The sequence below is a fragment of the Oryctolagus cuniculus genome, chromosome 2 (genome assembly GCF_051225735.1).
Source record: "Oryctolagus cuniculus isolate XC-2025 breed Fujian yellow rabbit chromosome 2, ASM5122573v1, whole genome shotgun sequence".
Classification (NCBI taxonomy): domain Eukaryota; kingdom Metazoa; phylum Chordata; class Mammalia; order Lagomorpha; family Leporidae; genus Oryctolagus; species Oryctolagus cuniculus.
The window spans coordinates 2622362-2743215 of NC_142868.1; the positions used below are offsets into that span (position 1 = coordinate 2622362).

At 66.8% G+C, this 120854-nt stretch overlaps 1 protein-coding gene across 8 annotated transcripts; it reads left to right on the top strand.

Annotated features, from left to right (window-relative positions):
• The first annotated feature begins 7622 nt into the window (after nucleotides 1-7622).
• ABLIM2 (actin binding LIM protein family member 2) lies at nucleotides 7623-120309 on the top strand. Of its 8 annotated transcripts, none has more exons than XR_016228653.1 (22): nucleotides 7651-7823; nucleotides 39499-39642; nucleotides 44287-44470; nucleotides 50559-50674; nucleotides 56721-56847; nucleotides 58709-58802; nucleotides 65484-65571; nucleotides 69107-69165; nucleotides 71190-71267; nucleotides 74231-74377; nucleotides 77168-77200; nucleotides 79131-79251; nucleotides 80574-80672; nucleotides 85140-85241; nucleotides 85696-85749; nucleotides 91623-91742; nucleotides 92620-92672; nucleotides 93381-93519; nucleotides 102282-102343; nucleotides 107189-107243; nucleotides 108251-108446; nucleotides 119162-119299. XR_016228653.1 is itself a non-coding variant. In XM_070068010.2 (22 exons), the coding sequence occupies exons 1-22, from the start codon at nucleotides 26902-26904 to the stop codon at nucleotides 119273-119275; spliced, it is 1983 nt and encodes a 660-aa protein (XP_069924111.1). In that variant the 5' UTR covers nucleotides 26779-26901; the 3' UTR covers nucleotides 119276-120309. The 8 variants fall into 8 exon arrangements, 1 of the variants encoding a protein (XP_069924111.1); XR_016228642.1 differs by lacking the exon at nucleotides 7651-7823 and adding an exon at nucleotides 26779-26926; XM_070068010.2 differs by lacking the exons at nucleotides 7651-7823; nucleotides 91623-91742 and adding an exon at nucleotides 26779-26926 and having other exon boundaries at nucleotides 108251-108258; nucleotides 108366-108446; nucleotides 119162-120309.
• The last annotated feature ends 545 nt before the right edge of the window (nucleotides 120310-120854 follow it).

Below are 120854 nucleotides of genomic sequence, written 5' to 3' on the forward strand. Positions count from 1 at the left end.
TCAAGGTGCCCGTCCGTCACGCAGACGCCTGGGAGGCTACATGTCCCCAAGTCCCCACTCCCCCAGGATCTCCCAGGTATGTGTGCATGCGTGTGCGTGTATAGGGCAACCTTCCCAGGCATTCGTGCTGTCCTGGGAAGAGCCGGCCAGCAGGGAGGGAGGAGATGCTGGCACAGAGGCCTGGACTGCCCACTCTGTTCCCACGTCGCCCGTGACCATGAATGAATGAATGAATGAATGTCTCTGCTTTGTCTCTGCTTCAGTTCCGACTGCACCGACGTCGCCCCTCTGGGTCCCTGTTCCCGCGGCTCCCGACTCCGTGACCCCAGCACACCTGGGCCCTCGCAGCACCAGGGTTCTGGCCCCGCCCACACAGCAGGAGCTGAGGGCGAGAGCTCCCACAGCCTTGGGGGGGGGGCTGCACGGGGCTCTGCTCCCAGTGGGGCTCAGCTGTCACCCAGCTGTCACCCGTCGCAGCCTCAGGAAGCTGAGCCCTGGAATTCCCGGGGTGCCCAGCTGACCTGCAGGACCCCATGGGGCCACGGGCAGGGCCCTGCACACCAGCCCAGGGGAGGCCAGCCAGGGCTTGCAGGCGCTGGCCCCCGGCTGCCCCTAGGGGGAGGAGCTGCCAGGGGCCGGGCACATGCTCGGTGCCTCCCCTCCTGCCCTTGATTGGCGCGTCACCACCTGGGGGCTCTGTGGGGCGGGAGCTGCTCCAGATGTGGCGGCCAGGGTCAGCAGCCCAGCACCTGCACCTGGGCTCGTGCCCAGCCTGGCTCCCACTGACCGCGGACGGCAAAGACCAGAACCTGGGCTGGGTCCAGGCCAGCACTCCATCCCCACAACAGAACCTGGGGGTCCCTGTCCCCACAATGCCGCGGCTGACACCGCAAAGACGGTCGGCACTGCTGTGTTGGGTGTTCTGTTCCCTGTCCCCACTCGCACCCCCGACCCAGAAGCCCCTCGGAGGGGCCTTGTGAGGGGCGGGGCTTCTCCCTCCCAGCCCACCCCTCTCCGCAGGTGCAGGTGCAGCCTGGGCCCTGGGAGCAGCCCTCTCCCGGCCCTGCACGCCGGTGCCATGAGGTCTGCATCCTCGAGGGCGCCGCTCCTTCCTTCAGCAATGTTCTGGTCGCGCCAGCCTCCCACTGCCGCCTTCCCGCCGGACTCTGACGGATTCGGAGCTCGCGCACAGGAGGGGGCGCGACCTTGCCGGGCACGAACGCGCCTGCTCCAATGTGCCCCAGGGACCAGCCCTGCGAAACAGAGGTCACGTCTTTGCAAAGATTTATTTATTTATTTGAAAGGCAGAGTGACAGACAGTGAGGGGAAGAGACAGAGAGGTCTTCCATCCACTGGTTCACTCCCCAGGTGGCCACAACGGGCGGGGCGGGGCCAGGCCGAAGCCAGGAGCCAGGAATTTCATCCGGGTCTCCCACATGGGTGCAGGGGCCCAAGCACTTGGGCCATCTTCCACTGCTTTCCCAGGCCACAGCAGAGAGCTGGATCAGAAGTGGAGCAGCTGGGACTCGAACCAGGGCCCATATGGGATGCTGGCATCACAAACCATGTGTGGCGCCAGCCCCCTGAATTCACTTAAAAACAAGCATGTCCCCCAGGTCCCAAATGTGCGTTCTCGTCCATCAAGACCACCTTAGAAACCCCAGAAACAAAGCCACGTGCACCTGCCCCAGGCCAACTGTGATCCTTGGATGCCTCCCAGGGGGCCCACAGGTGCAGGGTTGGAGAGGGGAAGGCGGCCGGGGGCAAGGAAGGGGTTTGGTGGGGGTCCTCAAAGCTGCACAGTGAGCGCAGGCGGCGAGTCCTTTCTGTACCAGACTCGCTCCCAGGCCCCAGGGGGAGGCACAGAGGCCAAGGTGGGCCATGCAGGAGGCCCCTGACAGGTGGCCGGCAGCTCCCCGCTGTCCGCCAGCCACAGCTGCAGCCCCGGGGAGCCGAGGCCTCGGCCTGAACTCGGTCCTCTGACTTGGCCACTGGAGCTGGATAGCCCCCATCCCCGAGGCCAGCACGGGCCTGCCTGGGGTCTGGAGAGCTGCGGCTGCCGTGACAGAACACTGAGTTGAAGATTAGAGGTGGGGGCCGGCACTGTGGCGTAGCGAGTAAAGCCCCAGCCTGCACTGCCAGCATCCCATATGGGCGCCGGTTCCAGTCCCGGCTGCTCCACTTCCAATCCAGCTCTCTGCCGTGGCCTGGGAAAGCAGAAGAAGATGGCCCAAGTACTTGGGTCCTTGCACCCTCGTGGGAGACCCAGAAGAAGCTCCTGGCTCCTGGCTTCCGCCCGGCCTCACCCTGGCTGTTGCAGCCATTTGGAGAGTGAACCAGTGGATGGAAGACCTCTCTCCCTCTCTCCCTCTCTCCCTCTCTCCCTCTCTCCCTCTCTCCATCTCTCCCTCTCTCCCTCTCTCCCTCTCTCCCTCTGCCTTTCACATAGATGGGTCTTCAGAGAGGACGACGTGGAGGGGAGACCGGGACGCTGTGTCTGCAGCGTCGGCGTGGGGATTCCTGCCCCCGAAACCCCACGTGTGTTCCTCTACAATAAGGCATCGCCGTCACCATCGTCGCCCAGGCTATCAGCAGGGGACGGAGATGCCTACGTGACGGACAAGGAGTTTCTGAGTGAGTTCACACGGAGGTGCCCCTCCCTGCGGGGCCCCAGCCTGCTCCTGTCAGCCCCCCCAAGCTCCCACTATGAGCAGGGGGAAGGGGCGGACCCGGCCCCGGCCCACCACTGCCCTCTAGTGGAAACTGGGAGACTCTGCTCGCATGGGCACAGGCCAGGACCCCTCCCCGGGACCAAGCTGAGGCTCAGGGGGGCTGTCCCTGCCCCTGCAGCCGCCCCCTTCCACCGATGAGCCAGCGACGTGGCTCGCCTGGGCAGTGCGCTGGAGTCCACGTGGTCTCCCCGGTCCCCAGGCAGCAGGATTAGCCGTGGGGGAGGGACAGTTCAGATGGCTCCTGAGCAGGTGCTGGCCTCTGCTGGCCGCCCACGCAGCCCTGCGCGGGGAGGAAGACGCTAGGGGGCGACAGAGAGGCAGCCCAGCGTCGCACAGGCTGGCCCACAGCTGGGCCGGCAGCCAGACTGGTGACCTGTCTCTAGATGCTGGGTTCGGGGTGACCCGTGTGCCCAGGTGAGGGCCCTGCAAGGCTGCTGGAGGCCGGGAGAGCAGGCCCATCTGGTGAGTGACCCCGGGCAGATGCCCCGCCCCAGCCTGGGTCACAGCCATGAAGCCAGGGCAGGTTCCTGAGAGCCAGAGGAATCTGGTTTCTGACCCACAGAAACTGCATCAAAATGAACGCTTTTGGCGTCGGCCACGAGACATCCAGGGTTCAGCTCTGACCACCAGGCACTGCCTGTGATTAGGGCGGAAGCCCAGGGGTGGTGGCGCCAGCACGCCCGGGGGGCCAGGTCCGAGGCACGTGAGCTCCTGAACTGAAGCCTGAGGTCCCATCCACGGCCCTGGCTGATGGATGCCCCGGCACATTCCCATGGCTCCTCTGCGGCACTCGTCTCTGGCACAGGTGTACACAGTAGGTGCTCAATGAATGCAGCCCCTCATCTTGGCCTCGGAGCCGGCCACGTGCTCCTGACACTCCCCCTGTCTCTGTGGCCTGGCACGAAGTCCAGTCAGAGGATGGGCTCCCCCGAGACCTGCGGGTGTGGGGCCCACCTGGGGCCAGGCTTCAGTCCTTGGGAGCAAACCCAGCTCCAGGGCTGCCCAAGTCAAGCCATCGTCAGGGCCAATTGGCACACCCGTGCCCCTCCCCGGGCTGCCTGCAGGACCGGGAGAGCCGCAGGTGTGCGGGCGGGGGCGTGGCCCGAGCTGGGCTCGGAGCCGGACATCACACGCCGCTTTTACCCCAGGTTCCACGGGGCAGCGTTTTTAATTACTGAGCGGCTGGAGCGAGCCCACAATGAAATCGTCTTTCATTCGCTTCTCCGTTTGGCCCCGCAGTCAATCGATCCTCGGCTGCGTCGGGAGGGGAGGACTGGAGGAAGCCAGCCGCAGCGCGGCTCGGGCCGCCCGAGGGCCCGGTCCCAAGGGGGCTCCGGCAGCCGTGTGCGCCGCCCGCCGCGTCCTGCATGGAGCCCGGAGCAGGGGATGCCTTCTCTCTGCACCAGCCCAGGTGAGCCCGGGCACCGTGCTGCTCTCCAGAGAAGCAACTCGTGGGCGTCCTGAGAGGACGCAGGGGAGGCAGGGAGGCAGAGGGTGCCCGGGAGCTGAGCCCCGTGGGAACCGTGGTGTGGGGACGACGCGCCTCGGAGGTGATGGCAAATCCAGGGAAGCGCTGCCGCCACGGCCCCTGGACCGCGCCTCCCGGCCGCGCCACCCGCCAGCACTCTGCATTTAGGCAAGCGAATGCCTCGGTTTCCCCATCTGTAAAATGGATGGGGATGAAAATAATAACAGGATTCTCCAAGATGTCATTTATGAGACACGGGCGGGCGGCCCCAGGACATGGCGCCCTGGCCGGGACCGTTTGCCTCGCCTGGCGCGGGCCCTGGCTTCCCTCTCAGGGGCGTTTCCCACCCGTCTTTGCTTCCTTGGCCCCTGAGGCAGCCCCGGCATGGAGCTCGTCCCCCTGGGGTTCAGACAGCCCGCGGGCCCCTCCCGACCCAGCCTCAGGAAACCCAACAAAACCCACCTGCCCCAGTCCCTGGGAGGTGGGCACCTGGGGTCCAGCCCAGCGCTTCCCTGGCCCCACCCAGCACTCCCCAGCCCCGCCCCGCCCTCCTCCCCTCCTCCTGGGCCCCGCCCAGCCCTCATCCCCCACCCAGGCCCAGTCCAGCGCAGGTCCTCCGGCACTGCTGGGCTGGCCTGGCCCTCCACACCCCGCAGAAGGGCAAGGGGCGTTTTCAGGACAGAGGAGCCCAACACAGGGGATGAGAGGGCCCCGGGCGGTGACAGGGCCTGGGCTCACGGATCGCAAGTGTTTTCACCTGGCGGTCGCTGGGACGAGCCCTGGGGCACCCGCGGGCTCCCAGCCTCAGCACAGGGCCTGGGTTCCCGTGGACAGAACCCCAGGTTCAACCGTGGGGTCCACAGGAAAGCAGGGCCTGGCTTGGGACGCCTTCACCCTGGGCCCCAGCAGGACCTCTAGGCACCAACCCACACCTGCACCAAGTTCTCAGGAACCCGAAGAGGTGCGATCCCAGGGTCCCTGGGACTCCGACGCCCCTCCTTCTCCCGTGCTCCCTGTCACCGGCCTGCTGGCCGGGGCTGTGCCGAGCACCAGGTCCTGATGCTGCTGGATGCAGCCCCTCTGAGGGTCCCCCAGGCCCCAGCGGGGGCCAACCCCAGCGGAGGCAGGAGGCAGAGTGCTCCAAAGCCGGGCTCTGGGACGGCTCCCGGTGGGTGGGGCCCCGAGGGGTGAAGGGAGCTTCCCTGAGGCACCCAGCCACCTTGGGTGCCTCACCCTCTCCACCTCAGCCCTGCTGCAAGGCCACGGGACAGACCCGGCAGGAGCAGTGGGGTGGAGGTCCGCACAGGTGCAGCGAGGGCGGGCCTGGGGGGCCCCCGCCTGGGTGGGGCTTGAACACACCTCCCATCCCCACGAAGCCTGCAGAAGCCCCCAAGACAGGCTGGGTCCAAACACTGGGAGGGGCAGCTGCCTGCAGGGCAGCCCTTGGTTGATGTGGCAGGTGGCTCCGCCCCTCCCCCGCCCCCCGCGCGTACACCCTCCGAGAGTCGGCTCCCTTTCAGATGCCAGCAGACACACAGAGGGGCCACGAGCCCCCGAAGACCCTCCCATCGGTCCCCTGGAAGAGAGGTGGCGGCCAGGTCGGGAACGAGCACACGCCCCGTCCTGCACTGGGGCAGCCATCAGTGCCCCAGGGACTCAGGGCTGGGCCGGCGGAGGAGGTGCGGGGACAGGCCAGCGCCGGAGGCAGGAAGACCCTTCTCCCTGCTCTCTCCGTGCCAGTGGCGGTCGAAGTCGCTGTCAGTCACCAGCGCAGCTCTGAAACGTGTCCTTGGGTCGTGCACGTTCTCCGATCCAGCAGCCTGGAGAGTAGGTACGGCCACCGGCGGGACGGGGGGCTGGAGGCCACGCCTGCTTCAGGCGGGGGGCTGGGAGCCCGGGTCTGCTTCTGTCTGCTCAGATCCACCCATCCTCGCCAGGGGATGCCACACGGGCAGCAGGACCTGGGCCAGCCCCTGGCTGGTGACCTGAGGCAGGACCACTTTGGGGCTTTGTTCCTGCTCTTACGAAAGGCGCTGGAACCACAGGACGCCTTCTGCGTGAACGGCTGACGCCCCAGCCCCCTGCCCCGGCTGCTGGGGGGGGCTGGCTCCCCTGGGAGGCCTGGGCGGCCCCCACAGCCCGCTCACCAGCCCATGGCAGGGCTGAGTGCGCCCAGTCCCTGACCCAGGAGCTGGGGGTGGGGGTGGGCGATGCTTCTCCCTGTAGGAAGGGGGGGCCTCAGAAGCAGCACCAGGGACAGCTGCTCAGAGAACTCGGCCGCCGCCCCCAGGCCTGGTGAGCTGTGCAGGGAGCCAGGAGCCAGCGCCCTCCCTCTTTGTTCAACAGGCACTGCTGGGCCCCAGGCAGCGAGGACAAAGCAGGCATCGGAGACTCTCACCGGGCTCCATCGCGGCGTGTTCACGTCACACCTGCACTTAGCTGTTAGGAGGCAGGCAAGGCTGCGTAACCCCCGCGGGTGTGAGAGGGAAGCCAGCCCCCCCAACCCCCACTCCCCACAGGGGGGGCCCGAGGCCCACATGGAAAAGGGACTTGCTCAAGGCTGCAGGGAGACTGGGGTGGGGGGTTGGGGACCCCAACCCTTCCTGGCACCTTGTCGGTGACATGGCCCCTGTGTTCTGGGCAGACGCCAGTGGGCAGGCACCGGAGCCTACAGCTGCAGGCACAGCCACTGGCCAGGCCTCCTGGGCGTCCAGGGTGTGTGGGCTGGGGACTCAACTCCCCTGGGAACCACAGTGCCCCCTGCCTCCGCTAGCAGCCCCTGTGGGGGAGGGGATGCCGCTGAGAGCGCCCAAGGTCCGCCCTCAGCCCCCGCGTGCTGGCTGCCCAAGTCCTTGATGACGGCACCTCCATAGGCCAGGGCCCAAGCCAAGCGCCCTAGGGCCTGCGTCGCCGTGCAGGGCCAGGTCCCAGGGCGCCCTCCAGGCCATGCGACACGCCTGCCCCAGGCCTGGCTCTCTGCAGCCGGCCTGCGCCTCCCTGTTCCTGGACCGTTGGTGTGGGGCGCTGGGTGTCACGGGGCCGGGACCCCGACGGGGCAGGACACCGCCTCCAGGCGCCTCCTGCTTGGGTTCCCTGTGCACCAGTTCGAGCCCCTCCGTGGGACGTCTCAAAATCCTGCCCGCGCCCTGCCCTCCCCGCCTGTTTCATTCTCTATAAGCCCGGAAAGAGGCGGGGATCGGTGCGGCGCCGGAGCGCGCGCCCCACTGCGCCCAGCGTTCCCGGGCCCCGGGTTCGCTCAGGCCGCGGGGAAGGCTCCGCAGGGCCGCGTCCTCTTGCGCCTGCGCGCTCCGCAGGGCCCGCCGCGCCCTGTCGTCCGCGCGCACGGCGGCCTCGGCGCCCGCACTTCCCAGGGCGCGCCCCGCCCGCGCGCGGCTGGGGCGGGGCGGGCCGGGGGCGGGCCGGGGGCGGGCGGGGGCGGGCCGGGGGCGGGGCTGGCGCGCGGCGGGGCTGCGGCGGCGCTGCGGGCGGCGCGGGCCGTGCGCGGAGCCGGCCGGCGAGCCCGGAGGACCGCGCGGGCGCGGCACCTGCGGCTGGGACGTCTGGCGGCGGCGGCAGCGGCGCGGGGGCCGCCCCACTGCGGGCCGCCGCTGAAATGAGCGCAGGTGGGTGTCGGGGCCGGAGGGGGCGGCGCGGGAGCGCTGGGTCTTTCTGGGACTGCACCTGCAGCGCGGGGTCAGTCGCCCACCGGCTGCTCTCAACTTCGCTCTGGGTCTTGCGGCTCCTCGCCCCTGCGCCCAGGGTGCGCAGCTCGGCGGCTCGGGCGGGGGACCCCTTCCCTCCGCACGGGGGGCGGCGGCGGCGCAGCGCTGTCTGGAAGGCGCCTGTTCTTTGCTTCTCCTGGGGGTCCCGGCTTGCTTCAGGCTGCAGAAGGGGGGGCCGGGGCCGAGTGAGGGCACGGGGCCCCCCCGCAGACCTCGCCACCGAGAGAGGTGAGATGGTAGGCGCGGTTTTGCCGCGGGGGGCGCCGCCCTTGCCCGGCTCTCGCAGCGCCTGGCTGGGTAGCGGCAGGCCGACCCTCAGCGCCCGGGCGTGCCGTGGCGGGTCTGGGGACTCGGAGCCCTCGCCTGGCAGGCCCGGCCGCGTCCCCGTCTGTCCTCTCCGGTCGCACGCACCCGCCGCCGCCGCCGCCGCCGCCGCCATCCAGCCGCGTCTCGTGCTGTTGGGGAAACTGAGCCGACATCGGGGATCCTTGGTGCGCTGTTGGGGCGCCTCCAGGGGCGGGCTCTGGGCTGGGGGTTTGGCCTCGCATTGCCCGGCAGGGAGGGGCTGTCGCCCCGTTTTGAGTCACCTGCTGGGCCCCCGCGGTGGAGCGAGGACTCGAACCCGGGCCTCCCCGACTCCTGTGCTGGCTCCTGGGAGCCTGTCTGGCCGCAGACTGCAGCATGGCCTCTGGCCACAGTGCAGAAACCAGCGGGGAGGCCGGCGCCCTGGGAGTCAGCGCCGCGAAGGAATGTGTCCGGCCTCGGCGGGCTGCAGAGGCTGGCCTGTGGGGGCGGGGCTGTGTTTTGGGGGACCCCTCCCTCCCCCACAGGGAGGAGGGGCTGCCCTGCAGTGGGCGTCAGGAGAGCAGGCGGCGGCGGGCAGGGTCCTTTCTGAAGTGCAGCCGCGGTCCGGGGTGGCTGGGGAGCAGGGACCCCGAGACCTGGGACCCCGAGACCTGGCCGGGCGTCCAGACGGCGTTCTGGGCAGTGGGGTAATGGCCGGGTGCACACAGGGTAATCGCAGGCTTCCTGCTGCCGTAATTGGTACCTCCGGCCCCTCCTGTAATCACCATCGCGCTGTCATTCCCGGAGGAGGGGTGTGTGGGCCCCGGGGCTGGCTGCTGGAGGCCGGGGCCTGCCTGGCTTCTGCTGAGTGCGGCACCGTGGTCGTCCCAGGGGCGCCGGGCACGACGGGAGACACGCCATGCGCAAGGGCCTCTTCTTGGCTTAGCTGGCCGCCGCTGGGTGGCCATGACTGCCTCAGTCCCTTGGAACGGGGACACCTCGCGTGCTCCCCGTGCGCCTGTCGCTCGCGCCCCTGCGCTGGCCCACAGCACTGCTGTCACCCTCACCCACGGTGCAGGGTGGGCAGTGTGGCCCCTCTTGTGTCGGGTCACTGGCTACAGCAGGCAGGCAGGTCAGGAGCACCCTCCGTCCACACAGGCAGCCAGGGCAGGGCTCCCGAGGCCCTCCCCCGGAAGACTGGCACCGTTCCATCTCAGGGCCGCCAGGTGTGGCTGGCCATCCCCCGGCCTGTGTCCAGCCTCCCAGGGCGGGGGAGGGGCAGATGGTCAGAGCCGCAGGACACCCGCCCCGGCCTCCTGACCAGCGGCTCCCCTTTGTGCCACCAGGGCTGCGGCCGTGCCCTCTGCCTGCCCGTGCAGGGCCTGGGTGTGGAACCCCGGCCTGCGGTTGCCTTGGTGGCCTCTGCTGCCTGCTGATTGCAGGCGTCCAGGGAGAGTGTGCACGGCCCAGGGGGAGGTGGGGGGGGTGGTGCGTTCTGGGTCAGATCCGCCTGACTCTGGAGCCGGTGCACCTGCGGGAGGGGCTCTCTGCCTGTTTCCCCAGGAGTGCGGAGAGGAGGCAGTGCAGGTGGTGACCCCAGCGGCGAGAGCGCGGCCAGCGTGGGGGAGGGGCTTCCAGTGCCAGCTCTGGCCCCCCCGGGCACCGGTGCCCCGAGCAAGGCCCACCCGCCCTCTGACCGGGACGCTCCCTGGATTCTGCCAGCGGGCTGGAGGGCAGGGCGGCGGCGGTGTTTGCTTGCTTCTGTGACAGAGGGGCGCGGAGGGCGGGTGGACGCTGGGAGGCAGGGGTGCGGGCTCGGCTGCATCCAGGCGGCCACCTGGATTGAGCTCCGGGCTCCGGCTTTGGCCTCAGCCTGCTCGAGCCCTGCTGGAGCGTCTGGGGGTGGCTGGCAGAGGGGACGCTCGTCTCTGTCTGAAACAAGTAAGCCAGTAAGAGCGGGCGAGTGGCGCGGGAGAGGCTGCGCTCTGCAGTCGGGACTCAGGGCAGGCCTGGCCCCGTCCTCGTGCGGCCGGCCCTCTGTGCCTCTGCCCTCCTCCCCTGCTCCTGGGAGGACGCGGGCTGCTGGAGCAGGGCCCACCTGCTGCCCTCACTTTACCTGAATCGCCTCGTTGAAGGCCCTGCCTCTAGACAGCTCCTGGGACAGCAGCCGTGGAGGGGCACAGGCCAGCCAGGAGCAGGTGGCGAGACAGCGTCCTCTGTCCCCTGGCTGCAAGGGGCACCTCTGGGTTGCTCCGGTGCAAACCTGCCCACGTGCAGAGAGGGGAAGCCGGGTCCTGGAGGAGGAGAGGCTGTGGCGGTGCTGGAGCCCGAGCCCTGGGCCTCTGACGGGTGGGCGCAGGCATGCTTGGGACAGCGCGTTCTTCCCTGGACCCGACAGGAGACAAGGCTGCAGCACACACAGCTGAGCAGGAAGGAGAGTGATGGGTTCTAGTCCTCCCGCCAGTCGCTCACGCCACAGGCACAACTCAGTGCCCACTGTGTCCACACCGCGCCGGGGCCAGTGTGCTGGCCTGTGTCCACACCGCGCTGGGGCCAGTGTGCCTGCCTGTGTCCACACCGCGCCGGGGCCAGTGTGCCGGCCTGTGTCCACACCGCGCCGGGGCCAGTGTGCCTGCCCCAGGGACGTTCAGGTTCAGGTTATCCTGGAACGAGGTAGAATTTTTCTGAATATTTATTTCTTACTGGAAAGGCAGATCCAGAAGGCGTGGGAGTTGTCTGTTGCTGGTCGCTCCCTCAAAGGCCCCGACAGCCGGGGCCGGGCCAAGCTGAACTCAGGAGCCTGGAGCTCCATCGGGGTCTCCCACGTGGTGCAGGGGCCAAGCACTTGCCCTCTTCCGCTGCTTTCCCAGGCACATAGCAGGGAGCTGGATCAGAAGTGGAGCAGCCGGGACTCGAACCAGCACCCATACGGGATGCCGGTGCGTGTTGCAGGCAGCGGCTTAACCCACTGGCCACGGCGCCAGCCCCAGGCCAGACTTGTGATGCGCGGAAAAAACGCTTAAGAAAGCCAGTGCCGTGGGAAGCCCGGCTGAGGGGAACCTTGTGTGGGTTCATGCTCACAGCGGTGTAGACGGAAAACAGATGGACGGGGCCCGAGCATGGCGGGAGCGAGCAGGGCTTCCCCTGGGCTCCGTGGGTTTGCAGGGGGAGGGCAGGCAGAAGGTGGGCACTGCTTCCCGCTCCAAGGCTGTGACTCGGGGACGGGGCAGACTCAGGAGCCAGCACGGGTGCCCCTTGTCCCTGCGCGGCCGTGTTCCGGGTGTGGGCCTGCGGACAGGGCCTCCTGGCCCAGGAGAGGGAGGGACGGCCGTGACCCCGGGCCCTCCGCTCAGCCTGGCCCTGCTCTGTTTCCGGCTGCTCCCAGCCGCTTCCCAGCCCAGCCCCCGGGGCCCTCCGATGCTCTGTGGCTCCTGTCAGCGCGGTGCCTGCCTGGCGGCCCTGGCAAGCCTTTAGACCCGAGTCCGGGGTGGAGGCGCACTGGGAGAGCAGTCTGAGCGCCCCAGGCCGGGGCGGGTGTGTGTCCGGCGTGGCCACTGTCCCCCAGCCCCGGCTCTCAGAGCTGGCAGGAGGAAGCCGGCAAGGCCAGGCGATGGGGGCAGGGGCCGGGGTCTGCCCGGTGGAAGCGGCCTGGCCTGCCATTGACCCTTCCAGTCGGCTCCGCATGTCCTCCAGGCCGGGCCGGGCCCGGTTGCTGACAGCAGCAGCTGCAGGGACTCTGGCTTGCTGGCCCGGTGCCCACCTGGGCCTGGAGTGTGCGGCCCCTTCCCTGCTGCACGGCAGTGCCTGGCGCAGGGGGCCGCCATCCGGCCCCTGCCACCTGCGGACGCTCCGCCACGGGCGTGCTCCGTGCTGCCTCTGGGGCCGCCTCGCCCAGGGTTCTGGGCAGCGTTCTGGGCTCCTGGCTCGGGGCTGCGTTGAGGTGGGGAGATGTGGGCGGTGCCCCGGGGCAGCCTGCTGTCTTTCCCGATGATCCCGGGGCTCTGAGGGCCCAGCAGTCTGTCAAGCAGGGTGATGCGGCTTTTCCAGGTCCCGGGGTGCCAGCGCCCAGGGCGGTGGCCGGAGTCACTTGGTCTTTGTTTACTGGAGACATTTTTCCATCGCACGGGGGCTCGGGGTGTCTAGGGTGTCGGGCGGTGCCCGGGCGGGACAGGCTTGAATGTCACGGCAGCTGTGGCTCCGTGTGCCCCCTATGGGGCCCTGGCCAGATGCCCCAGGGTCCTAACGACACTTCAGGGCTGCTGGGGGGTCCCCATTTACATATGGGGAAACTGAGGCCTTGGGGGTCCTGCCAGCTGCCTGGTATCCCACTACCCTATGTGTCAGAGCTGGGGTCTGAGCCCCCGTGGGGCTGGCAATGCCCCAGACACGCATCTGCCTGGCTGGGTGGGCTGTGTCCGCCTGTCTGTCCCTCTCCTGGACGGGTCAGCCAGCCCGATGGGATTTGCCACTTCCTAGCTGGGTGGGCGGGAGCTTAAGCCCATCGTCTCACTGGGCCACGAAGCCACAGTCCCCTCTCCCAGGTGTGGCACGGAGCTGGGAGGGCAGGTCCATGCTGTCCTCTGCCCGCCCCGGGGTCCTGCCTGTGGTCACTGCAGAGCCCCAGGCACCCATCGGGGCCCCGAGAGAGACTTTGCCATCTGCAGCCCTCCTGCGTCTCTCAAACCTGAGCCTCTGCTCCATGCTGTCCCCTCCTCACCCCAGGTCTGAGCCGACATGGCTGGGGCTGTCCTGGGGCCCGTCTCCCCGCCCCCATCTCTCAGCCCCTCACCTGCACCGGTGTGTGACTGTGTGAGCGTCTTCTCTCTGTGTGCCTCAGTGTAGCTGTCTGTATAATGGGCCACTGCACCCTCGGGGGTGTGGCCGGCTTTCCTCGGACAGCGCCTGTCCCCACGTGGCTGGGTCGGGGACAGAGCGGTCACTTTGGGCACCACTGCCATGACAGCCGAGCTCCTGCCCGGTGAGGCTCCCCAGTGTGGGTGTGCGCCTGACTCCTGGGGGGGAGGGGCGGGTGGAAGGAGGGCTTTGACCTCTGATGCTGGATTTTCTTTACTTTTGATTCCGTGAACAGGGTGACTTCTGGACGCTTCTGGCCCTCGGCAGGCTCCAGGCAGGTAGAGCAGCAGGTGGGCGATAAGCAGAGGGTGGGTGGCAGCTTCGTGCATTGCCCTTGGCCGAAGACTCCTGGGGGGTGGGTGGGGGAGTCGGGCTGCCATGCAGTGGCTTGGTCTTGGGCACACCAAGCCAGGTCCCAGCTGTAGGCAGGTTACAGCTGCCTGCCTCAGTTTCCCCACCTATAAGAAGGTGGTGCTGACACCTGCCTTGGGGTTTGGAGGGGATGAGTGGACGCCCAGGGCCTGAGGCCACACAGCCACCAGGAGGCAGGTGGGCCAGCGCCAAAGCTGCCCCTGCGTGTCCTGCCTGGGCGTGTATCTGCCACCTTCCTCTCGGCCCCACCCCACCTCAGGTCTGTGCACACGTGTGCCACCGTGGCCGGCAGCAGTGTGGTCCCTGGGAGCCGCCAGCCCTGGTGGTAGGCGTGGCACGAAGCCTCATCCCGTGGACTCTGAGCTCCATCTCCGTGGCACCGGCTCACAGCCCGCGTGCCGTCCGCCTGGGGCTTGAGTTTCTTCCTGCAGGGGAGGGCCCGGAGAGGTGACCCTGGAACCCGACTCCAGCACGCTGGGCTCCCGTTCCCGCTGCTGCCCCTCCTCCGGCCAGGGTGAGGCCTCGTCTCGCCCCGTCTTGGGAGCCTCGCGGCTGCCAGAATAGGTGCTTCCCGGACACCTGCCGGGGCCGGGAGGACGCCGGGTGGCGCTGGGTCCCGCGTCCCGCGCTGCCTCCTCATCTGTTGGCTGCTGTCCTGAGTCCTGGGCACACAGCTCGGTCTCCCTGACCCTCCGCTTCCCACAGACCTCCCGTGGAAGGTCGGAGCTCCCTGCCAGCGGGCGGGAGGGCCAGGGGCGGGGGAGGAATTCTGACGCCGTCCCACCACCTCCACTGGAGGGCAGAGCGTCACACGCCTTCCTGGGGGTCCAGCCCCTCCGCCCCACGTGGTCTCAGCTTGGTTTCCTGGGGCAGCTCTGGAGCACCTGGGCCTGCTGGGGGGGCTCCCACGGCCCCCAGTCTGTGGGCCCCGCCCCATGGGTGTGTCAGCCCCATAACCCTTCCAGCATTGTCCCTGCGTCACAGGTGAGCAAAGGGGGTGCCAGGAACTGGGCTGTTCTGTGGGCAGGGACCGTTTCACTCCTGGCTGTGGAGCACTGTGGCTCCCAGTGTCCCTTGGCGGCCTCCCAGCTCTCGCCCAACCCGGTAAGGTTAGGCCTCTTTGCCAGGGTTAGGGTTAGGGTTAGCAGCACCGGGGTTTATGGAGCAGCCCTGTCCTGGTCACACACGGGGTGCCCAGGAGGCCGAGGCAGCACGGATGCCAGGTGCTGGGCCCGCCGGTCACCTGTCCCGGAGCAGGCAGAAGACGGAAAGGGACCAGGCGGGGAATCCCTTCCACCTGGCGTCCTGCAGGAGGCGGCACTGGGGCCGAGTCCTGCCTCTGGGCTGCTCAGGAGCCAGCCGTGGGGAGATGACCGGCAGGGGCGTGGGCTGGCCACGCGCCTGAGCGGCAGGCCCAGGGCGGCAGCCCCCTCGGCACCTGCAGCCCCTCCCAGGACCCTCAGGGCTCCTGAGGCCACGCCCAAGTTGACTCCTGGGCCTCCAGTGTCCCTGTGGCCCCACTGTCACTCATGGCCACAACCAACCAGATGCCCTCCAGCTGTAAAATCAAACCCTCGTGCTGGCCCGCGAGCACAGCCAGCCCTGGATGTCCAACACGGGCTGGAAAGATCAGAGTAAAAAATCCCAGAAAGCTCCACAAAGCAAAACTTGAATGTTTGCCGTGTGCCGGGCACTGTGCTGAGGCCACTGGAATGAGGGCTCCTGGTGCTGAGCGTGACCTGGAGCGGGTGAGAGCTCACGGGAGGGCGTGTGCAGGGTCTGTGCTTCTCATGGGAGGCGTGTGCAGGGTCTGAGGGCTGCGCGGGGTCTGTGCACACTCATGGGAGGGCGTGTGTGGGGTCTGTGCACACTCATGGGAGGGCGTGTGTGGGGTCTGTGCACACTCACGGGAGGGCTGTGCGGGGTCTGTGCACACTCACAGGAGGGCTGTGCGGGGTCTGTGCACACTCACAGGAGGGCTGTGCGGGGTCTGCACACTCATGGGAGGGCGTGTGTGGGGTCTGTGCTCCTCACAGGAGGGCATGTGCGGGGCCTTGCACACTCACGGGAGGGCGTGTGTGGGGTCTGTGCACACTCACGGGAGGGCTGTGCGGGGTCTGTGCACACTCACAGGAGGGCTGTGCGGGGTCTGCACACTCATGGGAGGGCGTGTGTGGGGTCTGTGCTCCTCACAGGAGGGCATGTGCGGGGCCTTGCACACTCACGGGAGGGCGTGTGCGGGGTCTGTGCACACTCACGGGAGGGCTGTGCGGGGTCTGTGCTCCTCACGGGAGGGGGTGTGCGGGGTCCAGCCCGGTGGGTTCACGTGCACGGTGCCGCCGGTGCCAGGGCAGCACTCTGCAGCCAGGCAGTCACTGGGCAGCCACCGCTGTGCCTGTCCCCTCCAGGGCCGCAGCGCTAAGTTCCCAGGCGCCCCACGTGGTCGCACTGACACTCACTCTAGTAGAAGCTAAAGCAGAGTTATTTTTTAAAAAGATTTAATTTATTTGAGAGGCAGACTTACAGAGAGAGGGAGGGAGAGGGAGAGGGAGAGGGAGAGGGAGGGAGAGGGGAGGGGGAGAGAGAGAGAGAGGTCGTCCACCTGCTGGTTCACTCCCCAGAAGGCCACAGTGTTCAGGGCTGGGCCAATCCAAAGCCAGGAGCCAGGAGCTTCCTCCAGGTCTCCCACGTGGGTGCAGGGGCCCAAGCACTTGGGCCATCTTCCACTGCTTTCCCAGACCGTAGCAGAGAGCTGGATCGGAAGTGGAGCAGCCAGGACTTGAACTGGTGCCCATGTGGGATGCCGGCGCTGCAGGCAGCAGCTTAATCCTTGTGGCACAGCACCAGCCCCTAAAGCAGAATTTTAGAAGATAGTCTATAGGGGCAGGTGTTCAGCCGAGCAGCCGGGGCTCCTGTGTCCCACGCCGGAGCGCCTGGCTGCCGTCCCCAGCGGCCACTCCTGGCTAAGGCTGTCCCTGGCAGGCAGTGGCAGTGGCTCCGGGCCCTGGGTTCCTGCCGCCCACGTAGGAGACCTGGTTGAGTTATCAACTTCTGACTGGCCCGGCACAGCCCTGGTCACTGTGGGCCTCTGGGGGGTGAACCAGTGGACGGAGCACTCCGTGTTTCTCTCTCCCCTCCCTCTCGAAGAACTAAACGGAATTCTTACAAACCGGCTGTCGCGCTGAGCGGGAGCGAGGGCCCCTGCGTGCCGGCGTGCGGGCGGCGTTGGTGAGCAGCGTTTGCTGTGGTTTTGCAGCTCTCACTGCCATCCAGCTGAGCCGACAACAGCTGGGTTCTGGCATCTGGTTCTGCGGCCACCACGTGTGACGTCACATGCCACGTAGCCAGGGCAGAACCCCCTGCGGCTCGGAAGGGAGAGGGAAAAGGCTCTGACCCGGGAAGACTTCGTGAGGGTGGGCTGTGTGCAGGGAGGCAGGCGGAGCCCGGCGCCCAGGCTGGGGAAGGCGCGTGGAATTCTGGGCTCGTTTGTCCCCGGCGCTCGGCTGTTTTGTGTTTCTAGCGCTTGTTCATGTCAGGGGTAAGCGAGTGACCGGGTTTGGTCGACACTGGGGCTCTAGGACGCACCATCGGGGAGCAGCTGTCGCCTTCCTGGCACCTGCTGTGTCGGCTGGGGGTGGTGCCGTCTCGTGTGACCCCGTGAACTTTCCCTGTGCAGCTGGGCTGGGGGAGGCTGGGTGTGTTCCAAGGGCAGGGATGTGAAGTGTGAGTGTGTGCATGAGTGTGTGTGAGTGCACATGTGTGACTCTATGAGTGTGTGCACACACGAGTGTGTTAGTGAGCATGTGTGAATCTATGAGTGTGTGCATGAGTGTGTGTTAATGTGCATGTGTGTGAATCTATGAGTGTGTGTGTACACATGTGAGTGTGTTAATGTGCGCGTGTGTGCACACATGCATGAATCTATGAGTGTGTGTACACGTGTGTGTTAATGTGCACGTGTGTGCACACATGCATGGGTGTGCATGTGTGTGAATCTATGAGTGTGTGAGTGTGCACATGTGGGAGTGTGTTAATGTGCATGTGTGTGAATCTATGAGTGTGTGTGTACACGTGTGAGTGTGTTAATGTGCATGTGTGCACACATGCATGGGTGTGCGCGTGTGTGAACCTATGAGTGTGAGTGCACACCTGTGAGTCTGCGTGTGTGTGCGTGAGTGTACCCGTGATCATTTCGTTCTCTGGAGAAAACTGCACGGTTTCTGATGAGGATTAAGAGCGGCTCTGAAATCCGTGTCCTCAGTGGAATGTGGCAGAGGCAGGCCCCGGCGGAGCTAAATATATCCCGGATGTGCTGCGGCCCGGGAGCCGGGCGCTGACCAGCAGGACCCCGGGGAGTGATTGATGTGCCCAACACAAGCCAGCGCCTGCCACTCAGGGGGCACCTGGTGACCCGGCCGTGGCCCAGAGCTGCAGAGGCTCCAGCCTTGTGTGCCCGGGGCCGTGGGGGATGGGAGTGCTCCCCAGGGCTGGGGGGTGCACGGGGATCAGAGGAGGTCGTGACTTGCCCAAGGTCAGTGGGGTGCGGAGGTGGGCGGTGCCGCCTCGCCGCTCCCCAAGCCCGAGCCGGAGCTGGATGAGAAACACCCCCATCAACCGCGGAGCAGTTTCACGGGCTTCTTTATTTAAAAAAAAAGTTGATTTTTATTTATTTGAGAGAGAGCGAGCGAGCATCCGCCCTCTGTTCCCGCCCCAAATGCCCACCTCGGCCCCTGCTGGGCCAGGCAGAACCCGGGGCCAGGAGCTCCACCTGGGCCTCCCATGTGGGTGGCACTTGGGCCATCACTGCTGCCTGCAGGTTCAGTAGCAGGGAGCTGGATTGGCGGCAGGGCCAGGACTTGAACCCTGGCTCCCCGAGCGGTGACTGAACCTCTGCGCCACGTGCCCACGCCTTTTCACTCCGTGGTCCAGGGGTACCTGAAGCTGCCGGAGACGACGCGGCCGTGACAGAGCCACTGCTCTGAGCGCAGCACGGTGCCGGCGACCCCCACTGTACGGGTGGGGACACTGAGGCAGTGCCATCACACTGCCGGACAGGAGGGCGGCCGTGAACCCCGCAGCCGCTGCCGGTCACCCGAGGTGGATGTGGGTCAGCTTGCTCGGTGACAGCTGCGGTGAGAGCCACGTTACGCGCCAGCGACTTTCGTGCACCTGTGCTCCCCTCCACACCTCCCCTCAGGGCACTGCACTGGGGCATGATGGGACGAGGTCATCACCAGGAGCCATGGGGGGGGGTGGATTCTGGGGGAGACTTAGACACCAGCCCTCTGCATACTTAAAACATGACTCTTGGTCCCCAAGGCTGGCAACCTGGAGGGACAGCTCACTGGACCAGGGTCTCGGGGTAATTTCTGCCTGCTCTGGGCACGGGGCCAGGGCTGCTCCTCTGGGGCTCCGCCCTCCCCCTGGCCCCAGACACACTGGTCTCCCTGTGCAGGGGAGAGTGTGGCCAGTCAAGGGTGAGGCCCGGGGCCCCTTCCCTGCCCGCCAGGTGCCACGGCCACGCCCCAGGGGCACCCGCACCCGTGATGCCCACGGCCAGCCCTCTCCACAGGTGCGCTGGAGGCCAGCAGTGGGCTTGGGCTTTGAGACGCCTCGTCCAGTGCTGTGCTTCTGTAGGTTCAAGGACATCACGGGGGACAGGGACCGAGAGGAGGGACCGAGAAGAGAGCCATCAAAACCCTGCTTCCAGGGCCCTGCGGGGCCCCTGCTGAGTGCGGCCAGCGGGAGAGGCCGCCGTGGAGACTCGGGGTGGGGCTCACACCGGCGTGGGCCTGTGTGACCCAGTTCTGGGAGAGAGGTGCGCCAGCAACAGGCCTTCTGTTTCCCCAGGCGCGGCTGGACCCCAGGGTCACAGGAAGTCAGGCAGGAAGGGGCCTGGTGGCTGTGACCCGGGGCTGGCAGGAGGCCGGTTGGTCCTCGGCCGCCTGGCCAGCTTCAGGACGTGGTGACCCGTGGAGGTTGCCCCTCCTCCCATGCCAGCTGGGAGTCTCCTCCCCCACCCCACCCCCACCCCAGCACCAGGGGCGCCTGCCTGGTGCTGAGTGATGGTGTCGCCCAGGCAGCTTCCCCTGCTCTGTCTGCACGGAGCCCTGCGGGAGCCCTGGGGGCTGGAACCCTGGTGCCTAGGCGGGGTGGCCGCGAGCCCTAGATACGGCGTGGCGAGGTGGCGCATTGCCGTGTGCCCTGTTATCGCGCTCAGCATCAGCCCCACAGAGAGGTCTCCCGGGGGCCAGCCTGCATTTCACGCGGAGCGTGCCCCGCCCTGCCAGCCGTGGAAGCTGAATTATTCAGACCCGGGGTCCTTGACCCAGATCACATTCCTGCCTTTGGCAGAGACGCCTCCCGAGGTGCCCGCGGGCCTCTGAGCCAAGATGGGCCCGGGCAGGAGCGCCGTGAGGGAGGCTGCACCGCTGTGGCCTGCGAGGGGGGAGGAGAGGGAGGAAGAGGAGGAGGAGGGGCCCGGGACGGGCGGCAGGTCACGTCGAGGCCTGGAGCTGGGGGCTCCGCGTCCGGCAGATCACAGCCCGTGCCTGCTCCGAGTGCTGGGCGGCTGTGACCTCGCGGGCGCTGTTCCAGGGTCCTGGTGGGCGCCAGGGGGGTGGCTGGAAAGGGGCGGAGCCTCAGTTGGAGGTGAGCGCTGCCTCCCGGGCGCCAGGCGACGTCTCCTGGGAGAGTGAGATGCAGACAGAGATGGACCAGGCTGGGGAGGGCTGAGGCAGCTGGGGGCAGGAGGCCGCCTTGCGCTGAGTGAATGCCCTTGGAGGACGTCCTTGGGGCAGCGGGCGTTGCTGTGATAATATATATATATACGTGTTTTTGTAAAACTCATTTGAGAGGCAGACGGAGAGAGGCCTCTTCCATCCCGTGTCCCCAGACGCCCACAGCAGGGCTGGAAGGGCTAAGCCAGGAGCCAGGGTCTCTATCCGGGTCTTCTACATGGATGGCAGGGGCCCAGGTGCTTCCTGGGCCTGGGTGTGCGTTAGCAGGGAGTTGGAGTCGGGGGCTGGAGCCCGGCGCTCTGATGGGGGGCGCGGGTGATCAGCCCAGCCCCTGGCAGCTCTGCTGAAGCCCTGCCTGACTTGATTTAAGGAGAGTTTTAAAGACGCCCTCCGTGCCGTCCAGACTGCACAGAGTGCTTCCTCCCTGCTCCCCCCACCCTCAGCACCCCCACGCACGCCCGCGCCTCCTGGGGACGGCAGCTGAGCCGAGAGCAGCCCTTGGCGCAGGATCTCGCCGGCCCCGGCTGCCGTTGTGTGAGGCTGCGCCGACTCCCTGCTGTCTGCGCGATGCTGGGCACCTGGGCGCTGGGTGCGTTTCTGGCAGGGGGACGCGGGCTCTGGGAGGGCATGTGCTGGGCCCGGGGCAGCCGGGCAGCTTCACGCCTGGGTGGGTGTTTTGTGTCCCTTGTCACCGGCGGGCTCCCTGCTCATTGCACTGTGGGGGCGTCAGAGGCCTGTAGGTGGGGTGGGAGTGCACGTCCCAGTGGCCAGGGACTTCCTGCGTGGCCTCTCCCCAGCCTCCACTGAGTTTGCGTCCCCCGGCCTCAGGGCCTCTGCACCTGCTGTCCCCTCCACCTGGGCTTCTCCACCGCTGCTCCCCTCAGCGTCTTCTCGTCCCTGAAAACTCGGTGTCCATATCAGGGTGTGATATCCCCAGAGAGGCCCACGGACCGCCCGTGCACCTGCACCCCGGTAGCTGTGGAGCTGGCCCCGCCTCCCCCGTGTTGATGTATCCCTGGCTCCGTGCACACAAGGCCCCATACACCCGGCCCCACGCCAGGCACCAGGCGCTCCCTGCTGTGGACCCAGTGCCCATGATCACTGGCACTCACAACCCCAGCACGTGGATGGGGACCTCTGCCCATCAAGCCCCGCTCCGGGCACCCGTGCCTTTTGTACTATGTCCAGTTCCATGCCGACCCCTCGGGGCCTCGGCATTGCCGTCTCTGGGGGCACAGGTGCTGCAGGTGAGCCTGGGAGGGCAGTGGAGCTGGAGCAAGTGCAGAAGTCCTGGAGGCAGTTGGAGGCGCAGGGCCCGGGAGGGTGTGGGACGGGGGCTGGAGTCGGAGGTGGGGCCAGGCCGGGAGCAGGTAGAGGCGCAGGGCCCGGGAGGGTGTGGGAGTCGGAGGTGGAGAGGTGGAGCAGGCCGGGGTGTCTGGGGACCCGGATCTGCAGTGCGGCCTCAGGCTGGGGTGGCTGTTGTGCCTCTGGAGATGTGCTGGGTGCGGGGGCCCCAGAAGTCAGCCTGGCAGCAAGTGGGGGGCCAGTGTGGGGGGCAGGGAGAGTGGTGCCCTCGAGGCGGGGGAGGAAGCCCACCAGGGGACGCTGGTGACCTGTGCAGGGGCCCCCGGGCCGTGGCTTGTGCTGATGAGAAGGGGGAGTTGGCGTCGCGCTCCCCAGAAAGTGAGGGTCGCCTGCCCGCGCCGCCCTCGCTCGCTCAGCAGGGGTGGGTGCGGGTGTCCTGGTGGAGATGAGGTCGCTGTGGGCATGACTGGCGTCCTCGGGGAGGGAGCCCAGGGAGGGCCAGGCTGGCCTGGGCAGCACAGAGCTGGAGGCGGGGACCCCGGGCTGGCCACACGTGGCGAGAGGCTGGGGGCCTGGCTCGAGCCCCATCTGTGGTCCTTTGATGGCTCCTTGGCATGGCTGGCGGCAGCTTAGCAGATCCCAGAGCCTCCGTCTGGAGACCCTGCAGGGCTGGGATCGCGCCGTGCGTGCGGGCGCCGTCTCGCCTCTGTGCGTCCAGGGGCGTTCACAACAGGTGTCCCGAGCCGGGAGAAGCTCCGGAAGCATCGGTTCACATCCTTCTTTTGTTTTTAACGGCGTGGGAAAGTTGTGCAAACCTCTGGGCTCCCACGGGACGTCTCTCACCGTGTGTGGGCTGTGCGGGGTCACCTGCGGCTGGCGTCTGTCTCCGTGGAGCCGTGTGTTGGAGCAGTCACAGGGCACCAGCGCAGTCAGGAACTGGGAGAGGAAGAGGCTGGCTCCCAGGTGCCTGCCCGTGTCCAGGTGCCACCTGCTTCCCTGTCACACCCGCTCCGGAGGCGCTGCCATCGCAGACGGCTGAGGCTCGGAGGGGCAGGTGGCTGGGCTGAGGCGCGGGCGCCACGCCGTGCAGCCTGTGGGGCAGGGGCGGCAGCCAGGCAGGGCGAGGCTTTGTCCGCGATGGACGATGTGACCAGCGAGGGACTGTTGTTTTTTTAAAATTTTTATTTGAAAATGATTTAAGATTCATTAATTTATTTGGAAAGCAGACTTTGAAAGAGAGCGGGAGACAGAGAGGGATCCTCCATCCACTTCACTCCCCAGATGGCCACAATGGCCAGGCTGCACCAGGCTGCACCAGGAGCCAGGAGCTTCCTCCAGGTCTCCCACATGGGTAGCAGAGGCCCAAGCACTTGGGTCGTCTCTTGATGCTTTCCTGGGCCATTCGTAGGGAACTGGATTGGAAGTGGAGCAGGCGGGTCTTGAACCAGCACTCACAGGGGTGCTGGCATCACAGGCAGTGGCTTTACATGCTGGGCCACAGTGCAGGCCCCAAGGAACTGTGTCCCACCCTGAGATGCCGGGGGGCGTCTGGGTGGAGGCGTCCGGCACGTGGCTGCAGCTGGGTCTCAGGGGTCAGGACAGGCAGGGCTTCGCGTTGAGTGTCCTCCGCGGGGCCGGGTTGATGTCTCGGGTCCCTGCAGAGCTCAGCGTGTCGGACCCGTGGAAGTGCAGGGTCCCACTGAGGTGGGCCACGCAGCCCGTCGATGCCGCCCAGCGCCCAGCTCGCAAGCCCGTGAGCTTGGCTGTTTCACGACCGCCTTCGGCAGGGCAGCTGGAGGTGCCGGCTCAGCACCCCTAATGACAAAATGCAGAGTCCCTGACGCTCCCCAGTCGGACCCGTCCTGAGTGCCGACACCAAGCCACAAGGGGAGGTTCCGCACCGCGAAGCTGGGTTCACACACACGATTATTTAAAGTCCTGGTGAAGCTATCTTCAGGCTGCTGCATACGGTGTCTGAAACCCAGTGCTTTCCTGTTTAGACTTGGATACCACCCTCCAAGAGAGCTCGTGTGAATGCACAAATGGGGCAACTCCAGAGTCGGAAGTATCTCTGGCCCTGCTCTGTGGGTGAGGGGCACTGCACTGTGATCATGACCCCCCCCGCCTTGCAATGGCTGAAGCCGCAGTGCCCCAGGGAGCGGAGAGCTGTTAACGCGCAGAACAGGAGGTGTATGGGGTGGGGCGGGTGAGGGGTCCGCCTGGGCCCCCAGGTCTGAGCCCCTGGTGTCTCCTGTGCCTGGAGAGCCCCTTCCCAGCCACTCTGGCTGTAGCGCGGGGCCCAGCGCTTGCTTTCTCCAGCAAATGCCCCAGCCCCACTGAAACGCGCAGGGGGCACAGCTGGCTCCAGCAGAGGTGGCGGTGGAGGACGACACCGGGCAGGTGGCCAAGAGAGCACCGCGGGAGGCTGAGTGGGCTGGGGTCCCTGCAGGCACTTGGTTCTGTCCACCCCGAGGGGCCCAAGGATCCCCCTCCTTGCCCTTCCTGAACTCACTGTAGCTCCCCACCCCCACCTGCTCCGTGGGTCCCTGCTGCACCTGCCAGGTGAGATGCTGAGCGGGGTAGCAGGGAGGAGCACACAGCCCACCACCCGACCACCCGGTGGAGGTTTTGTTTCGGGAGAAGAAAAAAGAAAAACAATGTTACATGTTTACAGATTGTATCGGTGAGTGAAACAATGTTACATCCTACAGATAGTGTCATTGAGCTGTTTAATTTCTTGCAGAGTAGCTCACTGAGTGTGAAACAATGGTATATGCCCCACAGATTACTATGCAAATTGAAGAGTTTAGGCCAATCAGAGCTTAGCCCTGGGCTGGTGGTGAGGGGGGGCTGAGAATGGCAGGCAGAGGACCCTCCCCAGGCGCTGTCCCCCCTCAGCTCGCGACCAGGGCTGAGGAAAGCTCTTGGCTGGGTGCAGACCACACTGGGGACCTCAGGACGCTCCTGGGCCAACACCTCATGACTCCGCCCAGGAGGCTGGGAGCCACAGCAGGTCCTCCCGGAGACACTGGTCCCTCTGCCCCTCCAGGACCCAGGGGCAGGGGGCAGGTGAGGGCACACACCCCTCCCCCAAGGCCAGGTGCCACCTCTAAGCCTCAGCGAGGGGGAGGCGGCGCCAGCTCACAGGCTGCCGGAAAGCTGAAGTCACTGCACCCACGTGAGGGCTCAGGCTGTGCCCAGCACTGGCGCCCGCCCCGCCCTGCCCTGCCCTGGTGCTGACTCGGACCCCGGGGCCAGCCCCTGTCCACGCTGCCTTCCCCAGAATTTCACAGGAAATGCCCTCAGGTGCAGCCTGCTGCTTGCTGGCCTGGGCCAGCCTGGACCTCCCGAGAGGTTGTGCAGGGCCTTGGGTGCCCGCAGTGCCCGGGACCCAGGAGGCACGAACAGAGCCCTGGGGCCCTCCCTTGGAGCTGCTCTCTGCCTTGATTGCCTGCTGGGGGTGGGCCAGCGGCGGGCAGGGCCCCACTGTCTCGTCCAGTGTGCAGAGCCCAGCGAGTGCCTGGGGCTGCCTGTGCTCGCCCTGACAGCCGCCTGGCTCAGCCCCTCACCCATGCGTGCCAGGCCCCCTGGGGATGCGCATGGCTCTCCAGGGGTCTTGGAGCCTTGGGTGATGGCTCAGGCTGGCAGCCGTGTGCCGTCTGTCTAGTGGAGGGACACAAGGCTACTGCAGCTTCTGCCAGTCTCGATGCCACAGTCTCCAGCCCCCCACGGCTGCTGCTTTGCCAGGTGTCCACAGGGGATTCGTGCCTCTTGTGTGCATGCCGTGCACGCGTTGTTAGGGCCACGTCTCTCTCTGACTTGCACCGAATCCTTTGTGGCCACCCCACACCCCAGGGCACAGCCCACACTTTCCCACGGGCGTCCGTTTTCCTGGCCCCACTGGCCCAGAGGCTGTGCGTCCACTGTGGGTGTCAGCTGTGGCCACCCCTCCCCACATGCTCTGCCCTGTCCCCGCCAGCACCTCCCGGCTGCGAGCTGCCCCCCTCTGCCCAGTTCTCTCCCTGTGGGCCCTGTGGTGTCTCCCTGGGCTGGACACTGGTTGCCCACGGCACGTCCTGTGCTGCCCTGCCCCTCGTCGCCCGCTGGACTCCAGCCCCCAAGCCTGGGCCCTCTCTGGTTCTCCGGAGCTGGCTGCATCCCGGCTGCCTGCCGGTGCCTCCGTTTCCTTGCCAGGAAAGTGGAGATGCTGGCTGTGGCACAGTGTGCTGGGTTCTCCGAGTGCGCGGTGGGTGGCTGCTGTCACTGTCGGTCACTGTCACTGTCACTCTTTACCCAAGCAGGGCCTGGGGCAGTGGGGCATAGGCAGCCGCAGAATGAATGACCAGGGACCGGGGAGGCAGGGGCCTGATTTCTCACCTTGGCTGCATATCCTGTGCCCATTGTAGGTTCCATGGGCCCTGGGGAGCAAGGCCCCTTCTGCCCCTTGGGTTTCCTGTGGTGGGGGCCATTTCTCTGGCCCCTGCCCGGGGTGGGGGAGGGGTACAGGTTTTGGGCCAGCGTCCCCGAGGACAGTCAGACACGGCGGACAAGAGAAGGGTGCCTCCTGGCCACCTGCCCCGCCCCTTCCCTCTTGCATGGCATCTTGCCAGGTTTGGCCTGAGCTTCTGGACATGACCGGATCTGTGCAGGCCACATCTGGGATCAGCCAGGACAGCGCCTGTGGGTGCTCCCACTGCCGCCTGCTGGATCCAAGGCAGCGTTAACCCTGGCATGGCTGCCAGCCTGGGGGGCCGGGGGTGGGGAGCAGGGGACTCCCTGGGTGCCCCCATCAGCACATGGGGGCCGTGCTGTGTTAATTCACGTGTACCTGAGACCCCAGGGTGCAGCTTTGGCATCCTGCGTGCCACCCCGTAGGGGTGGGGGTGGGGTCACCGTGGAGTAGGGTGGGCCCTAGTGGCTGGCGTCCTTAAGAGTGACGGAACAGGACACCGAGACCCAGAGGTGGGCAGCCACAAGCTACAGGTGGCCAGCAGCCACGGGAGCAGGAAGCGCCTGCTTGCCGGAAGCTCGGGCCGACAGAATGACCGCGTGTCGTGCGAGGCCTCGGTGTGTGGGACTTTGTCGGGACAGCCCCGGACGCTGGTGCAGGCTGTGACTCCCGCCACGCGGGGAGGGTGGCGGCCGGGAAACGGTCCCTGTCCCCCCAACCCCCAACAGATGCCTTTCAGAGCCACTTTCCCGGATGCCCGGGAAGCAGGTGCATCTCCTGGGTGTGCCATGTGCTGGAGTCTATTTCGGTATGCCGGGAAGGCCGGGCCCTGCCCCGCCCCAGCCTGGGACTGGCACCAGCCACGTGACCTCGGCCATGTCCTGAAGCTCCCCCACTTGTGCAGCTGCAGCCCCGTGGAGCTGGGCTCGGCCCCAGAGGGGGAGCAGACGACCTTCGGGGGAGGCTTTGACCCATGGGGACGCCTGCGGGAGGGACAGGTAAAGCCCACAGCCCCTTGTGGCCCAGGCGGAAGCTGACTTCTCCAGCTGAGGGTCTGGCATGGAGGGGGCAGCCTAACTTGGCGCTGTGGTGAGAACCAGCACTTGGCGCCAGCTGTTTGCAGCTTCAGGAACTGGACTGCTCTGTGGGGTGAGGGGTGTGGCCCCACCAGACCCATGGGGAAGGGGGGATCTGCGTCAGCACCACTGGGGCAGGGGCGGTGACCTCTGAGCTGGGCTGGGCCGGGAGCAAGGCTGAGGCCGCCTCTGTCGCCGCTGCCTTCCCCTGTCCGTGGCTCGCCCTGGGGGTCGTGGGGACACGGCTGGTGGCGGTTGCAGTGGGGTGTGGGAAGTGGCAGGGGCGTGGCAGCCAGGCTCCCGTGGAGAGCCACCCAGCCCCAGTGTCAGTCGTGCCCCAAGAACCCCATCACAGAGCCGGGCAGGAGCCTCTTGTGGACTGGAGCCCAACCTGGTGACTGCTAGGGGGCCGGTGGGATGAAGTGGGGGAGCCAGGAGCAGGGGGCAGGGGAGAGAAGGGGGCTCAGAGGAAGGAAGGGGAGGGGGACCCCGGGCTGAGTGGCACAGTGTGGCCTCATGGCAGGGTCCTCGCCTGCAATGCCCCCCACCCCGTGCAGGGGAGCAGGTTCAGTGCTCCGCAGGACACTGGACAATGGGACTGCAGCCTCCCCCGTCCTCAGGGAGAGGGGCCCCATCCTCTGCTCCCCATTCTGTGCCCTGGGGAGCTCTGGGGGAAGTTGTGGGAGGGGGCAGTGCTGGGCTGGGCCGTGGCCTTGGCAGTGGCCCTGAAGCCAGTCCAGGGGGGCTTCAGACGCTGGCTGCGGCCTCAGCTGCCCCGTGCTGCCTTGCTGGGGGCTGGGAGGACCCCGTGCATAGGTGGGGGTGGCCGCGTGTGGGGAGCGAACAGCAGGTGCCGCCATTTGCTCTCAAGACGTGAGTAGCTATGGCAGCCCGAGGCTGGCCGGATGAGCGTGGAGCCCTCTCTCCTGGCCTCCGAGCGTGAGTTGGCTTGGGGTCAGGTAGCGTCCTGGGCGCCGTTGGGACGCTGGAATGTTCTAAGGATGCCCGGGGCCTTGCCCCGCCCATAGCCCCTGGATCCTCTGACTCAGCGTCTCGTGTGTGCGGGGGGCAGGGGATTGGCTCCTTTGGAAACTGCCTCTGCGAATCGCAGGAAAGCGGAAACAGAGGGAACAGCAAGCCCGGGTTCCGTCTTGGTGAGCGTGGATCGGGCGGCGGCTTCTGAGGGAGACCCCGAGAGCACGGGCTGTGCCAGCCACAGGAGTCCACGCGTCGGATTTCGCGGAAGCTAAGATCTCGTGCTGCCCAGGGCGCGATGGGTTAGCTCGGGGCGTTGAAGGCAGCCAAGTGGACGAAGACCCAGGCAGACGTCGCCTCCAGGAGGGAGCACGCGCCTGCGCAGGGGGCAGAGGCAGACCCCAGCGCTGAGCCCCTCCGAGCGCCGCCACCCCCGCCTCGGCTGAGCGGGGTTCCTGCGGGATGCGCGCTGTAAAAGTGCTGTGCGTGGGTCTTTTACACCCAAATAAACTCAGGTTTTTCAGTCTGTTTCCCCGTCGACCTCGGGAGGTGCCCTCGTAGCTAAAGCCTGTGTGTTGGGGGCAGGGTGGAGCCGTGGGGCAGCTCCTCCAATATAAGCCCCGAGCGGCCACGTGACCCGGCCACCCCCTGCGAGGTGTAGACCCTGAGGGCGTGAGCCCCTGCACAGGGGCGTTCCCAGCTGCTGTACCTATGACAGCCACAGCTGGGGGTGCATAACAGGAAGGGGGGTACCCTGGCAACGCTGGCTCAGCCGTGGAGAGCGGTGCGTGGACGCCGGGACCGTGGGGCTCGGAGCTCCCGATGCCCACGTGTGGCTGCACCCACGGAAGGGTCCAGTACAGGCAGCCTGCCCGGGGGGGGGCGGGGGGGCGCGGAGCCGCTGCGCTGGGTGTGGGTTTATTTGCGGGCTGATGAGTTTTCTAAAACCGGGTGCTGGGACCAGCACGCGGCTCCGGATGTCCTGAAGGCCCCTGAGCTGGCCGTGGAGGCAGGGGAGCGTGGGGTGGGTGAGTCACGGCTCAGGTCACTCACGTGTGTGACAACGTGCGTGTCCGCCCGTGTGCAGAGCTGTGTGGGCAGGGTGGGGCTGGGGCTGCGTGGGTGTGGTGAGCAGGGGTGATTCGGGGGACTCGCCCGGTGCGATGGTGCCGAGGTGCTGGGGGGGGCGCTGGCAGACCTGTGCTGTTCGGGTTTCCACACGGGTGGGCTTCCGGGTGTAATCCAGGCAACAGGGACCCCGGTGTGGGACTCAGGCTGTGTGGCCGGGTGTGGGTGAAGCCCTGCCCGTGATCAGCGGCCCCAGGCCGGGAGCTGGGCCCTGTTCGCACCAGGGCTTCCCGGGAGGGTGGTTGTGCCCTGTGTATGTCAACCTGCAGGGCAGGGCAGGGCAGGGCAGGGCCCCACGGCCCCCAGCTCGGCGTCCCTGGGCTCCAGGCCAGCCATCCGCACGCCCAGTTTTAATTAGCGGCTCAGGAACTGCCTCCCCTGCCCCCGTGGGTTAGCAGCAGAGCCCGGGAGTGGCGGGGGAGGGGACGCCGTCCCTTGCAGGGCCTCTCGTGCTGGGTGCTGGCCAACACAGCGGCTGTGCCCACACCGTGCCCGCCCAGGGCGAGGCGTGTGAGAGCTGTGGGTGTCGCCGCGTCCCCCAGAAGAAGCCCAGGCTGCCTCTGACCAGGCCCGCGTGCACGTGCTCAAGGCACAGACTCCCAGCATCGCCTGCGTCCCAGCCGTGGCCAGCACCCGGTCAGTGACTGCCCAGGGACCCCTCCCTGCTGGGTGCCCCTGGGAGGGGCGGGCTTGGTTCAGAGAGCGTGCGTGACTTCCTCCGGGGCACAGGTGTGGGGGAGCACAGTGCCCAATGCTGCAGCCCCCAGCCCTGGCACACAGCGACGCTGGGTGCGTTCTCGAACCCAGATGGCGTGGGACCGGGAAGTAGAGGGGCCGGCCCTGGGGCGCGTGGACGGGAGGAGCCAGGGTGTCTGCACTGGTCAGGTCAGGGGGCACTGGTCATCTCTGCCTGTGTCCAGGCGGTGCCCCTCCCCCCGAGGACCTGGCCACACACTCTCCCCTGCCCTGGCAGGGGTGGGGGAGGGCCGCCCCATCTGGCCGCTGGCAGCTGCCTCCGTGCGCGGGTGGGGTCAGCACAGACGCCACTGTGCCCAGAGCTTCCGGATGGCACCACGAGAGCCTCAGATGCCCTGAGCCCGGAAGGGCCATCTGGCTGTGAAATGATACCCGTGGGGTGGGGGTGGGGTGGGGGTGGGGTGGGGGAGGGGGAGGGGGTGGCACCGGAGCTGCTCCTGCCCCTCCCTGCCAGCCCCTGCCTCTGGGAGGAGACCCCGCCACGCTGCCAGTGCACAAGCTGGGAGCTGGGTGGAGCCTCTGGCCGCTCGGAGACAGGATCGAGGCCCGAAGAGTGCGCCAGGAGGCCCTGCCGGCTGCTGGCCAAGGCCAGGCTCCTGCTGCAACCGGGGAGGGCGTGGGAGCACGGCCGCCCGAGGCCCCAGTCCCAGGTCGAGCTGGGGCAAGGCTGGTCCCTCCCGGGCCACCAGAAGGCCCTGTGCTGCGGGTGCGACCGCCGCCACCTCCTCCCCGCACTGACCTGGCCGCAGGCTTGGGCGCATTTTGGGCGCTGGAGTTTGGGGCTCAGGCCACGATCTGGGGTATTTTGTTCGTTTGGAATTTATAATGTTTATTTAAAGGGCAGGGAGATGGAGATCTTCCGCCCAAGTGCCCACGGCCGGGCCAGGCCGAAGCCAGCTGCACCTGGGGCTCCTGCGTGGGCAGCAGGGACCCACGGATGTGCGCATCAGGGGGATGCTGGGACCGTGCCCTGGGCGTCGGCACTCAGGGGCCCAGCTGGGCCTATGCGCTCACCCAGGGGAACCCCGTTCCCTGACTCCCGGCCTCGCTCAGGGTTTCAGCTCGGAGAGCCTCCAGGACCTCTGGGAGCCGGCCCCAAAGGGAGCTGCGTGCGTCTGGCCGTGTCGCGCTCGGCGACTGAAGCTGTGCAGGCCTCCGGGAGCTTGCGTGGCGTCCCTGGTCCCACGCGGCCGGGAGTCCTGGGTCCGTCTTTCGGTCTCAGCTTCCTCTCCTGCCCCTGCACACCCGGCACCCCGAGGGACCTCAACTCAGCAGTGTGACAGGAGCTGCCGGCACCCCTCCCCCACACAGAGTGTGCCTGCCCCATGCGAGCTTTTTTTTTTTTTTTTCTAAAGATTTACTTATTTATTTGAAAGAGTTAGAGAGAGAGAGAGAGCAAGATCTTCCATCCGCTGGTTCACTCCCCAGATGGCCACAACAGCCGGGGCTGGGCCAAGCAGGAGCCAGGAGCCAGGAGCTTCTTCCAGGTCTCCCATGCAGGTGCAGGGGCCCGAGCACTTGGGCCATCTTCTACTGCTTTCCCAGGCCATAGCAGGGAGCTGGATGGGAAGTGGAGCAGCCGGGACTCGAACCTGAGCACATAGAGGATGCTGGCATCGCAGGCAGCGGCTTAACCCGCTGTGCCGCAGCGCTGGCCCCCCGATGCTGGTCTTTAAGGAGCTGGCAGTGGGGTCTCCAGCGTGGAGGCCTCAGAGTACCGGCCTGAGAGGGCCGGGGACTCATTCAAGGCCACAGAGAGTGGTCACGGGTGACCACGGCCGTTCCCGCCCCCACCCAGCTCTCGCACCTGCTCACGGGCTGTTTCCTCACAGGGCTGCTGCGGCCCCGCGGGGGCTCAGTGCACACAGGGGACGAGGCCCCACCCCTGAGCGCAGTGCCGGCGGAGGAGGCACGGACGCGGGCCGAGGAGCGCAGTCAGGCTTCCGCAGGTGCAGCTGGGCCGGCCGAGCTCTCCTGAGAGAGGGCGCCTGGAGCCAGGGCTGCTGGGAGCGCGCTGGGGCAGAGATGGGGGTCTTGGAGCAGGGGGAGAGCAGTCGGGGGCCCCGGCCCGGAGCCCTCGGGGGGGGGCCGAGCGTTGTCTATTGGCCACGGGGAGCCACGGAAGGCTGTGGAGGCGGGGAGGGAGTGGCAGGAGCAGGGTCTTGAGGCCACTCCCTGCCCCCGTGCCGGCCCGGAGAGCTCGTCCTGAGGACGCCAGCGTCTGAGCGGCCGACCCTTCCGTGTGCACCTCGGGCTCTGGGGGACGCTCGCTCCCCACAGGTCACGGTGGGAGCCGACACCAGAGGCCCATTCAGGCAAGAGACGCTGGGAGGGCCCGGGCTGGCTCTGGGCTGCCCAGCGAGGCAGGGGCGCCATGGGCGGCTCCTGTCCCAGGGCGGGCACTGACGTCTCCCAGCCCATCCGCCTCTCCAGGGGGACCAGGACTCCGAGGACCGGGGGCTGTTTCTCGGGCTCTGGCCCTGTGCCTGGCTCAGTGTTGGCACCCGGCCTGCCCTGTCCCCTCTGCGCGTCACCACCCTGGGCTTGGGGACCCGCGACCTCCCTGTGCAGATGGCGAGGTGTGGGGCCTCTTGCTGGGAGCTGGCAGGGCTGGGCTGCCCGTCCCTGTGCCGACGGGCTCCCCCAGGCTCCCCCACCCCCACTACTTGCTGCGAGGGCCACAGCTCCCTGCAGGGTGTGAGTGCTTCTCCCCTCCGCCTCGTGCGAGCTTTGCCGTGTGCCCCCGCGGCTGGAGGGCTCGCGTGCAGCTCAGCTCCGGGTCTCTGGGCCAGCAACTCACTGCGTGGGCAGGAACCGCAGAGATGCCCACGTGGGACGCGGCTGGGGCATCCTGGCTGCGTTCAGAGCCGGCTGGGCCAGTTCCTGGAATGGTGCCCGGCGGGCCATGAGCTCATCCGGGGCTGTTGGGCCAGGCCTGCAGGGCAAGGCGGGCTCGGCACGGGCGGTGGGGGGTCCCCTCGAGCGGAGCTGGGGTCCCGTTCTCCGTCTGCTAATCCCGGTGGCTCCCATAGGCCTTACCAATCCAGATGCTGCTGACGGGACTTTGGGGACCAAGTTCCCGACACATGAAATCTGGGGGCACACAGGATCCTTGGTGGTCCCCCCCCTGAGCACCCGGATGTTGGAGGGTGCTGGGGGTTGCAGAGAGCTGCAGAGGGGGTCCCTGGGCGGGGGCTGAGGGCCAGGGCAGGAGGCCTGGGCGGGGGCTGAGGGCCAGGGCAGGAGGCCTGGGCGGGGGCTGAGGGCGCAGGGGAACCATCTTGGGGCGCTCCCCCACCTGCACACAGGTGCTCAGGCCCTGGTCCAGCTGAGAGCGGGGGAGGGGGGCCAGGGGCAGCGGTGTTTCAGGGGTGCCCCCGAGACGCTCACACGACGCTGACAGAGGGCGGCGCCTGCCTGCGATCTCGCCTGGGGGAGCCTGGGAACGGCCATCGCAGTCCGCGCCCTTGACCCTGAGCCGCCTGGGGACAGGGACAAGTCTGCATCACCGTTGGGGCCCCAGCCAGCCCAGAGCTTGGCAGGGGACAGGTACCCAGCGCGTCCTCACCGTGGGGGGCAGTCACAGCCCCGCGGGGCCCCGTGCTGGGCCCAGGCTGTGCCAGCCCCGGAGGGAGTGAGCGGCCGCCTCGGCCCGCAGTTATAATTAGCAGTCGGTGCTAAAGTGGGTTAGGGAAGAAGCGCTCCTGAGTGGCCTGGCTGACTTTCCGACAGGTGACCCTCAGGGCAGTAGGCGGGGCCAGGGTCCTGATCTATCAATGTCCTGGGCTGGGGGTGACCGTGGGAGAGGAGTGTGTGGCCTGGAGGGCAGCCGGGATGTGGGTGCGAGTCCTGAGCTCTTGGACCTCCTGCCGGGTAGTCCTGTGTGTGCACTCGGGGGTGGGGCCTGGGACGGAGCCAGGGTCGGCTCCCGTGTCCCCCAGTGCCGGCCCCGGTGAGGCGCACTGCTCAGACCTGGTCCCTGGTGCTAGCGGGCCTGTGGGCAGACAGCAGCCGCCCAGCTGAGCACTGTGGGGGGTGTTTGCTCCTGTCCTGAGTGTGCCTGTCCACCCTCGGAGCCTCCGCCTTGTGTCTCCTGGAAGCCCTCCCTGACTGCACAGCGGTTTCTCTCCTCACTGCTCCCGCCCCAGCCCTGCGCCTCCCTCTGCAGTCCCGTGCTCCTTGTCATGGTTAGAAGGATCTGAGCGAGAGAGAGAGAGAGAGAGAGAGCGAGTGCCTGCCTCCTGTCACAAGGGGGAGGCTGGCTGGCACCTTGTCTCCCCCGCCCCCGAGAGCACCTCTGCTTGTTGACTGAGTTGCAGAACGGCAGGGGGACTGGGACCCCACCGAGCCCCTCCCCCAGCCCTGCGACCGCCTCCCGGCCTCAGTGCCCTCATCTGTGAAATGGGCATGGCGGCTGTCACAGCCGGGGGTGGCGCAGGTGCAGTGGGAGAGCGTCAGGGCTGTGTCCACTGCGGCCTCGCCAGGGCCTGGGCCGGTTCAGGACATGGTGCAGGGCCTGCCTCCACCACTGCGGGTGAGTGGTGTCCAGCGGCTCCAAGCACCACGCAGGGTCAGGGCAGAGGCCCCGCCCGGAGCCGGGGCTGTGGGTGGGGGCAGGGGTGGGCCTGCTGCCATCCCTGTGCGGCTCAGGCTCGCGTGTGGGTAGCCCTGCCAGCTCCGGTCCTGGCTCCTCCAGCCTGGCGGGCGTGGCAGGGCTGGCCCCGCCCCGCGGTGGGCTGCAGGTTCTCTTGGCTTCTCCAGAGGCTCCGGCGCTGGGGTCTCGTGGCCCGGATTTGACCGTCACGGCTGCCACACCCCGAGCCCGCCAGCGGGGGGAGGGGTGCCTGTCCTGCGGGCCTCACCTTCGGGGACTCGGGAGTCTTGGGGCTGTGGTGGCACCAGGCAGGCCCCACGGCAGTGCCTGGGTGAGCTTCGGCCTTCATTCTTGGGGCCTTTGGCTCACGGGACCCCCACGTACGCCTGCCCGCCGTGGACGCTGCTACCAGTGGGCACGGCTGTGGTCCCTGGCACGGCTGACGTGAGGTTTGCCCTGGGTGCCGTGGGTGCCGAGGGCAGGTCCCACGTCACGGCTCCGGAGCCCCTCCGTGCCCACTCGGTGCTGTGGGTGCCGAGGGCAGGTCCCACATCACAGCCCTGGAACCCTTCCGTGCCCACTCGGTGCCGTGGGTGCCGAGGGCAGGTCCCACGTCACAGCCCCGGAGCCCCTCCGTGCCCACTCGGTGCTGTGGGTGCCGAGGGCAGGTCCCACGTCACAGCCCTGGAGCCCCTCCGTGTGCTGCCTGTCCGTCCCTCCTGTGGGCGCTGGCATCTCTCCCTCCCGCGTCCCTGGGGGTGCTATTCCCGGGGCATCCCGGAGCTGGAGCGCACGGCCCGTGCCCGTGAAGGCTGCCTCACCACCCTCAGCCACGCGTGTGCGTCCGTGGCTCCTCCTGTCTTCCTGCGCTTGGTGCGTGTTTCTTTTTCACGTGGGCCGTTCCCGTGTCTGAGCGTCCTCCTGTCTGTCCACCGCCCATCCGCCCAAGGCCTCCCTGGTTAGAAGGCAGCGGGGCTGCCCTGCCTGTGGAGACCACGTGTGCAGGGGCTGCCACAGAGCCTGTCGCCTGGGGAAATCCCAGAGGACTTCCCAGAGGCAGTGTCACAGGAGACGACTCTGAAGGGAAGGCTTGGAGAAGACAGGAGGGGCTGTCCATGGAGATGAATGGGCTGGGGGGTCCTGGCCGGCGTGGTCAGGGGATGGACACTGGCTCAGACGCACGGCCGCCGAGTCCCTGCGGACTGATGGGCGGTACGCGGTCACTTCCGCTGGCCCACTGCTCCTGGGCTCTTCCAGCTGCGACGCCGGCCCTTCTGGAATCTGACCGTGACCGGGGGCTGTGCCCCCCGCCCTGCAAGTGCAGGTCCAGCTGCATGGGCGAAGGCACCAGCACAGACTCCACGGGCCGGGCAGTCCCCGGGGGTTCCTGGCCAGCAGGGCCTTGCACTGGGAGCAGCAGCTCCCACCTCTGACGTCAGGAATTACTCGGAATCACCACGGACAGGATAGGAGGACCCGGACCCTGCCCCAGAGGCTCAGGCGGGAGGCTCAGGTGCGTCCCCCAGGCCCCGCGCCCCACAGGTGCAGCCAGTGTAGGGGGCAGGGCTGTGCATCGCTGGCCGCCTTTCTCTTCCCCGGCCTCGGTTTCTCTGCCCTCGGCTACCTGCCCTGGGAGGGCTGGCCACGCCTCCCTCCCTCATGGGCCGTGGGGCACGGGTGTGAGTGAGGAGACCTGGGTGTCCCTCGGAGCCGCCCGGTGCCCGTGAGGTGGAGGGACGCTGGCTGGAGGGGTCGTGCTTCGTCCCACGCGCTCCTGGCTGCCTGCTGTGCACAGGGAGCCCCCTGCCCAGAAGACCCCCACCCAGGGAGGCGCCTGGGCCTTGGTGGCCTTGTTCGGGATGAGTTGCTATAAGGAACGGCGGCTTTCAGCCGCAGTGGGGCCCTCCCATACCGCCTTGACCTTGGAGACCAGCTTGATCCCAGCGCTTCTGTCTTTGGGGCTGGGCTGAGCTCCGTCCTTGCCGTGGGGAGCCCCCTGCCCTCCCACAGGCTCCTGGGGAACACCTCGGCTTCCTGCCAGAGAGGTGCGGCTGGACCGGTCAGCCTGGCCAGAACAACCCCTCCCTGCAGGGGGGGCCGCGTGCAGGAAATGGTGGGTGGTCCTCCCCTCCCCCACCCCGCCATGGGGGACTCGGAGCGCCCGCTGTGTGTGGACGCCCACGGGCCCGGGGGGTCACGGGCAGGGCGATGCCTTCGCTGCCGGCCGCTCCTGCTGCTCTGGTCCTCACTGCTGCAGGCATGGGCAAGGGATGCCTCTCGGGGGCCAGGGGCCCACAGCTCAAACCCACACCCCATCCTCCCCCAAGAGGGCCTGGGCCCTCGCGGTGCAGCTCTGCTTCTCGCCATAAGGGGGCAGCACCACTGCTGGCGGCCAGGGTTGCTGCCAGGCCCTGGGGGTGGGGGTAGGATGGCTTCCTGTCCTCCAAGCAAATCCAGGTCCTACATACCGACCTGGGGGCCGGTGGTGCCAGGCTGTCCACCTGGAGTGACAGCGGCCACTGTTGAGCTCACGATGCTGGCCGGCTGGCTGCGAGGCCAATGGTCTTGCCAGGGCCAGGGGACGTGAGAGGAGAGTGGGTGGGTGGCTAGCTGGACAGTGGACAGAGGGAGGGACGGAGGGCGGGCGGGGGTCACGGTTGTGGCAGGTGGAGCCGCGGCCGTGTCCTGGGCCTGCGATGTTTCTGTCGGCCTGGTCGGAGCTGTGGCCTGGGAGCGCGAGGCGTGCCTGTGTGACCCTCAGGGCCGAGTGCGCGGTTCCTTGTCTCCAGCCCGAGGGGCGCACAGTGCCTGGAAGAGCCCCATCCACGGCCGTGCCCTGCGGTGACACCTCCCGCGTCCCCCTGCAGAGCCCCAGCTGCCCGGGCCACGCACAGCCACGAGCAGGCACTGTCCCGGGTCTCCAGCCACGGTGGCGGCCCTGGCTCTGCCCCGGGGGTCTTGGGTTCAGGCCCCGAGAGCCTCGCCTCTGCCCCTCCCTCCAGCTGTGTCAAGTGATAGATGGGGTGGCCCTGCCATGGGACGGCCTGCAGCCTCCCGGGGCCTCGGCCTTCACAGGGGCTTGGGCGGCTCCATCAGCACTCGCGTGTCACAGCCACGCGAATCCCGGGCTCGAGTCTGCAGGTGTCGGGCCCTCCGAGGAGGTGTGGCAGGTGCGTCCCCAGTGCCACCTGTGGTTGAGCTGTGGCGAGTGACAGTGCACTTGTGCCCCGCCCCCTTCTGTGCTCGGGCCCTTGTGCTGGGCATCTGCCTCTGGGGTGACCCTCGCATGGGGACCGGGGGTGGAGCCCTCACACTCTAAGGACCGAGCCCGGGTGCCGCGGGTTCTGTGTGGTGCCCTGGAGGCCCCCCGCGGGGCCCTGTTGCCCAAGGTGGTGAGCAGCCCACTGGCTGTCACCTCCCCGCCCCTTCCTGCCACCTGGAATCCTGCAGATGAGCCACGTGCACCCACAGCCTTGCCTCAGGCTCCGGCCCAGGACGGGGAGCCGGCACCGGAAGACACGGGACCTCGGCAAAGCCCACGCCGTCACTTGAGTGCGGCAGCGGCTCCTGGTGGAGGGGCTTGCGGAGGGGAGCGCCGGGCCCCGCGGAAGCAGGAAGGCGGTGCTGTCGGCAGGGGGAGCCGGGTTGCGGGGGCCGCCTTTGCCGTCTCCGGGTGATTCTGAGTTGGAAGTGGGAGCCACGGTCAGGGCCTTGGTTCCCGGCCAGGGGCTGCGGGCTGCGGGCTGTGGTCCGGCCCCGTCTATGCGCGCCATGTCCCGCTGCGGCCATTCCTGAGCAGCTGGGGTGTGGGGCCCACGAGAGGGAAGCTGGGAGGAGGCGGCTGCAGCCCTCGGTCTGGGGGTGGCCTGCAGAGTGGGGGCACGGGATGCCTGGGCCTGCCGGTGCCCCCGCCAGCTTGGGGGGCGGGGCCTGCAGAGGCACCCCCAGGAAAGGCCGGGCCAGTGCCCTGCGGCTGCTGCTCCGGTGACATCCACAAGTGGACCGGGCTGCTTCTTCGTCTGCACCTGGAGCCGCCCGCGCTCCCCCGTGGCCACGCCCTGCCCCCGCCACCCCGCCCCGGGCGAGTCTCCCTCTGGCCTCAGCGGAGGCGCTGGAGGTCAGAACGTGCGGCCTGGGGGCCACCAGCTGCCGGAGCCTCCCGCGAGCGCCTGTGCCGGCCCCGAGCTCCAGTGCCCGTGGCTCCTCTGTGGCCCCACTCTCGCCAGCTGGGACTCTGGGGGTCACCAAGCACGCGGACTTTCCTGGGGAGGCCTCTGCAGGCCCCGCTGCAGCCCCCAGAGCCCCTGTGGCTCCTGCTTCCTGCCCAGACCCCTCTGTGGCCAGGACGGCCCCTGCCGCTCCGGTCCCTGTTGTCCCTGCTGGGGTGGGGGGTCTCAGCCCTGGGCTGCCCAGCTCACCGGGGGCCTGGCCCTCGAGACCCTGGGAGGAGCTGGGTGGGGTCAAGGGCTTGGTCGGCCTCCCCACGCCAGGTGTGCCACACGGGGGCCGACTGCGCCTGGGACGTGGCTGTGAAAATGGGAGCCCCACCTTGGGCTCACAGGTGGTGGCCGCCTGCCACGTGTCCTGAGTCCTGTTGGTCCCCAGGCAAAGGGAGAGCCGAGTCTGACCCCTGGTGTCTGGGATTTGCAGGGGTGGTGGGGGCGGGTCTCAAGCTGCCCTGTGCCGGGTGCCTCTGCCCTCTGACATGGCCCTAGGTTGCCCTGTTCCTCCATCCTCTGACATGGCCCTGAGTTGCCATTTCTGGCACCTCTGCCTCTGCCCTCTGACACGGCCCTGGATTGCCTTGTGCTTCTGCCATCTGACAGGACCCTGGGTTGCCCTGTGCCTCCGCCCTCTGACATGGCCCCGGGTTGCCCTGTACCTCCATCCTCTGACAGGGCCCTGAGTTGCCCTGTGCCTCCGCCCTCTGACACAGCCCCGGGTTGCCCTGTGCCTCCGCCCTCTGACACGGCCCCGGGTTGCCCTGTGCCCAGTCGCGTGTCTGCCTCTGCCCTCTGACCTGGCCCCTTCTCTCTCGCAGTGTCCCAGCCCCCGGCTGCGCACAGCGCCCCGGAGAAGCCGGCCAGCACGGCGATCCTGTGCAACACGTGTGGGAATGTGTGCAGGGGTGAGGTGCTGCGGGTACAGAACAGGTACTTCCACATCAAGTGCTTCGTCTGCAAGGGTGAGTGCCCGCCGGAGGAGGGAAGGGGGGAGGGAGGGAGACCCAGCCGCCCCTCCAGCAGCGTCCCCTGGCCAGGCTGGGGCGGAGGGGAGGGAGGGGCAGGGGCCAGGCCTCTCGCGGGGCCCTCCAGGCTGGGCCCTGTGTGGAGAATCCTGCCCTGTGGCGGAGCAAAGCGAGCACCCGGCCCGCAGCCAGAGGCCCCCGCGCGAGCCCAGCGGTGGGCACCCGGGGCCTCCCGGGCCCCCGACACGGGCCCCTGCCCGCCCTCCAGAGCGGCACAGGGACGCTGCCGTGGGTTCTGGTGAACATGTCCACCTTGGCCCTGGCAGCCACAGCAGAGAGAGGACAGGAGGGAAGCCGGAGCAGGCCTGAGCCCGCCCCCGTGCGAGGACACGGGCAGGGGCAGGGGCATGGGCGCCCAGGTCCCACCCCGGGCGCTGTGCACAAGCATTGGCGGCCCTCGGGGACCTCCCTGAGGGTCCCTGGATCCCCGGCGTCACCAGGGTCCCCCCCGCTCCGGCCTGGCTCAGCCCTGTGATGTCCTCTGCAGGCCCCGTCTTCCCGGGCGTCCCTGGCCGGTGGCACAGGCGGCCAGAGGTTCAAGTCCCAGTGAGGACACGGGCAGGCCCAGGTCTCAGGGTGGCCCACAGCGGCCTCACCCTGCTGCCCATGCCCCCTGCAGAGTTTGTCCTCTGTGCTGGGGGAGTGGCCGGCCCAGGCCAGCCTTGTCCTGTCCCCGTGGGGGCCAGGGAGACCCTTGCTGGGCGGGGAAGGGCCCTGCCCCCACAGTGGCCCCGCCCTGCGTCTGGGCCGTTCCCCGACCCACAGGAGCCGGGGGGGGGAGCATGGCTTCCTTAGCAGGATGTTCCCTAAGCGTAGTGCACAGCCGAGTGGGACGGGCACGGGGCCTGGGCCACGTGGGCTCAGGGGGTGGGGCCGCTCCCCCGCTTCCCCGGCCCCTCCAGCAGGCGTGGGAGCTAGCGTGGCCCTGGCCACTAGCGGCGGGGTGTGTGGTGACAGCCCAGACAGTGGCTGCCCAGCTCGGGACACTCAGGCCGTCAGCGGCGGCTGCCCCAGGTGCACTGGTGACGGAAGCAGCAGTGGCAGGTGTCTGGGTCAGCAGTGACGTCATCACACACACACGGTCAGCAGTGATGTCATCACACACAGTCAGCAGTGACGTCATCACACACACAGTCAGCAGTGACGTCATCACACACACACGGTCAGCAGTGATGTCATCACACACAGTCAGCAGTGACGTCATCACACACACAGGGTCAGCAGTGATGTCATCACACACAGCAGTGATGTCATCACACACAGTCAGCAGTGATGTCATCACACACACGGTCAGCAGTGATGTCATCACACACACACACAGCAGTGATGTCATCACACACAGTCAGCAGTGATGTCATCACACACAGCAGTGATGTCATCACACACACAGTCAGCAGTGATGTCATCACACACAGTCAGCAGTGACGTCATCACACACAAGGTCAGCAGTGATGTCATCACACACACACAGTCAGCAGTGATGTCATCACACACACGGTCAGCAGTGATGTCATCACACACACACACAGCAGTGATGTCATCACACACAGTCAGCAGTGATGTACGAGGACCCAGCGTGGTGAATTCTCCGAGGTGATGTCGTCCGAGGACCCGGGAATCGCGGAGTCAGGCTGAGCAGGCTGAGCCCGTGGTGCCTCCGGCTGAGCCGGGCTGGCTGCGGAGGAGGGCGTGGCCCCAGGGCCCTGCTGAGAGCCTTGGCGGTGATGCTCGGGCAGCTCCGGGGGGCCCGGCTGCCCTGCGTTCCTGTGGCTCCTGGGCGTCCCTGTGGCAGGCGAGGGGAAGTCACGGGCAGGGGCAGGAGGAGGGTGGCCAGGTCGAGCAGAGGGGCCGTCTGGTCTGGGGCTGGGGCTGTTGGAAGCCCAGCTGGCTCGGAGTGCCGGCACGCAGTGTGTCCACGCGTGGCGCGCAGTGGGTCCTTTCCCACGCTCAGCGCTGTTGCCGCTTCTGGAAGCAGCTCAAGGTCTGTGCTGATGTCAGCCGTGGTCAGTAGTGGCCTCACTCGTGACACCCTGGACACACGGCGCTGGTGTCCTGTGCTGCGGTCAGCGGCAGAGCCGAGCAGGTGCAGGATGTGGGGCAGTGCCAAGGGGACAGGCGGGGGTGGCGCGCGTGTCCGGGAGGGGCTGTGTGTGTGTGCGTAGCCTGGTGACGGCCGCAGCTGCCTGGGGGCCGGGGTTGGCGCAGGACAGGACGTTCCTGGCCATCCACGGGGCCTGGCCAGGCCTCCCAGAACCAAGGCCCATGTCCCAAGGGTGGCCTCACCCCTGCCCAGGGCACACACACTCTGCACAGCCCCGCCCCCAGGCACTGGAGTGGCACGTCCCACGGGGAGCGCTGTGGACAGCCATAGTTAGGGAGCCGTCTCGGGACGGGGGGACAGAGGCAGCGGCCGGCTGTCCTCAGAGCCGCCCCAGGGAGAGCTCACAGGTGCCTCTGGAGTTCTCTGGCTTTATGGTTCTTAAAATTTATTTATTTCTATTTGAAAGGCAGAGAGACAGATGGACGGAGCTTCCAGTGCTCATTCACTGCCCAGAGGCCTGTAGCAGCTGGGGCGAGGCCAGGAGCTCCATCCGGGTCTCCCAGGCAGGTGGCGGGGGCCCGAGCACTCGGGTCAGCGTCCAATGCCTCCTGGCCTTTATCAGTGGGAAGCCGGACGGGAGGTGGAGCCGGGACCTAAGCCCAGGCCTGATACGGGGTGCGGGTGTCCCAGGCAGGGTCTGCACAGCTGTGCCAGATGCTGGCCCCGTGGCCTTGTGGCTTCTGTTGGTTGGCAGCCCTGCCCCAGCTCCCCAGGGAGCAGCAGAGGGTGGGAGAGGGCCCTGGGTGTCACCTGCTGGGTTCTCCCGGCCCCGTGCCCACCGGGAGCGCCAGGACCTGCACGGGCCGCCCCGCCCCAGCAAGCCCTCCCTCCCCGAGCCCGGTCGGTGCTGCTCTTCGGTTCACTGGTTCGCTCCCCACGTGGGCAGGGCCACCTTGGAGCTCCATCGGGACTCAAGCCCTTGGGCCGTGCCCTGCTGCCTCCAGGGCGCACGTTAGCAGGGAGCCGGACTTGGGAGCGGGGTTGGGGTGGGACCCAGGCTCTCCAGGATGGGGTGCGAGAGCCCCAAGGTGTGCCGTAACCGCTGCGCACGCACCTGGCCGTCTGGCTGTGCTCTGGTACCCCCACCCGCTCGCTCCGTGCCCCTGCCCCGCTCCTCCCCTCACGAGGTCGCATTAATGCTGCAGCCGGAACACGCAGGTTCGGGAGGGTTAGGTGGCTCGCCCCAAGTCGCACAGCCGGCTAAGCGCCGAGGCCACGACCTCGTGTGACCTGGAGAGAGCAGGTGTCGTCTGGGCCGAGGAACCCGGGCTTCCTGGCTCAACCCTGCTCACTGGGCCACCCCTCCGGTCTCCCGGAGAGCGCTTCCCGGGTGGCCGGCCCTTCCCCTTCTCCCTGAGTGGACGCGTGCACGTAGCGGACTTCTAGAGCTCCTGGCGACTGGGACCGTCCACTTTAGCGGGCGGAGGCCGGTGACCCCAGCATTCTCAGGACAGCTCTGGGAGAGCGGGAGGGAATTTGGCTGGGGGTGAGGCACAGCGCCACCTGCAGGTGGATCGGGGACTGCAGTCAGGGTGACTCCAGCGCTGGGCTCTGGGCTGCTCTGGTCTGGGTCTCAGCTGTGTGGGGGCTCCCTGTGAGCCGACATGGCCTTGGAGCGCCGCAGGCCATGGAGCTGCCCTGGGGCCACAGCCGGGCTGTGACCAGGAGCCTGGGCCTGGGCTTCGCAGAGGGCTGAGGGAGGCATTGCCCTGGCATTGGCATTCGGCTATGTGTGCCCAGCCCGGAGATGCCCCGGGCGCTTTGCCCGCGTTTACAATGAACCGGAGATGGCTTCCTTAGCAGACAGTGAGCCCTGCCATGGGAGCTTCCGGCGTCAACTTGAAACCTCTGGCGTGGGGACCACGGAGCCTGGCCAGCCCACCAGGCCCTGGGACTGACCGGGTGGGCAGCTGGGGCTTCCTCGGGCTCCAGCAGAGAGGGGCTGCTCCCTCTGAATCCGGGGGTGGCTCCCGAGTGCCCTGGGCTGGAGGTGAACACGTGGGAGGGGAGAGTGTGTGTCCCAGGGCTGACCCAGTCCTCGGAGTGGGGACCTGGCTGCTCCCCACCTGGGAGAGTCCCCTCGGCCCTGCCACAGGGCTCTACTGTGTCCAGAACCGGTGGTGTGGGGCAGGGCGGGGGCGGGGGATGAAATGACGCCCAAGTGTCCCCGTGGTTTGTCCTCCTGCAGGGGCCTGGCAGGGTTGCACTGTGGGGGTCGTGGAGTCCCCCAGGATAGGGAGGGTGTCCCCCTGTGCAGACCCGGGGCGCCGACCCCCGGAGCACCTGATGTCCATGGAGTCGCCAGCCCCCTGGAGCAGGGCCTGGCGCCAGGTGCTCATACGCTGACCTGTGCTACCTCTGCCGGACGCGGCCCACCTCCCACGCCCAGCTCCACTGCAGGTCCCCCAGGTACAGCGACCACCTGGGACAGGCCCCAGGGCCGCTCCTTGGCTGACGCCAGCCCCACCTCCCGTCCTCAGCGTGCGGCTGTGACCTGGCCGAGGGTGGCTTCTTTGTGCGCCAGGGCGAGTACATCTGCACGCTGGACTACCAGCGCCTGTACGGCACCCGCTGCTTCTGCTGCGACCAGTTCATCGAGGGCGAGGTGGTGTCTGCGCTGGGCAGGACCTACCACCCCGACTGCTTCGTCTGCGCCGTCTGCCGGTGAGTGGCAGCCCCGGCCGGCCCAGCGTGCCGCCCTCCCCTCCCCTGACCCCCACGCCTGAGCCCAGGCCGCACCTTCACACACCAGCCCGGAGACACCAGGTCGGGGGCAGAGCTGGCTCTGGGCACGGGCGGGCGCCGAGCTCGGCCTGCTCCATCTGTGTCGCCCGCTCCTGAGTCCTTCACCCCACCTGCCTCCTCTGCTCCCCTCTGCACACCCAGGAATCCTCTCGTCCGGGCCCCCTGCCCTGAGCCGCCCTGATCCAGCCCCACCCTACACTCCAGTGCTTTCTCTGTGGTCTTTGCTACTCAGGGACCTCCAGGGCCAGGGAGGAGCCCCCGCCGTCCCCCGGCTGGTCTCGTCCTCACGGGTCCTGCTCTCACGTGGCTGCGCCCTCTGTCCACGGGACCCTCCCTGCCCACCCACGTCCTGCCGAGTCCCCTCTGCGTGGGCGTCTGCTGGGATGCCTCAGGCTCCCTCAGGCCTCAGACCTCGCTGCCAAGGGGCCACTCCGGGGCGAGCCTCCCCGGTCCTCCCCGCGGTCCCCGCTGCATCCTGGGTGCTCTGTGTTGTACCGTGTGGAGCCCTGTGAGCCTGTCACTGAGTGGCAGGCAGTCCCCTGTGGGCGGGGCAGGGTCTGACACTGGTCTGGTCCCCGCGTGTGGCCACAGCACGTGTGACCGCTGCGGAGACCAGTGCCGACCTCGACAGCAAGGCCACACACGCCCGAGCTCGCCTGCCCCAGCTGGCGTTCCCAGGGGCCCTCCCTCCCCCACCCGCCAGCACTTTTGCCCCGTGGGAATGTTCTAGAACACACAGAGCTGTAAACAAGGCTCATTTCCCTCCTGATCGCCCCGCCTCACCACACCCAGGTCACTGGGCCTCCCTGCGTGTTGTTTCCAAAGCTCTCCTCTGGGGTGACAGCCGTGCCCAAGATAGATGGAAGCTTCCGGCACAGGCCGCGGCGTCTGAGGGCCTGTGCATGTCCGGCCGTGTGACCTGGCCGCGGCTCCCCAGGGCCCTGGGGTGCGTGATGTCGTGGGCGGACGCAATCGCGGTTGCCTGGAGGATCACCCTGGATGACTGTTTTTAAAAACAACAGCAGGTGGCCCTCGTCACTCAGCGCCCGGGACTGGAGCTGCCCACCCGGCCCGGCCTGCAGGGGTTCCTTGGGCCACAGGCAGGGGGGGGGACCCCAACAGAGTGCTTGTATCCCTGGGGTGGGAGTCCGTGGATGGAAAGACGGGGGATGGGCCACGTGGGGCAGAGCATAGAGGGGACCGAGCTGGACAGAGCTCAGGCCTCGGAGACTTGTGGGGGTGCCACTGAGTCCTGGGCCACGGACAAAGCCACACAGGCCGGGGGACTCCCACCGGCTGCAGCCACGGTTGATGGGAACCACTGGAGCCCCAAGCAGAGAGAAGATTCCTCAGTGCACAGCTAGAGCCTGCTGGGGAGTCCGGGGGGCCTCAGAGGGCCCTGCTGCCTTCGTAGGATGGACGCAGCCCTGGAGCGAGGCCCTGGCACGGACCCCGGCTCCTCCCGGAGCCACATCCGGCACCCTGCACGGGAAGAGAAGCTGTCTGGCTCTCACCTGCACAAAATGTCAGCGACAAACAAGAGCCAACAGTGCCGGTCAGAGGAGACTGGAAAACTCAGTCCTGAGAGGCAGGCCCAGAAACCACGGCCGTGGGGAGGAGCAGACGGCTTCGCCGTGGCTGCGGTGGCTGGCTCACGGGTTTAGAGGAGAACACGCCTCTGAGCAGGGAGTCGGAACTGGCGGGAGCGTCTAGCAATGAGGAATGGGATTCCTTCACGCAGAACTTCCCCGCGAGGCGTTAGCAGTGAAGGACCGGTGGACTGGGAGACACAGCGCAGAAACCATTCAGTCCCAGGTGGGGGGGGGGCGGGGGGAGGGCAGAGGACAGAACTCGGAAACATCTGTCTCTTGGTGTAGTGAGGGGAGGGGCTGAAACAGTGGCCGACGATTCCGCGGTGGCAAGGACGCTGGGACCCCGCGGGTCGCGCAGAAGCGCGGCAGGATGAGCGCACAGAGCCTGTCTCATCGCACTGCTGAAAACCGGGGCCGGGCTGGTGGTGCAGCCCCGAGGCCGCCACCCGCGACGCCGGCCGCCCGTGTCGCACGCTGGTTTGCGTGCCGGCTGCTCTGCTTCTGCTCCAGCTCCCGGCCCACACCGGGGAGGGCAGGGGAAGGTGTCCCTCGCGGGACGAGGACGGAGCTCCTGGCTCCTGGCTCCGACCTGGCCCGGTCCTGGTGTTGTTGCCATCCGGGGAGTGAACCGGCAGGTGGAATTCAGTGTTTCCTGCTAAACCTCGAAGCACAGGTTCGAGGGCGGGTTCTGAGCAGGATCGTTGAATCCTGCTGAGTGTTCAGCCTGGGAGGTGGGTGACACGGGCAGCACCACGCTGGGAGGTAGGGAGCAGCAGTGATCAGCGCCTAAGATTTGATTAAGAGAACAAAACCCCGTGCCGGTACCAATTAAAGTAGCTACAGATAGTAAGACAAAAACATAACCCAAGCGTCCATTTATTAAAATACGGCTGAAGTTACTGCAAATATAGTCTTCGTGGAGTTGGGTGATTTTGTTTGCATTTTATGTTGATTCCTTAAGGCCTGACTCCAGCGAGACTCACAGCAGGTGGCCCTCGTCACTCAGCGCCCCGGGACTGGAGCTGCCCACCCAGCCCCGGCCTGCAGGGGTTCCTTGGGCCACAGGCAGGGGGGGAAGGAGTGAGGAGCTGTGAGGAGTGGAAACTGAGACGTCTGTTGTCGCTCTCCAAGCTTGGACTTGTGAAGGAGCGGGGATTCCCGGAGGCAGGGAGAGGCCCCGCTTCTCCCTGAGCTCCAGTCTGAGGCCTCACGAGCACAGGACGCTGGATGGTCACCCACAGATTCCACGTCCCGGTACACTCTCAGCTGCTCCACAGCCGTAGCCACGGCGGCAAGGCAGGTGCAGGGCGGCCCCGTCGCCCAGGGGACCGGCGGCGCGGTTACGATCGCCGGAGTTGAGAGACGCCTCCAGGAAGCCTCGCATCCTCCACCCTCAAGACGGTTTCTGGGTGCTCCTAGCTTCTCATCAGCGGGTGGGACCCTCCCAGATCCGGGGGTCCTGCCCCCACAGGGCTGCACACTCCGTTCCGGCTTAGACTGGACTCTCACCAGTTTCCGACGGAGCTGGGTGCAGGGCTCCGTCGCCTCCTCCAGCAGGGCTGGGGGACGGTAGATGCGTCTCTGACGTCGGGGACGTGAGTTGTTCTCATCTGGGTTCGGCAGGTGGTGGCTGGTCTGGTGACCAGGACGGCAAGCATAGTGTTCGTCAGACAGGGAATCGGCGGATTCGCTGTCCGATCTGGTCCCGGTTTGAATCAGTCCCATCGTCCATGAGCTGGAAAATTGGAAACAGCCGCCTCCTCTCTGCCGCGCACGCAGCTCCTCTCCCTCGGGGAAGCTGTGCAGTGCGCAGGTCGACTCCCAGGCCCGCGCCAAGACGCCGTGTGGCCCGAGCCCGAGCCCAGCGCTTCGGCCAAGGCGGAGCCTGAGCTTCGGTCAGGACCGTGGTCAGCAGCAGCAACGGGAGCCCTGCTGCGGCCTGGCCCAGAGGCCCCCTTTGCGGCCATTTTGTTCCCTCTCCAAGTGCTTTCAAAGACAGCTCGTTGGGGCCGGCGCGGTGCCGTAGCAGGGTAAGCGTCCACTTGTGGCACCGGCGTCCCATATGGGTGCCGGCTCACGTCCCGACTGCTCCACTTGTGATCCAGCTCCCTGCTAGTGCACCTGAGACAGCAGAGGAGGACGGCCCAAGTCCTCGGGCCCCTGCACCCACGTGGGAGAGTCCAGAAGAAGCTCCTGGCTCCTGCCTTCGGATCGGCCCGGCCTTGGCTGTTAGGCCATCTGGGGAGGGCACCAGCCGATGGAAGACCTCTCTCTCTCTCTCTGTCATTCTGTCTCTCAAATAAATAAATCTTTCAAAGCTAGCTTGCTAAAGGACCCAGTAAAGCTGTGAGAAAGGCAGTGAGGCCTTTGTGGACCACACAAGGCGGCCGCCCGTCGCCTGCAGTGAGGCCCCGGGAAGCTGGGCTCGAGGAGAGCTGTGGAAAACATCAGTGAGAACACGCGTGGACCGCACGCCCGCGGGGGACCGTGTGAGTGCCCGGCTCTGACCAAGGCCTGCTCACAAAACAGGTGACGCTGAGAAGACCAAGCACCTGTGCAAAGCGGACAGGCGTCGGCAGCACCCCAGAGGCTCCGCGAGCGCCCAGCAGGCACAGGCAGCAGGGCTGAGCTCACAGCGGCCCAGGGAATGGAAATAAAACCGCAGTGGAGGCCGGCGCCGCGGCTCACTAGGCTAATCCTCCGGCTTGCGGCGCCGGCACACCGGGTTCTAGTCCCGGTCGGGGCGCCGGATTCTGTCCCGGTTGCCCCTCTTCCAGGCCAGCTCTCTGCTGTGGCCCGGGAGTGCAGTGGAGGATGGCCCAGGTGCTTGGGCCCTGCACCCCATGGGAGACCAGGAGAAGCACCTGGCTCCTGCCATCGGATCAGCGCGGTGCGCCGGCCGCAGTGGCCATTGGAGGGTGAACCAACGGCAAAGGAAGACCTTTCTCTCTGTCTCTCTCTCTCTCACTGTCCACTCTGCCTGTCAAAAAAAAAAAAAAAAAAAAACCCGCAGTGGAACACCGGCCCCGGCTGCTGGGTCACGGACAAGTGTTGAGAGGACCCGACGCTAAAGCAGCCGCCTGCGCTGCCTCTGGGAACCGGACGTGGTGGTCTCTTGTATGGTGAGAGACATCCTTAGTGTGAGACCCCGGGGAGGGGAAGCATGTGTCCACGGTGGACACTGTCGGCCAACAGCGTCATCTGCACCAGCCCCACCAGGAAACCCCACGGTGCCCCGGGCGCTGGGTGAGCGTGTGCCCTGGGAGACGACCTGATGGTGAAGTGCAAAGAACCATCGATGCGTGCCACAGCATGGGCCGGTCCCGACATGGGACACTGAGCACAGCTCCACGCCTGTCCACTCAGATCTGCTCCTGCACAGTTCCAGAGAAGACGAGTCTGAGCTGTGGGGCCAGAGGCCGCCCCGGGGGGCGGGCCAGGGGTCGCAGGGGTCGCAGTGGACAAAGCGTCTCCACCGTGACCGTGCTGGCCCCGGGGCTGTGCGCTCAGCTTTGCAGAGTGACAGTAGCTGCCTTGACTCGGCCCGCCCCGGGAGCAGGAAATGTGCTGGTGGGTGCAGGAAGGGTGGGGGAGGGGACCCCGCGGAGCAAGAGCTGGTAGCCCTGCTGTGCAGAACAGGAGCTCAGAGGGGTTGAGGGATCTGTCCTGGGTCACACAGCCAGGGGCGTCCCTGTCACCCCAGAGGCCACAACACACACGGGGCGAGGCCGAGGGCATCCTTGGAGCGGCAGGGGGCGGGCGCTCTGCGGCTCCCAGCCAGCCTGGCTCCAGGCATCCGCTTTGGCTGCAGAATTTGAGGGGACACCAAACACCAGCCATCAGGAAACAGGATATTTTAATGCAGTATTTTTTTTAATTGAAATACCTGCCCCCCCCAAAAAAAAAACACACACACACACACACACACATCCATCTTGAGCAGAACACCAGGATTCTAAATGAAAATGTGGTGCGTCGAGCAGCACCGGGCGTCTACAGGCGTGCTCCTGGCAGCCCGGGCTTCCCGCGTGGGCCGGAGTGGACTCGGCTGTCCTCCGAGGCTAATCACTCGGGCAGCCGCCTAAAGCTCTTAAATGGGGCGAGCGCTGAGCGTCTCATCGGGCCCGGCGCCCCCACGGGTGTCCAGCCAGTGGCAGCATCTGCGCTGTCTTGGAGCGGTCAGGGGAGCCCGGGGCAAGGTGACCTGGGGACCACTGCATCCCCCGCCCCCGCTCACCACGCCCGGGAGCCCCACGCTTCTGCTTGCATGGTTGAGGACAACCGGGCTCAAGCGTGAGTGACCGAGAGTCCGCACAGCACCCGCCCCTGCCCCGCCCGCGCTGGTGGTGCCATCCAGGCGCAGGGGTCCCCAGAGCAGGGGGGAGTGGGCCTGGCGGTGACGCCCTCTCTTGCAGGCTGCCCTTCCCCCCGGGGGACCGCGTGACCTTCAACGGCAAGGAATGCGTGTGCCAGCAGTGCTCCCTGCCCTCGTCCGGGAGCGGCGGCCTGCACCCCGCCCAAGGCCTCCGCAGTAAGTGCACCGCGAGGTGGGACGGGCGCCGGGCCCCGGGGCCTCTGTGGCACCACAGCCCTGGGACCTGGCGGGGGAGTGGGTGAACACGGCCTGGGAGGCAGCCAGGGAACAGGCTCTCACACTGCCCGGCCTCACCCAATCTGCATCCACACCTGTCATCCATCCACTCTCCCAGCTCTAGCTCCGCCCACCTCCACCCCATCATCCGTCCACTCTCCTCCAGCCCTAGCCCCTCCCACCTCCACGTCCATCATCCATCTACTCTCCTCCAGCTCTAGCTCCGCCCACCTCCACGTCCATCATCCGTCCACTCTCCTCCAGCTCTAACCCCGCCCTCCTCCATGTCCATCATCTGTCCACTCTCCTCCAGCCCTAGCCCCTCCCACCTCCACGTCCATCATCCATCTACTCTCCTCCAGCTCTAGCTCCGCCCACCTCCACGTCCATCATCCGTCCACTCTCCTCCAGCTCTAACCCCGCCCTCCTCCATGTCCATCATCCGTCCACTCTCCTCCAGCCCTAGCCCCTCCCACCTCCACGTCCATCATCCATCTACTCTCCTCCAGCTCTAGCTCCGCCCACCTCCATGTCCATCATCCGTCCACTCTCCTCCAGCTCTAGCCCCACCCACCTCCACCCCATCATCCATCTACTCTCCCAGCTCTAATCCCGCCCACCTCCATGTCCATCATCAGTCCACTCTCCTCCAGCCCTAGCTCTGCCCACCTCCACTTCCATCATCTGTCCACTCTTCTCCAGCTCTAGCCCCGCCCTCCTCCATGTCCATCATCAGTCCACTCTCCTCCAGCCCTAGCCCCGCCCACCTCCACCCCATCATCCATCCACTCTCCCAGCTCTAACCCCGCCCACCTCCATGTCCATCATCCGTCCACTCTCCTCCAGCTCTAGCCCCGCCCACCTCTTCTTGGCTCCTTCTGGTCCCTTCCTGTCATCTTCATGCTTGGCATCCTCCCCCACCCCAGTTGACTCCAGGCCACGGAAGCCCTCAGGGAACCCTGAGCCCCGAGCTCTGTGCCAGGGCCTCTCCAGGTGTGCGGGCCGTAGGTGCTCGGCGCAGGGTTCCTGGGTGAGCAGCAGGGGTCGTTACTGTGCTGTGCTGGGCAGATGCAGCAGGGGCGTCGCAGGTTTGCAGCCGTGGGTGGGGTGACAGCCGGCCGGCCTCGCCCAGGCCTAGGGGGCTCTTCCAGGACAGGAATAGGACATGGGGACTTGGGCTCCTGCCAAGCCCCCACCACGGAGCCCACCCTGCGTGCTGTGGTCACCGTGATGTCCCCAGAGGCACGGCCGCATGTCCCGGGGCAGCGGGGCGTCTGCAGACCCCGGAGCAGCCCCTGCCGGCCATGGGTTTCCTCGTGCAGAGCTCTCCGCCACCACCCTGCCTGCTACGTGGTCCCGGGGCTGGGGGCTGGGGGCTGGGGCGGTGACGACTGTGTGACGGGAGAGGGAGCCGACGGCCCTCGGGGCAGTGAGGCTGGGAACGGGCCGGCATCCCACCTGGACGCGGGCTTGTATCCCAGCTGCTCCACTTCTGGCCCAGCTCCCTGCTAATGCATCTGGGAGAGCAGCAGATGATGGCCCAAGTGCTTGGGGGCCTGCACCCACACGGGAGACCTGGAAGAAGCTCCTGGCTCCACCGGGCCCAGCTCTGGGTGTTGCAGCCTTTTGGGGAGTGAACCAGCAGATGGAAGACTCTCTCGCACTCTGCTTTAAAAATAAATTTTTAAAAAATTATTCTTGAAGAGGGCCCAACACTCAGCCCTGCCTGCCTCTTTGCAGGCTTGGGGACCACAGGAGACAGGAGCTGGGAAGCCCCGCCCCCTGGTGCCCCCATGGGAGCCAGGGCTGCCGCCCCACACCAGTGCTGTCTAGGCATGGAAGTTCGGGTCTCTCACCACCCAAGAGAATGAGCTGGCCCTGCTGCGGCTGCTCTGGGCCTCCCACCCGCCCCCTCGCACGACAGGAGAGGCCCTGTGCTCCCCTGCAGCCCCTTGTGGGGGTGCAGATCCCAGGTGTGATTGGCATCCCCCACAGGCCACGCCTCCCGGTCCCCTTGCATTAGGGGTCAAGGTGCAGCATGGGTTCTGGGAGGGGCACCTTGCGAGTGGAGGGGAGAGCACGGCCGGTGAGAACTGGGTGCCAAGGTTGGGAACCTGGGAAGGTGTGGGGCACCCCCAGGCACATGGGAGTGGGTGACGGGAGCCGCATGGGGCACTGATGGCTGGAGGGGTGAGAACCCCACGGGAGCATTCCGACTGCATGCTGGGGCGGTGAGGAGCCGGGGATGGTTATGGAGGGAGGGAGTGCCGGGGCCGGTTCTATGCCTGCCTGAGTGGGGTGATGGGCGCCTGGGTGGCCAGGATGGGCCCCAGGGGAGGGGATGGCGTGGCTTGGGCGACCGCCTGCCCCGGGAAGTGGACGGGGCTGGCCATGTAGGCAGGGTCCAGCTAGAGGCCCGTGGCCCTGAGCCTGTCGCTAGGTCACAGGAACACTTGGGCCGGCCCAGGCGGAAGCCCGGGCAGAGCTCGCCGTGTGGCTGAGCCGGCCCTCGGCCCCGGAGCACCCCCGTCCCCAAGCTCTGCTCCTCCCTCGGGGCCCCCACAGACTCCTCTTCCCGAGCTGGGCGCTGTGGTTGCAGCTGGACACAGGGCTGCCCTCTGGGGGCCGGGACGGCAGCAGCTCTGGCCCCGCTGGGAAGCCCGTGGGGTCCGTTTCCCGGTCAGGAACGGGGGCAGGAAGAGGCAGGCGCAGAGCTGGGGTCTCGGGCTGGGCACAGGCACTGGGGCCACTGTGCTGCTCCCGAGAGGCTGTGTGACTGACGCTGGCAGGGCCAGTGCCGAGTGACGGGGCCACCAGCCTCAGTCCCCTCGCCGGCCTCGGTGCCTGCACCCGGCCCTGTGGCGAGGCCGCCAGGAGCCGCCGGCCCTCGTGCTGCACACGGTGAGCTCCTGGGCTCAGCAGAGCACCAGCCCCTAACTCCCCAGCCGTTGTCCCGTTGCAGGGCTCGGTCGGCTCCTCGTCTCCCAGGGCCGGTCTCAGGCTCTGTTAGAGACTGACCCTCCTGCCCCAGCACCCAGCTTGGCCTGGGGTGCCGTGGGGGTGGGGCTGGGGCTGGGGCTGGCCCCACACCCCTTCCGGTTCCCAGCCGAGGCTCCCGGAAGCTGCACGCTGCATCTTGGAAAAGGGAGAAGCAGGAGGTTGGAAGGTTCTAGAAGGGTCGTGGCGGGGAGGAGCCCAGGTCCGTTCCATGAGCTGACAGCAGAGCCGGGTCCCGGGAGCAGGGCAAGTGGGACCCTGCAGCCCCACTGAGCCGTCGGGGGCCCGGGGCCGTGCCGGTGTTGTATCCGGCAGAGCCGTGCTGGGCTCCAGATGTGAAGGCAGTGGCTGCTGTTCCCATGACGACGCTGCCGTCTGCACCTGGCTCTCCTGTGCACCGCCCCTGCTCACTCTCCGTGATGCTCCCGGCTGGTCGGCGGGGGTGGGGAGCCAGGCTGGGGGCGCGCTCACCGGAGCCTGGGTCCCCTCTGCCGGGCCTGTGTGGCGCAGTGGAGAGTGGGAGGTGGGGGTCAGAGAGCTCAGGAGTCCACGCACGACCTCAGAGAGCATGGGGCTTCCTCACTTAGCAGACGCACAGGGAGGGGAAGGGACCGGTCACTGAGCTAGGATTTGGGGCTGGCTCCAGCCACTGCTGCCCACTGCCTGTCCTCTCCACACCCCAGGGCGCTGGCCCGCTTGGCCTGTCCACAGAGCCACCAACCAAGGCCAGGAGCCAGGTTGCTCGGTGGCAGCTCTGGGGGCGTCTGGGACTGTGCTGTGCACTGCAGGGGGGTTATCAGCATCCCAGGCCCCACCCATCAGTGTCTGGAGCACCCCCCCCATCCTGGTCTCCAGGCATTGCCCAGTGCCCCCCGGGGACTGGCCCCCTGGCTGGGAGCCCCTGGCCTGGAGCTGACAGACGTGGTGGCTCCCGGGGGAGGGCGCTGCCCTGTGAGGCCAGCTGCGGGCACTGGGGGCCCGGAGCTGACTCGAGGCCCCCTCCCACAGCCCCTGGACCTCCCTGCTTGAGTTTGTTCCTGTTTTCCAAAGGCTCACGTGGGTTTGCCCGCGTGGGATTTGGGGAATCGGGGCTGGGCCGGTTCGTGGGTGCTCACGGGCTCTGCCCGCGAGGACAGTGAGGCTGTGCGTCCGGCAGAGCTCTGAGTCCCTGGGCGGCCGCAGGGCGTGGGCGGGCCGAACGCCACATGGGTCACCCCCCAACACACACACAGCACGGGGGCTCCCAGGGCACGCAGCTCCTCTGCGGGACCCCGGAGTGCCGGGCCAGGGTCTGTGCTGGGCCTGGGGATTTTGCTTTTCCACTGCGGGCAGATGTTTGCTGGGGCCCTGCGAGGTCCCTGCTCAGCTGTGAGCCGATCCTTCAGTGGGGGCCTTGGGTGCGGACAGGCGCTTCTCCTGCCTGCTCGTCACAGGGCTCTTGGGCCCGCCCCTACACGCAGCCACCCCCACCCCCAACATGTGCTCATGCACGCGCCTGCACTGGCCAACATGTGTGCACAGACACAGATGAGACCTTCCCATGGACACACGTGTGCACACAGCACCTTCCTATGGACACGTGTGCACAGACACAGATGGCACCTTCCCGTGACACGTGTGTGTGCACACTGCATCTTTCCATGGGCACACATGTGCACACATAGACACCTTCCCATGGACACGTGTGCACAGACACGCGGATCCAAGGTACTAAGAAAAGGGCGTCCATGCCAAGCCGTGTGGACTTTCCTGAAGGCGTGCACTGGGCCAGGCACCTGCGCAGACCTGGGTGTCGTGGGGAGGTGCAGAGGGTCCGGACCTGCACCTCTGAGGACTGGGGCACCGCAGGGGGTCCTGGAGCCCGTCAGTCCCCCAGGGATGTGGAGGGTCTCACGCACACCGACAGCACACGTGCACGCCCCCGGCAGGCTCTGCCCCGCTTGCTCCGCCCCCTCGCCGGGAGCTCCCACTCATCCCTCAGTGACTGATGGGAGACAGTGAGTGACGCGGGCTGTGGGAGCCGCATGGGGAGGCTTGTGAGGTACAGGGACCGTGGGATCCGAGGCCCTGGGACCCCGTGGGGATTTTTATTTTTGATGTTTATTTTGAAAGTTACAGAGAGAGAGATATAATGTTTTCACCCACTGGTTCACTCCCCAGAGGGCTGCTACAGCCAGCACGGGACGAGGCCGCCCGGGTCTCCCACGCAGGTGCAGGGCCCCAAGGACCTGGGCCGTCTTTAGCTGCTGCCCAGGCCATTAGCAGGGAGCTGGCTCGGAAGTGGAGCAGCTGGGACAGGAACGGGCAGCCATATGGGACGCTGGTGTGGCAGGTGGCGGCTTTACCCACTAGGCCACGACGCCGACTCCCGTGGGGATTTGAGCAGGGGCAGGTGCCGGTGGGAGGCGGCTCAGGGGCCCAGGCCGGGCTGCTGGTCATGGGATGGGGACTTGTGGTCAGGACAGAGACGGTAGTGCTGCCTTCGCTGGCGGAGAGAGGGTCGGCGGGGTCTACTGGCCGGGCCTGGACTGAGCCCCCGCAGAACACAGGCAAAGGTGGGAGCAGGCTGCATGCAGGCCGGGAGGGCTTCCTGGGGGAGGCCTCTGCGCGGGCAAGCGCTGGGGGCAGGGAGTGGGCCACCGGGTCACGGCTGGGCCAGAGCTCTGCCTCCAGCCGAGGAGGACGCTGCTCCTCACGCAGCCGCTCAACCACGGGCTCTGCTCCTCTCCGTGATGTCCTCGCCTCCAGCCCAGGCCGCACACAGTTGGCGCCGCGTGCATGCAGAAGCAAACACTGCTGGTGTTTGACACCTGCTCCCCGCGTGGTCACCTGCTCCCCACCCCTCTCCGCAGGTGTCCCGTGAGGTCTGAGTGCGGGGGCCCTGTGGGTCCCATCCCCTGGTGCGTGCTGAGCCCCCTCCGTGTGGGCGCCCCGCCCCTGCCGCCCCGCGGTGCGGACATCTGTGTTGCGTTCTGTTCTCTCCCCCCAGGTTGTGGGGGCTGCGGGGCCGAGATCAAAAACGGCCAGGCCCTGGTGGCTTTGGACAAGCACTGGCACCTGAGCTGCTTCAAGTGCAAGGCCTGCGGGAAGCTGCTGACCGCCGAGTACATCAGCAAGTAAGCGCGGGCTGGCGCCGCCCCGTGGTTGGCCCTCGGCTGTGTCGGGGCCGCAGGGCAGGGCAGGGCAGGGCAGGGCAGGGCAGGGCAGGGCAGGGCCGCGCTGCAGGTGCCCCCGGGCGCCCCCTCCCTGCGTGGCTCAGCTGTGACGTCGTCCCAGACTCTGTGAGTGCCAGAGGCCCTGAAGGGGCGGAGTCGTCCCGGCGACTCGTGAACACAAGTCCTACAGCGTGCACACACAGACCACGTGATCTTAGCACGCGCACACACACACACACACGGGTGCAGCGTGCACACACGGTGGGTGCTTTGCAGCGTGCACACACGGTGGGTGCTTGGAGCACACATTCTCACACGTGGTCTCGCGGGGTCTGACCGCGACCGGGTGAACCCCGGTGCTCTGGGCACCCTAACTGCGGGCTGCGTCCCCGGGGAGGACCGGAGCAGGGCGTCTGGGGCCTCTCTGCACTTTTTCTTCTGACCGCAGGGGACCCTGAGCCGTCTGACACGTGGGAGATAAAAGACCCCAAGCAGGTTGAGCCCCATCCCCGGGGGCGGGGCGATGGGGGGCCCGAGCCCCAAGCCTCAGTCATAGCAGAGCCGGCGGCAATCACTGGGGCTGACACAGCTCTGTGCACGGGCACGTGAAGTAAAATGCAAGCCCCCAGCCCCCGGCCGGCCGCGCCCACCCACGAGGCAGGCCTGTTACCTAGCAGCCGGGGCCGGGGAGGAGGGTGCGTCCGTGTTGCCGTGGAGACGGCGTCTCTGAGCCGCCTGGGTTTGCTGCAGAGGTGCTGGCTCGTGGGGTACGGTGGGGGCCAGAGTCCCCGGCTCATATCCGCTCCTCTGTCACTGGGCAAAGTCGCTGGGCTGCGTGGCCGCAGGGCTGTGACCAGAGCAGGGCCTCGGAGGACCCAGCAAAGGTGCAGAGCGCTGAGGAGAAGGGGGTGTCGCCTGGCTGGCCGGCCCCCTGCTGCCCCGCCCCCTGCGGCCCCGCTGTGTGCAGGCCAAAGGCGGGCACGGAGAGGGGGCGGCCGAGCAGAGTGGCCCCTGGTCCCCGGGAGCCTGGCTCCTGCCGGGGGCTGAAAGACCACGTGGCCCCTGATGGCCGCCAGCCTGGCCAGCGTCCGGCAAGCACTTGCCTCGGGCCGGGCGCTGCCTCGCCGTCTCCTGTTTCGCTCTTGCTGATGCTTCTCCCATTTCACAGATGGGGAAAGTGAGGCCAAGAGGCCCAGGGCCCCACGGCTGGGTCAGGCTCGGGAGCCCTCAGCCGCGGTCCAGCCCACACCGAGCGGCGCCTGTCCTGCTGTGTCTGTCTCAGCCTTGATGACAGCAGAGCCCCAGTTAGCTCTGGCGCGGTGCCCCCTGCCGGCGACGCCCAGACCGGCTGCGTCCCCTGCAGGCGCGGAGTCCCAGCCGGTGGCCGGGGAGCGGAGCGCCGTCTCCAGTCCCCGGTGCTGTGAGCAGTGTGGGGCGCACAGAGAAACATCCGTGCGGGGGACAGAACAGGGACATCCCTGGGAACCCTCCACGCGTGTCACCCCCGTGTCCCAGGGCAGCCTCGTGAGGTCTTGCCCTGACCCCTGCACCTGGGCTTCTTGCCACCCACGCACCCAAAGAGGGTGCCCTGCTCACACCCCGGAGGTGGAGGCGGGGCGTTGGGCCGGCCGGGGGTGGCTGGGCCCCTGCGTGCAGGCTCTGCAGCGGCTGCCGCCCCGTGCTCGTCCGATGGGGAGCGGCCGGCAGGGAGTGGGCAGGCGGGGTGCCTGGAGGGGCCGTCCCCCGCGGGGAGGCTGCTGGTGTTGGGGCCCTCCCCGGGTGTTGGGGAGCCCGCCGGTCCTGACCGCCCGCCTCCTTGCAGGGACGGGCTGCCCTACTGTGAGGCTGACTACCACAGCGAGTTCGGCATCCGCTGTGACGGCTGTGACAAGTACATCACGGGCCGCGTGCTGGAGGTAAGGGGGCCGCCGGACGCTTCCTCAGCCTCGGGGCCGCCGCCTCCAGGACGCCTTCCTGGGGTGCTGGTTCTGTGCCGCTTTACAGAAAGAGTTGAGACAGGAAGAACTTGGGATCCCCTGTCCCGGCCTTTCCCTGGCCAGCGTGGGACTCCGAGCTGTGCACCGGGGGACAGGGATGGCACTGGTCTGAGTCCGAGTGGGAGGCCAGCGTGGTCACCTGACAAGCGGCGTGGGTGGCGGTTACGGGGTGGGGGCAGCAGTGACCTGGGTGTGTCCCCTGCATGGAAGTCACACGCGGTACACGTTTTCTGCGTTTTGTTCCCCAAGAGAAAGCCGTGGTGGGGCCTGGGGCCTGTGCTCTGTGCTGGGGCAGGCAGCTGTGACGTCCAGCGTGTGGCCTGTGGGCGAGGCAGCAGGTGACCAGCAGGACCCATGGGCAGGGAGAGGGCTGTGCCCAGGCCCTGGGCTGTGGGCCCTCTCCTCCCGTGGAGGTCACAGCAGTGGTGGACCCTGGGCCTTGCCAGTGCGGGGGCTGGGGCTTGGCTGGGGTGCCATGGCGACGAGGCAGGGCCTTACCACCTGCCGACCGCTCGGTCCCTCGCAGCTGTGCGTGGGTGCCTGGGCTGCTGCCCCCGAGATGACCCGAGTCAGGGCTTCCCCCGACCCGAGGGGCCCCTTGCACACGCAGACACAGGTCTTGGGCATGGGTCCCGCGTCTACCTCGCGCTCCCCGTGGCCCAAAGTTGAGTGCCCCTCAGCTCCACCACCGGCTGCTGCTGCCCCCCACCTCCTTCCTGACCTCTCGGGAGACAGCCCCTCCCCCGAAGAGAGGCCCCGGCGTGAGGGGGCGGGGTGGGTTTGGCCCAGCCCCCGCTGCTCTGGCTGGAGTGGGTGCCGGCAGCTCGGCGCTGCCCCCGCAGCTGCTGGCGGAGAGGGGCTCTGGAGGGCCATCGTCCGCCCCTGGATGGACGGGGGACTAAGGTGACCCGTGTGCGGTGAGCCGTCGGGCGCTGCGCAGGCCAGGGCAGCTCCCTCCTCGCTGGGCCTGGCTGCTCCGGGAAGATGGATGCTTTTGTTTTTGTCTCTGCGGGAGGCGCGGGTGCAGCCAGGCGCAGCAAGGCTGCCGCTCTGAGCAGGCGGGAGCCACGGGCGGGGACACGGGAGCTGCCTCCGCGCAGGCACCGCCCGACGCGGGCCCGGCATGCGGTGGGCTCTCGCGGCTGCAGGGTGAGGGAGAACCTCACCACGCGGTTCCAGGCGGCAGAGCTCCGCAGGCATCGCCGGGCCCGGGGCTGGGACTCTGCAGGTAGGACGCGGCCGGGCGCCAGCAGGGGCTGCACGGGGCGCCCAGCCCCCTCCCCCACCTGCTAAGTGCCTGTCGGCACCATGGCCCCCGGCACCCACCGGGCTGCGTCTGTGCGGCGGGCACCCCAGGAAACGCACGCTGGCTGGGGACGGGGTTCCTCCCCCCGGGCTCGCTCTCCCTCTGAGCCCGTGGTGAGGCTGCACCTGCTGCAAGGCTGGCGGGGTGGGGGCTGTGCTGGTGGAATCACCGCAGGGGGTCGGAGTCACAGGGTCACGCGTGTGCTGGCCCGGGTCGGAGGGTCGGTGTCACAGGGACACGCATGTGCTGGCCTGGGTCAGAGGGTCGGTGTCACTCACAGGGACACGCATGTGCTGGCCTGGGTCAGAGGGTCGGTGTCACTCACAGGGACACTCGTGTGCTGGCCTAGGTCAGGGGGTTGGTGTCACAGGGACACGTGTGTGCTAGCCCCGGGTCAGGGGGTCAGTGTCTAGGGACATGTGTATGCTGGCCTGGGTCAGGGGGTCGGTGTCAGTCACAGGGACACACATGTGCTGGCCTGGGTCAGGGTGTCAGTGTCACAGGGACATGTGTGTGCTGGCCCCGGGTCAGGGGGTCAGTGTCACAGGGACACGCATGTGCTGGCCTGGGTCAGGGGGTTGGTGTCAAAGGGACACATGTGTGCTGGCCTAGGTCAGGGGGTCAGTGTCACAGGGACACGCATGTGCTGGCCTGGGTCAGGGGGTTGGTGTCAAAGGGACACATGTGTGCTGGCCTAGGTCAGGGGGTCAGTGTCACAGGGACACATGTGTGCTGGCCTAGTCAGGGGTTGGTGTCCAGGGACATGCGTGTGCTGGCCTGGGTCAGGGGTCAATCTGTGCTCCGAGCCCAGTCTCCCCCTACCTTGCTCCCCCTGCCCTCACAGGTGCACCTTGACCCTGGCAGAGCCACTGCTGGGGGGGGGGCTGGTGCAGCAGGTGCACCTGGCTGTCTCCATGGTAACCAGACATCCCGCATCCCTCTGGGATCCGTGAGCCCATCTCTCTTCCCTCCCGATGCCCTCCTTGCACACCTGTAGCTCACCTTGGAGCCCCTCCTGTGCTCACGGGGTGCCCACCCTGGCCTGGCCCTTCCATGGCACTGAGGCCTCAGCCCGGCCCTTACGGATGCGCCCCCTCCTCCCTGTGGGCCCCGTCCACTTGACCCCATCAGTGGGGGCGCCTTCCTTCCGTCCACGCCCTGGCAGGAAAGGAAGCGTCCAGACAAGCAGGCTGTCTCCCTCGGGTGTACTTAGCGCGCTCGGAGGGGGTTTCCTGCTCATCACCCAGCACGCAGAGGACGGCCCTGTGTCAGGAGCGCCCCACGCCGAAGCCAGCGTCGAGAAGTCCTGGGTCCAGATTCTCCCAGACACCCCAGTGACATGGGCACAGCTGTGGGTACACAGCCACAGCCAGAGACACACAGCCACACACGCACACACAGACACACAACCAGAGACAGCCACACACGCACACACAGACACACAACCAGAGACAGCCACACAGCCACACACACATAACCAGAGACAGCCACACACGCACACACACACAGACACACACACAGACACACACAGCTGTAGGTGCACAGCCACACACACACAGACCACCAGAGACAGCCACAGAGCCACACATGCACACACACAGCCACACACGCACACACAGACACACACAGCTGTAGGTGCACAGCCACACACACACACAACCAGAGACACACACACACAGCCACACATGCACAGACACACCAGAGACAGCCACACACGCACACACACACAGCCACACATGCACACACAGACACACACAGCTATAGGTGCACAGCCACACATGCACACACACAATCAGAGACAGCCACACAACCACACACGCACATACACACAACCAGAGATAGACACACAGGCACACACGCACACACAGACGCACACACCTGTCGGTGCACAGCCACACATGCACACATACAACCAGAGACAGACACACAGCCACACACACTCACAGACACACAACCAGAGACAGATACACAGCCACACACACACACACACAACTACACATGCACACACAGACACAGCTATAGGTGCACAGCCATATACACACACAACCAGAGACAGCCACACAGCCACACACACACACACAAACACACAGCCAGAGACAGGCACACAGCCACACACGCACACACAGACACACAGCCAGAGACAGACACACAGCCACACATGCACACACACACAACCAGAGAAAGCCGCACAGCCACACACGCACACACAGACACACAGCTGTAGGTGTACAGCCACACACGTACACACAGACACACAACCAGAGACAGCCACACATACACACACAGCCACACATAGCTGAGGGTGCACAGCCACATATGCACACACACAACCAGAGACACACAGCCATACATACACACACACAACCAGAGACACACAACCACACATGCACACACAACCACACAAACCTGTAGTTGCACAGACACACAACCAGAGACTCATAGCCACACATGTACACACGGACACAGCTGTAGTTGCACACACACACATAAACAGACACACAACTAGAGCTAGACACACACAGACACACACGGCTGTAGGTACAGACATACATGCACACACATACACACATAGACACGCACATGTACACACGTGCACAGAGCTTTAGGTGCACACACACAGACACATGCATACACACACAGCTGTAGATGCACACACACCCAGAGACAGACATAGCCGCACTCACACACGAAGCCACATGCACACACACACACACACCACACATACACACACAGCTGTAGATGCACACACACCCAGAGACAGACATAGCCGCACTCACACACAAAGCCACATGCACTCACACACACACACGCCACACATACACACAGCCACACACACACATACACAGGCACCTACCGAGATGGACACACAGACACACAGACACGGATTTAGACTCAAGGCACACGCAGTAGACAGAGACCCCCTGCACACGCCCACCCCTGGCCCAACCCTCACATCCCCGCTCCGTGTGCCGACCCCTGCAGCCCAGGCCTCGCTCCAAGCCTTTGTCTGTGACGCGCTCAGCGGCTGTGCCCCTGGTCCCGGTGTGCGAGGGACGTGGGGCCGCAGGACAGCCTGCTGTCAGCTCCTCTGCTGGGGCGGGGTCTCTGCGCCGCTCCTGAGCCCACTGTGTCAGAGCCCCCAGTGAGCACCCAGGCACGAGGGTCCCCTTGCACAGCGTGGGGAGTGGGCAGCCATGTAGACCTGCCGTGTAGACCTGCCTGCCATGTGGATGTGCCATGTAGAACTGCCATGTAGACCTGCGTGCCATGTGGATGTGCCATGTAGACATGCCGTGTAGACCTGCCATGTAGACCTGCCGTGTGGACGTGCCGTGTAGACGTGCCATGTAGACCTGCCGTGTAGACGAGCCATGTGGATGTGCCATGTAGACGTGCTGTGTAGACCTGCTGTGTGGACATGCCATGTAGATGTGCTGTGTGGATGTGCTGTGTGGACCTGCCGTGTAGACGTGCTATGTAGATGTGCTGTGTGGATGTACCATGTGGACCTGCCATGTAGACCTGCCGTGTGGATGTGCCATGTGGACATGTCATGTGGACCTGCCGTGTAGACCTGCTATGTAGACCTGCCGTGTGGATGTGCCATGTGGACCTGCCATGTGGATGTGCCATGTGGACCTGCCGTGTAGACCTGCCATGTAGACCTGCCGTGTGGATGTGCCATGTGGACCTGCCGTGTAGACCTGCCATGTAGACCTGCCGTGTGGATGTGCCATGTGGACCTGCCGTGTAGACCTGCCATGTAGACCTGCCGTGTGGATGTGCCATGTGGACCTGCCGTGTAGACCTGCCATGTAGACCTGCCGTGTGGATGTGCCATGTGGACGTGCCATGTGGACCTGCCGTGTGGATGTGCCATGTGGATGTGCCATGTAGACCTGCCGTGTAGACCTGCCATGTAGACCTGCCGTGTGGATGTGCCATGTGGACCTGCCGTGTAGACCTGCCATGTAGACCTGCCGTGTGGATGTGCCATGTGGACGTGCCATGTGGACCTGCCATGTGGATGTGCCATGTAGACCTGCCGTGTAGACCTGCCATGTAGACCTGCCATGTGGATGTGCCGTGTGGACCTGCCGTGTGGATGTGCTGTGTAGACTGCAGGCTGTGTCTTCCCTCTCGATGTGCGTCTCCCCTGCATGGCCTCTGTGGGGCTCCTGTGAGAAGAGGGGCCGGCACCTGGGGGAGGTGGGTGTGAGGACAGGTGGGGTCTCGAGTCCCCGCTGGGCTCGGTAAGGACGTGGTGAAGCCTCGGGCGTCAGGTGGCGCTCCCGTCCCCTTCCCTCGCTGACAGCTCTGCACGGGCTGTGCCCACCTCGGGCCTTGCAGCCCTGCAATGGCCCAGGTGCCCGGCTCTGCACCAGACAGGCTGGCCCTGGGGCGGGGAGGGCCAGCCCGGACACCTGCTGAGCAGTGTGCACGGGGCTGGGAGGGCTCAGGGAGGGCTCCCGAGAGGAGGCGGCACTTGGGATGTGATAGCAACATTCCGGGCGGCAGAGCCGGCGCGAGTGCGGGCAGGGGCTGGAGAGCTGGGGACGGCAGGTGCCGCCTGCAGGGCCACCTGAAGGGACGCGTTTGCCTGTGGACGCAAGGAGCCGTGGCTCAGCCTGAGGTCCGGCAAGGGGACCTTGTGACAGGAGCGTGCTGTGGGCCTTCCTCCCTGTGTCCTGCCTGTGGGGGCGGGGCGGGGACAGGAGGAAGTGGGGGCGCTGCCTCGGGTGGGGGTACGGGGCACGTCTCCGATTCGGGGAGAGCAGGGCGTGTGGCCTTGGCGCCGCGTCCCCCACCCCCACCGGCGCTGGGATCCTTTCTCCTGCGCCAGGCGTGCTCGCGGGAGCGGGCGGGCAGCATCGTTCCGCAGCTGCCTCGGCGTGAGCCTGTGATGTAATTAGACACAGGATCAGGCGTTCAGGTAGAAAATGCCAATGGGGCCAACGGCACAGATAAGAATGTGAAATCAAATGTTTCCACCCCGCACCCAGCATCCTCTGCGCCCCCCCCCCCCGCCTCTCCTCCTCCCTCCTCTGCCTGCCCCCTCCTTCTGGAGAGAAAGCAGCTGGGGCAGGCCCCTCCCTCTCCGCTGGGGGGGGGGCAGCAGCACCCCTGGGCCCCCAGAAGCTGGGTGGCTCTCAGCCTGCCTTCACGCAGCGCCTTGGGCAGCCTGGGACCACCCCCACCCAGGTTGCACGTGGGACTGCGTGGACCGCGGCGGGGGGCCCTGGGACGGCAGCGCCCCGGCTCTGTGCGGTGACACCGGTGTCTGCTTCCCGCAGGCGGGGGAGAAGCACTACCACCCGTCGTGCGCGCTATGCGGCCGGTGCGGCCAGATGTTCGCCGAGGGCGAGGAGATGTACCTGCAAGGTAAGCGTCCCCGGGGCTCGGGTCCCCGCCGCGCCCAGGGTCACACCTGGCCGGCTTCCCCCGGGGCCTCGGGTGAGCACCCCGAGCAAAGGGCCAGAGGCCAGCTCAGAGCCCAGCGTCCCCGCGGCAAAAGTGAGGCAGACGTGGCTGTGGTGGGGCTGGCGCTTTAGGCCTCTGCTAGGGGTGGGCCCCAGTGTGCGGTCGGGTGTCCCCTGCCACACCCCATCAGCAGCGGGACGCTGGCCACACTGGCAGCTACCAGAGCATTGGCCGGAGGAACATTCTGGAAGAAGCCATTTCAGGGGAAGTCCCCCAGACGCATTCGGATACTAAAGTCAAGGAGGGCGCCCTCGGGACCACCGAGCTGGCGAGCGGGGGGCGGGACGAACATGCTTTAGCAGTGAGGCTGATGCTCCGGCCACAGCTGGTGACTGCCACTTCTGTCCTTACGACGGTGGCGTCGCTGGGAGGGACGAGGGAGGCGGGGATCCCTGCCTCCCCTGTCCTCAGCTGGGACAGAGCCCCGGGACAGCCGTCGGGTGATGGAGAAGGCGTGAGCAGTGGCCCGGAGAACTGCGTGACCTCCAGGGCCCAGCTCCAAGAGGGGCTGGGAGTCCAGGGTGAAAGACACGCAGAAGGCGGGTGCGGGCCGGCGGCGGCACTAGGCGAGCCTGCTCCGGGGCGGAGGCATCCTCTGTGGCCACAGCGCCTGTCTCCAGGGACCCCCGAGGCCCGGCTGAGTGGCGCTGGTGTCAGGTGCAGGGACAGGCCACCGATGACCTCACTCGGCGGCATCTGGGCTGCATGCCGGACAGGCTGCCCTTTCTGAGGCTCTCCCTGGCGGGTGACGTCCCCAGCGTCGCCGGCTGTCCCCTGCCTGAGGCCCTGTCTGGGCGGGGAGGGTTGCTCTGTGGTGCCCGGCCTTCCGTGAATGAATGGTGCTGCGGCACAAGGGGGCTGACTCACGCCCGGCACCGACACGGGGACACGAGCTGGCGTCAGGCGTGGCCGGGTCTCGGGGAACAAAGACGCCCTTCGTGACGCTGGCCTGGGGCCAGCTGCCATCACCGGACAGGACTTCTGTGCGTGCTGAGCCGGGCCCGTCCCCACGGCAGGCGTGGTAGAAAGGGGTCTGCCCGGGGAGCTTTGGGGCCCCCACCCCGCGTGCCCGTCCCAGGGGCCGGGGCTCCACGAAGGGGGTGCTTGACAGGGAGACCCTGGTGCAACAGAGCCCCGGGATGTGCGGGCCCCTGGACGAGGGTCCCGTTGTGACGACCAAGATGCCAAGAAAGGGCGAGCACTCAAGGGGACGGCCCCTTTCCCAGCTGGAGGGGACACACACAAGGACGCTGCAAAAATTCTCAAGTGCCCCCCTCAGCCACGCCCTCGGCCTGAGATCCCGCCTCCGGGGAGCAAGTGTCCATCCGTGCGGGACACAGCCCCGCGGCTCGATGCAGACGGCGCGGCGCGGGAGTGGCCCCTGGCGTCCCCTGCCTGGGGTTGGGCCTTGGCCTAGGCCTCGCGGTCACACTGGTGCTTACGTGCAGGGGGGTCGCCTAAGACAGTTTTAAGTAAAAGTTGCGGGGGATGACATCGCGTGTGTGCTCTGAACTTCACGCCCTCAGGGTGCGGCGTGCAGAGGCGCATGCTGTTACGTTTCTGTATCTTTGTAGAAGACGTATTTACTCATTTGAGAGATACAGAGCGGGGAGGCACGACAGAGGCCCAGACAGACGGAGATCTTCCATCTCCTGGTTCCCTCCCCAAATGCCCACAGCAACTGGGGCTGGGCCAGATGGAAGCAGGAGCCCGGAGCTTCTTCCAGGTCTCCCACGCAGGTGCAGGGGCCCAAGCACTTGGGCCATCTTCTGCTGCTCTCCCAGGCCACAGCAGGGAGCTGGATAGGAAGTGGAGCAGCCGGGACTCGAACTGGCGCTCACACGGGATGCTGGTTAACCTGCCGACCCCTCGGTTTCTGATTTTTAGTGAGGAAATTCTGTTACACTTATACTGAAGAAACATTAAAAACTGCTTTATACGCACATTCCCAGTGCTGTGGATTGAGCAGGACTCGGCTCCCCAAGCTCACGCAGGCCTGGAAGCCCTGAGTGAGCGGGCGGGGGATTAGCTCTAATGGCTGGAGGATTACCGGGGGACGTGCACCTGCCAGGAGGTCTGTAGCCCTGGGCGCGGGCCTTGGCAGGAAGCTGTGTGTGAACCTGGGCACTGGTCTCGGCTTTCTCCCCCACCAGCTCCACTGCAGCCCCCACCAGATGCCGGACTAACGGCCGCGCACCTCCAGTCCGAAATAAACCCCATCCTCCCCAGGCGCCCCGCTCGGGGACTCCGGCGAAGGGAGCGGGGAGCTGACAGGCACGGGGGCGTCCGGTGAGGCCGGAGGTTGGCGAGGGACGGTCACCTGCCGCCCTCCTTATCAGGCCATCCTGCTTCCGTCCCAAAGCTCTGCCCCCACCCAGCCGCCTGATAATGGCCCCCTACCCCCCAGCCGTAGTCTCTTGGGGCCTCCTCATCTGTGTGAGCTTGGGGAGCCAAGTCCCACTCAGACTTCCAGGGGGAGAGAGCCAGGCCGTGGACTAACACAGGGCCTTGGTGGCTGGCAGAGGAGGGGGGACAGCACCTGGGGGCAGCGGGGGCAGCGGGGGCAGCCAAGTGTGGACCCCGAGAGGAGAGACGAGCGCCCTGGCTCTGGAAGGGTGGGCGGACCCCCACAGGCCCCCAGGCGCAGGGAAGGGGCTGGTCACACGTCGGCCCCCTGCTCCCTCCCCAGCTGACGGCTGTCAGAGTCCCTGGGTGCCGGCACAGGGCAGGGCTGTCATTGGCCTGGTTTGGGGTGGGGAGGGACGGGGCAGGTAGAGGGCAGGGAGCCGGGGTGCTGGGTGCTGGTGGCCTGCGGGGTGGGGGGTGGCGGCTGTTGATGCGCTGAGAGGCAGAGGCTGCAGGGGGAGAGACCGCGTTCCCGATGGGCTCGGGCCTCACGCCCAGCTCCTGGCCCACTCCCTGCTCGACACCCCGTGCCCTAAGGAACAGGCCCAGCATCTACCCAAGGGGCTCCTTCCTGCCTCTTGGCTGAGGGCCCTGCCCGCTGAGCCCCCAACCTCAGCCCCTGCGGTCCCCTGGTTGGGCTGAGCCCAGTAAGGCAGGAACTGCCCCCCAGGGAGCCCCCCCCGCTGCCTCTGCACCCACACCTCTCCAGCACCCGCTCCTCTGGCCACCCTAGGCTGGGCGCCCCCGCCGCCCCCGTCGCACAGCCCCTGAGCTGCCGCCTGTGGGAGCCTCAGCGCCTGGGCGTGCGCTTGCCCCTCCGCACCATGGCCTCACAGCTGGGCCACACCTGCGAGCTCCGTGCCCGGCACGGACCTCACACAGAAGGGCACCCAGGGCCACTGCAGGGCAGGCAGGCGAGTGTCGGGCGAGGGCGCCAAGCTGCGTCCCCCTGACATCCCCCCGCCGCGGGCCTGCGTTTGCGGGAGACGGCTCTAACGACTTCCCCCTGGGGGGGGGGGTCTGCCCGCAGGCTCCTCCATCTGGCACCCGGCGTGTCGACAGGCAGCCAGGACTGAGGACAGGAACAAGGTGGGTGCCCGAATCCCTGCTCCTCGCCGCTCTGCGCCGCCTTTGTCCCCCCACCCCACCCCGCGAGGACGTGGCCCTGGGGCCTGAGCCGGGGCGGGGGTGGGGCGGCTGGCTGCGGGGGTGGCCAGGTGTGAACAGGTAGGTCAGGCAAGCAGTTACCCCAGGTAGAACGAGGGCCGTCAGTCTCCGAGGCCGTCCGGGCCACCCCCTGTGCCCATGTAGCACACACTGACGGCCTAAGAATTGGGGCACAAACACACAGTTCAAGTGACTGCAAAAGCCCCTCACTTCCGACCCCCACCACACGTCTGGGCCCCCCAAGCGCTCCCAGATCTGATCTCAGAAGCAGGCTCACAGACCTTGCGGGAACCGGCGTGGCCGGGATCTGGTTGTCTCGGGGAGATACAGGTGAGCCGAGGAGGCTGCTGTCCCGGCTCCCGCCCTCCTCTCCGGGCCCGGGAGGGCTCCCCTCCCCGTGTGCAGGTGCTGGCCAGGTTGTACCGGGGGTCTGTTACGTGGACACCGTTGGCTGATGCGTGGCCGCTGGGGCTGTTCGCAGTTGTCAGGTCAGAGCCCCCTGCTAAGTCACGTGTGTGGCCGTCCCTCCCTGAGACAGATCAGGTAGGACAGAGTAGGACACCCTACTGGATGCCAGGCACAGCCACAGAGGCCTTGCCCCCACCCCATCCCACCCCCGGAGCTGCGGTTCCCGGGGAGAGACAGAAACCAACACATCTGCAAGCCAGCGCCGCCCTGTGGCTGGTGAGGCCGAACACTGTGCCAGGACAGAGGGAGGACTTCCCACTGCCTGCCCGCCAGCTCCGCCCTCGCAGGTGCGCCTCCGCCCAGAGCCACGCCCCTCTGGCCGCAGCACCTCTCAGATGCTGCTCCTTCTGCCAGGAAGCCCCCTCTTCCCCTGCACCCCGGGAGGCGCCTCCACGGGGGGGGGGGGGCCGGCAGGATCCACCGTGCGCGGCACGGGCTTTGCCGAGCCCTCCTGCTGCCTCGGCGCCTCCACTCCCCCTCCCCAAGAGTCCCAGGAACCCCACCTGTGAGCCTGCGTCAGCACTCTGCTCCGCCCCTGAACCCCAGGAGGGGCCCAGGTGCTTGGTCCACGTGCGCGTTTGTCAAGTGAGAAAAGGCACCAGACCCGGAGCCTGAACTCTCCTCTCCCTCTTCTCCCCTCCTCCCCCTCCTCTCCCCCGCTCTCTCCCCTCTCCCCTCCTCCCCTCTCCTCTCCCCTGCTCTCCCCCTCCCCTGCTCTCCCCCCTCCCCTGCTCTCCCCCTCCCTTGCTCTCCTCCTCCCCTCCTCTCCCTCCTCTCCCCTCCTCCCTCTCCTCTCCCCCGCTCTCTCCCCTCTCCCCTCCTCCCCTCTCCTCTCCCCTGCTCTCCCCCCCCCTGCTCTCTCCCCTCCCCTGCTCTCCCCCTCCCTTGCTCTCCTCCTCCCCTCCTCTCCCTCCTCTCCCCTCCTCCCCCTCCTCTCCCCCACTCTCTCCCCTCTCCTCTCCTCCCCTCTCCTCTCCCCTGCTCTCCCCCCTCTCCCCTGCTTTCCCCCCTCCCCTGCTCTCCCCCTCCCTTGCTCTCCCCCTCCCCTCCTCTCCCTCCTCTCCCCTCCTCCCCTCCTCTCCCCCTCCCCTGCTCTCCCCCTCCCCTCCTCTCCCTCCTCTCCCCTGCTCTCCCCCCTCTCCCTGCTCTCCCCTGCTCTCCCCTCCTCTCCCCTTCTCTCCCCTCCTCTCCCCTTCTCTCCCCCCTCTTCCCTGCTCTCTCCTCCTCTCCCCCGCTCTCCCCTGCTCTCCCCTCCTCTCCCCTGCTCTCCCGCGCTCTCCCCTCCTCTCCCTTTCTCCCCTCCTCTCCCTCTCTCCCCTGCTCTCCCCTCATCTCCCCCTCTCCCCTGCTCTCCCCTCATCTCCCCCTCTCCCCTCCTCTCCCCTCCTCTCCCCCGCTCTCCCCTCCTCTCCCCTCCTCTTCCTCCTCTCCCTCCTTCCCCCTCCTCTCCCTCCTCTCCCTCCTCTCCCCTCCTCTAGGAAACCAGGACTTCATCGGAGAGCATCATTTCTGTCCCTGCTTCCAGCACCTCCGGGTCCCCGAGCCGCGTGATTTATGTGAGTGGAGCATTCCGTGGGGAGTGGGTAAAGGAAGGGGAGGAGGCTTGGGGGGTCCACGGAGAGCTGCCACCCGCGGGACGGCAGGCTGGGCCTGTGCTCTGGCCGCTGCCTCGGGCTGAGGCTGGTGCCTGCCGTCTGGGATGGGTTCAGGACCTGCGGTGGGAGCTGTCCTGTTTGCCCAGCAGAGGGCGGTGTACACGCACCTGCCGTTTCTAAGGCTGCAAGGCGGCGTCCCCTGCGGCCCGCAGCTGGGGCGGGGAGCAGGGCACCTGTCTGTGTCTGAGCGTGGACAGCACTGTCAGGAGGTCCTCGGAGCACGCGAGGACGCTACATACCTCGTGACCCCATCTTCACTGAGGAGCGTGAGTGTGTGAGTGCACGCGTGTGAAAAATCACGGGAGACGTGTTACCAAGTCGGTCACAGCGGCGAGGCCAGGGTGTTAGGCCTGGAGATGAGGGTGTTATTTGCTAATTTTACTTGCGCAAGTGCACAGTTCACTGACTGGGAGACGGCGCCCAGGGGTGAGGCGAGGACAGGAGCTCGGCCCTGCTCCACCCCGGCAAGGCAGGGACGTCGGCTGCATCACGGCTCCCATCCCCCACCACGCAGGCCAGCAGCACCTGGGCTTCTGCAGAAGGCGGGGCGTGGCCCCCAGCCCCCGTCTGCGCCTCACGTCACGCGCAGGTCATCCGGATCTCTGGGGCTCGCTCCCCAGATGCCCCCACCGGCCGGGGCTGGGCCAGGCCGGAGCCAAGAGCCAGGAGCGTGGATGGCAGGGACCCAGGTGCTTGGGCCTTCATCCACTGCCTTCCCAGGAGTATTCGTGGGGAGCTGGATCAGAAGGGGAGCAGCCGGGACCGGAACCAGTACCCACATGGGCTGCCAGCGTCACGAGCTGCATCTGAACCAGGCTCCAGCCCCAGCCTTTGGTTCTGACGGGCGGCAGTAGTGAGAACTCTAACCCGTGGACTATCACGGTCGTCAGCAGGGAGGGCGACGGGGCTGTGGCCCCCTGGGGTGCGCGCCCTGAGGGAAGCTGGGGTCGGGGGCAGGGCCGGAACCCCACCCCCAGCGCCGTGGGAGGCAGGCAGCCCGCGTGGCGACCGCACTGCCGTGCCAGACAGCGCTGCTGCCTTTTCTCTTTCTTCCTCGATTATTCTGAAAAGCAGATAGACATCGGCAGAAAAGAAAAAGCCAAAACGGTTCATTGTGGCCCCGCCAGAGTGGGCACAGCTGGTGGGGGTGGGGTCTCCGCTCTGTGTGTGTGCAGGCCTGGAGGGGGGCAGGGAGTATGTTGTCCCTGTCAGATTACACTGTGACTACAGGATGTGTCCCTGTCAGATTACACTGTGGCTACAGGATGTGTCCCTGTCACATTACACTGTGACTACAGGATGTGTCCCTGTCTGATTACACTGTGACTACAGGATGTGTCCCTGTCAGATTACACTGTGACTACAGGATGTGTCCCTGTCAGATTACACTGTGGCTACAGGATGTGTCCCTGTCTGATTACACTGTGGCTACAGGATGTGTCCCTGTCAGATTACACTGTGACTACAGGATGTGTCCCTGTCTGATTACACTGTGACTATAGGATGTGTCCCTGTCAGATTACACTGTGACTACAGGATGTGTCCCTGTCTGATTACACTGTGACTACAGGATGTGTCCCTGTCAGATTACACTGTAGCTACAGCATGTGTCCCTGTCAGATTACACTGTGACTACAGGATGTGTCCCTGTCTGATTACACTGTAGCTACAGGATGTGTCCCTGTCTGATTACACTGTGGCTATGGTGTCCATGATGCTGGAGGGAGCCTGGGAGAGGGAAAGCAGAGGGAAGCCACACTGGGGCACCTGTCCACGCGGGCGGCCTTCTGCCAATGACACAGTGCGGCCTGTTGTCGTGGCAACCACCCGAGGCCTTGGTGTAGGAGGAGGTGGATCAGCAGGGTCACTTAGCAACCTGGGCAGGGATGCAGGTGGGGGGCTGTTGGCGATGTCCAGGTCCTTGCTGTCGCTGTGGGGCTGTCCAGGGATTGGGAGGAATGCGGGAGGGAGCCGGCAGGGGGAGGGGGGAGTCCTTGGGGGCGGGGTCTCCATGGCAACCTGTGAGATGCAGGGTTCTGGAGCTCCATGGCATTTGTGTCTGTTCCCGTTACCTGGGAGAAGACGCGGGCCCAGAGATCCCCCATGATTTTGGCCAACGTTCCGTGGGTTTAATGTCTTCTGTCCATCCTGCCCCAGCCCCTTGGCAATGACGAGCTCAGAGTTAGGGACAGGGACCTGGTGATGAGTCGGGGAGTCCTGGGCCTCCACAGCCCCCGGCCTTGGCCTGCAAGGGGCAGGGGCAAAGAGCAGCACCTTTGCTTCAAGGAGAAGTCTCAGCCGGATGAGGAAGGGACGCCAGAGAGGAGCCCTGGAGGAGAGGCCTCAGCTGAGGCTGGAGGCACAGAGCGGGAGCCAGGGAGAGCGGAACAGCGTGGGCCCAGCCCTCAGGCCTGGGATGGTTAGAGCCCCGCAGGGTGCAGAATGGGGGCAGTGGGCAGAGGCCTGGGGTGGTCAGAGCCCCGCAGGGTGCAGAATGGGGGCAGTGGGCAGAGGCCTGGGGTGGTCAGAGCCCCGCAGGGTGCAGAATGGGGGCAGTGGGCAGAGGCCTGGGGTGGTTAGAGCCCCGCAGGGTGCAGAATGGGGGCAGTGGGCAGAGGCCTGGGGTGGTCAGAGCCCCACAGGGTGCAGAATGGGGGGAGTCGGCAGAGCAGTCAGGAAAGGACACTCGGCCACGGTGTCCAGCCTGGCCCGGCCTGTGCCCTGTGCCCCAGCCCCTCCCTGCTTTGCCCTGGCCACAGCTGGGGCGGCTTGCACTCTAGCCCGGGGCCCCGTGCCGGGCTGTCCTCTGGCTGTGGCCTGGTTCTCACTGGCCCCCTGGGCTCTGTCTCTGTCCCCTCTCTCAGGCAAAGCTCGGCGATGAGATCCTGGAGTACAGGGACCTGGCCGCTCTGCCCAAAAGCAAGGCCATCTACAACATCGACCGGCCCGACATGATCTCCTACTCGCCCTACGTCAGCCACTCCTCGGCCGACAGGCAGAGCTACAGCGAGGTACGGCCCGGCCCGCCCGGCCCCGCTCACCTGCGTCCCCAGCACTGGCCCCGCAGGGCAGGTGTCATCCCTCGGGGGTGCCCTGTCCACACAGATGCACCCCATGGACATCGCTCAGCCTTTGCGCCCTGTAACCTGTGCACCCCTCACTTGCGTCACCCCCAGGGCGCTGTGGCCCCAGGCGTCCCCCCACGAAGGCGTGGGCCTGGAAAAGCCGCAGTTGATGGAGCAAAGCCCAGGGGCGTGCCGGTGCCTGGGGAGAAGGCGGCAGCACGTGGAAATCCCTGGCCTCGGCTCGTGGGTCGGAGGACGTTCGCGATGCGTGACACGGGCGGCTTCCCTTCCCTGAGAACACCCCCGGCCAGGGCACGCCCCGCCCCGCGTTCCTGGAGCCGATTGCCCCGCCCTACTCCAGGCTTTTGCTTCGGAAACCTCAGGGCGACTGGCTTCTGCCGGGCCCGTGGCCTCGTGTGTGTGCTCTCTCTGTGTGTGGCACACGGCACGGGCGCCCACCCAGGGCAGGAAAAGCCAGCCCCTGCCCGTATGCCGCCCTGGGACCCCCTTGTTCGGGGGCTCGGCAGGGACCTGCTGTGATGCCCGGGCCCAGGGCGCCATGCTTGATGTGTGTGGTGCGGGGAAGCCCAGCCCCGCTCTGCTGCTGTCCGGATGCCTGCTCAGTGCTGGGACGGGCAGACGGGCTCCGGGGCCAGCAGCGGCCATACATGGGGAGAGGGAGGGGAGGGTGCATGGGGCATCCCACCCTGCACCCCGACCGTAGGCTGGAGCCAGGCTGGGCTTCGTCGTCCAGTGTCTGGCACCGGGAGGTGGGGGTGAAGCAACGTGGCCACGGTCCCTCCGAGACCCAGTCCCAGCCGCTTCTTCCCCAGAGACCCCCGGCGCCCTCCCAGAGCCGGGCTCAGGCCTCACTGGGCCCAGGCTCCCGCTCTGCCTCCCGCGGCCCCTTCCTGAGCAAGCCAGGGGCAGAGAGCCAGCTGGGGGGGCTGTGTGTGCTGAGGGGGGGACTGTGTGTGTGCAGAGGTGTGGGGGCTGTGTGTGCAGAGGTGTGGGGGCTGTGTGTGCAGAGGTGTGCTGGGGTGGGGGCTGTGTGTGTGCAGAGGTGGGAGGGGCTGTGTGTGTGCAGAGGTGTGCTGGGGTGGGGGCTGTGTGTGTGCAGAGGTGTGCTGGGGTGGGGGGCTGTGTGTGTGCAGAGGTGTGCTGGGGTGGGGGCTGTGTGTGTGCAGAGGTGTGCTGGGGTGGGAGGGGCTGTGTGTGCAGAGGTGGGAGGGGCTGTGTGTGTGCAGAGGTGTGCTGGGGTGGGGGCTGTGTGTGTGCAGAGGTGTGCTGGGGTGGGGGGCTGTGTGTGTGCAGAGGTGTGCTGGGGTGGGGGGGCTGTGTGTGTGCAGAGGTGTGCTGGGGTGGGGGCTGTGTGTGTGCAGAGGTGTGCTGGGGTGGGGGTCTGTGTGTGTGCAGAGGTGTGCTGGGGTAGGGGGCTGTGTGTGTGCAGAGGTGTGCTGGGGTAGGGGGCTGTGTGTGTGCAGAGGTGGGAGGGGCTGTGTGTGTGCAGAGGTGTGCTGGGGTAGGGGGCTGTGTGTGTGCAGAGGTGTGCAGAGGTGGGGGGCTGTGTGTGTGCAGAGGTGGGAGGGGCTGTGTGTGTGCAGAGGTGCGCTGGGGTGGGGGCTGTGTGTGTGCAGAGGTGTGCTGGGTTGGGGGGCTGTGTGTGTGCAGAGGTGTGCTGGGGTAGGGGGCTGTGTGTGTGCAGAGGTGTGCTGGGGTGGGGGGCTGTGTGTGTGCAGAGGTGTGCTGGGGTGGGGGGCTGTGTGTGTGCAGAGGTGGGAGGGGCTGTGTGTGTGCAGAGGTGCGCTGGGGTGGGGCCCACGATGGCCGCAGCAGTGAATGGGCACATCCCTAACCGGCAGTTCCGGGGCAGCCACGGAGCGGCAGCAGCGAGGGGCCGTGTGGTGGCTCGGACAGGCCCCAGGCCCTGGGGTGGCTTCCCTGTGCCCAGATGTGCCTTCTGCCCTGCCCGGGGGTCGGCCTAGCAGGTGGATGGGCCGCGTGGGCCTGGGCAGGTGTGCTCACGCCGGAGCCCTCCTGCTCCCCAGGCCCCTCCTCAGGGGCCCTGGCTGGTGTGGGCGGCGTGGCCATCACCCTGGCTCTCAGGCCCGCTGTCACCCTGTTTTCAGCTCTGGCTTCTCTTCTCGCCACCATTGCAGCACGGCACCCTGGGCGTCACTGTCCCCAGGGTGCAGAGGAGACAGCCAGGGCTGAGGGAGGCGGAGCTGGGCCCAGAGCCCCGTGGCCAGCAGGGGGTACATGGGGAGAGGGGGGTCACTGCTGAGTCCTGCTTCCTGCTGCCCAGGGTCAGCAGTGGATCCCCTCCCTTGCCCCTGCTGGAGTGGGAGGAGCCCTGTGGACAGGCCCCACCCACTCTTTCCCTAAGAGGAAGGCCCCCTACTGCGAGTGGGAGGAGCCCCAGGGTAGGCCACGCCTACTCTCCTCTTTCCTAGAGAGGCCTGGGCCCCTGTTTTTGTGGGAGGAGCCCCGTGGACAGGCCACACCCCTTGTCTTTCCCTGAGAGGACCCCGCCTGTGCTCCCAGAGGCTGGCCCGCCAATCCCTGTCGGAGTCCTGGTGGGAGAGTATGGACAGCGGTGGGGTGGGGGGAGGGGGGAGAGTGGCAGGGCGGGGGGGGGGGCGCTGTGCTCCCAGGGCCGCTGCCCCTGGAGAACCCTGGCGCCCCAGTTGCCCGCGAGCCCAGCACTAACGGCCACTCTGTGTGTTGTGCCCACAGTCGCCCCAGCTGCTGTCGCCCACGCCGCCTGAGGTAACGCCTGCCTGCTTGGAGATGACGGGTGCCAGCTCTCTACCCCGCCTCCCCCCCCCCCAGTGCCGGCTCTGTCTACCCGCCTCCCCCGAGTGCATGCTCTCTCTACCCTGCCTCCCCCTGGGTACCGGCTCTCTCTACCCGCCTCCTCCCGGGTGCCAGCTCTCTACCCCTCCTCCCCCCGGGTGCCGGCTCTCTACCCCACCTCCCCCCGGGTGCCGGCTCTCTACCCCGCCTCCCCCCGGGTGCCGGCTCTCTCTACCCTGCCTCCCTCTGGGTACCGGCTCTCTCTACCCGCCTCCCCCCGGGTGCCGGCTCTCTACCCCGCCTCCCCCCGGGTGCCAGCTCTCTACCCCGCCTCCTCCCAGGTGCCGGCTCTCTACCCCGCCTCCCCCCGGGTGCCGGCTCTCTCTACCCTGCCTCCCTCTGGGTACCGGCTCTCTCTACCCGCCTCCTCCCGGGTGCCAGCTCTCTACCCCACCTCCCCCCGGGTGCCGGCTCTCTACCCCGCCTCCTCCACATGCAGCCCCGTGTCCCCGCCCCGCACACGCTTTTTGAAGTCCCCTCATGTTCACTCACTTTCCACGGCTGGCCTCTGTGAAGTCAGGCCAGCAGGGGCACAGGCCTGGGGGCGAGTTCCAGCCCACGGTGGGGGGGGAGCGCAGAGCCTGTGCCCCACCCCTGTGCCCCTCCCCCACCTGCTGGGCCTGGCAGTTCCTGGGAACCTCGGGTGCACCTGGGTCCCGTGACCTCCCTTCTCTGCCCAGGCTGGGGGAGGGTGTCAGCCCCTGCGTGCACATGTGCTTTACGTGTGCACAAGGGCCTGGTCTCGCGGCAAGCCCCCCCCGCCCGTCCCATGTCGGGCTGAGACCCTGAGCTGGACCCCGTGTGCACCGTGGACACAGGCCGCGGAGACCCTGCAGCCCTCAGGCCTCTGTCCTGGAGGCCGTTGCTGGGGCCGGGACTCAGCCGCCCTCTGCCGCCTGCAGGCTCCTGCCCCGCCCGCCCTCAGGGCTCCCCAGCCCACCCTCAGGAGTGGCCTGGAAAGCCCCTCCTCTGCTTCCCAGCCAGGGCCCCCCCTGACCCCAAAACTCCTGGGGCTCAGAGTCTGGCACGGAGGCCCCGGCTGGCTTCTCCTTGCCCGGCCCCCTGTGGAGAAGGGGCCTGTGCTGCCCAAGAGCCGGAGGCAGCTGGGCCACAAGCCCTGGGCCCGGGAAGGCCACGGTCACAGCCACGGCCACACATGCATGGGCTCACGGCTGGCTCACACAGGCTGCCAAGCCCGCCATAGCCGGCGAGCCCCCTGTTCAGGCTGGACCGGGACACGGGTAAGGGGTGTGCCGGCCAGCCCAGAGGGGACGACACAGCAGGTCCAGGGGAGGGCACGCCCGCCCTGGGGGCCAGACAGCTCCAGGGGCCCAGGGGAGGCACAGGGCTGTGGTGATGGACACAGGTGCTAGGGAGGGGAGCCCTAAGGACTGGGGAGCCGTGAGGCCCCTGCTCACTCTGGCACAGGTGTGAGGGGCCGGGCGGCAGGCCCACCCCCCGCAGGATACACCACCGCCCGCTCTGACCGCTCCACACGCGCGCCCCTTCTCGCGTGCATGGGGGCTGTGACGCCTGTCCTCGCCTGTCCTCAGGGGTCTAAGTCAGCCAGGCTCTCACCTCCTCCCTTCCCCTTAGAGGCCGGGTGCTTCTGCCACGTGTGTGTGTGTGGGGGGGGTGGTCAGGCCAAGGCCAAGGGAGGGACCATGCTCGTTCAGTCAAAGGGCAGGCCAGTGTGCAGCGGGCCCCACCTGGCTCTCGGCTGTGCCTGGCAGGTGCGGGGAGCTCTGACTCAGCCCAGCCGCTGGGGTCGGGAGGCCACATGCCAAGGGGAGGGTGGGCAGCGCTCCGGCCCGGGGCGTTCACAGCCGTGTCTTCCCTCCAGGGGGACCAGGATGACCGGTCCTATAAGCAGTGCCGGACCTCCAGCCCGAGCTCCACCGGCTCGGTGAGCCTCGGGCGCTACACCCCGACGTTGCGGTCGCCGCAGCACTACAGCCGTCCAGGTACTGACCCCTGCTGCAGCTGCCCCATGTCGTTATCCTGTTAGCAAAAGCCCTTTCTGCAGGAACCGGACGGGGCAGGGCTGGCCGGCAGGGAGATGGTGGAGAGCCCGGCAGCTTAGCGACGGACAGGCGGAGTCCTCCTCGTGCTGGGGTGGGGGCCGCCTGCCTGCTGCTTGGGGGAGCCAGTCGGTGACACGCAGGGTCCCCCAAGCACTTAGAATCAGCGGGGGTGGGGGTCTCAGTCGCGGAGGTGCGGGAAGATGAAGTAGCAGAGGCCGCAGGGAAGCGGACTTCAGCCCGTTCCGAGCTCACGGGAGGCTGACAAGCAGCCCCGGCGGCTGAGCCGTGCAGTCAGGGTGTGCTGTTGCCAGGTGGTCCCGCCAGACAGCCGAGTCCTGGGAGGCACACCGAGAGGCCCCCGGCAGGCTCCTCCCGCCCGGGGGGAGCCTCGGCAGGTCCCCGCCGCCCACGCCCCCTCACGCCTGCCTGTGCCCAGCCCCGCCTTGCCCTCTCAGCACCGCCCCCCCTCCACCCTGCCTGCGTCGAGGCCCGAGGGCCGCTGCCCGCCTGGGGCCGTTCCGGCCGCTTGCCGCTGGCCAGCTGTGCACGAGCCGTTTCCGCAGGCACACACTGCAGCTCTTGGTTCTGCAGGCTGTGTGGGATCGAAACTCAGCCATTCGCAAGTCCTCGCCATTGACTCCTTCAGTGTGCCTGGGGCACCTGCTCGGTGAATGCTGGGAAAGTGGCGGCTGCTGAGGGAGCGAACCAGTGGGGGAGCTAACGGGGGGGGGGGGGGGGCAAGTGGATGAAGGGGCAAGTGCAGGTTTGCCTGAAGGCGCAAGTGAGCAAGTGAGCGAGGGGTGAGCGAGGGGTGAGCGAGGAGCGAGTGAGCAGACGGGTGAGCGGCGGCCGGCTTTCCTGAGCCCGTCCTGCACGGCCCCTTTGCTGAGCTGAGCGCTGACCACCGCACCGTCAGGCTGGGCTGGGCTCGTCCTCCGAGCCCCAGAGAGCCCAGCTGTGCAGAGGCCCAGAGAGGGCGGCGGTGACGGGCCAGACCCTGACCCCCTGGCCACTGCCCTGCACCCAGGTCCTTGATCCCGAAGTGGGACAGCAGGCGGGCAGGGTGTCCTCGCTCCACAGCAGGAGCCGAGTGGTCCCCAGCCTGTCTGGTGGCGCCCCCTTCAGGACGCTCGAAGGGTTGTGCCTTCCTCGAGAGAGGAGAGGAGAGGAGGCTCGCGGCCGGGGCGGCACGGGGCTTGGGCTGGTCGGTGGCTGTGGTCGCGGGCCCTGGCTGACTGTTCTTGCTCTCTGTTGCCCCATAGCTGGTACTGTGAGTGTCGGTACCAGTAGCTGCCTCTCCCTGTCCCAACACCCAAGCCCTACATCTGTGTTCAGACATCATTACATCCCTTACTTCCGAGGTAAGGCGCGCAGGGCCGCGGGCTGGGGTGCTCGGAGGGCGTCCCGGCCGGCGTCCGTGTGTGCGTGTCCTTGTCCGCCGCATGGCCTCCTGGATCCGTGTCTCGTGCCCTGTGCCCCTCGCTGTGTGTGTCTCTGTGCGTCCGGCTCCGTTCCTGTCGGTGTGTGAGTGTCCCCAGGCGGAGGACATAGGTAACAACGTGTCATCTAACGGAGCAGGTGGAGGGGCTGGGGGTGGGAGCAGCTGCAGGCAGAGACCAGGACTTGCTGGCCGCGGGCCCCCAGCTTTCTGCTAGGAGTCTGTACCCACGGCATCTCTCTTGGCCTCCCGTGGTGGCCCTGCTGTGGGCTAGAAAGGGCCGGGAGAGGTCCCGGCTGCCCGACGGGACCGGGCTGCTCTAACCAGGATTCAGACCCTGCATGGCACCTGTGTGGGTGTTTACCAGGAGATGGCGAGCTCACGGTGGGCTGCATCACGGCCCCGGCCCCCCGAGACTGTAGCTGAAGGTGGTCAAGGCATGATGAGGTCCTGGGGTAGAGCCGTCGTCCGCTGGGGCTGCCTTGTGAGAGAGCAGGGACCGCAGACCGGCCAGTCTCGCTGTCTGTGTTCATGCTGGGAGGAGAGGCCAGACGCCTGCCGGGAGGAGCGGCCTCGCCAGGGCCCAGTGCTGCCTCTGCCGAGCTGTCCGCTCAGCCTGCTGGACCGCGGGGTTCGTTCCGCAGCCCACTGAGGGGTACACTTTCCAGAGACCCGCCGAGGGCTCGAGGCAGCCACAGCGATGTTCTGGAGGTCCCCATCCTTGGCGCCTCCTGCCCATCCCAGCCTGTGCTACCCCGCGGGGGCGGGGAGCAGGGAGGCCAGCGGGTCCCCTCCTGGTTCGATGGCCGTCCCTCGGGGACCCTGTGAACTGTGCACCACTGGCGCTCTGTTGTCACATCTTTGCTCGGCCCTGTCGGTTCACCGAGACGAGTCCCTGGTCATCGTCCTACCCCCTGGTCTGGGGCCTGGGAGTGCATTGACTTCTGAGAAAAAGCAGAGCCCCAGATGGCGGGCTCTGGGAGCGGGAGAGAGCAGTCGGCAGGGGTCCGGGCCCCTGGGCCTGCGCGTGGCCTGCAGGAGCCCCCGGGGACACGCTCGGGAGCGAGCCCGGGTCTTCTCAGGACGTCCAGCTTCTCCGCTGCCCAGAAGTCCGCTGGGGCAGGGGCTGTGGCTGGGCTGGGGCAGGGGCTGGGGCAGTGGATGTGTCAGGCAGCCGCTGTGTGCAGCCCCACACGCAGCATGGGGCGCAGAGCCAGAGCGCAGCCCCGCAGCCCTCTCCTCCTGGGCCCTTCTGGGCGTCCGCCGTCTGGATCTCAGCACCCAGGCCTGCAGGGTCCTTGCAAGGAGCCCATGTCCCAGCCTGACTCCCCTCCCCTTTACCCCTGCAGGGAGAGAATGCAGAGGTGCCACCGGGGCTGTCCCCAAAGCAGAGTTCAGACCCCCTTGAGGGCGCCTCCTGGAGTCCTACTCGGGGCGGGGGACGAGGTATCCTGGCCCCGCCGCTGGCTTCACCACCTCCGACGCCAGGCTCTGCCCTGTTCCTTTCTGACCGCTTCGGCCACCAGTGCCGAGTTCAGAAATCCGATGAGACCCGTGTCCCCCTCTGCAGTGTCAGAGCAGGGGAGCCGGCCCCCTCCACTCTGTCCCCTGCCTGCGTCCCAAGGCTACCTGAGCTCCCAGCCTCTTCCCAGAACTTACCCTGGGGGAGAAGTCACTGCTCAGATCCCAAAGCGGGGCGCAGAGCCGAGCGCCCGGCCCCACCCAGCCACACGTGAGCCCCAGCGGCGGTCATTTGCACTGTAGTGTGTCGGCCCCGCGTGCGTCTCTAGGCAAGTGTGTGGTTTCAGCTGACCTCTCACCTTTAAGGAGCAGGCCACAGGGACAGGCAGGCGTGGGCACTGAGGGCAGTAGAGGCTGTGAAAGCCGTTTGGCCACGCGACATTTGGCCACACAACGTTTGGCCACACAACGTGAGACAGATGGAGGGAGAGGCTTCAGGGTGGGAGCCACGAGGCAAGGCCCATGGCCCCCCCTCATTGGGCCCCATGTCTACTGAAGGACCCACCCCCTCCGCTCTCAAACAGGACCCTCGTCTGTCACAGGGGATTGTTGTGGGTGAATCAGACAGGAGACAGCAGGGTGTGCACAACGTGGCTGGCCCGTGCCCGGGTCACAGTCCCAGCAGGCCCTTGCCTGTGGCTGTGGGCTGGCCTCACTCAGCGACACCTTGGCAAGTTCAACAAGGGCCAGATCCCAGAGCTCTGAGCAAGAAATGGGTGCCATGGCCCCGGGTCACAGGGCGATGGTAGCTCAGCCATCAGTGTCCACCCTGGCAGCCGGCCGTGGAAGCAGCCGACAGTGGGGTCAGCCAGGTCCCTGCACCTGTGGGGCAGCTCAATCTGCAAGGAGGCAGGCCCAGCCCCTCCCTGACTCTGCAGCCCCACAGGGGGAGGCCTCGGGGGTGGGTGCCCCGACACCGTGGGCTGCAGCTGGCCCACGTCGCCGTGAGAGAACCAGCAACCAGACCCCGCCGAGCACCTCCCATGAAATCGCCCGACAGTCACTCTCCCAACTGTGAAGCCTGCAAAACTGTCCCAGCCAAGAGAGGCCAAGGGACAGGTGATGGCCGACAGGACCCCAGCACAGAGAAGGGGCATTCGGTACAGCCCGGTGACAGCCACTGGGAGCCTGGTGTTTAAGTGGTGGTGTCGGGCAGGGAGCAGGGCAGGAGCCCGCCATACCGGCCGGAGCCCTGCATCAAAGCACTTATGTGAGGAAGGGGAGGGGGAGGCAGGGGCTGGGGCTGCCCCTCCCACAAGGGCATCGGGTGCTGGAAGGCCCCTCCCAGCAGAGGTCAGGAGCACCTGACAGGAGCCCCTTGGGGGAGCCGGAGCGCTGTCGGAAGGGGGCTCCGTGGCCTTGGGGCCACCGCACAGCCAGGCCCGCGGCAGCGGCTGAGGCTTGCCCACAGAGGAGGAAGCCGACCTCTGCCTGCAGGCACAGACCCAGCCAGTGTCACAGGACCAGGCCTTTCGTCCCCAACGGTGGCCCCCCGCGGAGCTGTCCTGGGCCTGCTGCAGGTGGCACCGCCAATGTGAGCAATGCGTTTGGTCCCAAGGAAGCCACAGAGGAAGGGAGGGGACAGGCAGGCGGCCGTCGTGTGCGCCTGGAGCCTGTGCCTGCACCCAGAGCCTTGGCAGTGGCTCCCCGGGAGGAGAGGACGTGGCCGTGTCTCAGGCAGAGCCCAGAGCTCAGGGGGGCCCGAGAGGCCAGCGTGGCTGCTGCCGAGGGCGCACCCTGGGGGGGACAGGGCCGTGAACTGTAGGTGGGGAGAAGGAGATGGGCCAGTAGGGGCCTCCGGGAGCCGGCAGGCCGTGCCCAGAGCACGCGGGCCTCGCCTGCGCCTCACCTGCGCCGCCTCCAGCTGTGCCGGAGCCCACGTAATCGCAGGCTGCGCTCCGGTTGTGTCCGCTTCCTCGCGGACAGGCCTCGCCACAGCCTCCGTGGCTGGGAGGGACCCTGGCTTCCCGAGCTTGATGTCCAGCAGGAGGTGCAGGACCTGCAGACGCAGGTGGAGTGCCAGAAGGTTCTGGGCTGTCCCCGAGGGCGGACACTCTGAAGTTGCCGTGGTATCGGTGGGCATCAGTGCCCCTGCCAGGCAGGACAGCTGCTCAGGGTTGGGGTCGTCAGGCCCCTCTGTGGGGTCCTCTGGAGCTGAGCCCAGGCCCCTGCACAGCCCCCTGCAGCACCCCACCCCCGCCCAGGCAGAAGCTCCCTCCGAGCCGGCCCCTGGGTGCTCCCACCTCAGTCCTCCTCCAGGCCCGGCCAGCGCCCCCCCGGGGTGGATGTTCAGTGCAAGGTCACTCCAGGGCCGTCCTCTAACGTGGCCCACCCACGGGGAGGGGCGGGAGGCGCATGCGTAGGAGCGTGTTGCTGTCCAGTGGCCATCGCATTCTGTCCATCCGTCACTCCCCGACAGGTGTGTGGGGGCAGGCGGGCGTTCAGTCAGGTAGCTCTGCTGCCCGCATGAGTGACGTGCTAATCCAACCTTGTCCACAGACGGGAAGAGTGGGGGGCGGGGGGTTCCCACTGCCCTGGTCAGAAACGGCTCAGCCTGGGCAGAAGGCGACTGAGCTCTGCTGCTCGCCGCTCCCCGTGTGGCAGCCTGGGGGCGCCACAGCGCAGGCCCTGGACGTCCGGGGACTCTGCCCAGGCGGCCAGGCCCACCGCAAACTCGCAAGCTGTGACCCGAGGTTGGATTAGCTGTCCCTGGGCCCCAGCCCCAGCCCTGGGCAGAGGGCTGGGCTGCTGCACCGGGCAGGAGAGACGGGCCCGCGCAATGAGGCTTCTGTGCTTGAAATCCTCTACTCTGCTTCTCCCCCGCCCCTCTCCGCTCTCCGCTCTCCGCTCTCTGCTCTTCCGTCTGGAGGCAGTGAAGGTGGCCGGAGCACCCCCAGCCTCTCGGTGCTGTCCGACGGCAGGCCTCCCTCCTCCACCTACCAGCAGGCGCCTCGCCACTTCCACGTCCCAGGTAGGCTCTGCGCCGTCCGAGCAGGTGTGGCCCCTGCCCCGACTCCGCGGGCCTCCCCTCCGCCCAGGCCTCTCCATCGCTCCCCAGACTCTGAGATTCAGTGCAAAATCACCAGATGGGTTTGCGTGGCCCCAGGCTGAGGTGTGTCCCTTTGTCCCCAAGCCCCACGGGCACCAGAGAGACGTGGTGGCACCAGAGGGACCGATGGAGGGGCCGTCTGCGCTGGCTGCATCTGGGTGGCCCGAGGCTCTTGCTGGCTGCCACCCCCCGCCCCGGGCCAGCTCCCTCCCTGACCCCTGCGGGGGTGCTCGGTGTGGGGTGCGGGCCCCCCGTCCCATCCCCCCGTGGTTCGGAGTCTGGGTGAGTGACGGCTGCTGACCAAGGCAGCAGTAGGGACCTGCACAGCGCACCTGCTCACCCCTGCCCTGCCCTCTCTCTTCTTTCTTCTCCCCAGACACTGGCATGAGAGATAACATCTATAGGAAGCCCCCTATCTACAAGCAGCATGGTACAGTCGGACTCCCCCCACTGCATGGTTTGCCCCGCATGCCTGTCCTCATGCCTTGCTCCTCCTGAATGGCTCCTGTGTCAGGTTCTGGGGGTGTGGGGGGGGCAGGCTCCTGGGAGGCCTCCTGTCTGCTTGAGGACATGTCATGGACGTAAGGCCAGTCCACGCCGACGCAGCCTGGGCTGGCGGCTGGCAGCCGAGACCCTGGTGTGCTGGCTCCTGCTCTGCTCCTACGGGGGGAGCAGCCCAGAGAGCGCGGCCCACGCCCTGATCCAGGCCCGATGGTTGGAGAGCTGAGCTGTCAGCCCTTAGAACCAGGGCCTGGGCATTGGGACTCCCTGACGTGAGAATGCACCACTCAGCTCATCAGCAAGCAGGGCTGCACGCGGGGAGCAGTGGGGGCGGGGGAGGTGTCTCATGGCCCTCTGTCCTCCAGCCGCACCCCACAGGAGCCTACCTGTCACAGGCGTGCAGGGGTTTGGGCCACGGGCAGGAATCGGAGTGGATTTCTGGGCACTGCTGGGGACGGCGGCACCGTCCTGGGCCTCTGCTTCCTCCTCTGCCCCGCGCCCCGCCCTCCGCCCGGGCTGCTGCGGAGGACCCCATGGGGCGGGGCACATGGGGACCCCTCCTGCACTGGAAAGTGCCGTGGCCAGAGATGGGAAGAGCCCATGCCCCTGGAAGCTGTGGCAGGCACCCAGACACATGGCCTCTGCACACCCACCGCCAGGGGACCCCTAGAAGGGGCTTCCCGTGGCCGGCTGACAAGTCTGAGCAGTGTCTTCGATGCGTGCTCTCCCGGGGGGCAGTAAGCCCAGTGCCGCGTGCGTTTCTTGGCGGGGGGGGGGGGGAATGAGTTGGGCCCCCTGGCTTGCACCAAACGGTGGCTTTGCCACTGTCTTCCAACCGGAGATGACGCTCGGAGCACAGCGCTCCAGAGCCGGGGACGTGCTCGGACCCCAGGGACCTCGTGAGGCCCGGGCCAGCGCCTCTGGGTGAAAGGCGGGGAGCCGAGCGCCAGCTGAAGGCAGGGAGGCTCTGCTGAGGCTCTCTGTCCTGAGGCCCGGCGAGCAGCCTGCGTGGGAGGCCGTGAGGTCCGTGCTCGGGGCACACGGCGGGCAGCCTAACCCAGCGTTGTCTGCCCCGCTCCGTCTCAGAGCAGCGCCCACGCGAGGGAGGCGCGCGCAGTGCAGGGGCAGCGGTCGGGTCACGAGGCGCCCTCTGTGTCAGCCAGGCCCGAGACGGGAGCTTCTGTCCAGTGCAGACGAAACTGCTGTCGCCAGTGGTCGCCTGTGTGTGTGCATGTGTGTGAGTGTGTGTGCATATACGCACACGTGTGTATGCATGTGTGTGCATACACGCGTGCATGTGTGTGTGTGCCTGCATGTATGTGCGTGTTTGACAAATGAGTCTCCTACCCAAACACAAGTTATTTCCTATCTGACGCAGCCCCAAGTGAGTCCCTTTTGTCGCTGCACTTTGGGGACATTGACCCATGCAAGACAGGATTTATAGCGCGCCTGCGCTGCCAAGAGCCAGGCCAGGTTTTTGGAGACAAAGGCAACAGCGCCTGCGCCTGACTCGGACGCAGAGGGCCTCGGGGACGGCGCATGGCTGCCGCGGAGCCAGGCCCCGGTGTCGGAGCTGTGCTCTCTTGAACCAAGCCTCCTTTGGGTGCCTTAGGATGCGTTGGTTTCCGGTACTCGCATTTGAGACGCTTTGTTTGTACAGACAGAGTATGGCCCGTCGGAAGCGTGCGTGCACAGGCATGCGTGCAGGGCCCACGGCAGCCCCGCCCCCTCACAGGTGTGCGTGCAGCGCCCACGGCAGCCCCGCCCCCTCTGGGAAGCTGACCTTTCCAGTCTCCTCTGAGGGGACAGAGGGGCGTAGCCGAGGTGAGCGGCCGTCGGTTCCTGGGTTGTTATCTGAGACAGACAGGTGCGCCGTCTGCTGGTTCGCTCCCCAGGTGCCTGCAAGGGCCAGGACTGCACAGGAGCCAGGAGCCAGGAGCCAGGGGCCAGGAGCCAGGGCTGCACAGGAGCCAGGAGCCAGGAGCCAGGAGCAGGAGCCAGGGGCCAGGAGCAGGAGCCAGGGGCCAGGGGCCAGGGGCCAGGGGCCAGGAGCAGGAGCCAGGGGCCAGGGGCCAGGGGCCAGGAGCAGGGGCCAGGGCTGCACAGGAGCAGGAGCCAGGGGCCAGGGCTGCACAGGGGCCAGGAGCAGGGGCCAGGGGCCAGGAGCAGGGGCCAGGAGCAGGGGCTGGGGCCAGGAGCAGGGGCCAGGGGCCAGGAGCAGGGGCCAGGGGCTCCGGCCGGGTCTCCCACGGGGCGGCAGGGCCCGTGTACTTGAGCACCGCCTGCTGCCTGCCGGCGCGCGCGTCAGCAGGGAGCTGCAGTGGAAGTGCAGCCTGAAGCAGGGACTCTGGCAGGAGCTGGGGTCTGCAGCCGTGGCCGAGCCCACCTGGCCGCCGCCAGAATCCCCAGCCTCCCTTGGGGTTCCGGTGACTGGGCTGAGTTCCGGGGCCATTGCATTCTTTAAGGCAGCGTAAGCACCAAGATGCTTAGTAGCCGGCATGCTTGCCGTTCGGGGCCTGTTCAGACCCCCGGGGGGCGCTGTGCTCCGTGGGCCTGACTCTGCTGACACTGGCGCCAGTACTGACCCAAAGCCCCTCTCTGCTTTGGAGCAAGGGGCCTCCGGCTGTGAGCTGGCCAGGGCTGCTGGGCCGGCGTGCGTGTGTGTGGCGACCCAGGCCGGTTGGCGACACCCGGTGTGGCGACCCAGGCCGGTTGGCGACACCCGGTGTGGCGACCCAGGCTGGTTGGCACTTGAGCAGCTGGGCTCTGGGTAAAGGCCTCGCCTTCCCCGAGAATCTCTGAGGCTCTCATCATCGTGGACGGGAAGCAGTGGCCTGGTGCTGAGGGGACTGGTCAGCGGCCAAGCTGGCATCCGCGGCCAGGCCCGCCGAGCCCCTGAGCCTGGCTCTCAGCACAGCCTTTGGGGCCCAGCCGTCTCTCCTTGCACCGCGTCAGCGTCAGCTCTCCGTGGCTGGAGAGGAGAAGCGTGGAAATGAGAGGGCGAGGAGCACAGGCGGGAGCAGGCCCCGTGGTGGGGCCGGGGCAGGGACAGGCACCAGCTGCCGGAGGGCTCCCGGCGCCACCTTTGTCTTTTTTAATTTTTCCTTCTTTGGTCCTTTTTTCTATTTTTTTTTCCTGTCTCGTTTTTCCCCACGGCAGTCACGCAGTGCAAGCCCGGCCCCCCACTTTTCTGCTCCGTCCATAGCAGCAAACGCTATGGGGACCCCCTCTTTCTCTGGAAAGTGGGGTTCAAGGCTGCTCCCTCCTGGGGCTTTGAACGAGTCTCAGGGAGGTGACGCCCAGCGGGGCCCTCTGATGGCGAATCTCCCGATGGGGGAGGGGACTGTTCAAAATGGTTCATCCACCTGTCGGCCTCCGCGGCCCTGGCCCGTGGGCTCCTGAAAGACCAGGGCATGTCAGAGGTCATTCCACGCCCCCCAGGTCCCCAGGAGGGGAGGAGCGTCCTGGCTGAAGGAGCAAGTGGTGAGCAGGGGGAGACGGAGGGCGGGGTGGGCGGAGGAGGCTGGCCGGGTAAGCAGGTGCATCAGCGGCCCAGGAGTGGACTGACGTGCGCAGGGAGGGGTGGGTGGGTGGATAGGCAGGTGGATGAGTGGAGGGGGAGGGAGGGTAGGTTGATGGATGGATTGGTTAGTGGATGGCTGGGTGGGGGATGGGTAGCTGACAGAGTAGGCGGATGAGTTGCTAGTTGTGGCCGAGTGTGAATAAATGGGTGAGGGTGTGTGTCCATGCGGGCATGTTCAGGTGTGGGTGACTGCAAGATGGCGTCGACAGGGAAGGCACCCAGCTCTGTGCCCTGAAAGAAAGAGACCTCGACTTTCCCTGGGGGCTTCAGGGAGTAGGAAGTCCCGCCCCTCTGCAGGTGCCTTCCAGGGCCCTGAGGGAACAGCCTTGTCTGCTACAAAAGGTGCAGGACGCTCTTTCTCTGGTCGTCTTGAATGTGTGACTCCCCCCAACACAGCGTGTTACGGTGCAGCCCCCGGCCCACACGCACACACACACAGTGTGCCACAGTGCAGCCCCCAGCCCCCCCCCACAGCATGCCACAGTGCAGCCCCCGGCTCACATGCACACACACACAGCGTGCCACCGTGCAGCCCCCAGCCCCCCCACACACACAGTGTGCCATGGTGCAGCCCCCAGCTCACACACACACAGTGTGCCACGGTGCAGCCCCCAGCTTACACACACACACAGTGTGCCACGGTGCAGCCCCCGGCTCACACACACGCACACAGACACACAGCATGCCACGGTGCAGCCCCCGGCTCACACGCACACACACACACACACACACACAGCATGCCACGGTGCAGCCCCCGGCTCACACGCGCACACACACACACACAGAGAATGCCACAGTGCAGCCCCCAGCCCACACACACACCCACACACACACACACAGCGTGCCACGGTGCAGCCCCCAGCCCCCCACACACACAGTGTGCCACGGTGCAGCCCCCGGCTCACACACACACACGTGCACGTGTGCACACACACGCACACAGACACACAGCATGCCACGGTGCAGCCCCCGGCTCACACACACACACGTGCACGCGTGCACACACATGCACACAGACACACACACAGCGTGCCGCAGTGCAGCCCCCAGCTCTCTCACACACACACACACAGAGTGCCGCAGTGCAGCCCCCAGCCCCCCTCCCCCCCAACACACACAGCGTGCCACGGTGCAGCCCCCAGCTCACACACACACACAGTGTGCCACGGTGCAGCTCCGGCTCACACACACACACACACACACACACAGTGTGCCACGGTGCAGCCCCCAGCTCACACACACACACAGCGTGCCACGGTGCAGCCCCCGGCTCACACACACACACACACACACACACACACAGCGTGCCACGGTGCAGCCCCCGGCTCACACACACGCACACGCACACACACACAGCGTGCCACGGTGCAGCCCCCAGCTCACACACACGCACACACACACAGCGTGCCACGGTGCAGCCCCCGGCTCACACACACACACACACACACACACAGCGTGCCACGGTGCAGCCCCCAGCTCACACACACGCACACACACACAGCGTGCCACGGTGCAGCCCCCGGCTCACACACACGCACACACACACAGCATGCCATGGTGCAGCCCCCCACACACACACACAGCGTGCCACGGTGCAGCCCCGGCTCACACACACACACACAGAGTGCCACGGTGCAGCCCCCGGCTCAGTTCTTGCTTTTCCCCACGTTGCCCCCCCCCACGGTTGCCCCTCCAGTTGTTCTCCCTTTGCATAGGTGACCCCACGGGGTCCTCACAGCTTGCAGGACTCGGCGTTACTTGCCCATTTTACAGAACAGGAAACTGAGGCTGGTAAGGAAGCCAGCCGTGAATAACAGAGTGCCCTTCCCCCGTGTGTTCCTACCTGGGCTCCTGGTTCTCCACAGAGCCCACTGCGTGCTGGTGACCCGGATGTGAAAAGCCTCAGGTAGCGTCTGGCACACTGCTCACTGGCCCTGGGAGCCCGATGCCTTGTCGTCAGCCGCTCGTTGGGGCTGGTGTTGGGCCTGAGGTGGCTGCGGCCAGGACGAGCCTGTGTGTGTGGTCAGGCACTCAAGGCCCCGCTCCTGGGCGCCGGCCGTCGTCCCAGCAACAGGGGCCCCCGCTGCCCCCCCGCCCCCGCACGCGCTCTCCCGCTGTCCTCTGGCCGGAGAGAGCAGGGTTGAGAACGCTGGAGGACCAGGGCGCCAGCAGCCTCCGGACAGCTGCTCAGCCTCCTGCTCTGGCCTTATCTTGTCAAGGTCCTGTAGCCCAGTCCCCCGTGTCCGAGCTCTCTGGCCTGGTGTCCGTCCTGTCCTCGGTCGTGCGGGACGCAGGGCGTCCTAGAGGGCTGCCGGGCCCCAGCCCTCCGCGGGCGGCAGGTAAGAAGCCTGCCCCGGCGGGTCCTGGCCAGGGCCCCGGTGTCCCTGGCGGGCTGGGGCAGGAGACGGCCTCGTTGCTTAACGGTTCCATGCATGGGGTGCGTGTGTCGGGGCAGAGCATGCTAAACGGGGTTTTCCGTACTGAGTCGGGTGCCGAGAAAAGTGGGCGTGGCCTCGCGTGGCGTCTTCTTGGTTGGAGACGATCTCAGCTGAGGAGAGTGATGCACGCACACACACGCATGCACACACACACGTGTGCATACACCTGCACGTGGAACACAGAGCCTCCTGGCTCAGCCCCGGTGGTCTCTGTGGCCCAGCAACTGTGCAAGGTGACCTTGCGTGCAGGGTCTCCCTGGCCCTGTCTGGGGGGCTTTGTCCCTTCTCCCCGGGGACGTAACCCGCTCCCCGTGTTCTGCTTACGCACAGCCAGGAGCAGAGTGGGACAGACAGGGAAGCACTTGGTCAGTGTCTGCCACGCTGGCCGTGACCGTGGATGAGGCAGGCCATCCCCCCGGCCGCTGCCCCCCAGTCTGAACAATGGGTTGGGTGGGGCCAGGCAGTCCACATGGCTCACGTCCTGCCGGAGACCTGTTGCTTCCTAGTTCACCCTGGAAGGCGGAACGTGTTCTTCCAAACGCCGAGTGGGGCCTCTGAGCACGAGTCTCTCTCTGCGGGAGCGGCGGGCGCCCCCCCCCCCCCGCCCCTCATAGCGGCCCTCGGTCTCCAGGGCTGCTCACGCCCAGGGCCAGGGGCCCACCTTCTCAGCCTGCCTGCCAGAAGCTTCTCCCGCGCCGCCCTTTCCTGGAGAGTCTTCTGCAGGGCGGGGCGCGGGGCCCGGGGCGCGTGGTGCTCACGGCCGGCTTCTCCCTTCCAGCCTCGAGGCGACTGGACGGGGAGGACGCGAGTTTCGAGCAGGACAGCAGGAAGGTAACGCGGGGCGCTGACCCCACTCTGTGCCTCCTCTCACGGGCCGCTCCTGGGGCTCCCCCAAGGTCACGAGGGCACAGCGCTCTGCCGGCCTCAGGCGCACCTGCTGCCCACGGATTGGCTCTGGCTCCAGCCCCGTAACCGGGGTGGGGGTGTGAACAGGCAAGGGAAAGAAGCCAGCCGTGTTCCCGGGCTCCACAGCAGGCCCAGCGGCCACCGTGTGTCTGTCCGGCCGGCCGACGCCATCTGTCTGGCTGTTTCCCACCTCGCAGGCTGCACGCCTCTGATGCCGCCGCCGCCCTCGGGCAAGCGGCCCCGGGATGTTGCTCGGGGAAGGCACAGCCGCACGCCCATCCACTCGTCCTCACGAAAGCGGGCTGCGGGTGGGATCCGGGATCAGACCCGTGGGCTGAGGTCCCCGTCCCTGGCTCTCACGTCGAGGCCCCTCCCCTTGACTTGGGTGGGGAGGACCCCAGGCTGGGTGGGCTCGCCCTGTGCCCCCGAGGTGAAGCCCCGAGCCCGAGCTCCCTCAGCTTCAGTTTCTGCATCTGTGAAATGGGGCAGCGCCGTGCGGCCTCTGGGTGGGTCCCGCGGTGAGAGGTGGGCTCCTCGCTCCTTGTGTTTTCTAGGGGGACGTGGGCCCCTAGAGCAGAGGTGGCAGAGCAGGCGAGCGGCCCCGGGACTCACGCGGCCTCTCCTTCCCCACAGAAGACCAGCTGGCTGCTGCTCAAGGGCGAGCCGGACACCAGGACCAACTCCCCGGACCTGGACAGCCAGTCACTGTCCCAGAGCAGCGGCCCCGACCGAGACCCCGTCCACAGGGTGCCCGGGGACAGCGAGTTCTCGCGTGAGTGGCTCTTCTGAGCGAGGAGCCGTGGCGGGCGCAGAGGGCCCGTGGCTCCCAGCAGCCCCCACACCTCCCATGAGTCATCCGCCACGAGGGCAAACCTGGCTCGGCTGGCAGTGTGCTCGCGGTGGGCCCTGGCAGCAGGCGCCCCGAGTTCTCTCCGGGCTGCCGGCGCGGGGCTTCGGGGCCTGCGTCCCTCCAGGGCGGGGCATGGCTCAGGTGGGCGAGTCCAGACTCAGCCCCCCGTGACTCATCCTGAGGCCTCAGACTTCGGGGGCGCCGGGGACGCCGTCTGCCTGAGCGGGGAGTGATTTCCAAATGTAAAGTTCCAGATCGTGTCATTGGCTTGAAGATGCTGAACACCCACAGCCCCCGGAAGTAGCCTCCGGGGCTAAGCCGCGGGCATCGTTTCCGGGGCCCGGTTGGGGCCGGTTTGGAAGCAGAGGCCGAGGGGGTAATGTGGGTGTGCGAAGGCAGAGGGAGAATCCCAGCTTTGCTGCCAGACAGACCCAGGGGCAGATCCGGCCTCGCCCCCCCCCCCGCCAGCCGCAGCTCTGAGCCTGGGTCTGCCGGGTGGGAGGCTGAGCCCGGCGGCCGTGCTCGGTGTCATCCGTGCTCATCCTCGTCCCGTGATGCTCATGGCGCTCCAGGGGACGGGAACCCGTGAGGACGCGGGGCGTGCCGATTACAGTGCCGGAGACCGGCCGCCACCCGTGTCTCGTGTCGCGTGTGCTCTCCTAAGCCAGCGCCCAGGTTGCAGCCCCCGTGGCGTCGGCGCCTCAGGGCTGGGCAGGAGCTGAGGTCAGCGTGCAGGGGTCTGGGGTGGGCGACCACCCTCCCTGCACCGAGGGCAGGGTGAGGGGCTGCAGGGCGGGCTGTCGGTGCCCGCCTGCACCCCAGGACGCCGGCCTGTGACGCTGAATACAGTTGAGCTGAAATGGATTCCATGGGTGTTTATTGAGCCTCCAGTCTGCGCCAGACGCCGACCGGGGGCCGGGGGCAGCAGGACGGGCTGGAGAAGCGAGCGGGCAGCTGGGAGGGGCGGAGGTGCCAGCGGGAGGAGCGCCCGTGTGCCCTGCTACCCCCCGCCCACCTGGGTGCCTCCGTGGGCTCCAAGGGGGCCTGGTCACAGCCTCATGCCACCCATGACGCCATCAGCACACCCCAGCTGGGGCTGAATTCACCTCAGTCATCCCCCCCCCCCCCCCGTGTCTACTGAGCACCTGCTGCACGCTGGGAGGGGAGAGGCAGGTGGGGACGGCCCCGCCCAGAGGCCAGGCTGACCCTAGGGCTGTGGCTCTCAGCCAGGCATGGCCACGCCCTCCAGGGAGGGTCTACCACGGGCCCCGCCCCTCTTGCTTTTCATAAGGCCTGGGCAGGGCTCCCTGTGACCCGAGAGCAGAGGCTTGTGAGTTTCCGTTCTGAGGGAGGGGCCTGGGCCTCGTGCGATGAGGCTTCGCTGCCCGCAGGGAGGCTGCAGAGGCCCCTCCCTGGCCGCCCCGTCCCACACTCCCGGCGCTTCAGATCCTGCACTGCGCGGCAGCCCAGAACAGCCCCTGGCCGGCGGAGACCCCGCCCAGAGAACCCGGCCCCCCCGAGGGAGCAGCACCCTTTCTCGAACCCCAGGCTGGGAGACGGGTGGGAGGGTCTTCACCCCCAGCCCAGCCAGTGGCTGTGGCACCTGCTGTGTGCCCCCCCTCTGTCTGCAGCTGTGAGCCTCCCTGCAGGGCCTGGTCGAGGGCAGGACACTGCCCGTGCCCCTGGGAGGGAGGTTCTGGAGCCGGGGTCCCCGCAAAGCTTCTCTTGCGGGCGGGGGCAAGGGCGGACACGGCCTCTCCCCTCCCCCGTGTCCCTCTGGGGTTCTCAGGCGGGAAGAGTCCTGGCTGGGAAGAGACTCCTGGATCTGCTGCCTGTCCGTCCCCTGAGCATACTGGAGGGGGCAGGCCTGAGTGAGGGGCGGAGCCAAGAGCCCCGGGTGGGCACAGGGCCTGGGCGAGGGCCAGGCGCCTTCACGTGTTGCATACCACCTGGTACTGGGGGCGGAGCAGCAGCCATGCCCCTGCCCTGGGGTCATGGGCGCCTGGGTTAGGAGCCGGGCAGCCCGGAGCGAGGGTGCGGTTGAAACAAGCAGTCCGGGAGGGAGGGTCTCCCTCAGTGCAGGGTGTGGGGAGGGACATGGCCGTCAGGGTGGAGGCAGGGCTGGGGGTGGAGGAACAGGAGGGACCGGCGTGGCGGGGGAGGGGCCGTGAGCGTAGATCTGTGGGACAAGCTAGGTCACTGCACTCGACTGGAAGGGAAGGGTCTAGGGGGTTCCGTGGTCTGACCCCCACTGGAGCTGGGGTTGGGACAGGCAGGCAGGAGGGGTGCTCGCACGCAGCACATGAGGGTGGGGTGGGCAGGCAGGGCTGGCCAGGGAGAGGCGCTCACCGCCAGCCCCACGGCCGGATTCAGTTGTACCCACATCACGCATGGGATGGGCAGCTGGGGAGGGGGAGGCAGGGCTGCCCGGCCTGGGGTGGGGGCCCAGGGACCCCCACCCTGGTCAGCACAGCAGGATGCGGGGCACGTGGGCAGTCAAGGGGTTGCGTGCCAGGACAAGGAGCCAACACAGACGCTGGGCAGGTGCCGGGGTAGCCGCGTGGTACAGAGGCTCCTCCGTGGGAATGGCCACCTTGGCCAGGAGGCGTGGGTCTTTCTGTTAGCAAGGCCCCCAGCTGGGGGTCAGGGTGTTCTCTCCGCCTCCCGCTCATCTCCAAGCCCCCAGAGCGAGCGGTGGGAGCTGGGGAGGTCACGAGAGGACGCGGCTGCCTGGGGCAGAGCCGAAATCCCAGCGTGTCAGTGCCCCCGGGCGTGCCCAGGCCAGCACCTGCCTGGCTCCCCGCCCCGGCAGTGCCCGTGTGAGGGCCGTGGCAGGAGCTGGGGTCTCATTCCACATCTCTGGGCTCCTTTGCACCCTCCCACCTCTGCCTGGGTCTTGAGATCCCCACCCCACGCCGGAAGTGCTGCCCCTCCCCCAGCGCAGGCCTGACCTTTATCTGTGACCTTCTGCGTCTTCTCCCCGTGGGCGCCCCCCACCCACAGGCCTGCCAAAGCCTCTCCCTAAGTGCAGGGGGACCACGGCAGGCAAGGCGGGGGCTCGGCGTCCCAGCACCCTGGCTTTATGGAGCCCAGCGTTCCTTCCGCAGCTGCCACAGGCCTGTCTCCCCTGCCTGAGCCCCATGCTTGGAGCACTCGAGGGTCTCGCGTTCAAATTTCTGAGGGCTGGAGCGGGTGTTCCGGCCTCTCCTTCCTCTGCTGGGGACACAGAGGCGGCGGGGGGGGGGGGGGGGACCAGACTTGCAGAAGGCCACGGCTGCGGTCAGAAGTGCAGGCACCGGGGAGCCCACGGCCGCCTGCCCGGGAGACGGCTCAGGTGTCCAGAAAGCATGGAGGTGGGTGCTGCCGGGAGCCGTGTCTCCAGCTGCATCTGGCCACAGAGGACCTCCCCGGGGCTGTTTGGAAGTTGCTCTGACTTCTGAGGGGTCAGCCCAGAGGAGGACAGACCCCGGGAGAGCTGCTCAGGGCCCCAGAGTGGTCCCAGCGGAGTGCAGAGGGCGAGGGGTCGCAGGCAGGGAGGCTGGGCCTGGGGAGACGCGGTGTCCGGTGCCTGCAGGGCCTGATGGGACTTGGGTCGCACTCACGCCACTGCCACCTCACCCCAGATCCGCTGCCACTGCCCGTGGGCTCACGCGCTCTCCCCCCCTCCTCTGTGCACACTCAGCCAGCGCTCTCCCCGCCTCTCCTCTGTGCACACTCAGCCACGCGCTCTCCCCGCCTCTCCTCTGTGCACACTCAGCCACGCGCTCTCCCCGCCTCTCCTCTGTGCACACTCAGCCAGCGCTCTCCCCGCCTCTCCTCTGTGCACACTCAGCCACGCGCTCTCCCCGCCTCTCCTCTGTGCACACTCAGCCAGCGCTCTCCCCGCCTCTCCTCTGTGCACACCCAGCCACGTGCTCTCCCTCCCTCTCCTCTGTGCACACTCAGCCACGCGCTCTCCCTGCCTCTCCTCTGTGCACACTCAGCCACGTCCTCTCCCCGCCTCTCCTCTGTGCACACTCAGCCACGTGCTCTCCCCGCCTCTCCTCTGTGCACACTCAGCCACGCGCTCTCCCTGCCTCTCCTCTGTGCACACTCAGCCACGCGCTCTCCCCGCCTCTCCTCTGTGCACACTCAGCCACGCGCTCTCCCCGCCTCTCCTCTGTGCACACCCAGCCACGCACTCTCCCTCCCTCTCCTCTGTGCACACTCAGCCACGCGCTCTCCCTCCCTCTCCTCTGTGCACACTCAGCCACGCGCTCTCCCTCCCTCTCCTCTGTGCACACTCAGCCACGCGCTCTCCCTCCCTCTCCTCTGTGCACACTCAGCCACGCGCTCTCCCTCCCTCTCCTCTGTGCACACTCAGCCAGTGCTCTCCCCGCCTCTCCTCTGTGCACACTCAGCCACGCACTCTCCCCGCCTCTCCTCTGTGCACACTCAGCCACACGCTCTCCTTGCCTCTCCTCTGTGCACACTCAGCCACGCACTCTCCCCACCTCTCCTCTGTGCACACTCAGCCACGCGCTCTCCTTGCCTCTCCTCTGTGCACACTCAGCCACGCGCTCCATCCCTCCCTCTCCTCTGTGCACACTCAGCCACGCGCTCCATCCCTCCCTCTCCTCTGTGCACACTCAGCCACGCGCTCTCCCTCCCTCTCCTCTGTGCACACTCAGCCATGCACTCTCCCTGCCTCTCCTCTGTGCACACTCAGCCACGTGCTCTCCCTCCCTCTCCTCTGTGCACACTCAGCCACGCGCTCCACAAGGCCACTGCCATCCGTGGCGCACAGGTCTCCAGGAGTCTCGGCCGCCTCCACACCCACATAGACGGGGCTGCTGGGGCAGATGGTGGCTCTGCCGGCTGCAGGAGCCCTGCGCTCACTCTGTCAGCTTGACCTTGTGGAGGTCACTTTACCTCCTCAGACCGAAGCCGCCTCGACTGTGAAGTGGAATCCTTTTTTAACGTTGACTGTGTTTTTAATGTATTTGAGCGAGAACAAGAGAGACTGGGCTCTCCCATCCTGCGATCTACCAGTTCGCTCCGCAGGTGCCTGCCGCAGCCAGGGCCAGCTCAGGCTGAAGCCAGGAACCCAAAGCTGCAGCCAGGTCCCCCATGCGGGCGGCAGGGACCCACGCACTTGAGCCGTCGCCCGCTGCAGGAGGAAGCTGGAGTCGGGAACAGAGCTGGGACTTGAACTCGGGCAGTCCAACGTGAGGCACAGGCATCATAAGCAGCGTCACAATGACTGGGCCAAGCACCCACCTGGACTCTCGTTTAGCGCATGGGCCGGTGAGAGTCGAGTGAAACCTCTGCCAGCGTGGAGGGGCTTTTAAAAAAACTTCCTGCACACGGGATCCCCAGGACCTGTAAAAGCTACTGATGACCAGTCCCGCCCCAAGAGACCGACTTCCACGGGTCTAGACGGCAGCCCGGGGCATGAGACATGGTCTCCTCCTCTCCCAGCTCTTCTGCAGGAAGTTCACCCCAAAGAACCCAGGAACAACCCCTCTGACACTCATGGAGGACTCCAGAGGGAGGGAGGGGGCGTGGACTGCGCCCACGCAGGGGCACAAGGTGGCGGTGTGGGGTTTCCCTCCTCCCACCACACCAGCAGGTACCGAGCAGGAAGCCTGCAGATACCCCGTGGCCCCGAGAGTGGGCGCAGGGAAATGGCCACACCCCTGGCTGACATCACCCCACCCCATCCCAGTGGCACAAGGCAACTCGGAATGCACAGTATGCCCCCGTGGGCAGCGTCGGAACGGCGCTTAGACAAGTTCTGAAGACCACATTGTGCTGGTGCCCTACGCACTAAACCTGCCTGCTGGAATGAGGACTCGCGTGTGTCTCAGCTCCTAACCCTCGATCCCAGCCGTCCAGGACACGCTGGAAAGGCACTCCGTGTCCCAGGGACCAGAGGGTGACTGACTGGGGAAGACGACCGACAGTCACCAACGCAGCAAAGAGTCAACATTGGCACAGTGTGAAAGGGACTCGAAGGGGTCCCTCATGGCAGACACTGCCGAAGCTACTGAAAAATCCCACCAGAGACAGAGGTTATCAAAACAAAAATCAAATGGAACGGGTGTATAGAGCTGAAGAATACAATAACCAAAATAAAAATCAGTGGATGAAACAGCTGCAAATAACCTGACCATACTGGAAGCAACTGGCGGGAACCGGTTCCTGAATGAACTCCTGAGTGAGCCGCCCTGGCCTCGGGGAAGCCTGGCTCAGGAGGAGACGGGTGCAGCCAAGTCTCAGGCTGGGTTTGAATGCCCGAGGGCCAGGGGCGCATAAAGTGACCAGTGAGCATGTCCACGAGAAACCCGGCTTCATAGCCTGGGTGGACCGGCACCCTGTGCCCACCCCTCGTGTGATCCACGAGACACTTCATGGCCTTCTGCAGCGACAAATGAGATCAGGTGTGGGCGGGTCTCCCCCGCCACGACAGAACCGAACTGGAAGCCACGTGACGCAGCCCGGGAATCTCACTAAGGAACCCTGCCCTCGGCGCCGGCGGCTTCGGGACTGAGACCCCGTCCGAGCCCTTGTTGGCCAAGACCCTGGACAACTTCGAGAGGGGGAGGAACTTGAAAACAGAGCAACAGAGCGTATCAAACTAAAGGACAAAGCAAAGATAAAGTAGCAGAAGGGCTGAGGAGTGCCTCGGGACCTGGGAGACGGTAGTGTACCACTGGGTTCCCAGACGGAGAGGAGACAGGGAATGGGCTTGAAGGGCTGGGAACTTGAGAAATGTTGGCCAGAAGACGTGAATCTGCAGGTTCAGGAATCGAGCGAACCCCCCGAGAGGAGGCCCTGGAAAAGCCCACGCCAGGACGCATTGTAGTCAGACTTCCGGAAAGTGTAGCCAAGGGGAACGCAAAAGCAGCTGAAAGCAGCCGGTGAGCGAGGCCGCGTCCCACCCACATGACAGCTGATCCCCGTCAGAATCCAGGAGGCCCCAGGAGGGCGGGACGCTGCCCCGGATCTGGGCTCTGCGAGGAGCTGCCCCGGATCTGGGCTCGGCGAGGAGCTGCCCCGGATCTGGGCTCGGCGAGGAGCTGCCCCGGATCTGGGCTCGGCGAGGAGCTGCCCCCGATCTGGGCTCGGCAGGCACAGCCTCAGGGCCAAGTGAGAAAGGAAGATGTTCTCAGAGTGAAGCTGAGTCTTTGCCTCTGGCAGACTCGCCCTTAAAGCTAGGGGACGTCCCCCAAACTCCAGGGAGGCCACAGGAGACGGCGTGGACCTGCGGGAGAGAGCCGGCGCTGCGCCAGGAACCAGTGGGGCCGATCTAAATCGTGGCTGATGGTTGGCTGGCGTGGGCACAGCAGGCGGGCAGAAGAGGTGGCCGGCACCAAGTGGCCGTCAGGAAACTCAGGTTTCTGCGCCTCCTGCGAAATGGTCAAACACCACGGCCAGCAGATGGCGCTCGTGTGCTGGGAATGTTACGCGCGTGTCCTGGGGAGACCCGCTGGCCTGGGTGGTGCACGGACGCAGCTGGGCGTGTGCTGGTCTTGAGGCCATGGGCAGTGGTTCCCGGACGTTGGTGGGCGTCGGGTGGCCCAGAAAGCTGTGGGCATGGACAGCAGACCCCGACCCAGAATCCCGATGCAGTGTGGGCTCCGGGGAGGGTCCCCTAGCGGGGTGAAGGCTGCCAGCTGGGGAATCCGCTGGAAGCCAGGGTGGGCCCGGATCAGTGCATGAGCCAGGAAGCAGCTGTTTCCTGGAGGGACCTCAGGATTACAAGTCGGGGGGCATCCGGGGACTGCCGCTGGCTGGCCTGGGGCCAGTGCCTGCGTGGCCCTGCGCCCCGATGCCCCCTCTGCAGTGAGAGCCGGACAGACCACTTACCTGGAGCAGCTTGGACAGGCCAGGAGGAGCAGGCCCGGCCCCGAGCCCCCTCGCTGCCCCACTCTTGGTTTGCATATCAGGGGTCATAGGCCGTGTGACAACAGGGTTCTTTGGGAGAACTTTGAGACCCCCTCATGCTGACGTAGCCAGAGGTCCTGACCAGCACCTTCCAGAACCTCCCATGGGCGTCTTTTCGTGGGCTTTGCTGTGTCCACCTGTGGCCTTGACAGAATTTCCTGTGTCCTCAGTGAGCCGCTGAGAGCCCCGGAATGAAAGGCTGCCGGCTGCGGCCCTGCTCGGAAGCCAGGCCTTCCCGGGGCAGGAGGCGGGTGGGCCAGCAGCTGTGTGCACGGCGCCCTCCCTCCCCGTGGAGGCACGGCCTGCAGCGCTGTGTCCACGCAAGGCCTCGGGGGCACTGGGCACGTGCGCCATGCTGGCGTGAGCGGCATAGGCCTCCCGAGTGTGCTTCCTCCCGTGACTGGGCCTGCCCCTGCAGGGGGCCCAGGCTCTGCCTCCTCCCTGCCTTCCCACGCAGGCCGTGGGAGGTGCCGGCTGCCGTGGCGTGGGGCTGTGGTGGGTCTCTGTTTGCTGACCCCGGCTCAGCTCTGGCTGCCCTGCCTCTGCCCCCAGGGCCCCTGTCTGAAGTGGGGGAGGGGCGACAGAGGACCCGTCCCTGGCCATGGGTGCCCACAGGGCTGGGGTCAGGCTCTGTGTGTCATGGGCGGGCTCAGGTTGTCACCCACACCCTGGCCGGGTGGCCTGGGGTCCCTGCCCGGCCACGCCCCCTGGCCGGGCTGGGCTGGGCGCTCGTGACGGCTGTGTGTCTGTTTCAGGTTTCCACTATTCCAAGTCTGACTCCATCCCAGGATATGGCAAGAATGGCTTGGACCACCGGGTAGGTACCCGACCCCTCCCCAGCCACGCTGTGCCGGCCCTGACCCCGAGTCCGCGCGGTTCCCACGCAGGGAGGGGGAGGCGGGGGCCGTGCTCCGCCAGGGCTGCCGGGGCGGGACCTGCAACACCGCTGCTCCCCTCCACTCCTGCTGCAGGCCCCGCCCAGTGGCGGGGTCGGGGCTGCCCCAGGAAGCCCCTCCAGCCTCACCCCTCCTCCCGTGACACAGGCCAAGGTTCCCTGGGTACCCGCCTCCTGGGACACTGCTTCGGGTGGGGAATCCTCCGGGAAAGGCACAGCGCCAGCCAGGTGGCCGCGGCTCCTGGCCCTGGTTCCCCGAGCAGCGAGGCGTGGCGGCTGTCCCCGTGGCCGCTCTGCAGGGCATCTAGAGGGGAGGCCCACGGAAAACACAGAGTATGGTAAGGGGAGGCGTGGACTTAAAGGCTTTTTGCACCAACGTAGCCTGCCGAGCCCACATTCCACGCAGTCAGAGTCCCTCGTATGTCCCTACCGTGCCGTCATTTTATGCGAGGAGCTGGGTGTCTGTCGCCGTCCTGGGACCCCGAGGGAGGGCTGCGCTGTGCCCTGTGGCCTGCGAGGGCTGGGAGCCCCCGTCCTGGGCTGCTGTCCTCAGCCCCAGGGCAGGCCCGGCCCACCCGTGGCTGGGGGCTCCCTTTGGCTGCTGCCAGCCCACTCTGGGTCTCCCAAACCCTGGGACACGTGACTGCAAGCCTGGGTCTCTGCAGGGGGCCGGCCTCGCTCCTGGGAGACAGACCCTGTGTGCCCTGCACCCGGTGGGTGCGGAGCCTGGCGTCAGGGAAGCCTGGTGGACCAGAGCCTCCTACACACAGCCCCAGGCCCCCCGCCCCGCTCCGGGGCCGCCTCTCCCAGCTCTGAGCCCGTTTGTCCGTGACCCAAGAGCGTTTCCCTCTCGGGACCGGCCGCGCGGGCTGAGGCTCCTCGGCGTGGTGACACGGCACGTCTTGGTCTCCAGCCGCGGGGTGCAGCCAGCATTCGGGCGGGGCGGGCTCTGTCCCCTCGCCCAGAGCCAGCCTCGGACCCGGGCCACTCTACTACGCGGGCGCCTCGCGGGCGGGAAGGAGAGGGCTAGGAGGGCGTGTGCCGTCCCTGTGCGTGCGAGGAGCCGGGCAGCACCGGGCCTGCGCGTCAGTCGTCCCGTGTGTTGTTTCTTGCTCTGTGCCTTTGACAAGGGCTCCGGGTGGCCTAAAGGAAAAACAGAGACACACGGAGAGAAAAGCCCCGTGGGCACCACTCGCGAAGGGGGCGGGGAGACGCGATCGGAGAAAATGCAGCAGAAATGAGAACCCTGCCAGAGAGCGGTTCAGGCTCAGCTCTGAGCTTCCTGGCGGCCGAGGCGTAGAGGCCCCGCGCTCCACTCGTGTGGTTCTTGTTCACCAGCGAGGCAGGGTCTTCCGGGGCTCGCTCTGGGTCTGTTGTCCCAAGCCCCCTGTGCCCCAGAGGGCTGCCCTGGACCCCAACACCCAGCAGATGGGACAGCCGCCCCCCCCGCCCCCACCCCGGGAGGCTTGTGCGAGCCCCTGGCGGAAGTCTCAGTGCAGACAGTCTGGCACTCGGGGTGTGCAGACGGAGCCCCCCGAGACTGGCAGGCTGGGTTGCGAAACCAGCCGGCGCCACCGCAGGGGCACTCCGTAGACTGTTCAAAGGCCAGACACGCCAGCAGAGGGTGAGGGAGAGACGCTGACGTCGCGTGTAGGAAGGCAGAGGGCGACGCTGGTATTTCGTCAGGTGGACGTCAGGGTAAAGCGAGTGAGTAGAAAAATTTAAATATTAGAAAAGGGAGCAATAATTAATAGTAGAAACGAGACGCTTCCTAGCTGATAAAGAACTACCCAAGGGGCCAGCGCCGTGGCGCACCAGTTTAATCCTCCACCTACGGCGCCGGCATCCCATATGGGCACCGGTTTGAGTCCCGGCTGCTCCTCTTCCCATCCAGCTCTCTGCTGTGGCCTGGGAAAGCAGTGGAGGATGGGCCAAGTCCTTGGGCCCCTGCACCTGCGTGGGAGACCAGGAGGGAGCACCAGGCTCCTGGCTTCGGATCAGCACAGCTCCGGCTGTTGCAGCCATCTGGGGAGTGAACCAGTGGGTGGAAGATCTTTCTCTTTGTCTCTCCCTCTCACTGTCTGTAACTCTACCTCTCAAATAAATAAATAAAATCTTAAAAAAAAAAAAAAAAAAAAAAAAAAAAAAAAAAAAAAACGAGAAGCGCTCACTACAGCAGCTCCGGTGTTCACCACCTGCGGCGCAGCCGGGACGAGCTGACGCCAGGCGCTTGCTGAAGCGAAGGCGGGGCCTTTGAAAGGCCATGGAGCTGCTGAACGACAAGGATTCTAAATGATTCTAAAAGATTGATTCATCTGTTGGGGGGAGCAGAGAGAGACAGGGAGAGAGAGACCCATCTTCCATGGACTGATTCACTCTGCAAATGGCCGTGCGGCCGAAGCCAGGAGCCCGGGACGCTGCCCAGGTCTCCCGAGCACGCGGGCCTTCTCCCGCTGCGTTCCCAGGCTCCTTAGCAGGGAGCAGTCGGGACTCGAATCAGCACTCGGAGCTGGGGTGCAGCCGCGGCTTCCCCGGCCGCCCCACCCTGCCGACCCCGACCGAACCTAAAAGCGTATCATGGCTACAAAGACTTAATACACTCGCCTCGCCTTCCCAGACGGTAGCCTCGGGAAGCGCGCGCGTGTTGGCCGCAGACAAGCCCGAGTTCAAGCCCAGCTCTGGGCGGTTTCCTCGCCTTTCCTAAAGTGACCGACACTGCCAGGGTCAGTGCGAGGACGCCTGAGCCGTGAGCTCCCCAGCGTGGCTCCTGCACGCCTGAGCTTTCAGACGCCGTTGCCGCGCCCTCCTGCCTAGCTAGCAGAGCAAACCCGGGGCTTCCGGCGTGCGGCCCTGGGTGCTGCGTCTGCGATCGGGGCGCCTGAGCCTCAGCGGTGAGGTGGCGGTGACGACGCCCGCAGCCCAGAGCTGCAGCCCCACTCAGAGGAGGTTCTCAGAGCGGCTGGCCCGTGGCAGGTGCCACGGGAGCCGGGGGGGGGGGCGGAACCCACCGTGAGCTACTGAGGACTTGCCTCAAGTTGGCCCCTGGCCAGGTGCTCTCCTGCCCGCCCGTGCAGGGTGGCCGCTGCCCAGGCCCCCTCGCCCCTGAGAGCCATGCAGAATCTGTGTCCACTTGGCACTAAAGAGGCCGGGAGTGGACCCCACTTTCCCTCCCTAACGAGGGAGGCCGGAGGAAATGGGTCTCCAGCGGCCCAGGCCTGTGGTTCAGGGCAGTGGGCACTAGGGGGCAGCATTTCCCCTTTGCATCAGGTAGCAAAGTCGCCAAGGCAGGTTTGCGCTGCTTCCAGCAACAGGGACAGGTGCCCCCAGGGTGCGAGTCTGTGCACAAAATGCCTCGGGAATTGTGCCCAGGAGCTCCTAGGGAGAACTCTTCCGTGAAGTGGCCGAGGTGAGAGGTTGCGGTAGCCCAGGTGCCTGGCGCAGGCCAGCGGCAGGGGCAGGGGCAGGGACTGGGGAGAGGCGAGGGGGCACTCACCCGGGTGCGGGCATCGGATGGGTCGCGTGTTGCTGGACCTTTTGAGAGGCCCAGAGTCAAGCACAAGTCCGTGATGAGCGAGACGCCCCCTGGGCTTAAACAAAGACCCCTGCGCCTCCTGCACACTTACCCAGCCTGCGGAGTCCTCTGCTGGGCCAGGAGTGGGGCCGGCTTCTCCCCGGCCTCCGCTGCCCTCTTCCACACGGGGGACCGTGGACCCCACTCCTGCGGCTTTTCCCCGCTCCCCAACTCCGGGACCGCAGCAGCTCTCGCCGGTCCCCTGTGCCGTGGGCACCTCCCCTGTAACAGTACCCTCGGGGCCCCGCACGCCGCCCCCACCCCGCCTGCACAGCTCCCTCTGTTGAAACCGGAGCCCTGTACTCAGTTTCAGAGGCACTGCCAAGAGCCCTGACCCCATTTCAGACCCTGCACCCCAGGGGCTGGGGGGCGGGGCCTGGAGAAGACATCACTTGAAGGGGCTCAGCCTCTGGGCGCCAGCAAGGTGCAGGGGCCAGGCGGGCCGGAGAGGCCTTTTGGTGGGGGCCTTCAGTGGGAGAGTGCACGGTGCATGGGTGATCTCTTCAGCTGGGCGGAGGAGTGGAGCGTCCAGGGTGCATGGTCTCAGCCCACGAAGATGGCCGCGTTTGCCAATGATGGACAGGCAGACAGGAGCAGGGGTGCTCAGCTCCGCATCCTGTGGGAGCGCGTGGGACACGCGGTGAGCGCGTGCAGGGTGTTTACGCGTGCCCGGGACTTTCAGATGCCAGGATTCTTGAATCCTTAAGGCAGCCCCCACTCCGGAGCTGCGGCTGCTGTCCCAGGTCCCCCCCATCTCGGGGACTCAGCTGGGGTGGACTTGGTCTCGCACACGCACCTGCCTGTAAGTGTGGCTGGAATCCGGGGGCTCCAGGACCGGAGTTTGTGAGACAGGGCGGAGCCCCAGGAGTCAGGATCACCTGCACGTGCCAGCGGGCCCCACTTGGCGTCCTGCAGGGCACAGAGGGTGCGAGGTCGGCCTGGGCCTGCCTAGCACTGGGGCCAGCAGGCTGTGGGCACCGTGTTGAGGAGGGAGCAGGCTCAATGGAGACCTTCAAGGAGGCGGGGTTAGATAGCGAGGTGCACACTCCCGGACACGCCCCTCCCGCCTGGCACCAAGCGTGTCACCCGCGGCCGACACCTCCTTGCTGGCTGTGCGAGGCATGTGGGGGCCGTCTCTGACCCCCCCGGTCCTGTGCAGCCCCCTCTTGCATCCTCTCTCTCTCTTTCTCTTCCAGAACGCCAACCTGGCCCCTTGTGGAGCAGACCGGGATGCCAGCTGGGGCACGCGAGGTACAGGCGGCGGGAACCCCCGAGGGCTTCCGGGGGGCGGGGGCCTGCCCCTGCTTCCTCCGCTGCTCTTGAGCCAGCCCTCCGGGCGTGCTGGCACAAGGCTCAGGCGTGGCGGGCAGGGCGTGCCATGCGGGCGGTGGCTCCGTGACCCGCCTCTTCCAGCCGGACATCCGTTTCCCTCCGTGCTGAGTCGCCCGAGGCCCTGAGCTCCTGTCCTGGGCGCGGGGCCTGCCCTGCCTTGTTCAGTGTTATGCGTCACACGGGGCAACTGAGTCGCAGGCAGACGGCTTCCAGGGTCTGATCCAGATGAGAGGGGCCAGGCCCTGCCCCACCCTGCCCTCAGGCGGGGAGGGTGGCCGCTTGGCCTGGGGCAGGGGCCTGGTGGGGCTGCTCTCCCAGCTCGGAGAAGGCTCCTGAGCTGGGCCGTGCTCACCTGCTCGTCCCTGAGGATGCTGGGAGCCCTGCTCGTGTGCACGGCTTCCTCTAAGGGGCCGCCCACGTCTCTGAGCCCCAGAGCCGGCACTAGAGGACCTCGGGCGTGGGGTGCCACTCCTGGGGGCTCACCGAGGCCCCATCAGCCGCTCTGCCTTTTGTCTTCGTAAGACACGAGGCCGGCAGGGCAACGTTACATGCCAGGGCACCACGCTCGGCAGCTTGGACAGGAGCGAGCGGGTTGAGAGGGGGGTCAGGCCATGGTGTGGACGCCGACAGCTCTGCCCGTGGTGCGCACCGCACAGGCAGGCCGGCGGAGGTGGGCTTCCTTCTGGGGTGGCCCCAACTGCCAGGGGAGACGGTGTCGCGCCCGGGCAGCACAGTGCCGGTCGGCTGCCATCTGGCCCGCAGCCTCCTGGCCGTGCCCCCCCGCTCCTGGAGCCCCTCCCGGCAGCCCTGCCAGAGCCCCAGTGCGGGCTGCTCGGCGGCTCCTGCGTGGCCCGGCGGGGAGGGGCCCACGTTGGCCACGAATCCTTTGCCTCTGATGGGCCCTCTGTCTGCTCTTTGTCTTCCAGAGTACAAGGTAAGACCTCACCTCCAGCCCTGCCGCACCTGCCCCCGTGAGACACGTGTGTGCCCCTGGGCACACGCCTGCGTCCCGAGGTGAGCCCGTGGTCTCCTCCCGGACAGGTGTACCCTTACGACGCCCTCATCGTCACAAACCAGATCCGCGTGAAGCTGCCCAAGGATGTGGACCGGACGAGGCTGGAGGTACCGGGGGCCCCGGGGTGCTCTGGCCGTGTCACGGGGCAGGCGTGTGCGACGGTGCCGAGCGCTGGGAGCTGTCTGTTCCCGAGGGGCCCCGGGGTGCTCTGGCCGTGTCACAGGGCAAGCGTGTGTGACGGTGCCTAGCGCCGGGAGCCGTCTGTTCCCCGGCTACAGATGTCCCGGCTCCCAGGGTCTGCAGTGGGAAAGCGTCTGTGGTCGCGGAGCATGATGGCCCATTTGCCGGAGTCCAGGGAGGTTGATACAGAGGGGTGCAGACGGGTAGAACTGCGTGAGCACCTACTGTGTGCACCGAGCACCAAGGGCCGTGCTTGAGTGTGTGAGCAACTACTGTGTGCACCGAGAGCTGAGGGCCGTGCGTGAATGTGCGAGCACCTACTGTGCGCACTGAGAACTGAGGGCCATGCGTGAGTGTGTGAGCGCCTACTGTGTGCGTACCATGTGCAGGACTTTGATGAATTCTCGCGACCCTCACAGGGAACACAGCACCCAGCCCCGGGGAGTTCACGTCCGGGCCCTTCCTTCAGTGTCTCGGGCCTGCTCCTGACTTGTGGGGGCGAGGGGCCTCGGGCTCCCAAAGGGCAGGGCCCTCGGCTGAGAGTACGCGAGGCCGTGTGCACCGGGCCAGCTGCCAGCCCCGCGGGCTCGGGGACGGGCGGGGCGCGTGAGCAGCAGGGCTGGGGCTGGGGTCCCGTCTGTGCAGGGGAGGCTCTGGACGGACAGAGGGAGAGCGTGGGAGTGTGTCCAGGCCCGGGGAGGCTGCACAGTGCCCCTGAGCCTCTGCAGTGAGGACTCCCAAGGGAGTCACCCTGCGCTCAGCACAGGGGCGGCGGGGGAGGGGGAGGGGTCCCTGGGCAGGAGGCGCGCCTACCCGACCCTCTGTATTGCAAACAGCAGGAGCCTGGCACGAAGTGACCACAGCCAAGAGGGGACCGCCCGACTCCCGGGACCCGAGGGCCCCCCAGCCCGAGGCAGCTGGAGCAGGGGCCACACTGGGTCAGGCCCCGGGGCCTCCCAGTGTCTCTGCCCTGTGCCTCCTTGGCTGAGTTGTGGCTGCCTTTGTCTGTCCACTCCTGGACTCAGAACTCATGGGGAGTCAACCCTCTCCCCTAACCTCTCCCTCTCCCTCTCTCTCCCTCCCTCTCTCCCTTCCTCTCTCCCTCCCTCCCTCTCCCTCTCTCTCCCTCTTTCCCTCACCCTCCCTCTCCCTCTCTCTCTCCCTCCCTCTCTCCCTCCCTCTCTCCCTCCCTCTCTCCCTCCCTCTCTTCCTCCCTCTCCCTCCCTCTCTCCCTCTCTCTCTCCCTCCTTCTCTCCCTCCCTCTCCCTCCCTCTCTCCCTCCCTCCTTCTCTCCCTCCCTCTCCCTCTCCCTCCCTCTCTCCCTCTCTCTCTCCCTCCTTCTCTCCCTCCCTCTCCCTCCCTCTCTCCCTCTCTCCCTCCCTCCTTCTCTCCCTCCCTCTCCCTCTCCCTCCCTCTCTCTCTCTCTTTGCCTCTCCCTCTCTCCCTCTCCCTCCCCCCCCCATACACCTGCCGATCCAGCAGAGGTCTGGATGCTCCCCCTGGGTGGGTGACAAACATGTGGCTGGGGAACAGGAAGCCAGGCCCAGCCGTGACCCGATGCACGGAGCAGGGGGAGCCTCTGACAGCACCTGGACCGGGCAGCAGCGGGCAGTGGGAGGCCTGTCGGGAGGGTCCAGCGGGCACAGCAAGCCCTGTGTGCCACCCCTAGTCCACACAGCCGGCCACCACTGCTGAGGGCCCTGCTCCCCAGGGTGGGGGCTCTTTGCCGGGAGGCTGTGGGATGTGGGGGAGCGGCCATGGGTGGGGGGCGCTGCAGGGGCCAGCGGGGAAGCCGGTTCCGAGTCCAGGGGAGCGGGGAGCCACCCAGGGCTGGGGGCCGGAAGCTCTTGGCCGGAGTGTTGGAGTGAGGGCGAGGTGAGGCGGGAAGCAAGCCAGATAGCGGTGGGCCTCACTGCCCGGGGCTGGCTTTGACCTGACAGGGCAGCCCCTTGGGGTCCGGGCTCCGTGTGGGGCCGCCCCCAGCGGCAGGGCTGCAGGTGAGACGCTGTGGCCACTGGGGGCGGAGCGGCTGGGAGGTTTCCTGTGTGCTCAGCCCCTGGCTGTCCCGGCTACAGCTGCACAGGCTGGGGGAGAGGTGAGCGTAGGGCTCAGACGAGGCCTCCGCAGCCTTGGGGCAGAGCTTGCTGGGACCTGCAGTGCAGGCGAGGCCGGGGCTGGCCCGGAACACACCCAGGGGTCTTCTCCCTGCTCCAGCTCAGCCGGTGGGGCCCCGCCTCCCTCTTCCTGGGGGCAGGGAGCCGGCGCGGAGCCAGCGGGGGCAAGGCTGCTGGTGTTTTTATATCAGCGGGAAGGGCTTTTTTTCTCTTACAAAAACAAATCCTAACTATTGTAAGAGGCCAGAAAAATACCAAGACGAACATAAAAATCTCCGGAATTCCCCCAGCCGCCCTCTGCCTGCGGGGCCTGGCCGGGCTGCTTCCCGGATGGCTGGGCGCACACACACCGGGGGGAGCCGGTCCTGGGCCCGCGTCGGCCTCCTGCTTCGGCTCAGGGACCCGGCACACTGAGGGGCCGCCCGGTGAAGATCGGCGCCATCCTCCGTTTGTCGTTGACTTTTTATTTATTGGAGAGCTCCAGGCTGCTCGTTCCCTCCCCGAATGCCTGCGCGGGGCTGGAGCCGGGAGCCGGGAGCTCCATCCAGGTCGCCCGTGCCGTGGCAGGGCCCCAGCCATCGGCGCCATCCCTTTAGCAGGAAGCTGGAGTGAGGAGCCAGAGCTGGGATCGAACCCAGGCACCCAGATAGAGGGAGCTGAGAGTCCTGACCGGCCTCAGCCGCGAGGCCAGACGGCTGCCCCTGCCCTGCCTCGCCCCACCCCTGCCCCGCCCCTGCCCACCCCCCTGCCCCGCCCCTGCCCCTGTCCCTGCCCCTGCCCACCCCCCTGCCCCGACCCACCTGCCCCTGCCCCGCCCCTGCCCCCGCCCCATATTGTATTTAGTTAGTTTTAAAGTTTCCTTATTTATGTGAAAGGCAGAGTTACAGAGAGAGAGGTACCTTCCACCCACTGGTTTACTCCCCAGGAGCCTGGGACTACATCAGGGCCTCCCGCGTGGGGCCTCCCTCTCCCGCGTGGGGCCTGTGCTATCTTTTAAACGGCCACGAGGCAGGCGCGCGTGGTGTCACCCCAGTGGGTGTGCGAGCCGGCTGGGAGAGTGATCCAGCCGTGTGCCCGGGGGCGTGGGTGGGCGGCAGGCGGCGGGTGGGGCCCGGCCTCTGTGTAGGTTCCCTCCTGGAAGGAGGACTACACGGTCACGGGGTCAGCGTGTGCCGCCAGGGTGCTCGGGTGACTGCCCGCACGGAGCGGGGCCGGGCGCTGGAGGCTGAGCCGGGCCCTGGCTGTCCGTGCGACGAGGGAGACGGGTGACCGTGAGCCAAGCGCCAAGTGAGACGGCGTGCTCACATCCTGCACCAGGGCTCTGAGGAGAGTGTGCATGTGTGCCCGCATGTGTGTGTACACGTCTGTATGTGTGTCTGCCTGCACGTGTGTGCACATGTGTGTGCCTGCGTGTGTGCCCGTGTGTGTGTCTGCCTGCATGTGTGTACATGTGTGTATGTGTGTCTGCCTGTGTGTATGTGTGCGTGTGTGCCTGCTGTGTGCCCGTGTGTGTCTGCCTGCATGTGTGTGTACATGTGTGTATGTGTGCCTGCCTGTGTGTATATGTGCACATGTGTGCCCATGTGTGTGCCCCCGTGTGTCTGCCTGTGTGTGTGTGTGTGTGCCCATGTGTGTACCATGTGTGTCTGTGTGTGCCAGTGTGTGTATGTGTACCCATGTGTGTGCACATGTGTGTCTGCCTGCATGTGTGTGCACATGTGTGTGTGCCTGTGTGTTCGCCCATGTGTGTGTGTGTGTGTGTTGTGAGGTGAGGGACGGCAGGTAAAAAGTGTTGCAGGAAGCGTGAACTGCACATGCAAAGGCCGCGGGGCAGCAGGAAGCCTGGGCCGGCTGGGGAACCGTAGAGAGGCTGGCGCGGCTGAGCCTGGCCAGGCCCTGTGGGGCCCTGGGCCGTGTTCATCAGTGTGGTTTCCATGCCAAGCAGTGGCTTTTGACCGGGGACAGCGTGGTTGGCCCCTGACTGACAGTGGCCCCGTGGGCTGGATCAGCTGTGAGGACGGATGGAGCCGGACGGAGCTCCGGGCAGTGCACAATGGCGTCTTGCACACGGGCAGCGGCGCTGCCGAGGGCGGATGCAGGTGGATCTGGGAAGTCAGGTGCAGGACGTGGAGACGGAACCCGCATGGGGGGAGAGGAGGGCGCGCCGGGTGTGCCCCCGCTGCGGGGGGTGGCAGATGCGGCAGTGGTCAGACCACGGGGACGCAGGCTGCAGCAGAGGGCCGGACGCACCTGGCAGCGCGTGGTGGGGGCTTGGTTACCATGGCAACACGGGTGGGCAGAGGGGGCTCAGCAGGCGGATTCCCGGGAAGCCAGGGCGGCTCGGTGTGACGCCCTCGCCCCACTGCGGCACTGGCTGTCCGCCCCCCACCCTGGTCCATCAGGGCGTCCTCCCTTCAAACACAGGGAGCGCCTGCAGCCTCCAAACCGAGCTCACGGCGCACACAGCTGCCTGCGCTTGCTGACGGGGCCATCGCGGGGGGCGTCCTGGGGGTGGGGTGCAGCTCTGTGACTGTGCACAGGTTGCTCGGGCACCCGGAGTCGGGTGTCACCCGCCTGCCCGGCTGTTCCTGAGCGGTGACCGTGAGCAGCCCCCGGCAGGCCCCGAGTGTGTGCCATCCAGGCCTCCCGCCCACAGGACCCCATTTGCCAGCTGAGACCCCCAGGTAGCCGGCCAGGGAGTCGGAGGCTTTCCGTGGGGGCAGGCAGGAGAAACGTCCTCACACAGCGGCTGCCGGGAGCGCGGTGGCCAAGCCAGGCAGAGCGAGCGGCCCGGAGCCTCGCCCCAGGAGAAGCCACGCATCCCTCTTGACGCCCAGTCCTGGGGCCGCGGGACCACCGAGCTGCAACCAGCACCCGTCCCGCCCACTGCCGAGCCCGGCTCCCGGCACGTGACTCCTTTAACACACTTGGCTTTCCCAAGTCCGTGGCTTCACACACACACACGCACACACTCAGAGCTTGTAAGAGGCTGGGCTGGGATTGCAGCCAAGACATCGCTCACAGCCACGACGCTGTGCAGCTTTCTGGGTGACTTCCGGCGTTGAAAGTGAGTTTGCAGTCCCACTGCAGTGCCCGGCCTCCTGTGCACATGTACTGGCGTTCTGCCTCTGGGGTAGGCAAGTGTATCAGTTGGGATCGCCCAGAGACACAGAGCCATCCGGAGAGAGATGGAGGATGGGCGGACGGATGGATGAGTGGACGGATGCCTGGGTGGATGGACGGATGATGGGTGGATGGATGGATGATGGGTGTGTGGATGGATGATGGGTGATGGATGGATGGGTGGGTGGGTGGATGGAGACGGAGTGAGGACAGGGCGATAAAGAGCTAGGTGGTTAGATGGAGACAGATGGGCAGGCAGGGACGCATACGAAGGAATTGACCTGGAGGACTTGGCACACACAGCTGTGGGCGTGAACAATTCTGAACCGCGCAGGGCAACCCAGCAGGCCGGACACCAGGGGGAGCTGCCCCATGCGGGCCGTTTCCTCTCTGGGAAGCTCTGGTTCACGCTGGTGGCTGTCACCTGGTTGGGCGGGGCCCAGCGATGCAGCCAGGGTCAGGTGCTTCGCCTGAGCTCCGCCGGCTGTGGGTGTTACCACACTCAAGGTGCCTTCCAGAAACGTCTGGAAGAGGACGTGACCAAACCCCGGCCCGGCCGAGGCGGCTTCTGCAGCTGAACAGGGGGGATCCGAGCTGCGTGCCTGGCTGGGGCCTGCAGCGGAGCGCAGGAGCCCGAGCGCGTGGCCGGGCAGTGACAGGGCAGGAAGGGGGCGGCTGGGCTCGGGGCCAGAGACCCCGGGATAAGGAGCCTGGGGCCGGAAGTGCTGAGCCCACAGCTGAGGACTGTGTCTGAGCAGTGGGCCCTGGGTTACAGAATCCCTCCTTTGTCTAACCTCACCCAAGGACCAACCGATCTGACCGGGGGGAGTGCCGTGGGGAGGAGCCGGGGGCACAGGGTCTGTGGGGTCTGTGGGGCTGGAAGGAAGCGGGGGGGGGGCGGGGGGGGGGGCGAGCCGCAGGCAGGGGCCCGAGGAGCTCAGCAGACCCCGGCAGCACCTGGGTAGGGCACTGCCCAGATGGAGACTCAGGACAACGCGACACCTGTCCGTGCCTGAGCGCTAGCGAGCAAACAGGCTTGTGCCTGCCCTCCTGGTGCTGAGAGGCCACAGGGTCAGCAGGGACTCAGCGCCAAGGGCCACAGCATGGCCCTTGGCTATGGAAATCCAGGAGGGCCTCCAGGAGGAGGGAGCATTTGGGTCAGGAAAGAGCACTGTGGGCCCTGGGGCGGCCAAGAGCTCTGAGCACTCCCAGGGACAGCCACAGCAGAGCCCCGGGGCGACGGGAGCAGGAGGCAAGGCCACCTCCTGGGACTGCTCAGAGCCCCTGGCCCCACGGACTGGCGGAGAGGTCTCCAGGGGGCCTCTGTGGGCACAGCCAGTCCTTGTGACAATGAGGTCATTGCCGGAGGGCAACGCTCAGGGCAGAAGCCTGAGGCCCCCACGGCCAGCCCAGCACTGGGGTTGGCGGGCTCAGGAGGGGTCAGAGAGGCCACTCCCAGGGTTGCCACAGAGGGCACTAAGGGCTGGGGGCGGGGGCTGGGCCGGGACACAGGTCCCTGCAGCCATCAGCGCTGACCCAAGATGTCCCTGGAGGGTCACTGGGAAGCAGGAAGTAGCGCAGGCCCCTCCGCTTCGCCGAGTCACCGGCTCCCTGAGCCTGGGTTTCCTGGTGGCACGTGAGCACAGGACAGACGCTGGCGGAGGCCCCCACCCCAGCCTGCGGTTCTGAGTGCAGGGTCAGGGGTTCCGAGTCCAGCTGTGGTCCCGGCGTGGGCCTGCACGTCCATGCCTTGCTTTTCCCAGAGGGGCCACTTCATCCACCCCACGACGGGCCTGTGGCCTAGGGCAAGCTCGGGACTGCTGCCCAGAGGGACGGCAGGGGCGGCCTGAGCCAGCCCCAAGCCAGCGCCAGGCTCTGCACGCACAGGCCTCCGCGGGCCCTGCAGCTCGGGGCCTGCCTGGGTGCTCGGTGGGGGCTGGGGGCTGCCGGGGGCCTGGGAGCACAGGCCCGGACACCGTGGGCTGCACACTTGCTTAGAGAGAGGCTGGGCACTGCGGCGGGCTGAGATCACAGGAGGCACCCCGGCGGCCGCTGGACAGGAGCAGCCGCACGTGTGCCCCGTCTACACTGTAGGCCCTTGGCTTGCCGCCCCGCGCTAGGCTGCGTGTGGCAAGCAGGCGAGCAGCCGTAGGTCCACTCGCAGGTGCCGCTGCCGCCTGACCCCACTACAGGTGGAGCCGGCAAACCCCCAACACGCTGCAGCCGGGGCCACCTCCCAGCTCCTACGCGGGCCCCGGGCGCAGCGTGGTGACGGCACCACCTCCCCAGCAGCACTGCCGCCCCACAGAGCAGAGAGCGGGGTGCGTGGGGCGTCCGGGCCTGGCAGGGCTAAGAGCCCCACCGAGGAGACTCCCTGGGCGGCCTCCGGCTCTCCCCAGCTCACCCCCAAGCAGGACTCTGGGGCACCCATGAGAAACCCAGAGGCACAGGTGGCCCGGCTCCTCTCCCTCACCTCCGCCTCCCACCGCGGCCGGAGCTCGGGAAGTCCCCACGGCAGGGACGGTGTCCCAGGCCTGGACTCACTGCTCGGAGCTTCGTGGGGCAGCAGCTCATCTGTGGCCGGGTGGCAGGGTCCCCGCCCCGTCAGAGGCAGCGCCCCCAGCGCCCGTGCCCCGCTCCCTGTGGCTGGAGAGGCGCTGGAGGCGGTTTCTGCTGGGGCTTGCTCCTGCAGGCGCAGCTCTGCACACCTGGCCTGCAGGCCGGCGGCAGCGCTGGGGGTGGGTGGTGGTGCTGGGGTGCACGCGGGCCCCGCTCCTCTGCACCACCACTGCTCTGAGAGGACCCTGCAGTCCATTTCCCCGCCCTGGTGCCCACCTGCATCTGTAGCCTGAGCTTTCTCGACCGTTCATCTGCCCGTCGCAGGCTGGCGTCTGCCCCGTGCCTGTGTCCCCGTGCCCGGAAGGCCAGCAGCGGGTCTGCTCTGCGGGTGGTTCCGGTGCCTCCTGAGGCTTCATAGCCGGTGCTGTGGCAGGGCTGCCTGGTCCCGGACTGCCTCCTGGCCAAGGACACAGCTGTCCCGCCTCACGAAGCTCAGAGCCAGGGCGTGAGCCTTGGGCCCAAGTCCTGAACCCTGTAGGCCACACACAAGTGGCCCGGGCCACAGTTGAGCCTTCCCTGTCACCCTCCTGGGCCACTGTGTGGCATGTGTGACTCCAGGTGCAGTGTATGTGTGCACACATGCGTGACTCCAGGTGCAGTGTGTGTGTGCATGTGTGCGTGCACGTGTGTGACTCCAGGTGCAGTGTGTGTATACATGTGTGTGCATGCACACGTGTGTGACTCCAGGTGTAGTATGTGTGCGTGCATGTGTGACTCCAGGTGCAGTGTGTGTGCATGTGTGTGTACACATGTGTGACTCCAGGTGCAGTGTGTGTGCATGCATGTGTGACTCCAGGTGTAGTGTGTGTGTGCATGTGTGTGTACACATGTGTGACTCCAGGTGCAGTGTGTGTGCATGCATGCGTGTGTGCATGTGTGTGTGACTCCAGGTGTTGTGTGTGTGTGATTCCAGGTGTAGTGTGTATGCACACGTGTGTGACTCCAGGTGTGTGTGTGTGCATGTGTGCATGCATACTTGTGTGACTCCAGGTATAGTGTGTGTGTATTCATGTGTGTGCATGTGTGTGCAAGTGTGTGTGTGGCCACAGGCCTGGGTACGGTCAGGAGGACCCGCTGGGACCAGCCGTCTCGAGGGTGACTTGGCTCTGCTCCCTGGGATCACCCTGATGCCTGGGCTCACTGCTGGCTGTCTCCTCACCCTCCTCTCTCTTCCTCATCACAACCTTTAGTAATAGTAGCTTGCTTTTCAAGTGGAGGAAGCTATGTGCTTTTTGCAGGAATTTTTTTAAATTGTGGCAAAGTTCACACAACGTGTAACTCCCTGTTGCAGCCACTCCCCGTGCCGTGGGGCTGCCGCCTCTCTTTGTCCGCAGACCTCCCCCTCGCCCCACAGGCGCGCCGTCGCACTGGTCAGTGCCCTCCCCGCCTTCCTCTGCCCCCAGCCCCGGCCACGCCGTGGATGTGCCTGCTCTAGCAGTGGAACCACACAATGTGGCCACTGGATCCGGCTTCCTTTATCAGACTGCTTATTAATAGTTTCCAACATTAATAAGCCTGTGGGCTCTCGCCACGTGTTCAGAGGAGAATTCTGGATACTGGCTCAAATAGACCGGACAACATGGTAAGTTTTTAAGGATTGTACGCCGTGAGAGAAATGCACAGGAGAGTGAGGGCTGTATTCTGGGGAGGGAGAGAGGTCTGGAAGCTAAGTCAGGTCCATCCCAGGCAGAGAGCAGGCCAGGAGCGAGCCCCGTGGAGCAGCAGCCACAGGTAGCTTAGCGTGGATGGCGGAGAAGGCGGAGCACTGGCCGGTAGGCCACGTGGGCAGCAGAGAGCCAGCCTACCGCGGTCCAGGCCTTTTATGCACTCCCAAAGGGGCGTGGTTACAGTCTGATTGGCAGGTGGGCATCCAGGTGGGGTCAGGTAGGGGCGTGGTCTCCAGCTCACAAACCTGCTGGATTTGATCCTCCCTGCCTGTCTTCATCACCTGGTGTGGCATGGCATGGCGTGGCCTGGCGTGGCGTGGCATGGCGTGACATGGCGTGGTGTGGCATGGCCTGGCGAGGCCTCAATGCCGGCACCGACTGGGCGGGTCCTAGACGTTCATGGCCCTTCTTCCAGGGGGTACGCCGGGGTTGCTCCCTCCTCTGGCCTTTGTGGATGGTGCCATGAACGCGGGGGCACAAACACGTGTCTGAGTGCCCGTTTCGGTTGTCCGGGGTGGCCCTGTGAGTGGGGGGCTGGGGGCCGCTGCTCTGTTTCCCTGCCCTGACACGGTCATCCCCCCAACTCCACGAGGTGGGCACTGGTGGGACCCCCACTGTTCAGGTGGATAGACGGAGGTGCCAGGTGGCCAGCTCACTCCCGCAGCGTCCAGAGGCTGTGCCCTCGGCCACCATTGGACTCCCGATCGCACAGAGGCTGGGAAGGGGGGATCTGTGCTCGGGACGCCTGGCCTGGCTCGGCTGCTCCCTGTCCATACCTCGGTTTCCTGGGCTGGAAACGGGGAGATGGCAAACCACCCACCTCCCGTTCCCAGGCCGCGCTGCAACAGCCGGGAGCGAGGATGGCCGTGGCCCCAGCACAGCTGCAGGCAGCGCCGGCGTCTGGGCCAGGCGGGGGTCCGGGCGCAGGGCCGCGTTTATGAACTCGGTGGCAGCGGGAGACCCGTGTGTAGGGCTCCCGGGTTCTGGCCCCGGTCTGCCTGGCTCACCTCGCTCAGTCTCCCTCCGCCCAGTCCTCCATCCTGCCCAGGGCCTGGGGCGCACCCGGGGGCCGCCCCCGCCCCGCCAGCTGCTGACTGCCTGTGTCCTTTCTGTCCCAAGAGACACCTGTCGGCCCAGGAGTTCCAGGAAGTGTTTGGGATGAGCGTGGAAGAGTTCGACCGCCTGGCGCTGTGGAAGAGGAACGACCTCAAAAAGAAGGCCCTGCTGTTCTGAGCGCCCCGCGCCTCACCACGCATGCGCTGCAGCGGAGCCGGGCCGGCGAGACCGTGCAGCCCCTCCCCCCTGCACCTCGCTCGGGCGTCGCTGTGTCAGTGGGCTGAGCTGGGAGGACGGGGGTGGGGGCGCCCCGCAGGTGCAGCCCCCGTTTCTGCAGTGACGCTCCTGCCGTAGCTTAGGGCCGCCACGCGGCGCTTGCCACCACCCAGTCCCCGCAGCGGATGACCTAGGAGGTGGGGCAGAACCTGCCCGGGGGGTCCTCAGAGCGTCTGGCCCCGTGTCCCGCCCCTGCAGGGACATGAGCGGCCCGCAATTGTGCGTGGGCAGCCGCCTGAGGCGGCACCAGCTGAGGGCGACCCCCACCCTGGGCCCCCTCCCTGCCCTCCCTCCGAATGCCCCTAGTTGCCCAAATGCTATCTTTACAGAACCACAGAGGCTTTATTTTGTTAAGCGTAGCGTGAACGGGAGAGGACATTTATAAGGGTCTAGTTTTACGCCCCGTGAAGGGCCCGCAGCCTTACCCTGCCCGTCCCCTTCCGTGTTCCCCGTCCCCTTCCGTGTGCTCCCGGTTCTTGGAGGGGCCCTGCAGACAGGCCTCCATGTCCGACGTCTTCCCCACGCATCGCGCAGCTCCCCCTGACCCAGACCCAGCTATCTTCCACGCCGTGACGCCTCCCGGCCTTGGAGAGAGCAGATTTCCACGCACCTGGCCCGGTGTCCAGTGTCGTGCCGGGCATCTCTCCCGCCACATCCCCCGAACAGCCGAGCACCGCTGGGCTGGGGACGCGGGTGTCCAGGTTGTGGCCAGGCATGGGTTGGAGCACGGTGCCATCATGGGCTACCGCTGAGGGGCCCGGGAGGCTGGTGAACCCCCAAGTGTGCGTCCTGGCTGTCCCCGCCCTTGAGGGGACCTCCCCCAGAGTCCTCACCGTAAGGCACCACGTCCCGTTTGGCGCTGGAGCAGGGCAGTGGGGAGCACCCGGAAGGCGTCTGACCCCAGCGAGGCCGAGAAAATAAAAGGCGATGTACTAGAAGGAGCGGGAGCCCCGCGCCTGATTTCCCAGACTGCGCCCGCTCTGTGAGCGGCACTGAGGCTGCGTCAGCTCAGAGCAGCAGCAGGGGCAGCGAGCGAGGCCAGGATGCCCTAGCCCAACAGGGAGGCCCGGAGGCTTCCTGGGGGAGGTGTCCCCCACACTGCGTCCTCACAGCTGGGAGGTCTTCTGGGGCGACCAGGCGAGGTATCTGGGCAGAGAGGGCAGCAGAAGGGTCTGGGAGCCTGCGTAGCCGGTTCTGGCTGAGCTTGGGGCAGGAGGAAGGAGAAGCCAGGCAGACGTGTCGCTGGGAGACGGCCTCGTCCGCGCCGGTCTCGTGCCGATGTCAGTCTCAGGTCCTGGGGATTTGGGGTTTTGCTCACGGCAAGTCACACGGCGGCCAGTTCCGGCAGGTGCTGTCAGCCCGGCCTGGGGACGCCCTGCGGGCATCAGCCTGTGGCTCTCCATGAGCACAGGTGCCTCCCGGATGGAGGATCACACCTGGACGCTGTGAGGGCAGAAGGTGACCTCGGGACACAGCCATG

Bases quoted from the DNA above. Each gene is read 5' to 3' on its own strand.
- ABLIM2 (XM_070068010.2), top strand. From the start codon at position 26,902: ATGGGGACGCCTGCGGGAGGGACAG. The intron at 71,268-74,230 runs GTGAGTGGAGCA...CCCCTCTCTCAG, and splicing joins CCCCGAGCCGCGTGATTTAT to GCAAAGCTCGGCGATGAGAT. The intron at 80,673-85,139 runs GTAAGGCGCGCA...TTCCGTCTGGAG, and splicing joins TTACATCCCTTACTTCCGAG to GCAGTGAAGGTGGCCGGAGC.